Consider the following 144179-nt stretch of genomic DNA (forward strand, 5'->3'; position numbering starts at 1 on the left):
CGTCACCGGCCTCATATCCCCCTGGAAAGGGGGCGTGGTCTGACCCAAAGGAGCGTGGCCTCGTGGGAAATCCCGCATGCATCACAACGGGAGAGTGCCCAGCTTCCCCAGAGATGCTGGGCTGCCCCCAGACCCAGAGACTAGTTCCTGCATCTGCGCTGTTGGTTCTTCCTCTGTGAGAGGAGCCAAGTGCTGCAAGAAAACGTCACACTGCAGCACCTGGGGCCTGGGAGACTTGCCCACTCTTCCGGGGGGCCGGGAGCGACACCCGATTTTTGGGAGGCTCCCAACCATTTTGGGAGAGTAGGCAAGTATAAATTTTCCTGGTAATTTTAAGTATAAATAATGGATGCAGGGTTTGTGGTGTGGTCCTTCCCTTGCACTCACTCACTCATAGGAATAATAGGCACTGATTATAACAAGTAGTAAACCGATAAGGTGGGCAGCCCTCAAAGATGCATACAACTCTGCATACTGTAAAGGAGTATACACAGAGGAGTAGTATGGAATCATGGTGCCCGGAGAAAGTGCATATCATAGCGCCCCTCCCTGTACACAACTGTGCCAGTGGAGTATGGCCAGCCTGCAGGGGGAATACTGAACTGAAGAGAAAAACAGCAAACAGTGGCAGTATTACGCTGAACGTTGAGGTCCCATTGGGGGAACAGAATGCTTCGCTGATATTAAGGGGTAGCTCCTTTGGCACTGCTTTATTTATGTATAGCACCTAGGATCTGATTTTTATCTCAATTGAATAATTATTAGTCAATAGAGGAGATTTTATTATATATTCTGATCATTTAACATAAATTGACAGAATACATGTACTAGAGTGAGATTCCACAGGGTGCACAGCTTATTACTGCAATTACTGCCCCAAGCAGCTTTCACTGGAGCGGGGACACCTATGGGAAGCTCCCTTCTCAGCTATGCTCCTACTTTGCAAATATACTCTGCACCTATATTAATGTGAGTACTACTACCCATGATCTGTCTACCACCATTATTATTATTTCAGGTCTCCTAATATTTTTTAAAAGACCTTTCAAATAACACTTCGTGGTCATGCCTGGAACACCTCCATTACTTTAAATAGCAAAGCAGTGACTTTTTTTAAACTCATACCTAATTGAAGTTTAGGATTTTATCTCAGATGTGTCACTTTTAAGTCCATTGAAGCACAGAATGAGGAGGGAAGGAGGGAGGGGATCAAAGAGGTAACAAAACTGGATCAGAACCTCTATATACCCCTGCCTATACCTTCTAAAATCCTTCCTATAAACCTCTAAGAATAACGCTAATTTGCATACGCAGTATGGTCGCAAATAAAGAGAGGAGTGGAATCTGTGGTTCCAAAGTACAAGTATTATTCAGGTAAAAGTACAGTCAGTTACACGCAATTGATACATACACAATTTAGGCGTAAAAGGAAATAATACAGACCCAAGTACAGTATACATACGCTGCGCCTCCGGACACAGAGAAAGGCCTCAGAATAGAGACCCTCAGTTCATACAGCATTCAGCATGGACTAAAAAAACAGTATTCGGGCACACATATTTATCCCCTTCAGACTAAAACAGGACAATGGGGAAGTTTCTTGCTGATGTCTTTGGTTCCCATAGGAGAAGCATATGTTACAGTACATTTAACAGGCTGGTTCAAATAGACTCTCCCTGCCTCTAACAGCAGGGGAATCTTTCTAGTAACGCCTTCTGTACATTCCAACAGTTAAACATTTTGGTGCTTGTAAGTTCTGCGATCCATAACTTGAGTTTGCATGATACGATCTCTCCACCGATAACACCGGAATGCTGTAAAAAGCGTACGCATCAGAACAAGACCAAACACAACTTGCTTATCATGTATAATACCTTAGTTATCAAAAACCTTTATTTCTCAGCATTTAAACTAACTTAACCAACTTAAATCATACATTTTGATGCTTATTGAACCTTATGTGTGAATATAAAATGTGTGGGTATTCAGGGTTTGATATAAGGACGCTAGTTAACTTGGGGCAGATGCGTGCGCATAAAGCTAATAAAACAGCGGTTTCATACAAAGTCTTATGCATTCGCTAATATGCGACTAGTTAATAGCGCTCTTGTGAGTATTATTGTGTGTATGAAAGAAGCGATCGCATAGTGCTAATATAAATATCGCCACATGTACTAAAATGTGAGTTTACCTAAAATGGCGCTTAGGCGGCCATTCGCATAATGGCGTCTTGCGATCTTATTTCTAAAATGGAGTCTTGCGGCCATTCGCAAGATGGCGTCGCTGCGATTAAATTTTAAACTGAACTTGTCTCAGCCTATTATTCAGCTTCGACACTCCACCCTTTGATAGCAAACAACATGCTATCACAATCTGCTATTAAAATTTTTTTTTTTTTTTAGGCTTACATTTACATATTATTTAGTGTTATTATGGGATGGCACAAGGTGGTTCTTAATCCATCAATAATTAGTCTCTGGGTGGGGACATAAAACTACTATTATACGCACACCGCAGATCTTGGAAGATCATATGACAGGTGTGGGAATGCACCAGTCTTATAACAGCAGTCTTGAAGGGGAATTTGAGACTTTACATTGTCTGAGGTGTTCTATAAATAACATTTTAATAATATCTTCTATGCATGTCTAAATATTATACATTTAAATTATGGTACTTCCTAGCTAAGGGTTGTTATGCAGTTCTCTATCTACCTCGGTATACATATTATCATTTCTGACCACCATCATAGTTTCATTCTTTCGTTTCACTCTGTTTTTACATTTTCCACACTTCAACACAATAGGAACACACCGGACGCATATGCCAATTACTATGATGACAATCAGTATAAGGATCAAGAATTTGCCTATGCTGGCCATCACTTCCTGGACCCATTCCCCTAGACCTGAGAACCATTTCACTGGGTTCAGCCATGACACCCATCCTTCTATCTTTTCCCCTGCTTCAGCCACTGATGCGTTATGGTTCCTACGAAATTCCCACTTTAGCTGCAGAATCTCATCCATCTTCTGGTCTATCACCTCCTTAGGGTCGCTGGTATCATTGGTGACATAAGTGCAACATTTTACTCCAAATTGGGTGGCTAACATTACGCAGTACCCTCCAGTAACAGCAGTTAAATAATTCAACACTAGCCTGTGTTGCACTAGTTCTTTTTTTGTACGCTTGCAATTCTCTCCCCATGTACCTGAATGTGTTATCGTACATCTCGGTGATGTTATCTATTAATTTAGCAAGTTCCTGGATATATCTAAAATTTAATGAACCCCTAGCAATCCTAGTGGGATCCAGGGCGACTAAAACTTGGAAGCCAGTTGTCTCACTGATTAACTGAGTTTCTTTATGCATATCACCAGGTATCATATTTGTCTTGCCTCTGTGTTCATATTGTGTGTGAAGATATGGTGACGGTGTGTTTTTATGTATTCCCAGCATTTCAACATGTGTGAGGGTCATAACTTCTGGGACTACTCTTCCCAGGTAACACAAACCTTCGGAACTCGGGGAGAGCCATTTATACGCTTTTCTTCCACATATAAAATATACATTATCAGGGAGAACATAAGGAATGGTATGCCTCATTATCATTAAACACATTTCCTATCTCAGGCTCTTCCATCTGGTATATGCAAGTTTCTGGTTGTATTATTTTAGCACAATAACCATCTGGTACTTTACCAATAATTTCTTTGGTGGAACTCAATGTATACCGGTACCTAAAATGTTTCCCACGTGATTTAATTGAGCGTAACAGATCATAGTTTATGGACTCATTATCAGCTCTTTGTGAGAAGGTCATCATCTGATTATTCCCCGTCACTTCCCAACCTCCGGGTTTATTGGGGTTGGTTATGTTTAAACACAAAAGTGATCTATCTACTTGGAATTGATAGAGTTTGAAATGAGGTGGTTTGGATGAGAGGAATTTTCCATCCAATGTTTTCCCTTTTTGTAATTCTAAAATTTCCGTGATATTCAGCGGAAATGGCACCAACCCTACGTTATGCTTCCCCTGGGGCACATGTGAACACACCCAGCAATCAGTTTGATTTAACACTTTGCCTACCATGCTATGATAATCCTCTAGAGGATACCCACCCCAGTACGGATTATATTTAGGTTGGCACCGTTGGATACAGTTCTCATCAACTAGGGACCCACAAAGCTCAAAAATACAGGAATCTTCAGACGATAACCCTTCACACCTTCCCCGAGTATCCGGAATGACAGCTCTTTTAACAATAACAGTACTAAGATTGGAAAGACACTCCCCTGATTGGCATTGCACTCCTCCTGATTCCACTCCATCAGCACTGCCATCAGCTCCCGTTTCCTCAATTGGTCCCCCATCACAGACACTGGATATTCCCGAACGGACCAGGATGGTGAACACTCTACAAGAGAATATGAGAATGAACACAGCAGGCCAGTCCATTTTAACAACAAGTCCTGCAGAATTTCTCTCGGTTCAGGTATCTCACTACGACCTTTTCAATCCTCCCGGAACAAGCTCACGAGCGACAGGTCCACGCTATCAGCCTTGTCTCTGCCTTGTTTCTCCACCGGTTGATTGACCTTTTTGCAGTGAGTGGAATGGACCCAGGTATCTCTCTCGGCCACCTTCAAAGATGTAGTACTCATCAGCAGCACCTGGTGTGGACCTTGCCACCGATCAGTCAAACAACCTGCATACAAATTCCTGGACTATTTTCTTGGCAGTAAATGCAGCAGTATTAGTGGCCGCTGGGTAGGCCTCAACCCAGTTGGAAAATACGTCTGTGCACACTAGTACATACTTAAGGTTCCTGCAGGGTGGTAATCAATTTGTATCACCTGGAAAGGTCCATCAGTAGGTGGAATGTGGGACGGTTCGGTAGGGATCGCTTTCCCTATGTTCTTTCTCAAGCAGGTCAGACAGGACATTGCCATCTTCTCTGCTTGTGAAGAAAAACCTGGTGCGCACCAGTATGCCCTCACCAACTTGCACATACCCTGTTTACCTAGGTGAGTTAGACCGTGTGCTGCCTCAGCCAGGCTGGGGTAATATGCCTTGGGGGCTACTGGCTTACCATGTCCGTCCCTCCAGAGCCCAGAGGACTCTGGCCCACATCCCTTGGACTTCCAAATGGATTTTTCCTGAATTGAACACAAACTTTGCATCTCAATTAATTTCAGCATATCAATGGTTTGGAATGACATAATTGTTTCAATTGGGGAAGACATTTTTAACCCTGCTGCCCATTTTGCAGCCTCATCAGCTCTGTTGTTGCCCAGTGACACCTGGTCATCCTCACATGTGTGGGCTTTGCATTTAATTTCTGCCACTGCTTTGGGCAGTTGGATTGCTTCTAAGAGATGTTTTATGTGACGGGAATGTGCAACTGGTGTGCCTGCTGCTGTCATAAAATTTCTCAGACGCCATAGAGCCCCAAAATTGTGCACCACCCCGAACGCATTTCCCCCGAGTCAGTGTAAATGTGAGCAGATTTGCCTGCTGCCAGTTCACATGCTCTAGTCAGTGCTACTAACTCTGCCACCTGGGCTGAGTGTGGAGGACCGAGAGGTTTAGCTTCCATGATGTCTGTGTCATTTACAACAGCATAACCTGTACATAATTCACCTGTGTCTGTTTGTCTATGACAACTCCCATCCTTATAGAAAGTTACATCCACATTCTCTAAAGGTGTGTCATGTATGTCAGGTCTAGCAGTAAAGGTCTGATTCAGATATGTCATACAACCGTGAGTATCATCATGTCTGTCGAACTCACCTCCCTCCAGCAACTCCTCTCCTTCCACCCTTTGTACATCATGTTGTACATATGGTAGGTATGTTGCTGGATTCAGCGTACTGCAACGTTTGACAGTAATATTTGCAGGAGCGATTAGAGCTAGTTCCCATTTGGTGAACCTAGCCGAGGAGACGTGTCTGGTTTGAGCTGAGTTCAACAGAGCAGATACAGCATGGGGAGTGTAGACAATCATATCATGGCCCAATACTACGTCCTCACTTTTACTCACCAATAAAGCGGCAGCTGCTACACTTCTCAAACAGGTGGGGAGTGATCTTGCTACCGTGTCCAATTGGGCACTGTAGTATGCTACGGGCCTACTGGCATCACCATGTTTTTGTGTAAGGACACCTGCAGCACAACCATCGGCTTCCGTACAATATAAATCAAAAGGTTTTTCATAATCGGGTATTCCCAATGCAGGAGTTTTTGTCAGACTATCCTTAAGATTAAGAAAAGCCTGTTCTGATTCCTCAGTGTGTATGACGCGATCGGGCTTTGAGGAAGAGACTAGTTCCTGTAAAGGCAAGGCCAAAATAGAAAAACCTGGGATCCACATTCGGCAGTATCCACACATTCCCAAGAAAGTACGAATTTGCTGTTGATTCTGCGGCAGTGTCATGTTTTGTATGGCCTGGATTCTATCACTTGTAAGATGTCGTAACCCCTGGGTTAGGCAGTGTCCCAAATATTTTACTCTGGATTGGCACGGTTGTAACTTGTCCTTAGCCACTTTGTGTCCTGTATGCGAGAGATGAAGTAACAAAAGTTTAGTATCATTCAAACATGACATAAACGAGTCAGAACATAGCAATAAATCGTCCACATATTGAATTAGAACTGATCCATTGGCAGGTTGAAAAGCTTGTAAACAGTCATGCAATGCCTGGGAGAAAATACTGGGGCTGTCTATGAAACCTTGGGGCAATCGTGTCCATGTATATTGCACACCTCTGTATGTGAATGCGAATAGGTACTGATAGTCAGGGTGGAGAGGCACAGAGAAGAAAGCAGAACAGAGGTCAATGACAGTGAAATGGGTTGCATTTGGTGGGATCTGCATCAGGATGACAGCTGGATTTGGCACTACAGGGAATTGGCTCTCTACTACCTTATTAACACCACTAAGGTCTTGCACCAGCCTATAACCCCTCCCACCACTCTTCTTTACTGGAAAGATGGGACTGTTGGCTACACTAGCTGTACGAACTAAAATTCCCTGTTGCAATAATCGCTCAATTATTGGAAACACCCCTAGTTCTACTTCCTGTTTTAGTGGGTACTGGGGAATTTTTGGAGCTTGTCTACCGCTTTTTAAGTTTACCATTACTGGGCTTACGTTTGCCATTAATCCAGTGTCCTGTCCATCTTTTGTCCAAAGGGAATCTGGAATTTGGGACAACATTTCATCTACTTTTTTTTTTTTTTTTAAACTGTAGAGTGATACATTATCCTTTGAGGAGTGTCTAACATATCCCGCACCTCGTATACCATTCTCTCTGGGATATCTAAATATACACCATCAGGGGTGCAATATATAACACATTCCATTTTACATAACAAGTCTCTGCCCAGCAGGTTAGTAGGAGCCGCGGCAGCCAGTAGAAAAGAATGTCTGGTATGTAACGGCCCAATACTAACCTCTGCGGACTTTGTTAAAGGATAACGTTCCACTTTACCTGTCACACCCATTGTTGGTATTGTCTCGTTGGTCACCTGTAAATTAACGGGAGATTTCATCACTGACTTGGTCACCCCTGTGTCTACAAGAAAAGAATATTCAGTACCAGCTACATCAACCATCTAGACCGGTTCTTCCCTAGTACATCCCGTTAACCTGACTATCTGTAGGCCACAGTTATGACCTGACCCCTAGCATTGGCTACCATTCTCCAATAAAGCATTTACGGCTACAATTAGAGCTGGTGCTTGCTGAACATTTGCTGGTCTCTGTGCATATCCCTTATGGGGGTATCCAGGTTTCCCAATAGACTGTTAGGGGTATATTTACTAAATTGCAGGTTTTTTAGAAGTTGAGAAGCTGCCCATAGCAACCAATCAGATTCTACTTAACATTTATCTAGCACCTTCTAGAAGATAATAGCTATAATCTGATTGGTTGCTATGGGCAACATCTCCACTTCTAAAAACCCACACTTTAGTAAATATACCCCTTAATGTATTACTAAACAATCTCCATACTGCTATTGGGGTCTTATACCGTAGACACCTACTATGGGAGCACAGCACAGCACAGTATATAAATGGGAATCGGTATGAATTAGCACTGGACCCCTGGCCGGCGGTTCAAATCCCGACAGCGGCTGGCCGACAGGAGGAAATCCCGATCGTCCCCAGGTAAGTATAAACTAACCTATTTTTCCCCCTAACCCTCCTTTAGGGTGCCTAACCCTAACCTCCCCCCCTGTGCCTAACCCTAATCCCCCCTCTAAGTGCCTAAACCTCACCCCCCCTTCCCCACCGCCTAAACCTAAGTCCCCCGGGGGGTGCCTAACCTCCCTCCGAGGGTGCCTAATCCTAACCCTCCCTCCCCCTAGCCTAACCCTAACCTCCCGGGGGGGTGCCTAACCCTAAGTCCCTCCCGGGAGTCCTAAACCCAACCCTCCCCCCCCCGCGGCTGTCCGATGTGGCACCCGGCATCCGCTCGATCGGGGTGCCAGGCGACGGTCTCCCGGCATCGGTAAAATGACAGGCGTCTAGATTTAGGTGCCTGTCATTCATCCCTCGTCGGGATTAAATTGTCTGGAAGCCGGCGGTCGGCATTCCATCCGCCGGCTTCCTAAACGTATACCTATAAATGTTATAATGTGTATTATCAAGGTAAACAATCATCGCAATATGTTAACATTACATATGAATTTTATATAGCTGGGAAAAAAGCTAGTTTAATTTAAAATGGATTTCTAGATATCACGTAAAAATTAAATAGGGAAAGGGGGCCAGGACACAATGCTCTCATCTCATAATTCTAGTCAAATTGCTAAAACAAGTGTATTATTATTATTATTAGTAGTAGTAGTAGTGGCAGTAGTAGCAGTATTAGCAGTAGTAGTATTATCTATGCTTTCTAGTCATATGACAATACTCGGACTGAATCAGGGCGTTTTTTTTTTTTGTGCGGCCTCCTGGCCGCTCGCTTAGCTGTGGGTGACCACTCACAGCTATTGCGAGCGGCCAGGTGATCGGGGCTTGCGACGAGACCCTTGCGGTAGGGTCTCGTCTGCCGCAAGCCCCAGAGAGCTTCCGGCTCTAATAGAGCCGAAAGCTCTTCCATGAGGACGCTCCTAAAACAGGTAGGAGGGCCCTGATTCAGAGCGAGCGCTCTGGTCAGAGCGTTCAGCTCTGAATCAGGCCCTAAGAACAATGACACACTGACACTTTGGGCATCAGAACAATGACACACTGACACTTTGGGCGTCAGAACAATGACACTTTGGGCATCAGAACAGTGGCACACTGACTCTTTAGGACCCAGACCCAGAACAATGGTATGCTGACACATAGGATTTCAGAGCAATAGCACACTGACACTTGGGGTTATGTTTATTACATTTCGAAGTTGATCAATATTTTGTCAATGTTGTGAGTTTTGTTCAATATTGTGTTTCAGGGTCTTAATCACACATTTAATAACAGATGATTTTTTACATCTTTTTTTTAACAATGTAAAAAAATCAACTCTAAGTGAATGTGTGATTTAGACTCTGAAACACAAATTCGACCAAAAAAATCGACCCAACATCGATCAAATATCAAACAATAATGGACCCAAATCGACTTTCAGTAAATATACCCCCTGTTTTCCCAGAGCAACAGCAAACCGACAGATTGACCCCTGAATAATACCGCACTGACACTTAGCATTCCAGAACAATGTTAGTCTGACACCAGATGTCCCACAACAATGGCACACTGATACTTGGCATCCTAGAACAATGGCACACTGATATATGGTGTACCAGAACAATGGCACACTGACACTTGGGGTCTCAGAACAATGACAGACTGACACTTGATGATCTAGGAATAATGGAACAATGACAATTAGGGTCTCAGAACAATGGCAAGCTGACACTAGATGTTCCAGAATAATGGCATACCGACACTAGGTGCCCAGGAACAATGGCACATTTACACTTGTGGTCTCAGAACAATGGCATGTTGACACTAAGGGATCCAGAACAATGGCTCACAGACAATAGGTGTCCAGGGACAATGACACACTGACACTTGGGTCTCCAGATTAATGGTGCGCTGACACTTTGGGATCTAAGAACAATGGCACACCAACAATTAGGGTTTCAGAACAGTAGCATGCTGAAACTTGGGGATCCAGAACAATGGTGCGCTGACACTTGGGGATCTAAGAACAATAGTACATCTACATTTAAGGTCTCAGCACAATAGTATGCTGACACTTCGGGATTCAGAACAATGGCATGTTGACATTTGGGTCTCCAGATTAATGGCGCGTTGACACTTTGGGATCTAAGAACAATGGCACACCAACATTTAGGGTCTCAGAACAATAGCATGCTGACACTTGGGGATCCAGAACAGTGGCGCGCTGACACTTGGGGATCTGAGAACAATGGCACACCAACATTTAGGGTCTCAGAACAATAGCATGCTGACACATTTCGGGATTCAGAACAATGGCATGCTGACATTTGAGGATACAGAACAAAGACACACTGACAGATGGGGTCCCAGAACAACACAACAGAGAAACCAGGGATCACAGGACAATGGAACACTCACACTTGTGGTCCCACTTCAAAATACATTGAGTGCCACTGGATTACATAATGAGTTGGATAGTGTATTATCCCTTACCTGGTCTAACTGTAAGGTTTTTTTTTGTTGTTGTCTGAACCAACGTTTTAAAGAAATAAAAGAAAGGCTGCATAACTGGCTAAACAGCATTGCTGACTACTCCTCCCATTCAGCACGCAGTATAAATAGCAATTGGATAATGTTTAGAGCCCAGCTATTCTCAATGACATATATACTGCCAGCAGAACTCTCTGCATCAGCCATCCCAGTTTCCATAGTTACTCTGCATTTGTGGCAGAACATTCATTCTCCTATTGCTCATTGCTAGATGTATAGTCATAAACAAGTTGTACACGCACAGAATTTGTAAAGCACATGGTAATGTAATGATAATGTGGCAGTTGTACTATTTTTATTTCCATATATATTAACTATATTAGGCATAGCTAACCTATTGTTGGGAAAGTGCTGTGGAAATACACAACTCATCATGTCCTGGCAGTCTATATTACATAAAAATGCAAGTTGTGAGAAGTCAGTGGACCTCATTCACAGTGTGCACCACAAATCACTTACTCACGTAATCTCTGGAGATTCCTGCAGATTTGGGGCTGCTGTACAGTTAAGCATATACCAGGTCACACAGTACATCTTGCATGCCCAGTGTATCACACTTCACACTACGCATCTAAAATTATGTCTAAAGAGACTTAGTGGGGAATTCAGTTAGACGCGATTGTGCGAAAACTTCACGTCGGTCAAGTTTTTGCACACTTCGGGTGTTTTGGTGCGATTTTGTTGCGTCTTTTGTCTATGTGCGCTCCCGTTTTTTGCACTATCCTATTACAAGAGATGCAATGTGGCATTTGTACAAAAAACAATCGTGGACTAACCTGCAAAAAGTATAGCAGATATTGGGGAAATCTGTCTGTACCCCATAAAGAGGTTAACTGACATAGGAAATGTATTAGTGGCCCTAATAAAAGTATTTGGGTTCTTAATTTGAGTCAAATGGCTGTTATATGCATACTGGTGTAACAGTAGAAAAATAATAAAAAAAACATTTATTCTTTGCCAAAATAAATGCCGCAGTAAAATTAGGGGTGCGTTAAGATGTGTGCAAGTATAATTTTTAGTAAAAATTTTTTTTTTTAATAAATGGTAAAAATACACCTGGTGCAGCAACCTGCAATGTTTAAAACACATGTCCCATCCATACAGGCCCCCAAAATACCAGACCCACTACTTTAAACCCAGTTTCCAACACTTTTCATTTTTTCGCCCCAAAAATTACATGTCATTCTTAGCCAAATTAAGCTAATTAAAAAATGTTTTTCCTAATTTGTCATTAGGGGGTATAGGGTTTTGAACCAAGATATTTTTACCTAAAATAGGGATCTTGCACAAGTTTTCACCTGCTCTGAGATGGTGAAAACTTTACGCCAGTTTTTGAATAGGATTGCATGATACGCCTTTATGTGCAAAAAGTTTGCACCTGCGAAAAGTTTTCACAGAACCGCGGCTTGCCGTGGCTAATTGAATCTGCCAACCTTATTTAACTTGTAATGGGGCATACTCACATAGGCAGTTCAGTGAGGGTGTGTTGACGCAAGTGAAGGCACTGGACCTATGTAAAAATACGCCTGTTTGCAGACATATCTTTTGCACCTAGTATAGGGTAGGTGCAAGTGTGCACTAATGATGACTAGTAATACAATAGGCACAGGGGAATTTTAAGAGAGGAGGGGGCCCATGTGCAGACTCAGTGCGTGCCCCCTCCTCCCTCCGGCTCTGGTGCGGCATTCACGTATGCAAAAGATTCTGGCTAAGTGGCAGAATCTACCGCGCATGCGCGGGTCCAGAGGCGTCACTTACCTGGGTGACACCCGGTGCGGCCGGACTGAATTCTTTTGCATGCTGCAGGCGCGCTCTCTCAAAAGGGAGTGTGGTTTTGTGAAAGGGGCGTGGCTGTGATTGCTGAGCCACGCCCCCTTGTGTGTGCCGATCTTGGGGGTGTTACCGCCTCCCATTCTCGGCACACAGTGGGCTTCCCCAGCGCTCCTGCAGATGCTGAGGCAGCCCACAGTTTCTCCCCTGACTCTCTCCGTGTCCAGGCTTCATGGTGACGCCATCCGACGGCGTGACACAAAAATAGCAGAGCAGCTCTGCTGTTTTGGTGTCACCCCATGGGATGGTATCACCCAGTGCGGCCCGCACCCTCCTAGTGACGCCAGTGCGTGGGTCTCTAGGAAAATTACGCATGCGCCATTTTCCCAGGGACAGCAGTACTGGGCATGCGCAAATCACCGGGAAAATGGCCACCGTAATTTTCCCAGTGATTTTTGCTGCTCAGCAGTGCCTGCCTGGCGCTGCAGAGCAGCATTCTGGAGACAACAGACAGGTAAGTATAAAGACTATAATGGGTGCAGGATGTGTGGTGTTGGCCCCCCTGGACCCAGGAGCACGTCTACACCGCACACTGCAGTTATATCCAGGGGTTAAAGTGGGCCAGAACTGCGTTCTGTCAGTTCTATTTGGAGACGGAACCAGGTCCGCCTCCTCCAACCCACCTAACCCAGCCTGTCAGCACTGTGGCACAGGGAGTTGCCTGGTGCCCGCTAAGATTTTCTTACCAGCGGACACCCAGATCCTTTCCTACAGCTGCAGCTGGAGTTCACTCCGGCTCCCACAGCAAGCATTATGGGAGACGTCATGACGTCTCTCCCATAGTACCGAGGAGTGGGCGGCCAGAGGGAGGGCAGCGGATGGGCTTAAGTATTGTGTAAGGGGCACTACTAAAGGGGGCATTACTACTGTGGGCACTACTACTGAGGGCACTAGGGAGCATTACTATAGGGGGCCCTACTACAGGGGGCACTACTACTAGGGGCACTAGGGGGCATTACTACTGGGGGCATTACTACAAGGGGCACTACCACTGGGGACACTACTACTGGGGGCATTACTACTGGGGGCATTATTACTGTGGGCACTACTACTGGAGGCATTACTACTGGGGGCTTTACTCCTGGGGGAATTACTACTGGGCCACTACTCCTGGGGGCACTACTACTTGTGGCTCTACTACAGGGGGCATTTACTACTGGGGGCACTACTAATGGGGGCACTACCACTGGGGGCATTACCATTGGGGTCACTGCATAAGGGGTACCATTCCTGGGGACACTGCATAAGGGGCACCACTCCTGAGGACACTGCATAAGGGGCACATCTCCTGGGGACACTGCATAAGGGGCACCACTACTGTGGGCACTGCATAAAGGGCACCACTACTGTGGGCTCTGCATAAGAGGCAGAACCACTGTGGGCACTGCATAAGAGGCGCCACTACTAGGGGCATTGCATAATGGGCACCACTACAGTGGGCATTGCATAAGGGACACTGCTGCTGTGGGCATTGTATAAGGGATACTAATACTGTGGGCATTATGTGTATTAGGGGCACTACTACTGTGGGCATTGTGCATAAGGGGCACTAATGTGGGCATTGTGTAAAAGGGGCACTACTGTGTGTCATAACATGAATAAGGGACACTACTATGTGGTGTAATGTGAATCAGGGGCACTATGTGCGGTGTAATGTGAATAAGATTGTGCTACTGTGTGGCGTATTTTGAATTGGGGATACTATTGTGTGACCACGCCCATTTCTTTCGAGACCATGCCTCTTTTTTGCAGCACGCGCTGGCCCTTTATTAAGATACTGCTGTGGATGGCGGGATGAGTTCCACCACTTCTCTAGGACAACTTTAAGAACTGGTTATATCTTCAGAAGCATACAAGTCTGTATATAGGTGAATATACATTTTTGTCTCTGCATGCTTCTTTGGAGAAAAGTAAGATTGTCCACAGGCCTCACCAAAAGTTTTCTTAATGTGAGTAATTTTTTTTTTTTTTTATTAAACCCATTCATTAAATGTGAATACCAATTAATAAAATGTTGGATCTGGTTGAGGGAAGCAAGCTTTATTTCTAAATGTGGGTACTATTGATTTAATGTATGGGTCAGTCAGGGGAAGCGTGGTCTAGAGTGTTAAATTGGTGCTTTCAGGATGTTAAATGTACTATAGCCCCAAAATTCCAGGATCTATACAAGCAGCAACTGAGCTTAAGAAACCGACAGGCACAGGATACAGTAAACGGACAACAGGAAGAAAAGAACGGCAGAGTCTGCCTACTGTACAGATTTTGGTCAGGCAGTCCCAATTTCCAGAAGTTTGTCCTGACTACGGGGACAGCGGATTGTATTCCAGCTTCACCCTTTTCTGCTCATAAAGGGGCAGTGGCATGCACCTAACAATGGTGTGATTGAAGGGAAGAGAGGGGGTTTGAGGGAGGCCTACAGTAGTACTGACTAGAGAGACAGTGTAACCTCTTGCATGCAGGTTATGCCCATGCTGGCAGCATACACTCCTGAAGCATTCTCTGTGTAATGGCTGTGATTTCATGGGCTAATCCCATCTGCTGTGAACTTGACCACACCTACAACATTAGGGCACTTTCACAGTAAATTCCAGGGCTGCTTTATCCGCCGGATCGGACGACATATCGTCTAGTGTGTAACCAGCATAAGTCATCAATACAACATTGGATTACCATATCATCTTGTAAAATAAATGTAAGAATATACATGTACATTGTAACGGGTAGGGTGATTTTGAAAGCATCATCTTGCTGGTACAAAAGGGGAGGATTTATTAACATTAAATAAACATAAAATGATAGAATTTGATTGGTTGATCTGGACAACACCTCCACCTGGCTTCTTTAGAATGTTTGATAAATCTAGTCTTGTGTCTTTTGTATACCCAAATTCATTACAATTGTAAAAACTGTCTATTCTATTTTGATACGTCTTAGTGTTTTTAGGGTTTGTAGAAGTTTGTAACCTGCCAGCTGGTCAAAATTTGTGCAGCCATTTTGTGTGCTGAACCAATATTTACAAGAATGCAGATTATCCATTTGATAGCAACTAGTGACATCACTGAGACAGCTCAGCCCACAAAAACTCTACCATTATTGTGTCATTGCAACAGTTACAATATTGTTACCTGTTCCTAGTGAGTTGATGAGCTACTACATTCTCATGGGTATTGGTTTAAGTAAGAAGTCTCCCGTATCTTCCATGAGAGTAGATAAATATGATTATAAGTGTCACACCTTATGCATCAAAAATATTGGGAAATATAAAATGTAAAGTCATTGTAACAGATGTTTATACTTAATACAATATGTTTTAATTAGAAGATAATGTATTGACAACTGTGTAGACTGAAGATAATTTAAACTTTATGCCAGTTTTATAACAGTGATTTCCTTTTGGCGTTAATCTAAACCATGCTCATTTTACCTTCGCATACATGTCAATTTTTTAAAGTGTTTTCAATTTATTGTTTTGAATAGAAAACCAACCACTGAAGTGTACCTATCATAGTGCTGGGGGAATTAAAATATTTTAAGAAATAAGTATGTTTTACGAAATGTAAGAAGCATTTTTTATGTTTGAATGTCTGTCTGTTTGTAGTTTTAAAACTTGTATCACATGACTCATTTAGAAAGTGTTTTAAAGGTGCCAATACAAGCTAAGATTTTATGGACACTTAAGGAGCCATCAGTTGTCAATAGGGTGGACAAATATAATAGGGATAATTGCATCTAACTATGTATGCCATCATCCTACAACTGTGTAACATAGATATTACTCCATATAATCAATAACTTCACATCATAACTAACAGATTATTTATTTTTCTAATACATTGTTTAGGTATAGTGTTGTATGATATATTTCATTTCAAAATAAATTAGGTAAAACAAAAAGAATAAGAAAGACAGATATCCAGAAGTAGAACTTGAGTTTTATTTCTGAAGTGAAGTCAGGTTGGTTTTTGAAAGTTCCCTGAGGCCGGAATCACAGTATTTGAAAGATTATCACAGAACAACAGCTAGTCTGCATCAGCCTTCAATGCAACCTTTTATTATTATCATTATTTTTTTATTTTTTTACTTTAAATATTAACAGGAATTTCTTCACATAAACAATCACGAAACAGACTCACAAACATGACAAAATAAATATACAAGTTCACGTGTTATTTTTTTCTTAAATAATTAATAAATAAATACAGCATTTTATATACTGTCATCAGTGCCTGGAATATTGTGGCCTTTTGTGGTAGAGAAGACTAAAGTGATTTGCAGAAAATATCACCACAGTCTTCCCTAGCACATAAGGTATTACATAAATTAAAGAAAATCAATTACAACAAAACAAAACAAAAAAACTATTTTTCCCTTTGCCCAATAAAATTAAAATAAACAAAAATATCAAAACTCCTGCTTTATAAAATATCTTTAAAAAAGTCCCATTGTTTAAAAGAATAAATAACAAAATATATAAAAAATAACTAGGTTTCATCAAAACTATTAGCTGTAGATAGCGTTTTTATTTTTTATTATTTTTTCCCATGGAATATAATTTGTCAAGTTTTTATTTATTGTTTTCACTTTTTTCTTTTTTTTGGTCTTTCCCCTTATTACCATGTGGTGTCCAGTTAAAAAATAATAAATTAACATAAACTTTAAATAAATATCAAATGTTCACATATGAATTTGAATTAATAAATTACAGAACTTGCCAAAAAAATTAAATAATAATTTACACAATAATTAAATCTATAACTAAGTCTCCGTGGAAGTGCAGCTGTTCTATAGGTAATATACTAACTGGTTTGCATTCACAAACAGGGTGGATCCTATTTACAAAAGCAGGGATTGATTTCCAAGTGCAAAGTACACTGGATCTAAAAAAAACTAATAGTTCATTTTTTCAGAGATTTAAGAGTTCTTTACATCCCTTTTTGCCCTCTGGATTTAAAATCTCCCTGTTAAGATTCTGCACTGAAAAATGCATTTCAGGATGATTTCCACGGAAAGCCTCAGTGCACTAGTTGATATTTTTTTCTACAGGTCATTATTTGGAGCTCACACAGGTCTTAAAGTGCACAGTGAGAAGTTAAATAATATTTAGAACCCTTTAGTGCTGTATGTCATGCAAGAGATCACTCCAAACATCCTAGTAGTATTTTAGCCATTGGAAATGTGTGAATTGTTTCATAAAGGGAAATGGTATAAAGGCATAGTGTATAGTCAGTTGTAATGATGCACTTTGGAAATATTACAGTGTATTCACTTTATGCTTTTTGGGTCATAACAGTGCATCTCAGTAGTCATTTGCTGTGAAAATAAATATAAGGTTTCTGTTCTATTTAATCTAGTGAGAAAGATCCTTCTGTCAGGTGCATTATTCCTATGTGTCAACTTGACAGATCCTGACGTTCTCCAGAAGCATAGATTTACAAAGTAATGATAAAATATACATTAATACGTCTCAGGATGGACATGAAATGTTTTTAGATATAGGAAAATCCACTTCTTACTAGTTGTTGAAAGCTCTACTACAGGATTCTATGGTGTATTGAAAATAACCAATAACCGTCTTTCACATAAATAAAAAAGTACAAAAAAATTCCGTTATTACAATAAAAATGTCCCAAATAAATACATTTCAGAATGTGAGACCTCGACATGTCAGGGCAGATGACATTCATACACCGTGGGAGGCAGAGATGGTCTTGGATGTTTTTGCCTTTTTTAAATCCTGACAGAAAGTGCAGAGAGCTAAATAATTGCTGAGCTGGCAAACCAACCCAAAAGGCAAACCAACGTTCCTTTAGGGTGCATAAATGTTTCTGCTTTACATTTCCTGCACTGTAGCACAGGAGGGACAAATGATACACAATTCTGAAAATGTCAGACACTGCATCATGACACTATGAGCTGATCCTCCCACGCTCCATTGCCATTTTCATTGACTGCAAAATCGCCTTCACTGCCCGGTCAGTCAGCAATACTTTCCGCCACAGCTCATTACTGACCGCCAACTGCTTACGCTAGGGTTAAGACACAAAAAAAAGGACTATGCAGTTGGTAACTCCAAAAGCTTTCCCTGAGAACCTTTAATCCTTTGCGCTTCTGTTGGAATTAAAGAACTGCTCTTCAAATGTTTCTTGTGAAAAACAAAAAATAAAAAATATTGACAACTCTTCTCATGAATAATACTCGTCTTTATCTTCCCCTGCCAGATAATTTGCAAAAGACACAAGTAGTGAGATGGCCCAGACAGAGAATCAGCAGAGATAAAGCTTCCATTTTGGCTTCTGGTTGAGTTTGGTCCATGTACAAACCTCAGGGATTTGCTGCAGATAATTGATAACTCTGTGTTGTTATACACAGGGAGCAGATGACATGAGCCATTTCACATTTGTCACCACCAATTACAGGTGGGAACCTCCTTGTCGTGAATGAGCCCGTACTTTCTGTCTGGTTTCCACATATGAAAGACAAAATAAGTTCAGTATCTGTCCAGCTTTTTGGGCTTCTTCGTTTTCATTTTTGTTTAATTATTATTATTTTGGTCCATTAAGTTTTGTGATTTAATGCACATAGTACAAGGTCTGTGAACCTGAACACTAGACAAGAGAATCCTCATATTCCCTCTTTACACCTGGATACCTTTGACTGCTTGCTTGATGCTCTCAAGCAATGCTTTGTTCTCTGGGTTTTGGTAACACTCTTGGTTGCTGTACATGTCAGTCAGAGTATTCACATAGGCATCGAAATTCTGTTCACTGATGGGTTCCTGTAAAATAAAAGATATTTCCTTTACTATTCATACTTATACAGGATCCCTTATCTAGAAATCTATTTCCAGTCACTTCTGGAATATGGTATGGGGATAAGTATATTATTTATCTATTTTGCTAATTTGTTTATGCAAACAGTTATGCTCACCAGTTTTTAGGTGTTTTAGTAGATTTAAGGCATGTTTCAACAAACTACAAGAAAACCCCTTATCTGGAAAATTCCAGTCCCGGACATTCTAGATTATGTAATATAGATCCATAGCTGTTTTAGTGCTTCATCAAGATCACATTTTTCTAGTGTGTTGATTGGCTTTAGTCTCATGTACAGAGCAGTAAATGTCTGCCTCCGCTATGTGGAAGCAATGGATAGCAAATAAGATATATAGAAATGATTAATTGACAGATTCTATCAGTGAACTTTTAGCTGCTGCGGGTGCCTGGCTCTTGGGCTTTGTCCACTTGGAGTTAAATAAGATGTACACACAATTTTTCTACAGTACCTCCCACTGGTGGCCAATGTTACTGGTATTGGCATAGTTGAGTTTCATTGGAGACGAATTGCTCACAGACACAAGAACCTTTTTTTCTGCTAAATGAGGTACCAAAAGTGTTCTATGATGTAAAAAATTATTATAGACCGGATAGGGTTGACCAGTACTCTACCTGAACACTTACCATGTGTGGAAGGCGGATATTTGTAAGACTTCTTATGAGGGCCTGGCTTAGCCCGGAAAGTTCTACAAACAGGGCATCATTCTGCTCCTCTATAACCTTATTATCTTCTTCAATGTTCTTCAGATTCTTTTCCATTGATGTTATCTGTTGTAATTAGAAAAATAGTTTGAATTAGCCATCCATACTAATTTAGGTTTTCCCTCACATACACTCTAATCATAGATTACACTATCCATCAGGAGCCGGTTGTCAGTGTGACCCCCTTCAGTTTTGGCACTGCTGCAATGTCATTCAAGTCTATGGCATTGACTCTACACACTTCTCAAGCCATGGCCAGTCGCTCCATATTATTTGTGCTGGATTATGCCTTGAAGAAGTCAGTCATTGTTCTTAAATGTTCTCTATTACAATCTTCATTAGAACACAGAGCATGATGCTTGCTATGTATAATAAATGAGGGGCATACTATATATGTAATTTACAGTAAACAGCAATAACATCTCCCCAAGTTCCCTAAATATACAGCAAGCCCCTGATACCAAACTCTCTCTATGTTTTGTCAAGGACATAATTGCAGCACTGAGCTTAAATCAGAAAAGTATGGTCCCCTCACAAAAATGTCCCTATCATAACTTATCACTGATAAAGTGTCCAGCTGGAGTCCTCACTACAAATGAGTTCTTGGAAGCGAAATTTTCATTTTACAAATGGTTAGTATGCTCCTTCACACATTCATCTTGTATGATAATATCACGTTACACATCTTTGCTGCAGTCGCGCATAAAAGCCCATCTCAGCATGGCACTTCCTGTGAGACTCGTGCCAGGCGTCTCTTTTGCATCTTTTTTTTGGCGAAAATGTGTTTAATTTGCAATGCGACGCTAGGATGCACCAGCAGACCGTGCTGATTAATTTGATATGCAACACTTGTATATCTGTGTAGCGACTGAATCTCTGAATCTCTATACAAAGTGCTACAATGTAGCGGCCGCTGCTTTTTTCATTCCAAGTTCCGTTGTGCTTCATATACAGACTCAGGTGCACACAGACATACAAGTGTCACATATCAAATTAATCTACAGTCTGTTGGTAAGTCCTAGTCACATCGTACTTAGATACATATTTGGCAAAAAAAGGTGCCCAATGCTAGCAGAGTAGCACGAGACTTGGTGGCTTACTTACACCAGGCAAATTGCACCGCGTGGTGTGTTGTCTACAGTGCACATTTATTTTCACTTTCATTGCCATGTTATTTTTGTTTTAAATTAAAATTGAGACTATACTGTCTGTAATATTTCTAGTGCAAACAAACTGGATGTACAAACTTTTAAAAAAAAACATTTGTCACTACAATCGTCTTGCATCAATTTGACAGGAACCTCACATTATCACTATGTGCCATTAGCAACCCTGCTCCTTCCAATCCCAGAGAAGAAAAGTCCATCCAATAAGGTGATCAGACCACAGTTGTCCAACCTGCATTGACTGCTAATATAACCATATACTAGCTGGACTATTATCTCCATATAGCTATGGCAGTTGCCCGATAAAATAAGGACAAATTCTAAAATGGACATTTGCATTCAATACCAAAGTATCCACAACTTTTGGTCGGTCTGGATACAGCACGTATATCAAAGGATTCTTGAAACTTGACATTTATAATTTATATACATGTTTATGTCATTTTAAATATTACACGATTTATAGATTAAATTATTTTTAATATCATCATATGGCTATTTATTGGTATACTACACATTAAACCATAGCGCTGTTACTTTCCATTTGTATATATTGTTATTGTATATTGGATAGTGACTAACTCCAACCCTTTAACAGCTGCTTTTAGAAAAATAGCCCAAAGTATTGCCTGGTAGGCTATCTTGCATAACCATCCATTTGTTAAATATACAGCAAGCCCCTGATCCCAAACTCTCTCTGTGTTTTGTCAAGGATATAATTGCAGCACTGAGCTTAAATCAGAAAAGTATGGTCCCCTCACAAAAACGCCCCTATTATAACTTATCACTGATAAAGTGTCCAGCTGGAGTCCTCACTACAAATGAGTTCTTGGAAATTAAATTTTTCATTTACAAATGTTTAGTATGCTCCTTCACACATTCATCTTCTATGATAATATGACATTACCTTGTCTACAGTGCACATTTATTTCCCTTTCACTGCCATGTTACTATGTTTAAAATTAAAATTAAGACTATACTGTCTGTCATTTTTCTACTGAAGTTTACAAGACAAATTTTGAGTACAAACTTTGTGTTTCTTTAGTAAAGGTACATTTTGCCCCAACAATCTTCTTGCATCAATTTTACAGGAACCTCACATTACCACTCTGTGCTATTGGTTACCCTGCTCCTCCCAATTTCTTAGATGAAAAGTTTATCCAGTAAGGTGATCAGACCACAGTAGTCAACATTACTGGAATGAAATAACTAATTGGATGCTACTGGCAACACCACCTGTTCCTTTTGCTCCAGTTTTGATAAATGTTCCTGACAGTTTCTTAACGTAATGCTATGTGGTAAGTGTGTAATGTGGAGAGAGAATCAATATGGCGGTGACAGACACACAAAGCACTGACCTGAGTCTGTAAATTCACCATGTCAGCTTCCATCTCTGTGTTGGATTCAGTAAGTTCATTTATCTCCTTGTTGAGCTGTTTGATTTCTTCATCATTCTCTAAAACTGTGAAAATAATTCTGTTAGAATGGCAAAGCAGAGTGACTCCAAGTCATGTACAAAATGGTGCCACAATGATTAGCTTTGCTGTCTAACAGAACTGGGGTCAAGGCTTAGAATTTTACCAGGGCCCTATTTGTGCGGCATTTATATGTTTATGGGGTCTATTTACTAAGCAGTGTTAGGAGACAGAGTGAAAAGTGATAAGGTGCCAGTCAATCAGCTCCCAACTGCCATCTCACAGGCTGTTTGAAAAATGACAGTTGGGAGCTGATTGGCTGGCACCTTATCACAGACTTATCACTTTTTCACTCTGTCTCCTAACACTGCTTAGTAAACAGACCTCAGACTGTAAGCTCCATTGGGACATGAATTGATGTGAATGCTTAAATATGTAAGAGCTGTATAATATGTTGGTGCTATATAAATTATGGTTAATATATACATAATGATCAAACACATGGCGAAGTGGCTGCTTGGCTCAACTGTCATGATTAATCTCTGTTAGCTTTGGCCATACAGGTACATTCAAGTATGGCGATTTTGCTATCTGACCGATGCATCATCATCCCAGTTGGATATTGAGTTTAAAAATGGCACTGTATCCATTATCATCATTGAAAGCATGGTCAATTTTTAACTTACCATCGCTGGTCTTGAATTTTGTCCCAAGAAGCTCGTCTCCTGAGAGTTTTCCCTTTTTCCCAGCAAAAGATGCTCGTGGACAACCTGACAAACTGTAAAACACAAGAAAAAAGATTTTAGTAGCGTTCAGTATTAGACGCCAGATTATACAGAGTATCAATTGCTGACATAGTTTAGGACAGACGTATGCACAGGTCTCCAAAAGCAGGTGTGCGAGAGGGTTGGTGCACATACTCATTTCTGTGAGTGGGTCACATGGCCCTGTATCAGCTCAAGAGAGTTCATTCTCTAACCAGTTTTACATAAAACATAAATTGTTAGAAGTCTTTAAGTAATTTGTGTTTACCTCCTGTGAGTTAAGAAACTCCCGTTGGCGTGACCTGATCCATCGCAACCAGGTGTGGGGCATGTGGGGCCCTCATTCTTAAGAGATTTCCATGAGAATGCAGATCCATTCAAAGTGCCCTCTTTCTGTCTGCGAGCAGCCAATGGGCATCCGGATGCACTGCGGTGAGATGCGTATTTACCACTGATATGTCCGAGTCCATCACAACCTGGCACTGGGCATCTGAGTAGACAGTGGAAAATGTTTTGATAAAAATATATTCACGAATACAGTATGTCACAAATTACACACATGTATTTATAACCAATCTATTATCTATCTATCTATCTATCTATCTATCTATCTATCTATCTATCTATCTATCTATCTATCATTATTATCATTATTACATTTTATTTATAGGGCGCCACAAGTGGTCCGCAGCGCCGTACATACAGTAAAGGGTACACAGAACATTACATTACAATACAGTAACCAAAATATAAACAGAACACAAGTAACAATTAGCAACACAATTCTCCATACACAGTGCAGCTCTGAAGGTGAAGGCTGTCATAGAAGTGCTAGAGAGGAGTGCTGTGAGACAGTGGGGAGGAGGACCCTGCTCCTAGGAGCTTACAATCTAGGGGAGGGGGGGGGGGGGACAGATGACATGATGCATGAGTGTGTAGAGGGGGACCTGAGTGCAGGAAGTAAGCAAGGTAGAGATGGCCTCCTCACAGAATCACAAGTGAGATTATTAGATCCACCTGTGGATCTTTTAAAATGTGTCAGTGAGTAATGAATACACCTGTGCACCTGCTGGGTGACCTGGAAAATGTGAACTGTGTAGGGTCCTGAGGATAGAGTTTCAGAACCACTGATCTATCTAATCTATCTAACACTGGTCTCTCCATTCTTTTCCAGCAGTCTGCAGTAGTGTGTGGGTAGTCATATAATGAGGATTTTTAATTTTTTTTCGAAACTACGACATGTTTTATTTTCTTTTACAAAGGCCAAATTGGATTACGCCAGATTTGTTTTAAATGTATTTGGTGTAGATCACAGGGACCTTAGAGATGGTTAATTATATCTGAACTAGAATGGTAAAGTTGCAACTCCAGGAAATGAAATTGTGTTTATTACCATTGCCCCAACAGCACAGAAGGCTTTTGAAGAGCCCCAGTGCTTTGAAGTGATCTGGATGGGGATGGAGACTTTCTGTGGCCTACTCCCGTGTCTGGAAGTGTGTTTCTCCACCAAAGCACATCATAGATCATATTAAAAGTAAAAGATTAACTCAGATGGTCCTTTTGCAGAGTAGGAATGAACGGCAAGGAACTCTCCTGAAAATGCATCATTACACACTCATATATCATGATAATAATCTTGCTCTGCAAAATTACATTTTTCTTCTGCACTGCTCTGCAAAATGAAGAGCGTTGGTGCGCCTGCTCTGCGCCTTCACTCTGCCCAACTGCTCTGCAAATTATAGTATTCTCCGTCAAGCTATGCACCCTGGCGGAAAGCTCATCTCATTGGAGCAAAGTAAAATGCACAGCAAGTCCAAAGCTGCATTTGCACTGTGGCCAGGCCGTAATGCACCATGTGAATTTTCTCGGATCTGTGGGTCCACTTTAAGTCACTGGCTCAGCCAGCTGTATGAGCTCGTATTATTTATTTATTATCCTAGAAAACTAAGCGCTTTTGGAACAAGAAATAAAGAAACAGAATAATTTTTATCAAGTTACTGAGAAAAAAATGCTGATCTTGATTTTAATTGTCTGTAAATGCAGCACAATTTTCTCCTAATATCCTCGCCAGCAGGAATCTCGGAAAATGTCATAAGAAAGCTGTGTGTTTGTACGACGAGGAGAAAATTAGCAAACCCTCCGGAGACAGAGCCCGCTTTCACAGTCACACCTTAATGGCACTTATGCTACCAACCTTACGTGGTTAATATAACTTTCATTACATCTTTGTGCTAGTAATAAACAGTGTCAAACATCTGTCTGCTCTGCGGTAACCCCTTAGAGGGCTTTCTCAGATAAACGTAAGAGGAACATGGATGTGGATGCAAAAAGGCTCCTTGTCATGTTCTTGCCTGTTTGCTGTTGGATAATTATAAAAAGAGGGATTTGCTTTAACATCTGCCGTCGTTTATATGAAGAATGATTAACACTGCAATGGATCCTGAATTGCTCTTCTCACAATGGGTGGTGTCAGAGCTCAGCCTTGTTCCCGTCAGCTTTTAATACCCTGATGGAGCGACAGAATAGCTTACATTCCAGAATGCTTAGCCCAACTGCTGGGGGTAACTATTGATAGAAGGCTGGTTGCCTACCACCCAGTGACAATATGCACTTGGCAGCAACGGGAGATTGTAAATATGTCGCTGTTGCGTAACACTTTCACCATTGTGACTGCCACTCACCACTGATGGAAGCAAGGATTTAAATGCATTTCATTTTTCATTTCTGCCTGTAAACATCCTGGTATACCCAGTTCTTGGAAGATATAAATACTTTTCAAGGTGACACCCCCAGTAATAAGGAAACATCACAATATAAGTTATGATTAAACTGGATGCAGCGCAGGATCAATGCATCATGCTCTGTAAAGTTTACAAACACTTCCATGGATTTCCAAGCACACCTTTTGTTTATTATGAATTTAGGTTACGTTATATACCCCTGTAAATGACCTGAGCTAAGGGTCTCTACTTTAATGGGAATATATACTTTTGTTAGTATTTATTTTTGTAAAAATATTTAGTAAATCATATCAATGTAAGTAATAAGTTATCGACAAAGCGACCTGACTCTCATTTAGGGCCAAGGGATAAAGGAGACTGGAATAAGGTGACAATGACACTGGCTTCTGCTATGGTAAGCTGATGGCTCAGCAACGCAGGGAGAAGCAGTTGCACTGACTGCTAAGACTGGCACAAGTGATTATGTTGTTTCATAATCATGTTCTACAAAGAAGCCTCCTCTAATATCCTCTGAGCTGTAATCAGCCACTACTGGAAATCACTTCCATCTCTGTGGGACTGGTTGAGTTTCCAACAAATACTACAAGACCACCCCGCTAGTCTAATTAATATGCTAATCATTATTGGGCACTGCTGGTGCAATAATAATGGGGTAGACATTGCTGGTGTAATGATGATACCAAGACACTGCTGGTGTAATGATGATAGGAAGATACTGCTGGTGTAATCACGATAGGAAGATACTGCTGGTGTAATGATAATAGGAAGATACTGCTGGCATAATCATGATAGGAAGATACTGCTGGTGTAATCACGATAGGAAGATACTGCTGGTGTAATGATAATAGGAAGATACTGCTGGCGTAATCATGATAGGAAGATACTGCTGGTGTAATGATGATAGGAAGATACTGCTGGCGTAATCATGATAGCAAGATACTTCTGGTGTAATGATGATAGGAAGATACTGCTGCCGTAATCATGATAGGAAGATACTGCTGGTGTAATGATGATAGGAAGATACTGTTGGTGTAATGATGATAGGCAGATACTGCTGGTGTAATGATGATAGTAAGATACTGCTGGCATCTCATGATAGGAAGATACTGTTGGTGTAATCATGATAGGAAGATACTGCTGGTGTAATGATGATAGTAAGATACTGCTGGCGTCTCATGATAGGAAGATACTGTTGATGTAATCATGATAGGAAGATACTGCTGGTGTAATGATGATAGTAAGATACTGCTGGCGTCTCATGATAGGAAGATACTGTTGGTGTAATCATGATAGGAAGATACTGCTGGTGTAATCACGATAGGAAGATACTGCTGGTGTAATGATAATAGGAAGATACTGCTGGCGTAATCATGATAGAAAGATACTGCTGGTGTAATGATGATAGGAAGATACTGCTGGTGTAATGATGATAGGAAGATACTGCTGGCGTAATCATGATAGGAAGATACTTCTGGTGTAATGATGATAGGAAGATACTGCTGCCGTAATCATGATAGGAAGATACTGCTGGTGTAATGATGATAGGAAGATACTGTTGGTGTAATGATGATAGGCAGATACTGCTGGTGTAATGATGATAGTAAGATACTGCTGGCATCTCATGATAGGAAGATACTGTTGGTGTAATCATGATAGGAAGATACTGCTGGTGTATTGATGATAGTAAGATACTGCTGGCGTCTCATGATAGGAAGATACTGTTGATGTAATCATGATAGGAAGATACTGCTGGTGTAATGATGATAGTAAGATACTGCTGGCGTCTCATGATAGGAAGATACTGTTGGTGTAATCATGATAGGAAGATACTGCTGGTGAAATGATGACAGTAAAATACTGCTGGTGTAATCATGACAGGAAGATACTGTTGGCGTAATCATGATAGGAATACACTGCTGGTGTAATCATAAGGTGAATTTGGTGTACTGGTGTGAGGGTCGTGCAACTATTTGAGGGCTGACACTGCTGCTCCAATCATAGGTCTGACACCATGTAACCATATGGGTGTAGACGTTTCTGGTGTAGTCGTGTGGAGGCAGACACTGCTTGAGTGATCATTTGCGGGCAGACACTGTCCAGGTGCAATGTGTGACAACAAAGGAGCGACCAGCATTTTGGTTGCACTCCAAAGGGCACCATTTTGTCTAAATGAAGCTCTGTTTTGCCCAAACCATCTGAAATCTCTACAGATGTGTGCCACATGAGCTGCTTTATGAAAGTAAAAGCAGAACTTTTATGAATTTCAATAAAACAGCATCATCAGACACAATTAGCCACAAATGATTTGTTTGCAGCTAAACATCCCTGAATTGTAGCAGCACCTTTGTATTGCCCAAGAAGAGTCATACAAATCAAAATTTGCTTTCCAAAACACATACCTTCTCTATAATGTTCCTTAAAGTGAACGACCTGTGTTCCCCAAAACACCAGTCCTGAAGCTGCCAGTTACCCAAAATATTTCATGTACGTACAAATGTGTGAAGTGCTAAGTTGAGCCACGTGGCATTTAAACAGTTAAAGGTGAAGTCCAATCTGTATTCCCTTGACTATCATACCTGCCGCCGGCAGTCCTGATTTCCGCAGGACAATTTTGTTTTTTGACTTAAAGGAATGTGACTTACAGGAAAATGACCCTGGCTTTAGATGAAATGAGTATAACAATCTAAATTGTCTTTATATTCCAAATGGGAATATTAGCAAGTACAGACTAGCAATTCAGGTTACAATATGGCGGTCTCCACTGATGTCATTGGCTTCCTGCAAACAAATAGGCTGCATTTTAAAGACTGTAAGCAGTGAATTCACCTCAGCTGTGGCAAAATATATAAATGTATATTTCTACTACACACAGGAATCATGCATGCTGTGGTGTAAGTCGGTTAAGGTAAATTTCCAGTTCTAACCCTTCTGCGTGTTTTCATATACAAATCATATTTTGTCAGGTTTAATTTGTTTTGATCTGCAGTTTTCTTGCGTACTTATTATTTACTGTAAATAACACGACAAGCTTTTGTTCTCACCACACTCTCAAGTTCTACTCACTTCATTAGCTCTGGGTCGTCCTTGTCATCTTTAGTGGGTGTAACTTTCATTCCGCTTTTCTTGGCACGAGGACAGCCTGACAAGCTATAAATTCAGAGAGGAGGATGTAATTATTGCCATATGCTCTGCTCAGATGCAGTGCATCCTATTCCCAGACTGTTCACCTGAATGGCCTGGGTGAAGCTATATTGAGAACATACTACAGAATGAGCTCAGTGAATTAGGCACTGCTGAGTCCCTAAGGCAATTATACAGATCGCTCTGTACATCACAGTAGAGAATAATGCTGTTCATAGGAACATGATCAATTCAAACAACTCCTATTCTAAAGAATATTTCCACCAAAATCTAAAACTCTTAGGGGCCCATTTAGCAACGACTTTTATCATACGCAACGAGTTTTAAAACTCTTTGCGTATGATAAATGGTGCTCAAGCAAATCAGCAAATGACAATCTCAACTGTCATTTTTCAAAAAGATGACAGTTAGGAACTGATTGGCTGGAGCATCATTATCATGATAAAACTCCTTGATAAATGGGCCCCTTTGTTCTTGGTGGAATTATGTCACAGTAACAAAATGTCACCTATGCTTTGCCATTCCAGCAGCTCCACAATGCCTGTAACAGTACAAGAAGGAGACACTCTATCCTTCTCAGTTTAGGCTTGTTCCAAACTTCCCATTAGGAAGCAAGCTGCTAGGAGTTTGAAAAAAACCCACTTGGGTCTCTGGCTTGTGCTGTTAGAGGACTTGTGGGATATAACATGACATGGATACGCATTTCAGGTGATAGCACCCGAATCTGTATATGTTTATCCGAATGTAGCATATACTGGATCAAACAACTGACAGTAGCTGTTCACACTCTTTAGTTAAACTCCCCATGTATCAATCCGCAGCACCACCACCCACCAGGATCAATCAAAATGAACCCATTTAAAACATTACAGCCCAGATGGGTGTGTGCAATGTACCTGGCTTATCATTGTATTGGCCGTGGCCCTACGCCAACATAGGCAATATCTCATATGCTGTTAGATGCAATGGGCTAATAGTAGGATTCTCCTTCCAAATAAAATATGGGAGGAGATTAGATCAATAGGGAGGGCAGTCCAAAAAGTTCTTTTAATGATGGACACAAGCTACAGTGAGGATTTTTTTTATTATATCTAATATATAAGTTGTGGTTGTTCTTGCAATAGTGAAATGATGATGGTATTAGGTTTGCCAAAGTGGGCAGTACTTTACCTATGGGGTGCTAATAGGCAATAATGCAAAATAAATTATATTATTATCTTCCTCAATGGGTCATGGTCACTGGGGATTAGTATATGAAGCTAAAGGGGCAGAGGGCCTGATTCAGATCCCCTCGCCAAGATGCATACTCTCGCCAAGATGCATACTCTCGCTGCTGCCGATGGTGTGCAGTGTGTATGCATTGTGCGCATGTGCTTACCTTAGTGAGAGTTCACAATGCACTCGCTCGCTGCACATAGACAGCCCAGCAGAGTGAGTGACAGGGGAAGCCGTTTGTAGGTGGTAACAGGGGCTGGCCATTAAAAACGGGGGAGTGGAGGTGCAAACGCAGGCGTACCTGAGCATCTCAACGGCGTTTTAGAGGTGTGCATAATTATAGGACAGCATCATAGTACACATCACCTGGCTTGTTTTTACACTGAAGTGCTCGCAGTGCTTGCGGCAGAGTATGGTCAACCTCAAGCGATAACATCCGATGTACCGATGATTGCATACACTTCCTGGACATGACGTACACAAGTGGACGTCTGAAAACAGGATGGTGTGTGTCTGTATACACTATGTGATCGCACTTTAAGGAATAATGGGTGTGCTAATGCATTGCTGTGCGCTAGCAGTGCCTACGCAATTTGCATACACATCGTGCGAGCGATCACATCTAGCGAGCGGCTCTGAATCAAGCCCAGTGTCCCCAAAAAAAGTTTACACCCAAGTTTCTCATAAACAGCTACAACTGTTACTCCTTTATTTTATGTTCCCGTATCCTCCTAGATTGCAAGCTCATTTAAGTAGAGCCTTCTTTACTTTCCGTTTCATGTCAATGTGCGTCATTTGTTATTTCCCACAAATATTATTATTAATAATAATAATTTTATTTATCTCATAAAAGAACACAGTAGTGATTTAAAAACAAAATATCATAATCACTAATTAGTATTAAAATCATTGTTATAACTTGTGCATTATAAGGCATAGCAAATCTTACATAATAACAAAGATAAGTGAAGTTTTTGTCCCTGTGGACCCGTGCTAAGTGTCCTCTATGAAGTGGGAGAATGCCTGGTGACTTATGCTTTAGGGTATAAACTACCTGCAGCTCTCAATAGCTACCTACAGCTGTGGTTGCTCACTTTTAATCTGCATTGCTCCATTATACCTGGAGATGTCCTCATCAACCTCTGTCTTTCAAAAAACTGTGACTTAATTGTGCAGTTTGACCTTATGACTTCTGCATTTTGGTCACAATCATTTAAAGTTAATATACATATTTATGATAAAATTCCTACTTCTAAAAACTTTTCTTAGCACCAGCCACTCCTGCATATATATAATATCCAGCAAACGAGAAGGAACATGATGCAAGTCATGGAAAGACCTCGTCCCAAGGGATTTTGTTACTTAAACCAGGAAGAAGGCCTAAGAACATACAGTAGTGTGGCTTATAAAAAGATAATAACTTCCCAGAGGAGCTTACCTCCGATGAGATGCATAATTTCCTGTAATGTGTCCAGAGCCATCGCATCCAGGAGTGGGGCACCTGGAGAAAGTGAAACAAAAGATGATAGTCAGGCAAGAGGTGGGAAAACTATATGTACTACCTTCATTTACATTTATAGAAAATATTGCTATACATGTAATAAAATGGACATGTGTATTAGTCTTACTCCTTGTGCATAACAGTCTCTAAAGGACTAGATTTGAAGGTGGAAACTAATTTTACTAGCATCAGATTCATATTCTATTGATTGCACTGTTCAGGGCTGTTTTGCAGTGTTCAGTTGGCTACACACAGCGAAGGGCTGAATATTCAGGAGAATGCAGACTATCGATTCATTGGGAAATAATGACACCACTGTACTTCATACCTCAGTGGTATCACTGGTTGCTAGTAAATTGCTAGGCTGAATAATGATTTAGTCCACAATAATGATTCCTTCCAGCATCTGTAACTTGGGTGCCAACCATACTCAAAATCACCCTAGCACTACCTCCCTCAGGAGCAGAGACAGCTTAAGGCCTGATATACGTATCTGACATTTATTTGCAGCAAAGTAAGAAAGCAAAACGTGCAAGGTGCAGAGATTAGCTCTGAATAAGTTGAGACAAAATCTGCTCAGAGCTCAAATGACAGAAGTTTGGAGCCGACATGTAACGTCTCTCACATGGCTCTATTAGTTTTGGAAATGGAACGAATCAGTTCATTGGGTCAGTCTCAGCAGATTTTGACAAGCAGGAGGTGCAGAAGAGAGGGTTAAGTGGGAAGGCAGGAGTAAGAGCAGCAGTTCAGCTCAGCGCAAACATACTTGAGATCAGCAGAGTGGGCAGCCATGAGGTTTCTGAGACTCTTGTCAGCAAGAGGACAACCAGAAAGGCTGAAAGAGAACAGATAGAAATCTGGATAAGCCAAAATAAAAAAATAAAAAAAGAGGAGTGCGGGATAGTACTAAACAGCCTGCAAGCCAGAGCGGAAAGGAGCGGTCAAGAGATGTCTAACCTGCGGTGAGAGGCATAATTTCCAGTAATGTGTCCGCTTCCGTCACATCCTGGGGTAGGACAGCTGTATGGAGAGAAGACTATATTTTAGCATCAAGCGCAAGAATAAAACAAAAGAAAACTTCCAGGTACTGTTGGACATCACAACAAGACATCTGTAGGAGCTTCCAATAAACTGGGTGCTGGACGTCTTATGACACAGGAACTGCAGGGCTGTGCAAAATTAGGTGAAATAAGCAAACTGTAACCCATGGCACCTAGTAACTGTAATATTTCTGCTACAGTTTGGAACGTTTATGCTTGGGTGCCATTTTTCATACATGTCTCCCATAGTGTTGACTCACGGTCGCAATAAGCACAGTACACGTGCTGGGATACTGGCATATGATCATTAACATGCATGTTATTCCTATCAGGTTACATCACTGACTTTGTGACACACAAAATCATGGCGTTTGCAAAGATATGTAGATTTTCTCCAAAATTCAGCTGTGAATAGGTCAACACAAGTAGCCTGGAGCAATCCCCGACTCTTCGGTTTCAACTAAAACAGTCAAAAGCATTTGTCCAGGTAATATAGCCATCCAGGGATTACTTTACAGAAACTGTAAAGTGGTGAATTAATTGCTCCTATAAACATGGATGGCATAATGCTATGCTCTAACACTTGCTACGTTTGCTTTGTTGCTGTCCTGCCTACAACATTTTATAGGACGTATTGACAATAAATATTCAAACACCATGTGACGCTTTGAAGCCATGAAAACCATCAATGGCAGTAACTTAGAAAACATAACCACACATAATAAATGCACTAATCACCATTCACAGCAAATAGAACATACACATGACGGTACGAGTGCAATACAACAGACACTGAGTGCCCAGCCTGTGGGACCTAGAGCAATATAAGACAGAAACTACAGAAGCGATAGCTAGCAATCTACTCATGGGGGGAGGGCGAGGCAGGTGGCGTTCAAGAAATAAAAACTCAATTACCATTTCCACAAGTGAAAAGTTCTATGGTTTCTTGGATTCCTAACATAAAAGACTCTGTTGTCTACAATTCTTTGTTCCAGGCAAGTAACTTTCTGAAATGTCTTGTTTCAAACATATACTTCCACACTATTCTAAATCTAGAGACTCTCATCAAGATATAGAATATCTACAGGCTAATTGAGGCAGGTAGAAGATGAAGCATTGCATGCTCAGATAATCCATTAGCCTTTACTCTAAGGGGTAGATGTACTAAGCCTTGGAGAGAGATAAAGTGGAGAGAGATACCAACCAATCAGCTCCTGTCAATTTTCAAACACAGCCTGTAAAGTGACAGTTAGGAGCTGATCGATTGGTACTTTATCTCTGTCCACTTTATCTCTCTCCAATGCTTAGTACATCTCCCTCTAGGTCCTGTAACAATAACTAACACAAGATGCAATACTGCTGGGGAATAATTAGCATATTGTTTGTGTAATCTGACCAGAGTGAAATTTATTCATTCCAGCAACACAGATGTGAGTGGTCATGATTAAGAACTTAAATGATTTGTCCCCAAAAAGGATTATGGGCTATATTTGCAAAACGGCGGCTTTTGTAAACCCTCCGCTTCTCGTCAGGTTGGAACTGAAAACGTACAGGGGCACTCACATTCAGTGTAAAGCCCAGAGGGGCAGATGTATGAACCTCCGGGAAGTGATAAAGTGGCGAGTGATAAACAACCAACCAATCAGCTCCCAACTGTCATTTTTCAAACATAGTCTGTAACATGACAGTTGAGAGCTGAGTGGCTGGTTGTTTATCACTCTGCCGTTTATCACTTTCCAGAGCTTCATACATCTGCTCCTCTGGGCTTTACACTGAAAGTGAGTGGTGCTTTCAAATACTAGCTCCAACCCGACAAGAAGCGGTGGCTTACAAAAGCTACCACTTCGTAAATACAGGCCTATGTCATGGGCCTGACAAAGCAATGATCTCTTGGGGAATGCTGAGATTTCTGGAGGGGAAAATCTTCTGAAAATATTTTACATTTCTAGACATTTTTCTTATTTTGCTACTTCATCACTAATGTTACCAGATCTTTTAATGTACAGTTTGGATAGACATGAAACCACTACACAGGGAATTCACTGACGTCGGGTAAACTCAACTTTCAAAGGGTATTGCAATGCATACATTTTTCAGAGCGTGTATCAATACACCAAGAGTAGCCAATCACTGTAGGACTGGATCATAGTGGCCACTTGCTTGATTCCACAAATAAGCAAATTCGGCTTTGCGCCGTCTTCCAATATCACTTGACCTCTTGCTGTAAAGATACATCACTCACATTTCTACGTAGTTGTGTTCTAAATTAAGGTTTTTATGCAGAACTTACTCATTCAGGAGGGTTCCTGCTTTTTTTCCTCCATCGCCCCCTTTTGGACTTGCGCACCCCCCATCACGTACTGGCCGAATATCCCGTGCAGCAAAATATCTAGGAAAATATTTTTCAAGTAAGTCCAACGGGAAAGCCATGTTCTGCCAGACTTAAAGTATACCCATCACCTGTACAAATGGGAGGAAAATATTTTGTAGGCTAAATCAGGGTTTATGAGAATAGAGCCAATCAGTTCACTTGGAAATAGCGACATTGCCGAGGCTGCGCTAAGGCATTAGGCACGACATACCTGGTATCATTAGTTCCTAGTGAATTGGGCTGCGTTCTCATGGATATTGATTCAGCATACAAAATAGTTGCCTCCACAGTGTATAGGAGATGGATAAACTTTAATGTAGGGGTACGTCTAGGCAAAATGGGGACCCTTTACATGTCTTAAGGGAAAAAGAAACCGACATACCGAACTAAAGTGCCCTGTGCTGCAGAATAGAACCTAGCCTAGAGCAGATGTGTATTTCTAGAATCACAAACTATTATAATATAACCTCAGTGATTAGATGTAATTGTGCTGTAGATGAAATGCGGTTACACTTTATAAAATGTCTTCATGCCCCTAGGTGTTTCCTGAATTCCTCTTTTATTAACTGGTGTTAAACAAGAACACCTTAGACAATGAAAGGAACGCCAATGTTGCCAGTAGACCCACTTACCTGCCCTTCCAACAAGAGTATGTTATGTAATAGTCGGGCCCTTATAAACAGTTTTACAAGCTTCCCTACTGGCCAAATCAGTACTCATGTGTCTGCTTCTCCGACTAAGCTAGTGTGTCTTGCATGCATTAATAATACAAGAGAAGTTACATTTTACTTACGTCAGCAGCTCTTTCTTGCTGTCCTTGGAAAGAAATTTCAGTTTGAAATTGCTGAGTGTAACATCGCCGGGGTATTTACGCTCTTCAAAGGTCTCCTCCTGCATCTCCTGGTCATCAGCTTCTGATGAAGCAAAAGAGGCTCCTGCAGGTTCAGACTTCAAAGAAAGGTGGAGATTAGGATTTTTTTCCTCTTTTTGTTATATTCATATCTACAGCAAGGTGATTTATTATGAGCACGCACGCTAAAGCTTGAACAAATACAGAAGCGATTACAGTTTATGGCAGTAAGAGGCTCAAAAGGGCGCCAAATATCTTTTGCAAATAACACTTCAATATGCACTTAAACATGGGCTGAATTGTAGGTGCAGGAGAATGGAGGTTCTAACGTCATTTCATGGCTCCCAACCTAGTGCCTTTATGTCAGAAGCCATACATGGCATGAATGCCATTGCCAGTGAACTACCATTCGCTGCAATAAACTTTACTCCATCAGTAACTATTGTGCTTTAAGTATCAGTATCAGATTAGTAAAATTGTCCATTAGAGCCACACAAGGTGTCACCAACAACCTACTTCTTCATGCTCCTCTTCTCGTTGGCGATTTGGTTTGGTATAGTCAATAGGCCCATCCCAATCATCTTGCCGAGAGGTCTGGCTGGATTGGGGTGAGGTCATGGTGCTACTTGTGGCACTGGTGCAGTTTTGGCGTTGGGATTGGTCTGGAGATTTCATACTGGGACTACTACTACAACTGCTGCTGCTGGGGAATGTGCTCTCCCGTTTCCGATGCTTGTTCATACTCAAGTCCAAAGTGCCATTTTCATCTACTTCAATGTCCATAGACTGTAATCACAGACAAAGGGATTTTTTAAATCACATTTTCAGAAGTATATGATCTTTGGTAGAATAAGGAAAGAGGGATGTATCCAGCCTCTACAGTAATCAGCAACAACCAAAATGCTGCATTCCCTACTGTTCACCTCCTGTACATCACACCTGCCTACTCTCCCAAAATGTCCATGAGACCCGAATTCTGAGGTGTGGCTTCTGGACTCCATGGAGAGCAGAGTAATCTCCTGGATCCCTTTCACTTCCCCACTGTGCAAAAGGGTGTGGGGCTGTGGAGATGCAAATCACATAACCACACACCTTGCATTTGCATCTTAGATTTCCTCTCCAAAAAAGTAGACAAGTATACACAACTGCCCATTTAACATAAATCTGAATAGACAACACAGAACTAAAAAAGTTACACCTGTATACATATGTGTCCTCCTACACTATTGTCAAAGTAGTGCCAAACGGCCCTTCTCGGTGCACCAGGTCCCATGTGACTCAGTTTGCTCTTACCATCTTTTTCGCCCGAATGTGCATCGTAGTCACAACAAAACCGCTTCACGAGACTGTACTGATTAGTTTGATATACGACACTTGTATATCTGAGTGTGACAGAGTCTGAATCTGTATACGAAGTGTTACGATGTAGTGGCTGCAGCTTTTTTCCACACCAAGTTCCGTTGTGCTTCCTATGCAGATTCAGACTCAGTCACACATAGACACACAAGCAGCATACCAAATTGATCAGTGCAGTCTCATGAAGTGGTTTTGTCGCATCGCACTATGACTAAGATGCAAAAGGACGCTACACTGTTCGTCGCGGCTCACTAACACCAGGCGGCTAGGTGTATGAGAACACATGTGTGGTTTCATCATTTACTCAACAACCATATGTGTATTAATAACTGTACATTACTATTTGGCTTTTACTCAAGCTGTGCTATAAGTGTTAGAAATGTTCATGACAGGTAAGCTTCATTTGTCCATTAGAACAGAGGTTCCCAAACGCGGTCCTCAAGGTTCCCCAACACTTCAGGTTTAAGAGATATCCATGGTTGAGCACAGGTGACTTAATTAGTACCTCAGCCAATTTGATATAACCACCTATGCTCAACTATGGATATCTCTAAAATCTGAACTGTTGGGGAGCCTTGAGGATCGTGTTTGGAACCTCTGCATTAGAATATCTCAGACTTATAATAAGATACCCAGGACTCATAAATTACTCACATGGGTACAGTACAGTCATACTCACTTTGCTTGGCAGGTCCTGCTGCTTTGTACTAAGATTCTCTGGCATCTCCCAGCATCTAGTGGAAAGATTCAAGATGGCGGTAGCTGCCATGTGAGCAGCCTCTGCATCGTGGGTGTAATCAAAGCCAGACGAGGAGGAGGAAGTACTTTTAACATAACTGCTGGATGGACTGTGACTGGGGGATGAGGCCTTTGGAAAAGGTTTAGCTAAACAGGAAGGAGACACAATTAGATGTTAGCAAATTAAGTTCTTTCTACCAACATGCACAATGAAAGAAGGTCTCATTAAGTATTAATATGCAATGTGCGTACATATATTAGAACCCATACTAACCAATCAAATTAAAGCCATCATTTATCTAGCACAGTTGAAAAATTAAAACAAACATTGGTTGCTATGGGTTACAGCATGTCTGTGTCAACCGCACCAAGTTATTATTTGACCTTTAAATGCCCTATTTCCTACAGTAGGATAGCTGTTTCTTCATCTTGGCGGTGGCGACCATTCTCCTTAATGTGACCAGATTATTCTATGGCCAAATCGATCTGTGATGGCAGAAATCTCATGAGTGTGGTATTATCTAGTAAGGTTCTTACATTCTGTTGTCATAGATATTCATATCCCCAACACTGGGTCACACTGGGCTAAATTGGGAGATGACTGGGTGGCAGAGCCTGAGCAGACCAGGGACATTGTATTTCCCAGTCACTGGCTTGCACTTACAATCAATAGTAAAATGAATAATTCCCCAATTCTTCTATCGTTTGACAGTATAAAAAGTACCATCAATCGCAGACATAGGAGCTTCCCTTCCCCCATATAAAGGTTCTGCTGTCACTGATCAGTTTAGCTCCACATTTCACTAAAGATGCAATGACATATTTTGCAGATAACACACTTTAAAATATAATCAACTACCATTTAAATGTTATTAGCTATTTAATGGAAAACTGTACTGTAAAAAAAAGTTCTTAAATGCAATTTCATTTTACAATGCATTTTGCATTTAGATACAGTGTACTGAACGTAACAATATATAATCACCAGCAACTTACACAACTACCTAATAAATTGCGTTCGGAGCTATTTCAGCTATTGCATATCTAGTGTAAACTGCCCCCTTTGGGAAATTTAAACAGTGGGAAGTGTCATCTTCAATTTGCCTCTGCCTCCTTGATTAAGTTTTTCATTTAATAAATCTTTCCAGCTCGGATGGATTTTCAATCAGTGGATTAGTATGAGAAGAGGAGTGTTGGGATGGTCTGTCCTGACTATTTTGCAGGATTTTGTCAGTACAATTACCTGGAGAAATGCTCTCCTAATACTGCAAATGAGGTGGTCTTATTCAGCAAGAGAATTCTTTTTTTGCTGAGGAACAAATGACTTTTCCATCAGTCCTAACCTGGGCTGTCAGCGGCACTGCCACATTTGGCCCTTGGCCAACGTCATCATTCTGTGCTGCGTGTGTTTGAGCTCAGCAAAAAAAAGGAGCGTGTCCCATTGTGCTACAAATAACCAGACCTGTCTATGAAGCATGAATGCATTTTACTGAGCCAGCTGTGTCAGGATTACACAAGGATCTCGGAAAGATGGATTTGTTATGAGAAGCACTCTTGAGGCTACTAAGATCTGCAAACAGTTTTGCTAAACCTTCTTGTATGCTTTATAATGCTCTAAACACAGATTATACGTATCTGCAGATTGTAAAGGGAGTCTTCACCTGCAGATGACTTTAGTTTACTGGTTTCTACATGCTCATCTGCAACATTTGCTAATAGTATAACTTTATCTAACTGGCTTCACTGGATTATTTTCACAAAGCCTTAATATCATCCAAACAGTGCTGTTTATAGCAGTGTAGTTAGTACAATATAGATAATCTAGATACAACCCAAAACAATTTTACATTTCCTGAAGGTGCTGACCTGTTCAGTAGCGCAATTACCCAAAAATCGTTTGAAGTTTCTTTGTAGTTTGTTATATATACGGTTCATTTATTGGACATGCTGTACTGGACTATGAGGCATAGATAAGAAAGGCCAGAACTCCCTATGCCTCCCTTCGCCCTATACATCAATGCTTTGCTGCTGGCGATAGCAAGTGCTATAAGATTTGCCTCATGCAAAACATGTTTCACCACAATATTTGTTCTTTTATCACCAAGGCTAGTGATAACAGAAGAAAATAGATCCTACTTATCCCTGCATATTGATAAATACGCCCCTATGTGTTGGATCTATGATAACTTAATTCATTAGAACTTAATTCATTATTGCCACTAATTCAGAGGTTCCCAAACTTCCCAAATCACGGTGCCCTAGAGTATCAGCATTGTTTTCCCGGCACCCCTAAGCCAAATGTTTGTTATTGAAAAATTCCGAAAAAATTTAATAAAGTAGTACAGTGAAGTAAATTGTGCTTACTTGTCATCCTTAGGTTCAGTTATGTGGTGGTGGACAGGTGTGTGCCTCTGTTTGTCCACATATTTACATTACATGGACCATAAATAATTTGATTTGATGCTGAACCACCAACCTGAGGCACCCGTGCAAGTGTCCCGAGGCACCCCACAGCACACAGTTTGGGAACCACTGCACTAATTACAACCATGTTGCCATATTCTAAATACAGTCTCTAGGTCTCATCATGGAAAATCAAGCTCCCAAAATGTGCATTTCATTTATCAGATGGTGGCTCATACTTACATTTAAAGGCTTTGGGTGAGGTTTCGCTTGTCTGAATCTTTGGGGCAAGCAAGCGTTTGCCGAAAACCTGAGCATCAAAACTTGCATAATCGAAGGTAACCTTGGAGTACTTCTCCAGTTCCTTGGCTAAATTGGCTCTTGGCGTTGCAGGAACCATGTTGGGTCTATAGCTGCCATACTGGGGAATCTCCAGCTGCTTCACAAAGCACATGGGCCTGCCATATAAGAAGCACAAACAGGTTGTGTCAAGTGGTCTATAAAATGTTTTACATGCAAACATTCAACAAGGGGCTCTCAAAGACGATAATGGGGAAAACTGGGGAAGAACCAAACACAATCTAGCTGTCATATTTCTGTCTCTCTAAAAAAAAATAAACATCCTCAAAAATGTAAAATGCTTATTTGCCCTTACCTGAGTATCCTGTCTGAGTTTGAACTATTTTTGGTGAGATCTCCAGGCTGTGTTTTCTCATGGGATCTGGCCAGTTTTTCTGCTGCAGCAATGGGGCATCCGGATAAACTACAGAAATAAAAACCCACAAAACTTGAATTAAAATTAAGGCCCTAAATAATCTGCCATAAAAGGCACAGCTCTGTACTTTTTATAAGTCCCTAGCTAAAAGTATGAGAATTTCCTGTCATAAAATGTTTTAATGGGCTTAAGTTCCCATCGATGGTACCTTCTGTGTGTGTTCCGGTTGCTGTTCACGTGACCCTGTCCTGTGCAACCGGGGGTCGGACACTTTAGTACATTCTCGTGCATGGCCAAAACTGTGCAAGAAAAACACAGACAATATGTAACAAAAGCAGTTTTTATTCTACCATACATGAGCTTTGGCTCTCCAGTTGTTGTGGAAATAAAATTCCTATTATGCCCTGCCAGTCTGTTGCATTATCACGTGACTGCTGTGATGACTGACTTTGCATGGCAAGAAGGCATCTTTTCCAAAGAGGCGACTAGCAAACAGCATATAATATAGTCTTATTTGTGCTCTATTTTCAAGGCCAAGATTGTAAAAGCTATATTTTGTCATGCATGCATATGATCTGCAAAAGGTGGCGCAAGCTTAAGCGCGTTCCCTACTTTAAAGGATGGTGCAAGACTTTTTCACATAAGGCCTTGAGTCAAATGCCAGCTCTAAGGTAGCGTTAACCACTACTTTCATTGGAGTGTTGTTGGTGCACAAGATAGACTAGATTGTACAAAGTACCCCATGCTCTAGTGATGTCACTGGTGCCTAGTGAACTCATTGGTTGCATTCTCATGAAATGGTGCAGTCCACAAAATGGCTGCCTCATGTAACAATGAAATGCAACTGATATGTAAGCATAAAGATGGTGCAAAGCTAAGAGCTTACTCTCTGGCGGTATCCTGTCCTTGTGAGGACATCCTGAGAGGCTTCTGTGATGGGGATATAGGCCTGTAACATGTCCTGTACCATCACAGCCTGGTGTGGGGCATTTGATTTCTCGTTTTTCAGGTCTTGCTGCATCTGACAAAGAGAATAGAAATATCAATGAGAGAAGGTACAAGAGAAATACACCTACATTGCTGTAAAACTGTCTTATAAATATGGCCCAGGAAGACACTGACATTATTTGTAATGAAGCTGATCTATTTGATTGACATAATGCTTCAGCTGGCGAAGCAGCCATTTTCTGACCCAAACATTGTGTCAATAAACACATCTGCTTTGCTACAAATACTGTTGGTGTCTTCCTCCTATTAATGTTACGTCTCCAGTGATACACAGAGTATTTCTAAGTGTGAATGCACCATATTTAATTATTGTGCTTTTAATATGAAAAAAAAACACATTTTACAATCACCAGGTAACATTTGTTTTTCTAGTAGTGTTTTTCGGTTTGCATACGCTAAAAGTCATGGCTTGCGCAGCAAGAGTCAGGAGCAGCACCGAGAAGGTGAGAGGGGACATGTAACGTGCTCTAAATAATACACTCAATTGAAAACATGAATTAACATATATCAAGAAAGACCCCTTTGTATAGGTGCTAATGAATAATTTGGTCAATTAATAAAGTATCGGTCATGCAGCTGTGGGGAGTTGTGTCAGGACTCCCAATAGAATTCACAAGGAACTAGAACAAGTATGGATAGTAATCACAGTGCAGAAACTCAGGGCCTGATTCAGAGCCGGACGCTATTTGTGGATGGTCATTCTAAAAAAGGGGCCGGCTATTTAAATTGAGCGCTCGCTCTTTTCGGTTTGTTGACGCCTCTATGTCTGAGCAAGCAAACGAAAAATGCGCTCGCTATTTTGTAAAGACGCCCCTTTGCCGTTCGCAACACACGTCATCTCCGGTATTTATTAGATTAATCGGGTACATCGAAAGGCATCTGAACTGCTCGCAGTGCTTGTGGTAGGTTTTTCTTACCGCTATCACTGCGAGCAGTTCAGGCTAAAAGACAACCAAGTAACGTGGTCGATGACGCTCCTTTACTAATTATGCACTTCCATTAAACGCCCTTTTGACCGTTTGGCACGCCTGCGTTCGGATCTCCACTCCCTTGTTTTCAAGCACCTCCCCCTGTTACCACCCACAAGCGGTACATTCTGTCAATCAAATTAGCAGCCCCTCGCTGTTTTGCGATGACTGTTTTGCGCATGCGCATTATGATCCATACGCATGCGCAGTTGTGTGAACATCGCAGAGCGAACGAGCGGCCGCTTACGAGCGGCTCTGAATCAGGCCCTCAGTACTCTCAAATCAATTAATAAGGATAATTTTAATGATTAGCATAAAATATAATATAAATACACATTATAAATTCAATACATTGCAGATAAAAGCAGGAGCATACAAAATTAAACCAATGTCAGTGCTGAAGTAGCTAGTTGAACTAGCATGCATAAATGAATATATAGATTTCCAATGGGTATAATCCGGGTAAACTGGAGTGTTAAAACATTCTGCCCTCCTCAGGAGGTCTCCTATATTGCTTATCCTACAGACGGCAATTATCCCAATGAAGTGCAAATGAACCAGGCACACTGATATTATTAGGCTGGGATTCAGTAAAGGTGAGTGCTGGATGGATGTAAAGAGGCTCTCACCTAGATGCAGAATGATTCAGTGTCCAGCAGCGTAGCCTGTGTAGTCCAGGTGCGACAGTGTGTCCAGCCGCGTGTGTCTCCAGCTAACCGGCCAATGCACAGAAGCGAATCACAGCAGCGTAGCCTGTGTGGTCCAGGTGCGGCTACGCTGCTGTGACTCGCTTCCGTGCATTGACCGGTTAGTTGGAGACACACGCGGCTTGACACACTGTCGCACATGGACTACACAGGCTACGCTGCTGGACACTGAATCATTCTGCATCACCACTCTCTAGTGAGATGATTGGCTGAATATTGGTACAAGCCACAGTATAATAGCCTAAACTATCTGCAGGTGAGAAGACCACTTTAAAATTGCCTTTTTTAGAGGCAAGAATATACTGACAACATCTTTTCAGTTTTTTAATAAAACTTGTATTCATCCCTTTCAAGCAAATAAAAAAAAGTAACGAGGTGCTTTAATTGCTGACGCCGCTAAACTGAGATACAGAAAAATGTCATGTCAAAGCTAAAAATTACACAGGAAATCAATGGCCAAGATCGTTTTCCCTTTCACGTTGGCTAATCTGTTTCCGGTAAACTAGCAGACGGCCACACAAAGATTATCTTACATTTTCGCAGCACTGCTGGGAGAGTCATATTCTTAAAGCTCTCAAATGGATAAGCAAGAGGAAGTGAAGGAAAATAGCACAGGCTTGTAAATCGCTTATGAAGCAGAAAATGTTGCTTATCACCCCTGGCAACAGCATAATGAACTTCAATCTGCAGAAATACATTACGTACATTTTCTTCTAAAACATGTTAACATCTACAGATAAGTAACACGATTTTCTAGACAGCTTTTCTCAGTGTTGGATGTGATTGTGAATGTGTTTGATTTTAATTAAATCTCAAAATTAGCAGAATCAAATTTTACTTTCTCAAATTAAAAGTAGTGATAATGTACCCCCATTTCTTAATTTATGGAGGGTTAAGATTTAGAAATCTTTAAAGTGTAGCCTAAAATAATTACTATGGAGGCAGCCATTTGTAGGTTTATCCACAATTAAGAGTATGCAGTCACTCTATTCACTAGGAACCAGAGATATCACCAAAGCCTCAGTAATGACTCTGGTTCTAAATTAATTGTTAGGATGTATTCTCCAGGATATTTATAGTACAAGGTAATGAACTAACAGGTTTACCGTAAAAGCTTTTTCTCATGGTGTCTATTGATCTATTTTGCTTTTCATCGGTTTGGAAATTCTTGATATTTTCGGTGGTCGTTCTACTTGGCTCCCGAACAACTTTCACTTGTTCAGCTTTCAGAGCTATTGCTTGTTCTAAAAGCCCCAGGTTCCCTCGAGTCATCATGTCATACATCTCAGACTCATCTGTTACAGCAGATTTTTGCGAATGGCTGTCATCGTCCTTATCATCATCTGACCTGACCTCCACAATGACTGAGAATTCAGGTTTTGGGCTAAACTGCCCTTCACAGTGGATTTTAGGGGAGTCCTGAGAAACATGGGGCATATCTTGGCTCATCATTTCAGAAGTGTGTTCTTCTTCTTCATCATCTTCAAGGTCATCGTCGTCATCATCTTCATCTACCTCATCATCATCCTCTTCATCGTCGTCTTCATCATCTAAATCCTTTTTGCAAGCGCCCTCGCACATAACATCATCTCTGGGCTCAAGACATGACTCGCTGCTCGGCTCACTGGTCACTTCGATTACTTCTTCAGCATCTTCTGTCTGTATGATGATCTCTTTGTCACATACCTCTTCCACTGCTGTTTCCTCTACCTCCTGCTGGACTACCTGCACCACACCAGAGCTCGGCTTAGGGGTCTCCAGTTCACTTTCTGGCAAATGCCCTTCTGATACCAAAGTTTCTTTTGCTATTTGGCCCAAGTTTAAAAGAGAATTGGCAATGATTTCCTGATAACTGCTGTAAGTGGCTTTTGTGGACGTGTTAGTGTTAGGTGAAAGTCCTTCATATGCTGCTTTAACAGAGCTTTCAGCCACAGCTAAGAAAATGAAAAGAAAAATAGGTTAAATGTATCCTGCCTACAATTACGCTGTGAAATACACACATCTTGTTATGTTGCTTGAAAGCACATCTTGAGCAAAACCCTGATTAACAGTGTTACATGATAAGGACACTAGTTAGTCAATACCCAACAGGTTAGTGAGATCCTATTTCTAAGAAATCCAGATTACACTTTCAATTAATGTTTTTTTTAGTATTCTTTTTCATTCACATATAAGGGAGCACATGTTATTCAAAAATAACATATAACAATCTGGTTTTATAAGAAGTTCCTTATATCTAGGTTTATTTTTTGGGTTGGGTATGGGATCCCAGTTGTCGGCATCCCGACAATCAGAATCCCGACCCAATTAGGTAAGTGTCCTAACCATAACCCCTAACCCTCCCCCTAATTCACCTTTCCTGCAGCCTAACCCGGACCCTCCCCCCTGCAGCCTAACCCTCCCCCCCACAGCCTAACCCTAACAACCCCCCAACCTCCCCGCAGACTAACCCTAACCCCCTGATAGTGTCTAATCTTAACCCATAACCTTAAGCCTAACCCTAATTCTTACTATTGGGATGCCGGCGGTAGTGGTTCTGGCACTGGGATTGCGACTGCTGTCGGGAATCTAGCGCCAGTATTCTGAGCGCCGGCATCCCGACCATCAGGATGGCAACTACATGTCGTTTTTTGTTACCTATACCTGTAATTTGTAAAGGTGTTATCCAGTGATGGTGTGTTTCTTACATCCAGTAAAGAACACTCAACTTGCCTCATTGTATATAAGTTCAAATGATCACGACCTTGTATAAGTAATAAATGATTGACAATAGGTATAATATAGAAAAGCACCTTCTCTAGGGTCTGGGCTGGGAGCCTCTTTGGGTTCGTTGCTCTCAGATTCCTCTTCTGTCTCCACCAGCGTTCCTTCAGAATCTTCTGTCCCAGACTCCTCATCTTTTGCCTCTGTCTCCTCACTGCCATCACTGTCTATGTTGTACCCCTCATCCAGGGCAAGCTTCAGAGGGTGTGACTTCCTCTTTGATGAGAGAAGCTCGGTCTCTGCGTCGTGCAACTTACGTTTCCGGGCCAAGGGACAGCTCTGTAAACTGTAGGATGACAACAGTAAAAATCCTGATGAAATAACATTTTCTGACCTATTCTATTAATGTTTTAGGACAAAACTAATCTCTTAACAAAAGCTAACAATAACATTCCATGTTTTCATTCAATGAATTACCTTCTATGTCTTGCATACTTTCCACTGATGTGTCCTGAGCCAATACAGCCTGGGGTGGGACAGCTTCAGAGAATAAAGAATAAGATAGCAGAGATGTCAGTTAAGCAGTCCCTTCCCAGTTCTCTCTCCTGCTGCTTACGCTGTATCTCATTCTGATGAACCATATGACCTGGCCTTTGTGTGCTTCAAAATTAATGAAATACTTCACCTCCCTTAATTAATTGAGTGCTTCATTATAGTTGTGCAGCTACGCTTAATTAAAGATTTGTATGTGCACGGCTACAGTGTAAAGACACCTTCTGTGTCTACATTAACTCTGTGACTACAAAAGGAGACAATTAGTGAATGCTATCTGACATCAGATGTACAGGATAAGAGCGAGGTTAAAGGAACAAGGCACATGCAGGTTATTGTGTTTTTAACATCTGCCTCAGTTACAAATACTGTGTTTGTGTTTTACTGGAAAACCAGACTGTGCGTAAAAATAATTTACATTGAACTGCACAGTGACATTTATGCTGCCCTTATTCTTTTTGATTTGCACGGTTGTGGCATTTTTATATTTAATAACAAAACCCTTACAGAAGAGCTGCGGGGAACATCCTTTTTTTGGTTAACTATAGACATAAAGGTAAACAGTCACTATAATATCAAGTACTTTAGAAGAAGTGGGAAATTGCTTGTGATGGCATAATCCGCAATGTGTTTTATAAGCAGAGACACATTGCGGATTATGCCATCCATTAGTATATATTTTCATTTGAGTGTATATGTCACCTACACCAAGTGGAGGTAATTTATAAAGAGCAGCAGTTATAGGGCCTGATTCGGGTTGCATCGCAAGGCTGCGGACGCACGCAACTGGTTGATGTTTTTTGTTCTGCGCATGTGAACGCATCGCAGTGTGCGTGCGCAAGCTGGCCACTGCAATTGGGTATGCGAGCGCAGCGGACACGCAGCAGCACAAGAAATTATTGACTGGAAAAGCACCGTTTGGCAATGGAGAGGGGGGGGGGACGGTCGAAGGAACGCAGACGTGCCTGTGCATTTGAACGCCGTTTCAGAGGAGTGCAGAATTTAGCCCCTGCAATCTCATATGCAGCCAGAGGTCTAGATGGCGACAGGAAGTTTTGCAGTTTCAGTCAGGGTCAGCTCAACCACAACTGTGCGTATGGGTCCAATGTCACCGATGTTTTCGCTGAACTTGCGGATGTATGTAATGGGAAGTGGGCGGCTTTATACAGTGGTGGGCATCTTGGTGTAGTGCTGCGATTGCACTGAGATCGCATTAATTTGCATATTTTCACAGCGAGCGGGTGCGTGCGATTGCAAACTTGCGATCAGTGCTGAATCAGGCCCATACACCACAAAAGGGTTTGGATTTGCACCATTGGGCCTGGATCAAGAGCACTTATACAGTAGGTGTAAGCCTTCACTCTACTCTTGGATGACGCCTCTACAGCCTAAAATATTGCCAAATAGTTTGATGAGACAGAAACATCTCCAGAGGCACACTTCACTACCCTGTGAATGTCACCTCAAAGTCCACCCTCTTACCACTGTACTAACACCCATTTTATTAAATACAACTTTATCACTTTTTACCTAAATTACTTATCCTTATTTATGGATAAAATTGTAGTAATATAATATGATTGACTGGACATCAACATTACATTTATCACACGTGACAACTGTCTTAAACTTGAATATTACATTGCTGGAAGTGGACAAGGATTAGAAAAACATTCCTTTGCCAACACTGGGCCTGATTCAGAGGCGCTCGCAAAAAGCGAGCGCTCGTTCTGAATCAGGGCGGGCGCAGGTTTTTGTAGTTACGGCCTCTTGGCCACTCGCATAGCTGTGGGTTACCACCCACAGCTATTGCGAGCGGCCATGATGATGGTCGCGATGGTCAAGACCATCACGACCATCGTGCTTGCGACGAGACCCTTGTGGTAGGGTCTCGTGGCCGCAAGCCCCAGAGAGCTTCTGGCTCAAATAGAGCCGTAAGCTCTCTCACTGACATCACTGTTGATGTCAGTGGGGCCGCCCACAAACGGCAGGCGTTCGCATGGGAACGCCTCCGTTTGTGAAGCCACCCCCCGCCACACCTACAAAAAGGGGCGAGCTGTCGATCAACATCGACAGCCGCCCCTTTTGTAGTGAGTCCAGCAGCGAGCGCTTTTTGCGCTCGCTCCGGGGCTCGCTCACGTGCAGTGCACACGCCGTGCGTGCACACAGGGCCACCATTGACCGACTTGCGAGCGCAATGTGCTTGCGAGTGGGTCTGAATTAGGTCCTCTGTCTTTTACCAATGAATAACATGCAGACACAAAATGGGTCCCAGTGAAAGTACATGATGAGACTAAGATGCCAGCTGGTACAAAACCAATTTCCTTTAGTGAAATGGAAATGGCCAATGTGTCCCAATTTATAGTCAGGAACACCCTGACTATACCCTGAACACCCTGAGCATACAAATGCCTCCTTTTTAACACTTTAACTTATTACAATAATCTTGCTCCACACATAAAAATCTGCCTTTGTGCTGCTCCATGTAGTGAGGCGATGCACCTGCTCTGTACTCTACACTGAACACCTTAAGATCGTACAAATCCCTCCTCTTGTTGTAAAAATATCTACTGCTTTGCAAACTGAGCCATCTTCCTTTTTTATGACTATGCGCTACAAAGGAATATAGGTGCACTTACACAAATGAAGACGCATGGCTGGTCCACTGCTAATGTAACACTACACATGAGACATTTTGTGCATGGTAAGTGGCCTTCAGTAGAAGAAGCCAATTACCAGCTGAACCAGTATTCATGAAAACGAAACCCTTGTGTATCTGTGATGTCATGGGTCATAATATGTCAACAGGCCTTATTAAAAACAAAACAAAAAAACCCACCATATTATAGCAAGTAGGAGCTAGGAACCAAATATTATTAAAAATATATGATTTTTCAAAGAAAGAAATTGCATATATTTTTATACAACATATATTTTTTAAATCTACTATGAAGGTGCAAATACAAGGCTAAGATGGTGAAGTGAAATAATGCATCACATTTAGAAGCTAGTCACATTGATTGGCTCCTGTCTTACCTCACTTCCTGTCCAATGAGCTCAACTGGGAGGCCTGGGGAGAGACCAATGGGCATCAGCATGGTAGTCACTTTAGAGTGCAACTTTTACCAACATTTTGGGCCAAATGTAATAGGGTGAGAGTTTAACAGTAAACTCTCACATTGATCAAGTTTTATCTTCAAAATGGGAAAACATCTGGATGAGATTTTAAATGGTGAGAGTATTTTGAGTCTGAAAAACATGACAGTTTGCATTTTCTCGGACTCTATTACATTGGCCGAGTTTAAAAAGTATGAGAGTTTACTGCTAAACTCCCACATTTTCTTAACTCCCAAACTATTACATTTGGCCCATTGCTTCTATAAGAAATGTCAAGCTTACACATTGTACTGTATTGTTCAAGTCAGCTTCAGAAGGGGAGGAGTGTGTTTAAAGTTTGAAAGGATGGAACAATGGCTGCCAGAAGCAGGAGAATGTGTGAATTTTTACAGGACAACAGGAGGCAGTTATTACCACTATTTTTATTGTACCACTACTATGTACTATACGGGTAGAAAGTATTTGCCATTGATTTTTTGGTTGTTCCATAACCATCACTACAGTAGTGCTTGAAAGTTTTCTATATTTCTACTGAAATTTGGACTAAAACTACCTCAGATTTTCACACAAGTCCTAAAAGTAGATAGAGAGAACCAAATCAAACAAATGAGACAAAAAAATTAGACATGCTCATTTTTTTTTTTTGGAGGAAAATTATCCAATATCACATATCTGGGAGTGTCAAAAGTATGTGAACCTTTAGGCTTAGCAGATATTTTGAAGGTGAAATTAGAGTCAGGTATTTTCAATCTATGGGATGACAATCAGGTGTGAGTGGACAATCTGTCTTTTTAAAAGAGCAGGGATCTATCAAAGTAGTAATGTTCACAACACATGTTTGTGGACCTGTATCATGCCACGAACAAAGGAGATTTCTGAGGACTTCAGAAGAAGAGTTGTTGATGCTCATCAGGATGGAAAAGATTACAAAACCATCTCTAAAGAGTTTGGACTCCACCAATCAACAGTCAGACAGATTGTGTACAAATGAAAATCTGAGGTAGATATAGGGCAAATTTCAGCAGAAAATATAACATTTCTGAAGGGTTCACAAACTTTGAAGCACCACTGTATATGGGGGAGAAATTAACCAAATCTTGGATAAAGACAAAGTGGAGAGAGATGAAGCAGCAACCAATGAGCTGTCATTTTTCAAACAGAGTTGGTACATAATCTCTCTCCACTTTTGATAAATGTCCCCCTATATCTGTAATTTTAACACAAAGTAATGTTATACTGGTAATGAGCTGTTCGGTAGACAGAGAGGATTATGCTATTGCTCATCTAAAGAGAACAAAAATGCAATTAATATGTACCTATATTGCCTACTCACAGTGGAAGCAGCCATTTTGAGTCAATATTCTGAGAATCTGTCAATTCATTAAGGACTAGCACGCATCACTGTGGCAGGAAACATTTGTTCCTGGGGAATTAATAAGCTGAGTATGTGTTTAGTCCACAAAATGGCTGCCTCACTGTGCATAGGAACTCTTTAATAACATACATGTTAACTGCTGCCGAGTGGTGAGGTACTAATATGGATACCATACAAAAAGCCATAGCTAGAAATGGGTTTGCAGGTTTAATAGCAGGAAGTAAAATAGCCCATAAGTTTCCTTGTCTCTTGTGAAGTGATGCCTAGTATTCAGAGAACAAAGTGTTTGTCATCCCACCTCCCTGGGAGTTTTGTTAAGATTCAGGCAGATCTGAGTTCTATGTTCTTTTCACAGAACCAGCGTGTGTGTCCCTGCATCTCATACTAGTGAGGCTTTCAGAGGCCGCCCCCCCGAGACCTCCTTGCATCCTTTCTCTCTGCCACCGGCACTCAGTGAGCGAATCTTTGTATATAATTAGGAGCTTTCCAAAGTTCACATTGCATTAATTATAAATCAGTGTATTCTGCTGGTGCATTTTGTGAATGAATCTAACATTGTGTGATGTGATTGAGATATCTGAAAGGAGAATGAGCCCTCACCTCTGATTTTGGATCGTGTGCGAGTCCTTTTGTCGTCATTCTCTACATTCATCTGAAATGAAAAAGATTTCCAGGAATTATTACAGAAGAATTGTAATAATGATGCCTAAATTAAGATACAGTAACATATGTTCTAAGTTGGAGCTGCAGCAGGGCAATTGTACTGTAATGTAAAATATTTTCTTTGCAGAACCTCACAAGAACTAAAGTCTACCTGTCACCTCCAAGTAGACAGCACAATGCATCTTAGTACAAAGAACACACAAGAAGCCTGGCGCTAATTGAATAATAATATCACTTAATGATTAATATATTTAATACTAGTTAAGCAGGAAAAGAAAAAAAAGTGCGTGTGGTTGCACATAAAAAGACCTATACAATAGGTACAGTACAGAAGTGCAATATATATCTTTGCGCTAATAATACAAAAGATAGGTATGGTAAGAATTACATACTCATTATAAATTACCTATAAAAAGGTTTATTAATAATAAACTGACCAGTCAAGTAAAATAATTTAAACATCACATATAACATCCATACATAGAAAGATATACATTCAATATTAAAATAATTGTTATGAATTATCCTGCAAGAGATATCCAAATAGAAACTCAGTTTGATTATTGCAGGAGGTGAATCAAATTTTTTCCAATAAATCCAATGTTGAAAAGACAATTGCTGTGTCCACGCCTATATCCGAGTATTCTCAAGTGAAACAAAAATCTCATGTACTTACAGTCTCACAGTCTTGGGATATATATTTTCAGCATAAAGAAAGTTCTACCTGTTTTATTATTCCGTACAGATGTGAGCATAGGGCGCATAAAGATACTAATATATCTCCATGGGGAATCTGAATGTTCCTCCTGTATGTTGACAGGGGGAGAGAGAGGGAGGGAGGCTAATCTCCAGCCGGATACTGGGGGCAGCAAATACCTGACAGGCTCAGTTTATATCTTGTGGTGAGCTGCAGCTCGATCCCCACCTCAACCTCAGCGCCTGTTGTGTGCCCAGTTAAGATACGCATGTCCGTTATTCCGAAACTCCGTGATGAAAACAGGTAAGTGTCGCTGTACTGTCCAGAACAGGTCCACTCCACTGACGCGTTTCGCAGCACAGAGTTTTTCTTTGATAAAGCACTCATACTGCGGTGTGAAACGTGCCCTGAAGACAGCCCGCAGGCTGCAGTTAATGGGGATTTTTTTTTGGGTCTGACCCGAAAAGAAATCCTCGATAAATAGCCTGTTTACGAGTGCCGCAGCTATGTCAACACGTAAGTCAGGGAACTTATCCCGGATGCTATGTGTTAACGCCCGTTAGGCGCTAAAGTCCGAGGCTACCATCAGTTTTCACACCCGATAAATTAACGGGGCTAATTGAATCCCCTCCATGGACTATAAGCTCCTTTGGGTTTTTTCTATCATGATTTTCCTTAATGTACAACACTGAGTAAAATATCTGTGCTTTATAAATAAAAGATAATAAAAATGTGAGATGATGAAATAATGGGTAGTCTTTCACCACTTAATTTTTACCAATACAGTCTGCATGGCACAAATCCAGCCCTGTCTGAGCTCAACCCCTATTTTGTATTGATCAGTGATGGCACAGGCACATTAGTGGCACACAGGAATCTGGGCAGGTCCCAGTTCCGTACCTTTTGAATTCATTTATATTGTCTATTTGAAGAATTCTGAGGCTGAAAAGCTACAGATCTCAAGAATCTTCTTTCCAGATAGCTTTGGCACCATTTACTACAGGTAGAAAAATGTGATCCACTTTCCAGGCCATTTCAAGCAGCTTAATATGTTTTACAGCTGTAGAAAAACAGCAACTCTTTATACAAGTCCCAATACAAAGAGAGAAGGAGCTAAGAAACGAGATGAGAACATTGGTCCAAAACAGGGGACAAATATTTGGGAGTTTCTAGAGTACCAAGGGAGCAAAAAAGAGGCAGACAAAGCAAAATGAACAGGACTGAAGATGGGCTACTGTAAAAGATGGTTTATAAGTAAGTGCAAGGGATGACCAGCCTCCCCCGAATGCCCCCCAACCCACCCCTATTTGCAGGGGGATTCTTTAAATTGTCCCATCAAAATCAGTATTGTCCCGCTGAAACACGTTATAGAAAATAAATTGATTTATATTACATTTTACAAACCCTAGGGCTCATTTTGTAAATAAATGAGCTGTTTAAGAGACAAGCAGGATTATACAGTAGCACAGCTAACCAAGAGAATATAGGAAGCTTTCTAACACTGATTAGAAATGTCTCCATATTACTCTCTCTAGGGCACAGCCAGTGAAGTGCTGCTTTGTATGTATTTGCAGAGTAGAAATCATTTGTTTTAATATATTCTATTTGGATATTCTCTGGGCTGTTTTATTTCCTGGGAAAAAAAAATCCTGAGGAGAGAAGTGCTTTGTAATTAATGTGTATGCGAGTGCAGGAGAACACTCCCTGCTCTGCATCATTTGCTCCTGCTATCACTAACCCATAGAGCTACTGAGGAATGGGTGCACTAAGCTCACACATATTACATCAGACTTTACTCAGGGATCCTTATTAGTACATACAGAATGTTACATTGATATAGTGAATTTTATTCTACACAAGAGATACAGTAGTTAAACAACCAAAAAATATGTTTTACAGTATTGGTGGGCAAAGATCACCCACCACTTGTAATCTAAACCAGGGGTCTTCAACCTTGGCCCTCCAGCTGCTGTGGAACTACACATACCAGCATGCACTGCCATAGTTTTAGCATGCTGTTATATCAAAAAGGTGGCAGTGCATTCTGGGATGTGTAGTTCCACAGCAGCTGGAGGGCCAAGGTTGAAGACCCCTGATCTAAACCCTTACACACATACACAAATTTGGTTATCCTTAAGCTGCAGAGTTCATTAATCATTGATTCTTGCCCAGCTTGTTTACCTCAATAATAGATGCATTGTGCTACTTTGATGGGGCACCTTGGGCAATTGGCCACATTGGTCTGAGATCCATTCACCCTGTTTGCAGCCTCTGAATGGCCACTGCTCTTATACCACACATCTTACTATGTGGTCACATGTCAACTGTTAAAAGAATGCCTATCCACTTTAATTAAAAAGTTGCAAAAAAGTTGTAATGTCCGTGACAATGCAAATATATTTTTCATGGATACATATAATTAATATAAATGTATTTCTTACCAGTTATTTATATAGCACACACATATTTTGCAGCGCCATACAGAGAATATTTGACCATTCAAATCAGTCCCTTCCCAGTGGAGCTTACAATCTTCCCTATCACATGTACACACACATACACACAGAGTTAATTCTTTTTTTTTTCTTGTCAGTAGCCAATTAACCTACCAATATATTTTTTGATTGTGGGAGGAAACCGGAGCTCTCGGAGGAAACCCATGTAAGCACGGGGAAAATATACAAACTCCACACAGTTAGGGTAGTAGTGGAATCAAACACAGGACCTCAGTAACCATAAATGCTAACAAGACAAAAGCAATATTGCTATATATAAGCACCACAAAAAAACAAAACAAAAAGGTACAACTTCAGATTTGTGTTTTAGACTACAGCAAATACAAGATGCATTGAGGAGATCTTTTCTACCTTCAATCTTTAAATTATTTTATAACACAATTAATTATATATTTTGAATAAATATAGATTAATTAATTTTAATGAACTGTGACAATAACTATATGTGGATCCATGGCAGGAAAGTACATAGACATATTTCCTTATGACGACATTATTCAATGTCCCAATTAATAACAGATTTTTTTAAAACACTCATGTGATTGTAAACATGGGTTCACTTTTTCACTCATTCCTTTTATTGTACCAAAAGCTGTTTGATTAAAATCTACTTGTACAATGGATTTGAAAGGTAAAAATGTGGTTTATTTTGATAGTATTCCTATTGGGGGTGTCCTCCCTGCTGCTTCATTGAAATGTCCCTGACAGCGAACCATTGTTAGCTTCATTCAGAAGACAAATAAACAGCAGTCACATCCTAATCAGTTGACACAAAGGATTCCTCTGCTGCCTCGCGCCATGTGACATTTGTGTGTACGTGTGTGCATTCATTCATATGTGTTTCACAAGGTACGGTACATAGCAGATTTATATACACATAATTATATGCTGTCTTCATGTCCACTTTAGCCACATGGAATGGGATATAACACTGACAAAATATGGTTTAGTGTTCATGTAAACAAGGGACCCCCCCATTTTTTTTTAAATAACAGACTAGCATTAGTGCCCTGCCTGGTGAGAAACGTATCACTGTGAGCAAGCCTTCATTTATTTACGTTAAGCTTAAAGTTCCTCATTTTAATCTGTGTTGTGACTGGACAAGCTATGCAGATACAGCGATTAGTGTTTTAGTCATACATGCCTACTCTCCAGATTTGGCTGGGAGCCACCCGAAAATCGGGTACTGCTCCCGGCCCCCCGGAAAAGTAGGCAAGCCTCCCGGCCCCTCCAGTCCCCCCCACAATGCAGCCCCAAACACCCGCAGCGGGGGGCCTGATGACGCGATTCTCGCTGAATCGCATCATCATAACCCCGCCCCCTGCTCCACAATGCCAGAAATCTCGGCATTGTGTAGCAGGGGCGAGGCCAAAATGGTGCGAGTGCGTGACTCCGCCCCTAGCCCCACCCCTAAACATTACGTAATGTCCCCGGCCACGTCCCTCTATGTCGGCCCTCCCTCCTGTTAAGCCGTCCTGGCTGCTCCCTCCTGGAAGGGGCATCCAGGATATCGGCAAGTATGGTTTTAGTGTGTTTGCAATAGATATGATTAGGGCCAGATTAACAATGGGGCTGATGGAGCTCCAGCTCCAGGCCTCCAGATAAAAATACACCCATCCTAATGACAGCATGATGATGTTCAGCTGCCTAGCCGGCCACACAAAAACATAAGAATTAAAATGGTATTTCTAGTTTTCTCACAAAATTCTCCAATTTTTCCAGTTTTATTTATTTAGGCAGACAGTGGGGCTGATAGTGTACACACCCAAGTGGCTCTGGCTACACCCACAAAGCATTGGTCACACCCATGTCTCTCTGGCCACACCCACACAGAACTGGTCAAAGCTCCTCCTCTCAGTATAGGTCCTTGAATATTTTTAGCCCCAGCCCTGGATAAGATAGACTCACAGAGCTGAATGTCTGTATAATTAAACATTTAAAAGCAAGTTGTTTTTAGCTGTGCATCGCAATGTAGCCTGACTCTTTGCAAAGCGCATAAATTGTGGACCTGCAATACTTCTTTAGTTGCACAAGAAGAAATATTTGTCTGCCAAGGCTCACAGGCACTTCCTGGTCATTAGAGCTCCGAATGGAAAATCAATCTGCGCCCAGTTCTCTTCATGGAAATGTGCATTATAAAAAGATTTAAATAGTCACTTCAAGGTCCAACATATTAATAATTTATTGCCCCTCTCCCTTCCCATTTATTCATTTTATGTTTTATATGTTTTCTCCTAAAATGGTGCCCCTTTTAGCCTCATTCTGGTTAGAAGGTGTAAAATTTGTCCCAGGCTCAATCTGCGCTATTTCAGTTACAGTGGAAAAACCAAGTACTTTAACAGAAAAGGATGTGCACACTCCGACACAGCAGGGGAGGTTCCTGTAAGTGTCCTCTCCAGTGGCAAACGCAGGATTCTTTGGGGGGGTTTCCAAATGCCTGATTTTAGAGCGAGTGTGACCAGTCCATGAAGAGAGCATAATTAGCACTTATCCAGCTTTAATATGCATCATACAAAGTGTATTGTGTGTCATAATACCAGCATATATAGAGGACCAATGATCACAGTAAGCCATTAAATGCAACAGCAGGACCAAACTGCCTGAGATTAATGTTTTTATTTCAGATGTGGGCACCATTCCAGAGCATTGGTGCTAGTCCGGGCAGAAGAACCTAGCACTGCCCTGGACATATATGTACATATTGGTCTCATCATGCACTAGATAGTGTATTATTATATGGTATTTATAATTAACTCTATTGATGGTCTATAGCAGTGCTCACCTAACTGTGCATGTTTTCCAGATCTCCTAGTTGGTGTATTTATTACTGTATTTATTAGTGGCGGACACAGAAAATGCACAGATGGTGCTAATTATTTCATTTGTGATACTAAGAAGAACATGCAGCACTAATACAATTCTATATTACTATTTCTATAGTGGACATGGGGCCTGATTCAGATCCGGTCGCAAGCGCTGAGCGCTCGCAACCGGGTCGATGGTAGCCCACAGCGCATGCGCGCGACGGAGCCGGCTCCGTCGTGCGCATGCGCGAGACCCGGCTAGCGATGGGCAATCCGTCGCTCCGGGTCTCGCACCAAAGGGGGTGAGCTGTCGATGTTGAGTGACAGCTCACCCCTTTGGTGAGCGGGCCGGGGGGGTGGCTGCCCAAACGGAGGCGTTCCCATGAGAACGCCTGCCTTTTGGGGGCGGCCCACTGAAATCACGAGTGATGTCAGTGGAGAGCTTTCGGCTCTGTAAGAGCCGAAAGCTCTCTGGGGCTTGCGAAGAACAAGACCCTACCACAAGGGTCTCGTTGCAAGCCCGATGGTCGTTGCAAGCCAGGAGGCCGCTCCAAAAAAAAAAAAAGCCAGGCCCTGATTCAGAGGGAGCGCTCTGTCAGAGCGAGCGGCTCTAAATCAGGCCCATGGAGTGGCCTGGGGAGGGGGGTTTCCAGGCAACCGGAAACCCCCCCTGCATTTGCCTATGCTCTCTCCACCCCTTTATCCATTTCAAACTATTTCATCTGGCAAAACAATAAACGTGTCTGATTCACGCTCAGCAGGAAACGCCCCTAATCTGCCAAGTTACTCCATCAGACAGTGATTCTTGTGCAAACCCACAGACACCGCAATCCTGGCCTTCAAATTGGAGTGCAAAAGCTGTTGTATTTGTTCAAAAGTAGGTATGTAGAGCCACAAAACTGTATATGCATTTTCTGAGTATTTAAAAAATGCCCTTCATCTGACATATCCCTCCCCCGCTTGCCTTTTTGACATGTAACAATATTTTCATATTCTCAGCACGGAATTGATCTACACGCTTAATAAATTTCTGCAATATTAATAGAGCCAACTAATGGGGCCCATACAACAATCAATTGGGGGCAATTCCCCATTTTGCAGATGATTGTTTAAAAATATTTGCAATGTATGGGGTTCACCGATTACCGATTCCGACCAAAAAGTGATCGGAATCGGGAAATTAGGTTGTCTAACATGTTGGACTTGTCAGAGAAATTTCCTGCAACCAGTACAAAACACATTACAGCAGTTATTACCATAGTTCTTTGTGTAATTAACAAATTATGACGGGATGTAGTCAGGAAGCCGATGGTCTAAATGACGACCGCCGGCTTCCCGATTGTGAAATCCCGGCAAGGTACTAATGACAGGCGGCGAAAACCCGATGCCTGTCTTTAGACCTACGCCAGGAGCCCGACGTCCGGCATACCGAACGAAGGTAAGCCGGGTGCCGGGTGCAGACAGCCGTGGGGAGGAGAGGGTTAGGTTTTAGGGCTCCCGGTGGGGATTAGGGTTAGGTACCCCCCACGGGAGGGTTAGGTTTAGGCTAGGGGAAGGGGGGGTTATGGTTAGGCACCCCCGGGGAGGTTAGGCTTAGGCTGCGGGGACGGGGGGGGGGTTAGGTTTAGGCAATTAGAGGGGGGTTAGGCACTTGGGGGGGAGATTAGGGTTAGGCACCCCTAAGGGAGGGTTAGTGGGGAGAATAGGGTTAGTTATACTTACCTTATTAGCGATCGGGATCTTCACCCCTACCAGGCTTCCATTGTCGGGATTTGAATCATGCGGCCGGCGGTAATACATACTACACCCATTATGACAAGTTTAGATTTATGGAGCTTTTGCTTAAGCTATCTTTAGATGGTGTTAGCCAGTTTCCCCTATGTAGAAAGCCAAGCCGGGTAGGGATCTTCTGATTCCTCCCAGATGGGCTGGAGCTTCTGGCTTCCATATTTGCAGGGTCACAGCTAGGCGCATGCACAGCCCAATAGCATGCATGTGCAGTGGCACGACTGAGTAACAACCCTGCAGTATAGTCATAGCAGACACTATCACTATACTGATTTGCTTTTGATATGACAGTGTCTTTTCAATAAGCTTAGTAGCAATCAGAGATGATAGTTAACAAAGCATATTTGCAATTCTTGATAAATATGCCCCTCAATCTGCAGCAGGAACATAGCAATAAAATAACAACATTTTATTTAATTAGTAGACTTGATACAACAATAAGATGCTTGCAGGAGGTGATCATCATATCTACTGTAGGTGTATTTTCCCTCTCAGAAGTCATAACTGATATGCAGTCAGTCCTTAAAGTTTCAAAATGAGTCATATGACGTAAGTAGGTCGGGACGACAGGGGGTGATCAGTAAACATTGCTGTTGTCTTTGGAACAATACACCTAAAAATCACCAGTGAGTCCATATGTCCACCAATGGAGTGACTGCGGAAATAGTGTTACACGGTTATGCCGCAATCGGTGTTTAGGCCACCCAAAAGGTGTGGAGTAACTGTGATTTTTGTCCTCACCTTGGACCTGGTGCTGGTTAATCTTTGTTTTTTGGGACAGCTGTTAATTTTATCGCCACGGGTCCACCTTTGGTTCAGCAGCTCACCTCGGAATTCATTTTCTGGGGGAACCAAGAAGAACAGAAAATTAATAAGTAGGGGAGACATGAATTAAAGTTCATATATTGCCACTGATTTGCTTTACTGTTACAATTTACATTTGAATAAAAATCAAATAACTCATATTGTCCTCATTTCCCAGACAACATTTTGTAGGATCACATAGAGTGTTACAGATCTCAATATAAGATAGTACATAAAAACAAAGAATGAGCATCGTTTTATTTTTACAATGATAAAAATATTGACGTGTCTTCTACAATATGGTCATATGTGGTTAAAGCTCTGCCTAGGCATAATATCCGCTCCTGCAGTACAAAGGGAAATGTTGTATTTTATTCTATTTTACTTCTTGTATGATTCATTTAACAAGGGCACTCCGAACCCCGTACAAAAAGAGGAATAAGCCAGGTGCGAGAAGGAGCTGCATACATCCGCACATGTTGGGATTTATATATAAAGGGTAAAAGGACAGATTCATGATGTAGAGTGACACTTGAGTGGTGTTGTTGGGGGTTGCTGGATGCTGGGGGGGTTGGATGTAATGAATACTGAATTCTGCACAGTGATTTGCTTGCCCACAAATCTTCCACAGCTGCATTTATAAAACCTGATGGATCATAGTGCAGCTGGGGGGTGGGGGCACAGCTATTATACTCGCTCTCTCCTCCTCCACTCCCTCTTTTGCATTCACTGTAATGAATCTCGCCTGCAGTAAAAATGGCATTTTCCTCCAACTAGCCCCAGAGTGCCAGAAGCCTTCTCTCCTCTTACTGTTCTTATGACATCAAGAGTTTCGTCGTGTGGCAAGGTATCACAACATGCCAGTCAGCGAGGCTTTAAATGCTATTTGTAATTTTCTGCTGTTCACAAACATAAGTGCTTGTGATTGACAGGTGCCAGCATATCTCCACTCATACCGGGCGGAAATGTATCTTCTGTTCAACAGTAACTGGCTGCAACGTTCAAATCTTTGCTTCAGTATCAAATATTAACTTGTTTCATGCTTTTGTTATTATTGATTTTTGCATAGCAAACAAATTACACACAGAGTCGTGCGCACGGAATTTGTCAAACACAGTTTCCCTGGCCAACTGGGCTGACAATGTAGTTTTGGGCCGCCTTGGACTCAAGGTGACTTGTCCAAGGTCAGAAGGAGCCAACAATGGTGTTTGAACAAGGTTTTCCAATACGTCTCTTATCCTGTAAAAAATTGCCCAAGAAAGTAGCTGCAATAGTATGTGTACCCTGACCATTAATGAAGTTTAATTCATACTATTTGTGATTTACAGCTTTGCTGGCTGAGAGGTTATGCAGCAGCCACCGATACTTCTCTGAAATATACTGTTAAGCCAAACCAACACAGGGGGTGACGAGATAAAGTTTCAAGCACATATCACAAAATAAAATGTTTGTTTAATTTTATGGGGCAAATGTCACTGACAATTGGATCAAAAAGAAATTACTTAACAAAAAAGAATTAGTGATGAACAAGACCATTCAAACTGATTCTTCAATCACAACAAGTCCACCAACATGAAGGCTGTCACTTTATACCAGTAATACCTATTATATAACCATGAGAAGCTCTGGCCGGCATTTGGTAAACTACCTTTCCACAAATCTGGATCTGTGAATGACAACATTACAACCCTACTTGCAATACCCTGAAATAATATGTACACCTACACAAATACGCACACACACACAGTTATTTTCTTACCTCGAAAACAAGCACATTGATACACTTTCCTAGAGTAGTGTTATGACTAATGGTAATAAAATGATAATAAAGGCAGAATCCTGCAGATAAAAGGATTGTTCTTCAGCCTGCGGGTGGGTTGGTAAATCTATGAATGAAATATTTATAATGACTTGCTACTCATAGAAATTAGTACTAATGTTTATTCTTCATATGCTGCAAAACATTATCCATCCATGTGGAATGATCTCCCGAGGAATACATCTGCAGGCACTGATATATATGCAACAGTAGATATATATAAAAATGTCTGCACTGCCTTGTTTCTTTGTTAAGATTTATTTGACGTTCATCTTTAAATGAAACAAACCTTTGTCTCTCTAGCTGCTGTAGAACTACAAGTATCACCATGTGGACCCAAATTGATCCGCCTGTGTGGAAATTCTGTTTCACTGGCTCACAATAGTTGACATGAGCGTCTTCAAGACCTGCTTACCTCCCCTACTTGACAAAAATACCAGATCTGGTCAGTTTGGCTGTAACATGTGTGGCCAAATTTGGTACAGATCTGTTTTTTCAGCAATTAGGCTGAACAATGGGCTCTTCCCAATTCTGCAGGCATGTGACTAGTTCAAAGAGTAAGTAAAGCCTCTGATTAATGGCTGTGTTTTACTAAGCTGTATAATATACACATGCAATAACTAGACAGAAGAGTGTTTATCTGTTTTCTCTCTGCCACTCCTCTGCATCAGGTTGCTATGCTGAGAGGGAGGTGCTTCTGTAACTCAGTTGTGCAGACTAGCTTTGCAGAAGTGCAGTGTTGATTGGTTGATTAATACACTGGGATGGGGCCAGTGATGTCCCAGCAGTTCAAATGACTGCTGTCTCAGGCACTGTACTAAATGTGAGGGAGGAGCTACAGCTGCCTAAAATGGAGTAGGTAGGAAATATATTTATTTATTTAACAGAGCTAAAGTAGAATGTCAGGTTAACATTGAACAATGTATTGTGTCTTTATGGTTGATATCGGAAATTTAATTCTATTTAATTACAGTATGTTCCTAGTGAACTAATAGGTTGAATATTCACTCACCCTACAAAAAAATGTTTGCCTCCATTAGGTTCTAGAATGTCATATTGAGATATGTGACCATATGGAGTGACCACTGCTACTGAAATCAATGGACAATAACTCCAATAAAATCAGTTTGTGTTCTTCTAAGTGACCACCCCTAATGGTACATACTTGTCAACTCTCCCTGATTGTCAGGGAGACTCCCTGAAATAGTAGAAATCTCCCCTGACTCCCTGATAGTCTAGCAAGCTCCCTGATTGCATCTTACCCCCATTATGAAGCTGTTTTATATATATATATATATATATATATATATATATAGTGGTCGAAGTGGAGCGGTATACGGCGGTATACCGCCACTTCCCGGCCCCACTTCATTTTAGATGCAGAGGAGAATGTACCAGTGCTGGGATCCAGTATGGCATCCCAGCGCTGGATCAGTGGCGGCAATGTGTAGAGAGATGTGTCCCGCAGAGAACACATCTCGATCGGGGCAGCAGAGGCGCTGGCATGTAGCCAGAACTAGCCAGAACAAAGTACCGGGTCCCAGCTGCACTAGAAGCACCACGCACTGGGCGGCTGACAGCCAATCACGAGGCTCGCAGCCGCCAGCCAATCACGAGGTATGCGGCCACCAGCTAATCGCCGAGCTCGCGGCCGCCAGCCAATCACGGAGCTCGCGGCCGCCAGCCAATGAAAAGCTGCTAAATGGCAGCTTCTCATTGGCACGCATCGGCGCCAGCTGCAACGAAGAACCGAGGCTCCCGGTGGCTCCATTCCAGCAGCGCAGGTCAGAGTAAATTAGAGAGAGGGGAGGGTGTGAGAGAGGGGCAGACAGAGGGAGGCAGGCAGTTAGTATTGTAGGGGGTGAAAGAGAGGGAATCAGTAAGTGAGAAGGGCAGGGTGTGAGAGAGAGGAGCAGGCAGGGAGAAGTGTGTGTGGGGGAGGGGGGGGTGAGAAGTACAATAAGGTGATATGGAAGCAGGGGCCCAAAGGGGGGGATGATTCAATCTCCATACCCCCATACCCCATACCCCCCCATATATATAAACAAACACAGAGATAAATACATTCAAATTAGATCATTAGTATTATTTCCTTGTATTGGTTATAAGGCACAATGATCCCTATGGCTACCTGCATTTTCTGAAAAGTATCAAGTCTATTTACTAAGCTTTGGAAGGAGATAAAGTGAACAGAGATAAGGTACCAGCCATTCAGCTCCTAACTATCATGTCACAGGCTGTGTTTGAAAAATAGCAGTTATGAGCTGGTTGGCTGGTACCTTATCTCCATTCACTTCTTTCTCCTTCCAGGGCTTAGTGCATAGACCCCTCAGTGTGTTTTCATCAACAAGTAGATCTTACTAACTGCTTTGGGGATCATTTACATTTGGATGTAATATGACACGCCTCTCAGATGTAGCAGTACACTCCACTTTACCACCGAGCTCATAGGTGTGGCTTTCACAATCTCCCTCAAATGCTTTTTCAAAAGTAGGCAAGTATGTAATGGTAACATGCACATGTATACAGTAAATATTTCCATACCTTGAGAGAACCTATCCAAATCACACCTGAAGTAGGACAGTTCTGTCAGGACTATTGTCCCAACGTTTGGGGGGAAACATCCCATTTACTACGGAACTGTGTTACAAACTTTATCTGCCATTTTAAGAAAAAAGGTTAGTGGGGGTAGCCTAGTGCTTCTGATGCTAGACATGATACTTGGAGATGTGACATGCACCAAAATGGTGTGGTCATGTCCTTGAGTGGATAAAGTCAAACGTTGGTATGTCCACAAAATAATTTCTTGAGTTATTTTCCAAACAGAAATGGAGACTACAAGGAAACAATGGTATCTGTCCATTTCTACAGCACAGGTAGATAACTGATAGGGGACGGGATGTACTAAGGCTAAAATGCAGCCAAAACTCACAAAACTGCAGTTTTCAGAGTTCTGGCTGCAATCGCCATAAGTACAAAACTCCAGAATGCGATGCTTTCCGGAGCTTGGACCCATTAGGCAACGCCATGTATAGATGATGTTGCCTAATAGAAGGCTACAGGCTTCTCTACTCAGTGTTCACTGAGAGGGATCCAATCTGATCCCTCCCAGTGTCTCCCATGATGTGCGCGTCGATCACATATACGCAGATAGGACGCCTGGGTCCTGTCATCGCAAAGGACAGCTCTTTTCGTAAGAGGTGTCCTTTGCTATTTTAATCGCAATACTAGCTACATACCAGTATTATTAACACCAGTATGTACCCAATAAGTGTCGAAATGTACCGCATCCATAATGCAATGTGTAGTGCATCCCTCCCAGGAAGTCTGTTGTATGCAGGAAAAGAACTCCCATAATGACTTCTAGGGATATATTTACTAAAGGTCGATTTTACTCGATTACAAATCAATCTAAATAGATCAACATCGATATTGTGTTTATGGGGCCAAATCACACATTTCGGGGTATATTTACTAATATGCAGATGTTGCCCTTACCAACCAATTAGATTCTACTTTACAGTTTTCTAAAGTATATGGGCAACATCTCCACTTCTAAAAACCCGCACTTTAGTAAATATACCCATCACTAACAGACATTTACATTTTTTTTTTTAAGTATTAGTAAGTGTGTGATTTAGCTCCAGAAACACAACAGTGATGTTGATCATTTTAGATCGATTTGTAATTGAGTAAGATTGATTAAAATCAACCGTTAGTAAATAGGGATCAGTATGATTTCTTAAGTTCTCAAAATCATTGAAACATTTACATATATTTTGGAATGTTATTAATTTATTAGCTCTTTTATATACTCTAAAGGTACCTTCACACTTACCGATATTTTACCCGATCTGCCCGATTCCGACGCATTGGAACGACAGACTGTGTAAAATATGCCCAAATCGTGAGTCCCCACTCACGATCACGATGCGCATCCCCGCTGGTCGCACATCGCATCGTCAGATCTGCCATGCTGTAGGGCAGATCTGGCAATCTGGGACACAATGCACTGGAAAAAGTCCCAGATGCACGATGGATTGTTTGAAGATGGATCAAATCGTGTGCAGAGCTGCTGGGGAGGAGTTTCAAGGGAAATCAAACACATTGGGCCTGATTCAGAGCCACTCGTAAGTGGCAGCTCGTTCGCTCCGAGCGATGTTTGCCCAACTGCGCATGCGTACGAATCGTTATACGCATGCGCGAACCAGTCAGTGCGGCCGAAATTCATGTGCTCGCAAAATAGCGAATGCCTGCTAATTTGAGTGACAGGATGAGGCGTATGTGGGTGGTAACAGGGGAAGGTGCTTGAAAACGGGGAGTGGAGATCCGATCGCAGGCATGCTTAAAGGTCAAAACGGGCGTTTTATGGGTGTGCATATTTAAAACAGCAGCGTCATTGACCACGTCACTGGGTTATTTTATAGCCAGAACTGCTCGCAAAATTGTGGTAGCAAAAACCAACCACAAGAATAGCGAGCAGCTCATACCCTGTTCGATGTACTCGATTAATCTAATAAATAGCGGACATGACGTAGGATGCGAGCAGACAGGGGGCGTAGTTTCCCAAAAAACGACCGCAAGTTTTGTTCGCTCGTTCAGACCTAGAGGCGTGAACAGACTGCAAACAGCGAACGGTTCATTTGAATAGCCACCCCTATTTTCTGGACGAGCGAGCGCAAATAGCGACCGGCTCTGAATCAGGCCCATTGTCGGATTGTGTGTAGATCGGTAAGTGTGTAAGCACCATCAGCAAACTTTTGTTTTGACTTTTAGCAGTCCTTTAATACATAGCTCAAGTAAAATGTAAAGTGGCTGTAACTTATTATTCTGTTTTGCACTGAACCTAAAGTTAATTTACATACATAATGTAATGCATTTATTTAGAAGCAAATGCTGTTCTTTGTTTGTTTATTTCTAAATAAAAGGGACCTTTTAAATATTTCCTGGCCCCTTTCTCTCCCTGCCAGGTTTTATAAGAACACTTCCTCCCGAATAAGTCAGCTCAGTGACATATATGACAGCTTACTAAGGAGAACCATGTCTACAAAGTGTCAAACTGGAATATTTAGTTGCTACTGAGTAAATATTAGCTTTAGAGCTGGCAGACAGTTACACCATAAAATAGACTGTTGACAAAATGATACAATAATTCTCATTTATTATTGTTAATGCACATAATTCATCAGCTCTCATGAGTGAAGACAAAAAAAACTCTCCGGAAGTATACAAGAATTCTCTGCAGAAATACATGTATATTACAGGAGAAATGCTGGCGCAAATCAGCTGTCAACGTAAAGCAAGATGTAGATATTGGGTTGCATAAAAGCTGATCTAAGATATCTCATTTCAGGTGACCTTCAGGGATCAGGTGCAGATGGAGTTGCATAGTGCTGGATGGGTGATGAGGAAACATTCGGAACTCAACAAGAAACAGTTTACCTATGAATACACACATCTCTGCCTCAAATGTAACATAAATGACAGCAGTTGGTCTATAGAGTGAACATGATACATTTTGTGTATCAATCCACTGGAAAGTAGTGAAGAAAAAGGTAATTTTTGTAGGCAAATCACCATGAACTAGTTAGATCACTGAGGTGTGAGGCATACAGTATGATGCCTCAGTGATTGGTTCCTAGTAAACTTAAATACAATGTTCTGTTGAGTTCTGTTCAGCCCTAAATAGCTGCCTCCATTACATGCAATTGTTTTGCTTTAAATAAACCTGGAAAATAGTAGGTTGTTTATGTGACTGTACAACCACAGCATATACTATTATTAATATAAAGGTGAATGTCTCTATGCGCAATGATGATAACAAGACCCAGAGAGCTAGAAGTGACCTCTCATGTATTGTGGCTGCTATTACAGCATACTCTTTTCCTTGCTTAGTATATACGGTATTAGACGTCTTTGTAGAAGCTTCATCACACAGTATAGTAAACATGATACATGTGGCTCAGTATAATTATTCTGCCTGGTTTGCAGCAGAAAAACATTGCTTTGGATGATGCTATCTTATCCCATATGTCATGGGGTGGGGCACGGGTTCATTGAAAGACCATCTGAAATCAGAAGTATTGTTTTATGCCTCTTAGCACCCAAACATTCACAGGATACAATAGCCCAGTATAGTACAAAGTGTAGTGTATCAATTTAGCCTTCCAGCTAAATGCAGAAGCTATGCATCACTGTGTACTTTATACAGGAGCTGAATGAAACCCTGAGAGACCTTAATATTAATCATCAAAGTGCAGGAATAGATTTTCGCAGTCACTCTGTGTGCACACATCCATCCTTCTACAGGAATACATTTTCCACACTTGCTTGTTCTATTATTCTGCACGCAGTAAAGAAGAAAAAAAAAATTATGCAGGAAGGCGTGAAAGCACCAATAGGAGGGGGGTGCCTAACAATCTAGCGCATTGTAACAATAAATTATTACTCTATATTTCTCTACCCACTTCCTCGCTGATATTTGTGCCTTGCGGACAAATTAGGAAGAAAATGCATTGTTAGTGTACAGGGAGAAAAAAGGTCTATCAATATTCCTATCACAGTTATGGAAAAACTGTCCTTTTACAGGAATGATCTCTAACCACTTCCTCCCTCCTTCACCCAGCTCTCTGCATTTAATAGGGAAAAAAAATAAGATTACATTCCTTTAAATGCTGGTAACATGCTGCTCAAGCTCCCAGGATTTATGTTTTGCATACAACTTTCTCACAATCTGTTTCTAATACGTTGATAGGCACCAGTTAAGGAGACATGCATATATATATTTTTCCTCTAAAAAGATGTGTACATTGCAGTTAAATTTAATTAGTTATAGGATATTCTTCCTGGATCTGTTTAAAGGGCTTCTGCCTCGTCTCAAATCACATTAACATACAAACAGATCTATGAAGAAGACTTGTCAACTACACACAGCAGGGCGGCCATTTTGTGGGCCAAACCAATATTCAGCCTATTAATTCACTAGGAACTAGTGGCACCACTGAGACATGAGGCAGTTCCTAGGGAATTAACTGACTTCACTCCTCTGAATATTGCTTGACCCCAGAAATGGCTGTCTTTGCTGTGTGTGCAGTGATAGGTCCATGTAAACCCCAAAAACATAATCTGATTTTCATATATATTTGGACACTAGGTGGCATTCTGTTACTATCTATCGGCAATAAAATGATTTAGTAAATATTATTTTTGTGCATTAAATTGCTTACAAATACAGTTTGAAATATATTTAGTACAGTATTTTTTAAATGTTTTTTTTTGTTTATGCCTAAAACAACTTTTCTTTAAAACTTTCTTGCTTTGAAAAATAACTATTTGAACAAAAGTAATGAAATGACAGTAAGTAAAAATATAGAGTTTGTTGCTCTCAGGAGATTTGCTTCCTGCTCTCTGGGTAGAATAACTGGACATTTAAAGATTAATAAAGTGACAATCCTGCTGTGAAACCGTTATAATTTTCTTATACAGTAACTTATTTAAAAGGAGAGGAATGCAGTGAGGTCTACTCTGTGATGGAAAGTTTATGTACTAGTGAAATAAATAACAGGTCACCTTCAGGTGTGCACTTGGCCTATAAATGTCTCTCTTTTATTGTCTCTGAGAATACATGGCAAAAGAAATATGTTATCCGCACTGGGGAGGAGGTAGGGAAGAGTAAGCAGGAGAGCCTCCGACAGCAGGTTGGGAAATGAGAAATTGGCAGGTGGGTCAAGTGGTCCTTATCTCCTGTCACTCTATGCTATTGTAACTGGGGAATAGAAAACAGACATTAACCATCCATCTGTCTGCTGCTGACATAGTAAAGGTGACAAGGGGAGGTCTCTTACTACAGGGATGACAGGAATACTCCCTTTCGGGCCTTGATCTGCACCGTTTTGCCTGCTGTCAGAGCCACGCCTCGCCTACCTGTCTGCTCCCTGGGAGTTTCTCTGTCCATCTGTCATCCCACACAGGGAGGAAGGAGAAACAAATTTGTAAAGAATAGGACAGATGTAAGTCTGATCAAACATTAGGCACGTTCAGGCTGATCACCTTTCACAGCATTGCTAAAAAGCAAACACAGGGAGGAAGACAGTTTTCACCAGGTAAATACATTACCATACTGGACTGGTCCCACTGAGGCTGGTAGTATAATTTAAAGTACACCTGTCGCCATCAGCGAACATATGATGTATTTTTTGTTTAAAAACACCAGTGTATATTTATATTGGTTTAAAGCGATGAGTTTAGTTCAGTTATAGAAACAGTGACAGTCACTTGCTACACAGTGGGTGGTGCTGACACAAGGCAGGGGCAGGTGGTCACATATAATGGGACATTGCTTTTCTCAGGAACATTTCATACAATGACTACTAGAATGATGAGAAATGATACAGGTCACTCTGCTGATGCTGCTGAGTGATGCTGGGAATTACACACACTAATAAGACAATTTAAACAACAATCAACGGTACAATGCTTGTGTCAGGGCTACGTTAAACCAACATTTCTTCATGAAATCCAAGTTATCTTAAATGATCTGATAAAGGGCAGCTTTTAGAATAAAATACAGGCACTGCAGCAGTTTCTGCCAACTGGTCACATCTCTGCCATGAAAGCAAAGTAATGGGAAATTTAGGAATGCCAGGTATTAAAACATACTGCAGAATGTATAGCTCATGGAAATGACAGTAGCACCGCTGAGTCTTATTATCTTTGTATATTAAGAATTATGTGTAGGCCAGCGTGATAGTGGCAAATACATGGATCGAAATTAATTTAGATACCTGAGCTGCCCACAAATTATATTTCCATACCTGCCTATTCTTTACACATCCAACATAAATCCCCACAACTGCCACTGGTTTTCTTCTATCCCCCTAGTACTCGCCTTCATTACTTTGTCTGTGATTTAGCATCTGAACCCTTTCACATTTAGTAATAACCAAATGCAAGCTGTGTACTTTAATCTTCCAAACACAGGCGCACTGCTGTGAAAATCATACACATGCAGCTCCCCGTCATTGCATGCCCCATCCTTTTCCATTTATATGCAAATGCTGACCTTTCACCCCAGCTGGCTACATGAAGAATTTTCCTAAAAATGCAAATAAAAGCATGCAATTTACCCTCCTCCAATGTTTTATTCCTTTTTTTTATGTGAGTGTACAAGACTCTGAGCGTGGATGGCAGAAGTAATTATTTTTATAAATCTATACTGTCGGTGGCGTAAAGCAGTCAGCTGCTCCTCATTCTGTGCTTGTTGTGGGGATGGTGCAGTTCTTGTCCAGCTCTAATTCATAATAAAAGGCACGTATTTAATGTTTGTGCGTTGTTGTTTTTTAAATAATAACTAGAATGAATATAGCATCAATTAATACCACCGACACTGTTCAAGCAGGTGCAAATAATAGCAAACTATAGTATAACTCAGAGGCTCCCAAACTCCGCCATTACTGTCCAGGTTTTAAGGATAGCCATATTTGAGCACAGGTAACTTGCTTAATCAATTTGATTCAACCATCTGGACTTAAGCATGGATATCCTTAAAACCTGGACTGTAAGTTTGGGAAGCTCTGGTATAAATGGTTCATCGTACTGCTGTAGGTTTTATTTCCATGTATTTTACGCTATTTTTATGTATGTTTGACACTTGCAGAACTTCACGTTTCCTTCCAGCCTACTGCCCTGTTGTTTGAGCATCCATCTTGCTCTGAAAAGTGCATCACTCTTGAATGTTTTTTTTACATTAACTTAATATATTTTGAATTCATGTGTGAACATAACACTATTGTTATAAACATATCCGTTTGTTTGGGGGGATTTTTTTGTCAGTGGGGAAAAAGTTTCCAATCTGAAGAGATCATTAGAAAACAGATTTAACGTTTCTGCAGCAGTAATAATTTGGGTATGCAGTCGGGAAGCCGGCGGACCTAATCCTGACAGCCGGCTTCCCGACTGCTTTATCCTGGCGAGGGTTAAATGACGCCTGTCATTTTACCAACGCCGGGAGACCGGTGCCCGGCATCCCGATCGAAGTGATGCCGGGCGCCGAGCGCGGACAGCCGCGGGTTTAGGTTTAGGGCTCCCGGAGGTGACTTAGGGTTAGGCACCCCCCCGGGAGGTTAGGGTTAGGCTAGGGGAAGGGAGGGTTAGGGTTAGGCACCCCCGGGGGGGGGACTTAGGGTTAGACACCCCCCCAGGGGGACTTAGGTTTAGGCGGCGGGGAAGGGGGGGTTAGGTTTAGACACTTTGGGGAAGGCTAGGGTTAGGCAACCCTAAGGATGGTTAGAGTTAGGGAAGGGAATTAGGTTAGTGAATACTTACCTTAGGGACGATCGGGATTTTCACCCATGTCGGGCAGCCGCTGTCGGGATTCCAACCGCCGGACAGGTGTCCAGCGGTAAATCATACCGATTCCATAATTTGTATATCTCTAACCACCATTCATTCAAGGGTTAATAACCCCCTCATGTTTTGGAGTAGTGAAGTAAAGATGTAGCTGGTGAATGTAAATACTTGAAGTTTTTAAAAAAGGTTTTGTTGTATTCTATGAACAGTAGTTGGATTTTTGTATCCCTTCAGCCCATATCACTTGCAACTTAAAGTGACTTCCTGTTGACTACTCGCTGCCATTATATGTACTGAACCAATCCATGAGGATGCAGATTATCAATTCACCTGGTATACGTGACTTTACTTTGCGGCTCCTGTTTCAGTTAAATCACAAAAGACTAATGAATGGATAGACTAAATATTGGTTCAGCCTACAAAATAATATATTATTGTATATATTTATTAAACCATGTTCTAGCTAACTAAATAAACGACAGAGTAGAGATTTGAGAAACATTGAATATCCTCCCTTGCATTATTGTACTATATAACTCTGGTCAGTGACTGACTGCATTCAAGGGTGTACAGCTAAGGGCTTGTGCGCCAGGAAGATGCCTCTGGTTCCATTGCAGGTCATTTGAAATTTCCTCTTTAGATTATCTTCAGATAAACTTTTCGAAAGTATGGAAGCGGTCCATTACTGAGAAAGTTTTCAACCCAGTCAGAATATGCAGTCTATATACTGTGTCTTTCCAGAGTGACATCTACAAGCTAAATAAATGCAAAATGGTTTCAGTGCAGCACCCGGAGTCCAGAAACCAGGACAGTGACCTGTCACATAACAGTGTGACATGTTAAGGAGTTTAGCTAATCCCACATATGACAGATGTATGAGGCAGGTCTACTAAGAGCAGATTATAATTCAACTGTCCTTTCAACTCCGAGTGCCTGTGTCCCTTCTACAATGTTTTTCCTTACAATGTGATAAGAGATTTGTGATACTCTAGGATAAAAAAAAGAATGCTCATTTACAATGCTTGTATATAAGGCAGAAGTAAAAACTACACAAGAAAGAACATGTAAATCCATAATTTGTTTTGAAACATTTCATATAGACATCTCCCCCTTAAAGGTCCTGTCGCCTAGACACAGTGGGAGCAGCCATTTTGTTTGTTGAGCTTATATCTTAATTGCCTACTTTTGAAAAGGCCTTTCAGGAAGATTGTGAAAGCAACCCCTATGAGCACGGCGGTAAAGTGGGCATGTATTGCTGCTACATCTGGGAGGCGTGTCATAAAATTGATTTACATCCAAATGTAAATGAGCCCCAAAGAAGTTAGTAAGATCTACTTGCTGATGAAAATACATTGATACTCTTCAGAAAATGCATGTATCCATAGAGATCATTGTGCTTCATAGCCAATGTAGGGAAATGATACTAATGATCCCATGTGAATGTATATATCCATACTCGGAGAAGCCTGGGGAGGAGAAGCAGGTGGGTTGCGATGGGGCAGGGCCTGACTGTTTGCATCATTAAGGGAGGGTAGGCATGTATGTATATATCTCTGATTTTTTTCTATATATAACAACTTCAAAATGGGGGTAAGGTGCAATGAGGGAGAATGAGGGAGGATGTTCGTCAGGTCCCTCAGAAATTGTAACATCACAGAGGCATAAGGCAGTTTGTACCTCATACCTCAGTTTCTAAGTGATTTTATGGGTTGTTTTTATCACAAGCTGATTCAATCCACAAAATGGCTAGCATGCACCGCTGTTTGTTTGAGATAGATTTCACAAATGTGTCATAACTCATAGCAGACAATGTGATAATCAATATTATTTGTCTAACCTGCTGGAAGCCTAACAAAGCTAATTGCTTTTATAGTTTACAGCAGTAGTTCTCAACTCCAATCCTCAATTACACTAACAGGTCATGGTTTCTGGATGTATTTAATCCAGTGCTGACTACCCTCCCAAATCCTGTGGGAGACTCCTGATTCCCTGTAGAGTTTCCCGCTGGCCCGGAGAGTTCAAGTAATACCCCGTGTTCCCCACTGCCTGTCAAGTAGCTGGACTGCGCATGTGACGGGGGCGGGGCCTGGATAAAAGAACAATACCCGGAGGCAGCTGCTGAGGATCAGAGCGGGATTACGAGTAACAGTACAGGAAGGTGTCCGTGAGCGCAGCCCTATGGCATGGGCAAAGGCACTGACATAGTTGGCTGGAGAGGGAGGGGAGAGGATGAACATCACCTCCAAGGAACACTGTTAGAGGGTCGAGTGAGTGGCTGGGATAATGCTGTTTCCTGCTATGGGAGGATGCTGTAATAGTGCTGAGTGAGTGACACGGAGGGGGAGCTGTGCTGGGGAACTTAAGGGGTGCTATGCTGGGTGACAGATGGGGAGCTGTGCTGGGGACACAGATGGGGAGCTGTGCTGGGGGACAGAGGGGGAGCTGTGCTGGGTGACACAGAGGAGGTGCTGTACTGGGTGACAGAGGGGGAGCTGTGCTGGGGAACTTAAGGGGTGCTATGCTGGGTGACAGATGGGGAGCTGTGCTGGGGACACAGATGGGGAGCTGTGCTGGGGGACAGGGGAGCTGTACTGCATGACAGAGGAGGAGCTGTGCTGGGTGACAGAGAGGGAGCTGTGCTGGGGCACATAAGGGGTGCTGTGCTGGGTGACAGATGGGGAGCTGTGCTGGGGAAACAGATGGGGAGCTGTGCTGGGGGACAGAGGGGGAGCTGTGCTGGGTTACACAGAGGAGGTGCTGTACTGGGTGACAGAGAGGGAGCTGTGCTGGGTGACATGGGGGGCTGTCCTGGGTGAAAGAGAGGGAGAGGTGGGTGACACAGGGGATGCTGTACTGGGTTACAGAAGGGGAGCTGTGCTGAGTGACAGAGGGGAAGCTGTGCTGGGTGACAGAGAAGGTGCTGTGCTGGGTGACGCAGATGAGGTGCTGTACTGGATGCTGTGCCAGGTGGTACTGTGCTGGTGACACAGATCTCACAGATGCTGGGTGGCATAGAATGGATGCTGACTAACTATAAATAGAATATTGGTACTAATGATATCCTTTGTGCCATAGGGGTGTACATGTTGATGATTGTCAAATGTTTTAAAAATGATGATTGTAAAAAGTTTTAAAACAGGACCCATAGGTACTGCACACAATTTAGAGGCAGGAGGTTGTGGTGCTGATGCTGACATGTAAATATTGCTGCAAAAGATGACTGCTGAGGCTGAGCTGCTAGAGCACATGAAGCAGCAGCAGGACCTGCCCCAATCACACACTGACAGGATGGGACTTGGAAAACAGGTAAGAGCTGGAGAAGGGGGGAGGCAGAGACGTATGGAGAGTGGGGGCTCAGGGGTGGATGACACTGCTATGTGGGGGGCAGAGACCTGGAGAGTAGGTAAGAGGGAAACTACACTGGAGGAAACACCCATGAATGGCAATATATACACCCATAGGTGGAGCTAGGCACACCGTTTGGGTGGAGCATGACACCCCTCCCCTTCCTCAATGGCGAGCGTGGCACATTCTATTACTGAATATAATCTCCCTGAAATTAGTTTTCAAAAGTAGGGAAGTATGATTTAATCACGCATAGGTGAGTTTATCTATTTTGCTGGGTCAGTAATTATCCCACCTGCTTCAAAAGACAGAAATTCTGAAAATGTGTTCTGTTTGTTGTACTTGAGGATTGGAGTTGAGAATCACTGAGTTATAACAACTTACATTACATTCAATGACCCAACTGTGGGCCTGATTCATTACGAATTGTAATATTGTGTACGTATGCAGTTCAACTGCGATAGCATGCTAATCCACTCAACACTACATAAGGACGCCCACTTTACATTGCACCATACATGCCTACCCTCCCGATTTTTTGGGTAACCCCCCGCACCACCGCAAGGGAAGGCATTTCTACCGCATTCTGCCCACTTCCTAGTGAAGTGGGCAGAATAAGGAGAATTTCCGCGGCGATCGTGGGTGTCCGTGCAGGAGGCGGGGCTTAATGACGTGATTCCCGTCATTTGGCTCTGCCCCCTATTTAAACTTAAGCCAATCACAAGCATTTTACTGTGAGGGGGCGGGGCTTAATGACGCAAACTGTCAGGCCCCACACCCGTCGCCACCCCCTGCCTCTCCTCCCAGGGCTTCTCCCGGGGAAGAGACAGCAAAGGTAGGCAACAATGCATTGCACACATCCGTAATACTTAGCAAGACTGCAAAACCATCGGTACAATCGAGTACCATCGCAGCCTCTAGCACACTTGCACAAGCCCTGACCTTACTCAGGAATTGCTAACAACCATGCATGCTATTAGACCTCGGATTGCGTATTGCATCGCAGTGGATAATTTATGCATGCCCCTGCAACGCTGTTGAAATGCACTGGCATGCCTGAGTTCGCCCGACCCCCCCCCCAGTCACCACCCACAAACAGCACTTCTTGTCAATCACTCTGCGATCGGTCTGCATAGTCACTGCGATCCAATCACAGTGGCTGGTTTGTGCACGCACACTGCGATGCATACGCATGTGTAGAACGCAACAATCTGCAGATTGCGTGCATAATCGTAGTTGCGTACGGTAGTGAATCAGGCCGTGTGTTCTCTCATCTTACATGACGCTAATACCAAAAAAATATTTAAGCATCTTATAATATTCGAAGTCTGCAAAAATTAATGAAGAAATATTGACAAAAGGGAACACTGCCTGAGATGGGTTTTCATTTATGTGAAAAGTTACAAAGAGGTGAGATATATATATATATATCAGGGGCGCCGAGAGGGGGGGGTGGCGTGTACAGATTACCGGGGCCCGCGCTTCCTGAGGGGCCCGGCGGGGGCCCGGGTCCGGCGCCGCTCTCCCCCCCTCACAGCAGCCCAGCACACAGTGTGTGCTGAGCTGCAGTGGAGACTGCTCGTGGCTGCTGAGCAGCAGCCACAGCAGTCTCCTAAGCCTGTGGGGGGGAGCGATCACACTGATCGTGCCCCCCTGGCTTTGAGCAGGGCTGAGGGGGCCCAGAGCGCCCCCCTCCCCAGCGCGAAGCGGCACTGCAAATCTTTTTTTTTTTTTAGGGAAGGGGGCGTGGCCACGCCTCCCGCAATTAGGCCAGGCCCCCTATTACCCGGGCCCGCCGCGGCTCTCAGCGGGCCTGAGATATATATATATATATATATATATATACAGTACATATCCCAACCTCATGAGCTTGGAAATAGACATTTAAAATAAAAAAGCCACAGACAGTGGTTCTCAAACTGGGTGCCACGGGGAACTTGCAGGGGTGCCACAGTTTGGTGGTCCAGTACTAAATCAAATTATTTAAGGTCCATGTGATAGGCAAAACCAGTGCTGATGGCTGCCAATCATAAAATATGTGTAAAACAGAAGGGTAAACCTTGTCACAGTGCAGGAACTAGCGGCGGTGCGGCCGGTGCCTTGCATCGGGGCCCGCTGTGTTGCAGGGGCTCATAGCCGCCTGCATCCGACAGCGCTGCGCCGCTGCCCGACGACCTGGTCCCTCCTGCCACTCCGGCTCCACCAACATGACAGATACCCGCCGCGGCCCGACCCTTGTTTTGACACGCCCCACTGGGCGGGTGGCGGGCTGAGGGCGGTGTAAAGTGTAAAATGAAGGCTGGGCAGGAGGGGGGGGGTTGGGTTGCGGTGTACAGTGGTGAAAAAAATGTCTTGGCATGGGCGAGGGGGCGGGGATGTTGCGGTGTGAGGTGGGGAAAAAAAAAGACTGGGCAGCAGGACAGACACTGGATTTAATGACTATGGGGGGGAGTGAGGTGGTGAAAATTAAGGCTGGGCAGCAGGACAGAGACTGGATTTAATGACAGGGGGTGGGGGGGTGAGGTAGTGAAAAAAAAGGCTGGTGGGCAGCAGGGCAGAGACTGGATTGAATAAACCAGGGGGGAGTGAAGTGGGAGGGGGGGGAAGGCTGGGCAGAGACTGGATTTAATAACCAGGGGGGAGAGGGAGAAGTGGGAAAAAGCTGGGGTGCGGGGTGCCAAAGCAAATTCTTGCACCTAGGCCCACCACTCTCTAGTTCCGCCACTGCCTTGCCAATCACCACTTTTCTGAGCCTAAAGGGGCCTATCCATTAGCAGATGTATTTCTGAGCGATGAAAGAAATTTTCCCTTGAAAATACCGGTGGTTGTGCTGAATGATATCTGTCATGTACAGATGAACGATATCACATGACATCATTCAGGGAGTGGATTTTTTTTCTCTGCAGCGCTCCGTAGCTGCTGCTAATATCTTTCGTCATTCGTCGTGTACCGCATATAAACTGCACGATATTGCTAATATCGTACAGCTATATGCGATAATTGACCAACATGTTGGAGAGATGATAGATGCGATTTATTGGCCGCGCGAGTGTGCATATGTCATCGTTCAGGGCCTATCCATTAGCAGATATAATAAACGATTGAACGATATATCGTTCGATCGTTCATATTATCTGCTAATGGATAGGCCCCTTTAGGATGACAACTAAATACAATTTACTTATTTTAATAATTTTTTCTGAATTTCCTTTTGGCCTAGGGGTGCCAAAAGAAAAAAGGTTAATGCTCTAGGGTGCTGTGATTTAAAAAAGTTTGGAAGCCAATGGCTTAGCATATTAAATATTATTTGGGTATTATATTAGCATTAGTGTGCAGACAGGGGGGTTAGGGTTAGGCACCACCGGGGGGGGATTAGGGTTAGGCAATAAGGGGGGAGGGTTAGGTTTAGGTCAGGGTTAGGGGTAGGGAGAGTTAGGATGCCGGAAGGGAGGGTTAGGGAGTGAAGGGGGGAGGGTTAGGATACTTACCTAGCCCCTGTCGGGATTCTGAGCATAGGAATGCCGCTGTCTTTTGACAGCCAGTATCCCGACTGCCGGTCTCCGATACCCAAACCTTGTGTACGCCCGATCGCAAGTGCCCACGGATTGTTCATCGCATCTTCCCATCTGCTGTGCTGCACAGTAGATGGGAAGATATGTTGAACAATGCCATGCTGCTAAATACAGCATGGAACAACACATAGTACCATCGTACACCGCATTGTGCATTATTCCTTCATGTTGTCTCGTCGTCAACCGCTTCGTCTATACCCAGCTAAACACAATCCTGCACAGGGTGACCAAGTGTGGTTGCCTGATATTGTTTATTACAAACTGGCTGACCTTTGTACTGTGTGTGGCCCCGCCATGCCATCAACACCAATCTGGCAGGGTGAGAGTCAGCCAATACTCTCCGTTAACTTATCACCCACCTGGGACTAATGGTGAGATCAATGTGGCCAGATGAACATTAAGATCTGGTTGCTAGACCCAGCAGGTAAAGAGATAAATCTGTGAATTTTGGAATGCGTGGCTAGTGGCTACACTGATTACAGATTGAGCCAGTCAGTGATAAAGCTAGAACGCTGTTTTGCAGCACATGTGACCAGTAATATCTGCTGAGGTACATATCAATTCCATTACTCTGCTGGACTGAAAGATCTAATAGTATTTAGATTATGTTTTAATCCGGTGGGTCAAAGGCCGTAAAACCATCTGACCATTTCTAGAGAACGATAACTTATAGCGGGTAATTCATTTATTTTATCGGGCACCTTAACTAATGGGCGTCTGACGGAGCAATTCAATAGTTGCATAGAACATTTCTGCTTGCAGCCTCCTGAAGAGGTGAGCAAAAATGTACGGGAAGTCGGCACTATGGGTGCCCAAACATGAGTTTGGCAGCCCAAAGCAGTACTATAGACTGGTTTAACTGCATTGCGTGGCTAAACCCGGTACTGTCGGGCGCGCACAAGCTGAATGGGTACAACAATTGAATTGCTCTGTCGGGCGCACATTAGTTAAGGCGCACGATGAAAGAAATTAATTAACCCCTTAGAGTGAGACATATCAGGCCTTGGAGAGAGATACAGTGGAAAAGTTACGCAAAGCAACCAATCAGCTTTTGTAATTTATCTAGAACAGTCAGTTAGAAGCTGGTTGGTTTCTTTGGTCAACTTCTCCGCTATCTCTCTGCAAGGTTTGATACATGTCTCTCATATTGAGATATATATGTTTTGTAGAGGGAACATATCATACATCAAACACATGGATGAAAGACTTTTGCTAGGTTCAACAAGTTAAGATTTACCCCATTTTCCATGACAACATGACAATGTGACAACTAGGGGGATTGTGACCTTAGAGACTATTGATGATATTTCGGTTTACCTTCGTGAAGTAAGAAGCATAGCAGCTTTAACTCATTTTAACACAACCGTGGTTTATATACCAACAGCTGTGGGAACACCCTCGTGTTTTCACTACAGAGTAGGGATGGCCATCAACCAATGTTTTTACCATCGATGGGGGAGAACCAGATGGTTTCCTTCCATCGATGGTAAAGCATAACCAAATGTTTGTTTGTTTTTTGCAAGGTGCCTGGACATGGAGCATAGCTCCGCCCCTGGCACCCACAAAGCCCCGCCCCAGGTTCTGATTGGTCCACAGGCCAGTCAGTTAAAGAACAGGTGAAACCATCGATGATCATCCACTGCATAGTTGGTCACCATCATTGGCCACTTGCTAAATAGCCATCGATGGTAAGACCACCGATGGCCATCCCTACTACAAAGCTCATATAATGTCAGTTATTTGTAAAGTTTGGAATGTTCAGTAACAGTATAGCAGTGTGCTTTAACCATTTGGATCTATGAAATTTGTGTGAAACTACATTATTCCCATATAAGTGTGTGACAGGACTTATTCACTCTATGATACTGGGAGATCCTTCATTGCCACTAAGTTTCAGTCTGTGACCTTCTGCTGCCTCCATTTCCCAGCTCACAATATGTCACTGCCCCAGTCAGTGTCGCATGTAGCCCTGTCTTCACTAGTGTGATTGCACAATTGGACAGATCACTGCCTCTCACAATTATCACCACACTCCTTTACTGCTGACCATTCTCACGATTTGGTTGACTAATAAATAACCCTTTTATACCAGAGCTAAAACCCAGGTTATTGCAGGGTTAACCTGGGTAGCTTCTTGGTGTAAAAAGGGACAGGGTTGGAGTACCGGGTGGAGCGACCCGGCAATTCAACCCAGGTAATTTGCATTAACACGGGAATAACCCGTGAAACCCTGCAGTGTAAATGGCGCGATCCGGGTCACGATGACCCGGATCATGCCGCATGCCTGCCTGTTGGCCGGCTTCAGTGACACTTGGAGATGATGTCATCTCCAAGTGTCCGCTTCAACGTCAGAAAAGCCAGGTCACTGTAGACCTGGCTCCGGTGGGAACGGCGCCAACTCGGCGCCGGGTAAATTCCAGGTCTGATCCGGATTGGAACCCTGGGCCTGATTCATACCCGCTCGAGAGCCCATGGGAACGCCTACCGTCTGGGGCCGGCCACACTGACATCAGAAGTGATGTTAGTGGGAGTGCTTTTGGCTCTGATAGAGCCGAAAGCACTCCAGGGCTTGCGGCAACGAGACCCTACCACAAGGGTCTCATCGCAAGCCCGATCAAGACCATCGCGACCATCTTCCTGGCCGCTCGCTATAGCTGTGGGTGGTTACCCACTGCTATATGAGCGGCCAGGAGGCTGCTCTAAAAATTAAGAAGGACGGCCCTGATTCAGAGCGAGCGCTCTGTCAGAGCGTCTGGCTCTGAATCAGGGCCCCTGTTCCAACCTCCGGGTCAGACCCGGAATTTAGGTATAAAAGCAGTATAATAAACTTGGAAGCTAACAAAAAAGCCAGAGATGAATATTGAATCGAATAATTATCTAAAATCCTAGTTAAGTACACCATTAACAGCAATATATTCTTTATATAAGGAACACTATATCAAACATATTGTCGAATTAATATGAAAGCTGATAGAGCTGTGTCAAAAGTAATCATTACAATTGGAAACTTTGTAAGGATGGGCACTCAGAAGCCAGAGAAAGAGGCCATGTTTTCCCCCACTGGACAAGGGACAGAAGAGCAATTCCAAGTAGGAAATGAAAGACAGCTGTGTTCGTTGAGCAATCTGGACAAGCTGATTATAAAATGTAATGGAAATGGGCATAAGAGGGGCTGTTTATCCAGTAAATACTGGCTTTTAAATAAATGACAGTGGAGGGATAAGAAAAAAGGGTTAAGTATTGAAAATGTGTAAATACGGCGAGCGTGTGCAGCGTGCGGGAATCTGCACACTCAGCTACCTCTGCTCATCATGTGACTTCCAGCAATAATTCACAAGCTTCTTGGGCTATCTAATTACACTCAGTCGCACAGCAGCCTCTCTGCCTCTCATGTTGTTGTTGTCGTTGTTATTTATTTATTTATTTTTAGTTTCAAACTGGCATCAGTCAGTGTTAATAAAAAGGCTCAGCCTTGAAATGACAGAGAAGGGAAATTATCCCACACTCTCCCCCTTTAAAATATCCTGCAAACTGCTGCTTGCATGAAGCTGGCAGTTATTATTGCCAGGAAGGAAACTTCTTCAATGCTGAAATCAGGAAATATGCATTGTAGCTGACTCAGTGGAGTTTTATTAGCTCAATCTGTCACTAATTATCCTTATTTGATAAAAAGATAAAGAGAACAGTTGCCGGCTGCTATTGAATTATATCTCCCAGCTGGCAGACCATACTGGGAGTTGTAGTTCAACCACAGCTTGTGAACCAATTTTTTTACGCATAGCTTTACAGTAGATCAAACCAAGTCAGAATGGAAAACATTCATCTATAATTATTACATGCTTCACACCTTGTATTTTGTAATTGTTGTCACAACATGTGGTTTGTTGCAGAGTAATGACATGCTGTATCCCATAGCAACAGAATCAGCTTTTAGTAGTGTAATATAGTCTGTCTAATGAAACCTGATTGCTTGCTAAGGGTTGCTTATGGCACATCTGCACTGACTGCACTTTTTTAGTAGATAGGTTGGAATGTTATAATAATCAATACCAGCTTCACTGACAGGTTTACACACATATTAGTATATATTTCTTTAGTAATGCATCACTATGACAAGTTTTGGAAGTATTAACATTTTATTAGTAGGAGAATTTTGGCACGTTGAATTTGGTTACACATTGTGGCTATTGTTACAATGCCCTAGTCCAAACAGGAAATGGCATCTTTAATTTAATTTAACAATATTTTCAATAACAAGAAAAGGGGTTAGGACTGTATTCATAGCCAACTAATGCCAATTCCAGATTGCCCACAAAATCATGTCGTTGCTATGGTAACAGAGGATAAATTATGTATATTTACAACCCTTAAATGAATGAAACATTATGCACTTGGGGTCATTGATGAGTCAGTCCCTGCAATGTGCAGAGCAATTGTCTTAAAAGATTATAGAATAAAAAAACTTCTAAGCAGACACTTTGATGACGGCTATTACTGTCCACTGCCTGAATATACTATGGCCGATAATTGTCTCTTTCAATACTTACTTATCATGATAGCTGAATCATAAACAAGAATAAGAGTGACATATCATAGTACTGTCATGAAGCTACTGACCACAAATGCTCAATAACATTTTGTGGTGATGTAGTGTAATTCTGATTATATGGGCCACTATAGGAAGTACATTTTCAATAGATACTGTACATTATTTAGCTTCCAGGTGAAAAACATAGGCAGTTTTCCCCATACTGACCTGAAATGGTTAACGTAAAACGTTTTTATAATCCTCAAATCAGGCCTCTAATTCCAACAAAATAAATGGTCTGTCCATTCTGTAGAGGCTCTGGCCTCATTCCCTAGTTGAGGTCAGGCCTCTCTCTGAAATTCCACGCCACTACTCTTGCTGCTTTCAGTTTATTGGTCTCTGATGAAGTCTCAGCTGTTTAATTCCCAGTAATTATGGATAGCTTGAAAGGTCTGGTGTCACCTGGTCCTACAGCCACCTCTCAGCCCCCCTGTAACCTCGCTCCGAGTGATGAGCCGTGGAAATCAGCTCCTGGAGAGTTCATTTGTAAAACAATGGAGAGCAGAGCCTGGAACAGCTATAAAAAGCTTATGAATGTATCAGGCAACAAAGGGAGATGGAGATTGTCAGGCGCTCGTCCTTTACGCTGACATAATAAAGACACAAGTGGGGTTCAAAGAAAGACACTTAACCCACAGCGGTGCTTCTGGGCCTCCATGTACTCTGTTGTATACTAGTGATATGAACAAGCTGAACAAATTATTTCTTCACGCTGAGCTCAAATTCTTTCAGGTCCCATATATTACATATGTTTCCAAACTAGAACAAGTTATCAGCATGAAGACAGACTGGCAAGTAGTCATTACTAATATTCTGCTGCTACTTCCAAGAAACATGCCTCTGTCACATATGAAACATGGATGCATGTTCCCCACAATACAGTAATAATAGTTACATATGAACAATGAACTTATAGAACCACGTGCATCCACTGGCTTTTCTACTGGACACAAGGTCAAAGTGAGAAAACGTAGCAACCTCGTTCCTACTGTACTTCCTGCATGATTAACACGGTAATTGTGCATTTTTGCAGTTAAAGCTAAAGTATATATTTTGCTAAAGTCTATTAATCCAGAGATATTATGAATTTTTGATCAAGACCATCTGTACTAACTGGGGAACACAGACATATAATTCGATATACATACTGTTTGAAATAAAGAATGGGTGGACACAGCAACACAATGGTGTAACTAAGAATACAGTGAAAGTTTGTATCGTAGATGAGGCTCCCATTAGCAGGAGACCATAGGTAATAGCTGGTGTGCTGTCTTATAAATCCACTCATGGATACACTTGTTCACTTCAGTGATGAAACATCAAAATAAAATATGAATGCCTATACACAACGGAGGCAGACATTTTTGGGGCTGAAGCAATGTTAAGCCTATCAATACACTTGTGACATCACTAAAACATGATAGGGCTGTCTAATATGGATAAGTTCTACCTATGCATTTTGACAGATAGTTCCCAGTGACTGATTGAATAATTCATAGACAGCATTAACTTGAAGTGCAGTGTTTCTACAGCATCCAGGCTCTTGTGTATGGGGATTGAGTATTTCACATTCAGTATTACGTGCAGGTAACCAAGATCCTGAAGAAAGTAATACTGAACAAAGTTTGTGACAGTGGGCTGTACTAGCATATATGTAGCTTCTTCCTTCACTCAATAATAATTAAACGTCTAAACCAGGGGTCTTCAACCTTGGCCCTCCAGCTGCTGTGGAACTACACATCCCAGCATGTACTGCCATAGTTTTAGCATGGTGTTATATCAAAAAGGTGGCAGTGCATGCTGGGATGTGTAGTTCCACAGCAGCTGGAGGGCCAAGGTTGAAGACCCCTGCGCTAAACAATGCTTTGAATTCAGCAGAACATGTCTACTGACTGGAAACAGGATGGCACTGTTAAAAAGAACTATACTGCCACAAAAATGGGAGATCCCTTGAGGTGAAATACACAGTCCTGAATGATATAAGAGACTCAGTAATTAAAACACTACTGGATGTTTAAAAGTCTTAGCACAAGTAAATCCCACTTTGATCCCCAAAGCCACACATTTGTTGTAATAAAAAACATGGTTGGTCCAGGCTGACATAAGCCCTTAACTCCTCGTGTGCCTCTGAAATCAGAAGAAAGAAGAAGTATCTCCGAAATATAATGAGCGAAAAGTTCTGACACATGGTTCTCTTAGGAATGGATACAGTGGAAATCGAGTGCAAACAATTGCCAGTGTTATAAAGGAAGACCAAGTTTCTAGTCGTATAAGTGCTATTGCTGCCCTCAGGGCTGTTCAGCAGTTATAACAAGGCCCTCTAGAGTCACTACATGAATCTCATCTAATGATTCACACTATTATTGAGCTGGCAAATAGGTGAAATTGCTGAGCAGGATGTTGGGCCCTAATACTGAAAGGCTACTTATAAATAATATCTAAATAATTTTACTATTTTTTTTTTATTCAAACCAAGCACAGTTATGACTTCTATAAAGATATATTGCTACATAAACTGTCAGAATGATGCCCCTTATTGGCTCTCACATATAACAAACAATCCTGTCAAACAAAAACATTTAACAAAAAAATAACTGCAGTGTAACCCAGTCGATGCATTATCTGCACGAGTTGTTGTTTGTGACGTGTGATTCCACAATATCACTAAACTGTTAAGTAGTTTTAAAATTAGACTTTAAATCACTAGAAACTTGTGTTCCAGTGCCCCCGAGGAAGGAGCCCTTATTGGCCAGGAAAAGTTAAAGGCTTAGCCTGGAGCACAGTACATGTAGTTGGGAGAGTTGTGGGGACCTTACTCTTGCACCAGGGTCTGTGGCATGGATTTCTCATATTAAAAACTATTCTAAAACCCCACTCGAAAGAGAATGATGGTGAACACTTTATAGCAGAAAACTTTAAAATCTTAAAACTAAATCAAAACATTAAAGCATCTACACCTATACTAAATCTGTTGACAAATCTCCTACAAGACAAACTTACCCACATCTCAGATCTTCTCAACATAATACAAACTGTCCCATGATTATTGATACATTCTTCTTTTAGAGCATTTTAACTCTACAGTTCTCCAAAGCACTAATATTTTCCATCTTACATTGCTACGTCACTCTGAGAGTTTCAAATACATTTATGTAAGCATGTAACTGTGAGGCACACATATCTTTAATCAAACTGCATATGTAAAAGAAAATCTAAAACAAAACATGCGTGTCACCTAAAATGTTGAAAACTTAAATAAGATATCGTTCGCTAAAGAGATAGTTAACTAAAATATGAAATACATGAAAAAGTAAATAGGGCACAGACCAAATTATAAAACAAGTTTTTTTTAATAGCGCCTTAAAAGATGTGTACATAAAATGTTTAAAGAGATGCATGATTATAAGGTGTATACATGGCTATCACAATATATGTATTGTGTTAAACAGGACATATACAAATATATGAAATCAGCACAATTACAATGTATGTAGCCAATTTACTTCTGTAGTATGTTTCTCAAACTTAATAAAATATAGTTTTGCTGGGGACAAACCATTGTATCCTTTACACACACACTCATACACAGATGAGTGATGGCCCTGTTGGTTGCAGTGCTCGCCTCTCGACACACAATAATCACAGGACACAAAGCATTATGGGCAGGGAGGCGGCTCACAGCTTTGGTTTCTATGACAGCATAAAAGGCTCAGAGTGCAAACCTCTGATTCCTGGATTCCTGGTTCTTTGTTTGCCATTAATTAAAGTGACCATATGGAGCAAGCTGATAATGGCAGCAGATGATCCAGAGGAGAGAAAACAACAATGAATTTTGAAGCAGAAAAACTGGCCTGCAAAAGATTTCTGGCCCTATGTAGATTCTAAATATAATCTAAGGGGCCTGACAATCAATGTCAGATAATGTAGTAACGCAAATCACCCCAGTGACAACACGCAGGCGCACTAATGGCAACATAGACATATAATAGCTTCTACTAGAGACAAAAAAGCTTAACAATGAAACAAACTACTTTTGTATCTTTAGACAGAAAATACACTTAATGCATAAAGGACACAAAAAGATTGTTAAACTACCAAACATCAAAAATCCTAAAGACTCCATAAACCACTTTATAGAACACTAGAAAACTTTATTTTACTTTCTCAGATGCTACATTTTATGGAACTCTGCTTAATTTTAACACATTTGAACATAACAATGTACCTCTTCCACTCTCCCCTCAATATTACTGACTACAATTATATATTTTAAGCTGCAACAATGTAAAATGTTATGCCTAAAAACTAAAATATATCTTTTTTTTGTAAACTATCCTGAACTACAGATTTCCAGAACTAGTACAAATTATACTGCAAAGTATATTAATTTAGCTATGAAACAGAGAGCAGAAATGCATGGGAGGTGGTTTCCTTTCTATAAATGTTTTCCATTTTCTGTGTTGTTGCTCTAAACACCTCCACTAGTTTTATCTGGATTTGCCTGACCCAGAAGTCACTAAGCCCCAAATACAATATTTACCATTCTCCTGCAACTCATCCACAGTTTACTCAGCTAAAACTCCATACTGGGGTGTGAGGAGAGAAACCCCACAAAATAGATAGGCCCCCATAAAGAATATATTATCTTCCTTACTCCTAGGTCAAATAGTAGGTCATCACTGGTTGAAAGCTGTCCTAGGTCCTGAATCTTCTGTTCTCGATATGTAAAGCACACAAGACAACGTGACTTACCGTCTTCACAATGACATCAGAGGGAGCAGTCATGGGATGTGCATGGTTAGAGGGCTGTGATGGAGAGCAGTCCTTACTCTAATAGTAAGCTGTTTGGTGGTCCCACTTAAAGCTTTCCTCTCCTTCCAGTGAACAGTCCTGATGGCTGGGGGCTCATTCCCTTGATGACCAGGGTCATTAACAGACTACAATCACAAATGGTGGGGGGCTCCGGAACTCCAGCTTTGCAATGTATCTGTTTACTCTCCGAGGTGAAGGAAATTTACAGTACAGCATCAAAAAAGATGGAGCAGCTCACTTCCTTCAGGGAGTCAGTGGGCAGGCCCAGCTTCTCACATCAACCTATTATTGCCTCTGCTACAGTCAACAGAAGGTGCCTGGCTCAACCAAGCTGATTAATAATTAATATGCAACATTGTTGGAGCTTCTTCAATGGGGAGGGCATACGGGGGGGCTGTGCACATTACAACTGTCATTTTGGCTACCCCTATGCATTGACAGCTTTTGGACTAGCCCAATAATTTCTAACAGAAACACCCAGCGGATGATAGATGTCTTGTGTGTGCAGGGATGAGGGAAAGTTCCACTCTAGGTCTATTTCTGATGGGCAGGGGTGACCTTTCCCCTGACACAGAGGGTGCAACTTTGCAGTGGTCCTCCACGATACTGACAGGCTCGCTACCAGCTCTTTAAAGTCCTAGCAGAACAGTAAACAACTACACATGTCACCAGAAACAAGAAAATGGAGCATTTAACTCTTTATTGACTACCCCTGTACAAATAGACCTGCACTACCGATATCTGACTGCGGTGTTCACTTTATGCATCAGTTCCAAATCATTATATTTCTCTCAACACACAAATGACATATAAGGCAGATTAAACTGAGTATGCAATGCTATAAATTATTTTTTTGTTATTATATAATTTTTTAGCTTTAGTTCTGAACTAATGTAAACATATAAATCTAAATTAATTCATGCACAAATAATTGGAAAACCACATGTTAAATATCCTACATTCATATGCAAAATAAAATATAAGACAAACATTGATTGCTGATTGAATCAATAATAAAAACTATACCAAGCATAAACATCAAATTAAAATTAATATTACATAAAAATGCATTTAGTACAAGAACAGGAGAAAACAATCCACTATTTTTTTTTTACTTGATTTTAGCCATAATACCTATGTAAGAGGTAATTTTGTTCACCTTCAATTTGGTACTATAACAAAATAAGGTCACACATTTACAACAGTTCACCATTAAATATTGCAGATGAAGAATAAACTATGTAGTATCATAATAAAAATAATATAAAACTGTGACAAGAGAACTGCAAGTTCTTAAGTAGAGACTGCAAAGTTTTAGGGAACATCAGTGTCTGACTGAAAGTCACCCCTCTGCCAATAAATAGTTATTTATTTAGCGTTCTAATGAAATTAACTTTTTGCAATCAATTTTTTTTACCACCAATAATACCAGAGAGGATGCCAGGGCAACTACACTCAACAAAACAAGCCATATAACTCTATCCTAAACTAGATCAACCACACAAAGTAATTAAGCTATTGCCTTATTTACACATTTTTAATATACTTAAGTAGCAACATAACTGTGTTATATTATGCAGCACAGTGCTATAACTATAGTATAACACTGACCAAAGCATATATATATATAGTTGATCATTAGTTATAAAACAATCTAATCAGCTTGTGAATTTGTATATTCTGTGTACAGTTTTTCATATGAACTAAATATTTGCCAAATACATTTTTTAACACAAAAATCTATATTTTCTCTGATGCAGAGATGTACTTCACGTAATATTATATAAGAAAGCCTTTACCAACTTAACCCTCATACTGTCAAATACAGCTTCATCCCTGACACAAATGAAATAATTACACTTAGTACCTGTTTAGTATAATAACCATATAAAAAATTATCAGGCCTATAAATCTATGGGAAGTTACGTACAATATATAATAAAGACAGTTTGGTTCAGTTTTTCGTATAATCTGCACACCATATATTGCTTTTAAATAATTTAGCAATTATACGGTAGATTTCCTTTGAGTTTTGTGCAAAGGGTTGCTGAGAATAGTAGAGAACGATTCAGCACCAACCTGCTGTGGACAGCTCCCTCCCTGACACTAGCTGCCCACAGACTAATCCCAGTCCAGCGCTCGCTGTGTCATACTCGCACTATACAGTATACTACAGTTATGCATTGCAGCAAATAAGAACTAATCGACATGTAGGCGACACTATTTACTTACTTACAAAACACACATGTGTAAATTATAGAGTGTGAATTTACTGTAAATATAAGTCCACATATTCACACTGTGTATAGCTATGTATCTGGGAGTAATCCGCAATATTCTGTGTGTGTGTGTGTGTGTGTGTGTGTGTGTGTATGTATATATATATATATATATATATATATATATATATATATACACATACACACACACACACGCATACAATTGCATTAACTCTCATGTTATTGAGTTCAAATATGTCAATAATATAAACAACGGTTGTTAAAACGTAAGATCCACGGTTGATAAAGCTGATAGCACTTAATGAGGCAGCAGTTTTCTGAGCAGACTCACTAACTTCAGACTGTAGCAGAATTAAAGACAACTTGAGTCTGCAGTTTGTCTAATTGGCACAAGTCTCACCGGTTAGCAGCTGGGTGAAGATTTGCCTACGCCTTTCTATACTCCTATGCAGATGGGCGTCCTTAATACCGCAGACTACAATTAATGCTGTTGTATTTGATGAATTTAAATGGGTTTGCATTAATATTGTATATGGAACAGCTGAAGGGCTGAGTATACCGGCAAGGGGAGACCCTGGCAGATGGAAGAAACAAAAAAAAAGTTGTAATAAGCCCTGAGGCTAACACTGTCATAATGCCACCCCTCCCCCCTACCAATATCCCACCCCTCAGGACATGCAATTGCTTTGTCTGCAAAGAAAGTACAAGTCTAAAGTTTTCTCTCTCAATGGGATGACAGACTTGCATTCAACTTTTTTTTACATTAAGCAAATGCTGGGTCAGTGTTTGTGCGTATAGTGAAACTTGGCAGTCATTCATGCAGTCTGCTCTGTCCTTTGTAGAACTTTATGGGACCGTTTGACAAAACCACCCAGTGTCCTGGGCACATATAACATCACAATGTATAGTACTGTAACAGCACAAAATAAAAAAAAAGTTTTTGCCAATGAAGAGTAGAAGAGTATGAAACCGCTCTTGTTACTGTGTGGAAACGTGTTGTTCAAAAACGTATAAGCACACAGAACACAAGGAAGAAGGAGCCGAATTAACATTTTGCGTTATGAAATTTTGCATTATGATAAATGAAATTAAACAAAACTACAAAAAAAACATATTTTTCAGGACAAAAACTTTCAAAGTTTGATAAATAACTGGATAATCTAGAAAACATCAACAACTTTCTCAGTATATACAACGACACGCTTCATTCAGTTTACTATATTTATGTTGAATTTCACACAGTTCGAATACATAAAATCAGGCTACACTGTGTGAACTTGCAGCCAGGACTGTGTCACAGGGAGCATTTAATAAAGTGTTATATACACCCCCAGATATGCAGAAGCAGTAGCGGCAGAAAAAAGTTTGCAAACAATTTACGAACCTAGAAAAGTTTCACACAGCGTCATCTTTGCTTCTTGTCTGTCTCCCAGGATCCACTTTAAAACAGCTCAGTCAGAATTAACTTCATTCCTGAAAAGTTGCAGCAAGTACCAAAAGCTTATGTGTCCAGGAGGCCAGCACTTGCACTGTCCAGTCCAATCACAGCCGGCCAATAATAAATGCACAACAATAGCTTCTGCAGGCAGCCAATCCAGCCCCTGTATACACAAACAATGACTATAGACAAGGGAGACAATGACAAGCTCCTGCCCATAGACTATTCAGAAACTGCCTGCTGTAACTAAGAAGCCCTTTACACCTCCATCTGCTTATAGGGACACTACCAGGCCACCCTACCATATAGTAAATACAAAATTTATATGCATGTGTGTGTAGCTGTGTGTGTAGCTGTGTGTGTGTGGCACACAAAGGGTTTTAAATGTGAAATATGTGTTATTAAAGCAGCGCACATACTCAATTTTATATATGTCATCTGAAAAGTCAATGTTTAGGGCACATCCCTTGCTCAGGACTGTAGAAACACACAAATTTTTTGTTTGGCAAAGTTGCTTTCATATATATATATATATATATATATATATATATATATATATATATATACATCAGGATTTTGGTGCAAATATATATATATATATATATATATATATGCAACTGACACACACATATTATAAATGTATTTGTATTATAAAAATATTTCCCACTGTGGGGCTGATTCTGAGTTGGTTGGGAGAAAAAAATAAAAGATTATATGTCCAGGTGCAAAGTTACTTTGCTCCCAACTCAGAATCAGCCCCTGTATGTTATATGTCTATGCACATAAACTTCTATGAACTGGCTATATTTTACAAAAATGAAAGCAGTAGCAGTTTCTATCTTGCCATACATAAGTGAAAATTTAAAGGGATTATATTAATAACCCAGGGAAAAGGGAAAATGTGGGAGTAGCTAAGTACTGGCACTCCTTGGTATAACTGTGGAAATGTAACTATCCACAGAATCACAAAGTAATGATGCAGAGTAGTGATGGTGTACCCAGAGAGAAAGGTTGTAGCAAGTTCAAGTAAAGTAAAGGGAAAAAAGGTAACTCTAAAATCAAACTCACAAAACATAGTATATGTATATATATATATTATTTTGTTGATTTTCGCTATTGCTAATTAGCATGTTTATCTATTAAAAGCTATATTTTATTATAGGCAGAGAGCCCCTGACCTGAGAGTTTCCGTTTTCCCCTTTTTTTCCTTAGACATATAGGGATTGCAAAATCCACTGGGTCAGTAACCAACCTGAATTAATACATTTGCTGTACAGTGCAATGAAATATGATAGCTCTATATAAATAAATGTATAATATTATTACTACTACTACTATTATGAGTGCCTGATTAAGGTCTGCATGGGCCTGGAATGGCCTATTATGCACCATTGCATGGGGTGTGACTAGTACCACAGGAGTGTGACCAGTGCTATGGGGGTGTGGCTAGTGACATGGAGTATATATATATATATATACATACATATATATATATATATACATATATACATACCAACAAATAAAAAAAACAGGGGGCGCACCATAGCACATAAAAGTTTTATTGCAAAAGCACTGCTCATACCAATTAGTGCTTTTGCAATAAAACTTTTATGCACTATGGTGCGACCCCCTTTTTTTTTTCTTGGCAGAAGATAACCTGTGAGATACCAGGATTTATTGAAGAGGGGAGCAGTGGTCCTATCAAGGGGATCATAAGTAAACTGTAGGAGAAGATTGTAACCCTACTTGTGTGGACTTTAATTGGACCTTGCAGTTTATAAGATAAGCCTTGCACACTGTCTGTATAATTTCAAATATATACACTGCTCAAAAAAATAAAGGGAAGACTAAAATAACACATCCTAGATCTGAATGAATGAAATATTCTTATTAAATACTTTGTTCTTTACATAGTTGAATGTGCTGACACCAAAATCACACAAAAATTATGATTGGAAATCAAATTTATTAACCCATGGAGGTCTGGTTTTGGAGCCACACTCAAAATTAAAGTGGAAAAGCACACTACAGGCTGCTCCAACTTTGATGTAATGTCCTTAAAACAAGTCAAACTGAGGCTCAGTAGTGTGTGTGGCCTCCACGTGCCTGTATGACCTCCCTACAATGCCTGGGCATGCTTCTGATGAGGTGGCGGATGGACTCCTGAGGGATCTCCTCCCAGACCTAGACTAAAGCATCTGCCAACTCCTGGACAGTCTGTGGAGCAACGTGGCGTTGGTGGATGGAGCGAGACATGACGTCCCAGATGTGCTCAATTGGATTCAGGTCTGGGGAATGGGCGGGCCAGTCCATAGCATCAATGCCTTCATCTTGCAGGAACTGCTCACACACTCGAGCCACATGAGGTCTAGCATTGTCTTGCATTAGGAGGAACCCAGGGCCAACCGCGCCAGCATATGGTCTCATAAGGGGTCTGAGGATCTCATCTCGGTACCTAATGGCAGTCAGGCTACCTCTAGCGAGCACATGGAGGGCTGTGCGGCCCCCCAAAGAAATGCCCCCCACACCATTACTGACCCACTGCCAAACCGGTCATGCTGGAGGATGTTGCAGGCAGCAGAATGTTCTCCTTGACGTCTCCAGACTCTGTCACATCTGTGCTCAGTGTGAACCTGTTTTTATCTGTGAAGAGCACAGGGCACCAGTGGCTTATTTTTCAATCTTGGTGTTCTCTGGCAAATGCCAAACGTCCTGCACGGTGTTGGGTTGTAAGCTCAACCCCCACCTGTGGACGTCGGGCCCTCATACCACCCTCATGGAGTCTGTTTCTGACTGTTTGAGCAGACACATGCAAATTTGTGCTGGAGTTCATTTTGCAGGGCTCTGGCAGTGCTCCTCCTGTTCCTCCTTGCACAAAGGCGGAGGTAGCGGTCCTGCTGCTGGGTTGTTGCCCTCCTACGGCCTCCTCCACGTCTCCTGATGTACTGGCCTGTCTCATGGTAGCGCCTCTATGCTCTGACCACAGCTCCCATTGATGTGCCATCCTGGATGAGTTGCACTACCTGAGCCACTTGTGTGGGTTGTAGACTCCGTCTCATGCTACCACTAGAGTGAAAGCACCGCCAGCATTCAAAAGTGACCAAAACATCAGCCAAAAAGCATAGGAACTTAGAAGTGGTCTATGGTCACCACCTGCAGAACCACTCCTTTATTGGGGGTGTCTTGCTAATTGCCTATAATTTTCACCTGTTTTCTATTCCATTTGCACAACAGCATGTGAAATTGATTATCAATCAATGTTGCTTCCTAAGTGGACAGTTTGATTTCACAGAAGTGTGAATGACTTGGAATTACATTGTGTTGTTTAAGTGTTCCCTTTATTTTTTGGAGCAGTGTATATATATATATATATATGTATATATGGGTGTGGATTGATAGATCTACAGTAGTTAGATAGACAGTCAATAAGTTGACACCAAATGATTGACAGTTACAAGGTCGACATGGACTAAGGTAGACAAGATCAAATGATCAACTGTGTCAAAGGTTCGACACACAAATGGTCATTACATTTTTTTTTGTTATTTTAACCCTAATCCTTACCCCAACCCTCCAACTGGTGCCTAACCCTAACCCTCGACCAAGTGCCTAACCCTCATTCTAACCCTAACGATCCTGAAAATTATGAAAATCAATGTGTTGACCATTGCTGTGTCAACCATTTGTGTTGACCATTTCAACCTATCAACCTTTTAAATATCGTCATTTTGACCCTGTCGACCTTCTGTTTCTGCTCCTGCGCATGCTCAGTCATACACTCGAGAACAGACACCGTCCCTGCTTTGAGGTGACCGCGGAGAGGTAAGTGCATCTCCAGCCTGTCCAAAGTGATTGACATGTGTATACAGGCTGTATATTACCCTGTATACATGTTTTTTAATGTGCTTTTATATTTAAAATTTTTATATGTTAAATATAATAGCACATAAATATACATGCATACAAGCCTGTATACACATGTCAATCAATTTTGGCAGGTTTAACAGGTTCAAGAGTGACTTTCCTGTCTGTTACAGGATGCTGCAGGGACTTATGGGTGATTTTCCTTCTGTCCCTGCAGTTTTCGGGGAATTTAATGCATTTTCTTCATATAACGCCATTCTGAGATGGCGTTATATAATGTAAGGATTTTTCGAGAAATGTAACTTTTTTTTGCTTTGCTGAATAGCAAAAAGCGTTAAAGCACTGTAGAGATCAATGGCTGATACCTACAGTGCGGTACTCTATGAGATGGGAATTAATGGAGAAGATAATTGCGTTATCTTCTCCATTATCCCATTGCTGAATAGGGGATTTACATAAAAAATGCAGAAATTATGATTTCCGCATTTTTTATGTGAAAAAATGATTGCAGAATAGACCACTTAAGCACCAACCAAAAAGAGACTGCCCTAGGGAGGAAGCATACTGCTGTCTATCCTCTGCTGCTCACTCTCTTCTTTTCCTCTATCCAACTGGTTCCTCCCTGCTCGTCTCTATGGCTCTTACCATGTTTGTCTCTACTTTCCTTAAGTCCATACCTCTGTTTTTTGATCTCCTTCTCAGGATTTGCACCCTCTCCCTATAAACACTATCTTCCTCTCCTGACAAAGCTTCCCTCTTTTATCGATTATCTTTCAACTTCATACCTCTTTCTTTCTCCATCTCCACATTGCTCCTCTGGTAACTTATCCAGAAGCAGCAGATGGTGAAAGACAGACAGAAGCTCCATGATGGTGGTGGTGAGAATATACACTGTCAGTCTCCAGCAGATCCTGTGAGCGGCAAGTATATTTTAATGCGAGGCCTGGAGCTGCAGCTCCACACGCCCCATTGTTAATCCGGATCTGACTACTACTACTACTACTACTAATAATAATAATACTACAGTGCTGAGTTAAATTAGTTACTAGAGTCTTGTTAACTGAGTTGCAAGGCTACATATGGAAATTATTTACTAACATAGTACAAATGTATAGTAACCCACAGCAACCAATCAGACATTTGCATTATTGTGTCACTTGCGGTGGTTCTGTGTTGTTTAGTATAACCTGGCAGTCATTCAGTCTGCTTTGTCCTAGTGTTTGGAAATATCACCCAGTGCCTTGGGCATTTACAGTTACATCACCAAATAACAAAACATAAAAAGTTGTTTACAGTTTAACTGATATGAAAAGTATGGTTGGTACAGGTTACTCCATCTTTGCACTTTGTTTATTACATCACTGATGACATTAACCAGGAAATCAATATGATCTCAAACCTTCTAGCATCCTTGTTATATTTTATAATATTATATAAATGTTTAGGTTACTAATTCTTCTAGAATTGTGCAGGACATTGTTGTGATAGTTATAAATTGACGGATACATACTGATATACCAAGTCTCATACTTCTAAATACTAAGTATCCTGCAGTATCCTTTTTCCGATTCTTAGGGTCTGATTCAGACCCGTTCACTATCTGCATACGCTCGCTGGATGTGTATGCAAATTTGTCAAAGTGACGTCACAGGAAGCAATTGCTCGCCAAGGCATAAGCACACCCACCATGTCTTAGCGAGCGGCCACTTTGTGCATGCGTATGCCCAAACGCACAGGCAGAGCCGCCCATCAGCAGCACGTCATCTCCAGGAAGTGTATTAAAACATTGGAACGCAGTTCTTGAGGTAGCTTTATCCTACCGCAAGCATTGCGAGGAAATCAGTGTAAAAAAATGGCAAGTGATGTGTACTATGACGCTGCCTGTTAATTATGCATGCCTCTAAAATGGCGTTGAAACACTCAGGCACGCCTGCGTTCGCATCTCCAACCCCCGTTATTAGTGCCCTGCCCCCGTTACCATCCATAAACGTCCTCTCCTGTCACTCATTACCCTGGGCTGCCTTTGCTGGGCGAGCAAGAGGGTTGCGACCGCAGTGTGTAGTTCGCGCACAAGCACAACGATGCGTGTGCATGCACATACAAAGCACATCGGGCCGCTTAGGAACGCACAGAGCGAGCGCCTCTGAATCAGGCCCTTAAAGCAACTCTCTTCTTGCATACAATTTTGTATTGCAACAGTATTCCGATCAGGAACCATTTACTGGCACAGCTAGAAAAGTCATATTAGTATTTCTTGAAGTTTAAAGAGGTCAGTTATGTCCTGTATCTGGTTTGTAAGACTGCAGTCTCTAGCAGAAATCTTGCAGAGGATACTAGCAGATGTGGGAGCTATACTCCAGGGCCCATTATTAGATAGAGTCATTATTCTGTAAACAGCGTTATGCTAGCTACAGTGTACTTTGGTCTGTTATGCTGGTAGTATCAGCCAATATGTTTTATGAGCAGGAACTTCTGATAGATGAATGAGGAAAGTGGAATGGCAGCTGTTGGGGTACAGGCCAGAGATTTCATTACTGGAGACACTCGACAGATGCACCACATTACTCTCTGTGGGCTCTGTCCTGTGTCATCTGAATCTCACTAACATTACATTGATTGTTTCAATGTTAATTATCGTATAGAATATAGATGGCAATTTTAGGATGCATGCATGGGTTCAGTATGGCAGACTCAATAAAGCCAGAAATGCAATTAAGCATGCAACATTTAAAATTATTAGACATATCCAGCCAACTTTCTCTTAGAGCCTACATAATCTAAAATTAGAACTTTGTATGATAGATTTGCAGATAATTGGCTTGATGCAGAGTTGGACATACATTTCTTTTATTTGCGTAAAATATGCATTTTCGTACAGTGCATGTGCTTCCATGGGCATGCAGATTCGGTTGTATCTTGTGATTATGACCCCTTTTGCTTAAGCTGGATACACACTATACAATGTGTGACCCAGTGTCGGAAAGATGCAATCTAATGGCACCCAGATACCCAGACACATAAACTATTAGGACTCCTAGAGCAGCACACAGATGCCATCTTAAGCACATGTGTAGTACAAACTGCATAAGAACACCAAGTGAAGATAGCACAGAGTGTTTCCAGTGCAGTACAGCAGCAGTGAAGCTGATTATAGTACAGAAGCCGCACAGTTGCCCTAAAGGACATAACGCCTATTTAAGCATGGTCAAAGAGAAAACCAAGTGTGAAACATATCATAATGTATAAGAATGGCCTATGTGCATATACCAAAGGAGAAATTCAAAAAGATGGATTCAAAATCAGTAAAGTGCATCAAGCTTGGCTAATGCCATGAAAGCAAAGGTTACAGAATGTGGAATCCAAATACCAAACTGTTGGCATGTGTTACTGAACATGCCAGCAGCTGAAGATGTGTCTGAGTCAGTGAGTATTAGCATGGAAGGTTAGTCACAGAAAAGGTCTTCTACAATATCAAATTTGAGTAAGCCACCTAAGAGGTATAATGTAGAATTTGCAAACAATCCATTCAGTGAGCTTCTAGAGAGCTCAAAGCCAAAGTCTAGATCCAATTGGTGTGAGTGGAAGTCCAAGATAGGAAAAAATCTAGTGTGAAAAGCATCAAGAATCGTAATAGTGACAGCAGTCCAAAGTTTGTGAGTTGAGAGACTATTATTATGGCCCCTCAGTGAAGGAACTTTAGAAAAAAATATCTTCCAAGGCCAAACTAAAATCATATGATATGTTGATTCCTGTTCATGTGTTTAGCCCAATTTCCATTACAAGTTGCTACAGGACCTGAAATTAAATGTTTTTTAGAACATGGAGAAGCATGTAGCAAGGGGTTGTTGAAAGTGGAGTGCACTACTGCACAGACTCCATCTTACTGTCCCTGTAGGGAGGCTTCATTCCCTGTACCAAGATGGCCACTGAGGTTAGTACTGTGTATACATGGCGCCATCTCTGTTGAGTGTCACAGTGGGAGACGGATGTCTCCTACTTAGCTCCACATAGAGGGCCTTTTTCAGACACGGTCGCAAGCGCTGAACGCTCACAACCGGGTCGATGATTGCCCACTGGGCATGCGCATGTTGGAGCCAGCTCCGACGTGCGCATGCGCGAGACCTGGCTAGCGACGGGCGCTCCTTCGCTATGGGTCTCGCAACAAAGGGGGCGAGCTGTCAATGGTGATTGACAGCACGCCCCGTTTGGGAGACGGGCAGGGGGGGTGGCCGGCCAAACGGAGGCGTTCCCGACGGAACACTTGCCATTTGAGGGCGGCCCCACTGACATCAGCAGTGATGTCAGTGGGAAGCTTACTGCTCGATCAGAGCAGGAAGCTCCCCGGGTCTTGCGCTTGCCGAGACCCAACCTTAGGGTCTCGTTGCAAGCCCCGATGGTCGCGATGGTCTTGACCATCGCGACCATCACTCTGTCGGTCGCTAAGTCATTACTGACTGGGGCTGCATTGGACTGGGTTTCCCCTCTTTGGGAACGGGCTGATCCGTTAGTTTCTAGATACGAAGACTTTGTGACAGCCTTCAAAAGGATTTTTGATGAGCCCGGCAGATCGGTTTCTGCTTCCTCCGACTTACTCCGTGTCCGCCAAGGTACTCGCTCGGTGGGACAGTACGTGGTGCAGTTTCAGACCCTTGCATCGGAACTTAGATGGAATGAAGAAGCACTCAAAGCAGCCTTCCTCCATGGGTTGTCCGAAAGGATGAAAGATGAATTAGCATCCAGGGATTTACCTACGTCTTTTTCTGAGACTATTTCCCTCTGCATAAGGATTGACTTAAGCCATAGGGAGCGGTGGGGTAATAGAGGTCATGGGGATCGCCCTAGAGATCGTCCTGCCTCAGGAAGTAAATCCTATTCCCCCACCTCCAGGGATGAGGAACCTATGCAGATCAACAGAACCAGGCTAACCACGGCCGAACGCAATTGGCGCTTTCAAAATAAATGGTGTCTTTATTGCGCTGCCCCTGAGCACATCTTAAAGAATTGTTCCCTGCTGGCGGGAAATGCGAGACCCTAGTTGATGTCGGGAGCATTCAATTAGGGGTCATTTTTAAGCACTCCCAATTAACTGACAGTTTATTGCCTGTATCTCTTTCCCACCAGTTCAGGACAAGGGATGTTAAAGCCCTTATAGATTCCGGTGCTGCGGGAAATTTTATTTCCAAATCTTTAATCCAGTCCCTTGGTATTTCGGTGGTACCTTTACCTGACAAATTACTGCTCTCCAGTGCAGATGGTAAAACCGTGCTAGGTGAATCCATATCCTTGAAATCCCAGCCCGTGACCCTCAGGGTTGGTTGCCTGCACCAAGAGACCATTGAATTCCTCATACTTCCTAACTCTGCTTACGAGCTGGTTCTGGATTTACCGTGGTTAAGGAAGCATAGTCCTACTTTTGATTGGTCCAATATGCAAATTGTATCATGGGGACCAAACTGTTTCCATCGGTGCCTAACCCAAGTACTTCCTGTATGTACCCACTCTGTGCACCCCAGTACAGGTGCAAAGTTCCCCCCGACCGACAAGCCAAAAGATCCCTCTGTCTCCAGTCTACCACAAGCATATCAAGATTTTGCCGATGTCTTCTGCGAGCAGGCTGCTGATCAACTCCCTCCTCATCGGTCGTGGGATTGTGGAATAGAACTTCTCCCGGGGAAGAGTCCCCCTCGGGGCCAGACCTATCCTTTGTCAGTTCCAGAAACAGCTGCCATGGCAACTTACATTAAGGAAAATCTAGCCAAAGGGTTCATACAGCCTTCCTCCTCCCCTGCAGGGGGCAGGGTTCTTTTTTGTGAGCAAGTAGGATGGAGGCCTCCGGCCCTGTATAGACTACCGTGGCCTCAACCAAATTACTGTAAAAAATCGATATCCATTACCTTTAATTCCTGAGCTTTTCGACAAGGTTCGTGGAGCTAAATTGTTCTCTAAACTAGATCTTCGTGGGGCATACAATTTGATACGAATCAAAGCTGGGGATGAGTGGAAGACCGCCTTCAATACCAGAGATGGTCATTTCGAATATCTGGTAATGCTTTTTGGACTCTGCAATGCGCCGGCTATATTCCAAGGCTATGTAAATGAAATCTTTCGGGACATTCTCTACAGCTTTGTCATCGTCTATTTAGATGATATTCTAATCTTTTCTAAGGATCTCCAAACTCATCGCCAACATGTTCGAGAAGTTCTAGTTCGCCTTCGAAAACACCACCTTTATGGAAAGTTATCCAAGTGTCTCTTTGAACAAACCACAGTTCCTTTCCTAGGACATATAATTTCTGGGGAAACCATTCAGATGGATCCAGAGAAACTGAAAGCGATCTCTGAATGGCCATTACCAAAATCTTTAAAAGCTACCCAACGTTTTTTTGGATTTTCAAAGTATTATAGGCGGTTCATACCGAATTTTTCCACTCTGGTGTCTCCCATTACTAGCCTCACACGGAAGGGCGCTAACCCAGCCCAGTGGCCGGACTCAGCCATACAGACCTTCCAGAGATTGAAAGAGGCATTCTCTACTGCCCCTATCGTTTGCCAACCCCAACTGGATAAACCATTTTTTGTGGAAGTGGATGCCTCTTCGGTGGGTGTAGGGGCGGTATTATCCCAAATTTCCAGTGACGGGAAGACTCATCCATGTGGATACTTCTCTCGTAAATTTTCCTCTGCAGAGAAAAACTATGCGATTGGAGATCAAGAACTCCTAGCTATGCGTCTGGCATAATGGAGTGGCGTCATCTTTTGGAGGAGGCCAAGATTCCAGTTACCATTATTACGGACCATAAAAACTTAATTTACCTTCAGATGGCTCATAGCTTAAACGCCAGGCAGGCCCGCTGGTCCTTGTGCTTCAATTTTGAACAAAAAAGCGGATGCTCTCTCCCGGTCTTTTCTACTCAACACAGAGGAAGAAGATCATCTGAGATCTTGCCCAATCCTGGATCCTATGGTCTTCGCTTCAATTCAAATATTGACTTCCGCCTCCGGGGAAAATTTTTGTGACTCCCGAATTACGGAAAAAGTTGTTAACCTGGGCTCATAGTTCTCTATTTGCTGGGCATTCTGGTATTTTCAAAACATACAAGTTTCTTCAGCGTTTTTATTGGTGGCCCTCGATGAGAAAAGATGTTCAAGATTTTATTTTGTCATGTGTAAAATGCTCACAGCATAAAGTTTCTCGCAAAAAAAGTGCAGGTCTTCTACGCCCGTTACCCGTTTCTACTATTCCTTGGACCCATATATCCATGGATTTTATCTCTGAGCTACCACGCTCCAAAGGACATAACACCATATGGGTAGTGGTGGATCGTTTTTCAAAAATGGCGCATTTTATACCATTAGTAGGTCTGCCATCTGCAGAAATTTTTGTTAAAGAGATTTTTAGATTACATGGTCTTCCAAGAGAGATTGTTTCCGACCGTGGAGTCCAATTCATAGCCAAGTTTTGGAGAGCCTTATGCAGCGCTTGTGGAACCAAATTAAAATTTTCATCAGCTTACCACCCACAAACTAACGGGCAAACCGAGATGGTTAATCAGGAACTGGAGACCTTTATAAGACTTTTTGTGTCCTCTTCACAGGATGATTGGGTGGACTTACTACCTTGGACCGAGTTTTCACATAACTTCAAGTACCACACTTCCTCCAATTCCACACCTTTTTATACTGTTTTTGGTAAACATCCCCGGATTCCAGATTTCCAACATTTACCTTCGGTGGAGGTCCCTGCAGTTACTGACATTGTAGAATCTTTTTCAACCATTTGGAAGAAGATCCATGCCTTGTTGAAACAATCATCCAAGAATTATAAAAGATTCGCTGACAGACGACAGGTTGCGGTTCCTCTGCTGAGAGTTGGAGATAAAGTCTGGGTATCTACTAGGAACATCCGACTGAAAGTTCCCAGTATGAAGCTGGCCCCACGCTTCATTGGTCCGTACCGCATTCACAAAGTGATCAATAAATTGTATACTAATATATATTATATATAATAAGCGTATAAATTGGTACTCCCACCTCAATTGAAGATATCTAATACCTTTCATATTTCTCTATTGCGAACTTTGGTGTTAAATCGGTTCCAAACCACCTCTCCTAAATTACCTCAAGTACAAACTTCTCAAGGTACAGAAGTTGGGAAGATTCTGGATTCTCAGTTTAGATCCAACATTCTCCAATACCTCATTGATTGGAAGGGTTATGGTCCTGAGGAGAGGGCCTGGATCAGAGCCACAGATGTTCATGCACCTCAATTAATTCGAGCCTTCCACATCAAATTTCCTGGCAAGCCTGGTGGGTGTCCGGTGTCCACCCTGAAAGGGGGGGGTACTGTCAGAGTTCAGCCTGGGATCAGCCATCCCTTACCATCCCGCCGGCTTCCTCTGACTTCCCGGGCAGACGGGCGGCTGGCGCGGTGACGTGGGAGGAGCTGAGCATTCACCCTGTAGCTGTGGTGTCAGGCGACCCGGTGAGTGGGGATCGCAGTTTCCGTTATGGGCGCCGCCATGACACTTTCCCTATGTCAGTACTTCCTTCCCTGAGTGGCCCGGCTGGTCAGCTGATGCTGTGGGCCTATCAGCAGGCTTCCAGGGGTATATATCCGGCTCCTGTGCTCCAGGTAGTTGCCTGAACAATCATTGTCGCCGCTAGTGTAGCTAGAGGAGTCTCGTTCCAGGTTCCCGTGCTTCCAGTGTGTTTCTTCCAGAGCTTCCTCCATCTCTCCACAGTGCCTTTACTAATCAACAGCCTGTGTGCAAGTTTAACCTCCATCTCTCCACAGTGCCTTTACTAATCAACAGCCTGTGTGCAAGTTAACCCTCCATCTCACCACAGTGCTTTACCATCACAGCCTGTGTGCAAGTTAACCCTTCATCTCATCACAGTGCTTTTACCATCACAGCCTGTGTGCAAGTTAACCCTTCATCTCACCGCAGTGCTTTTACCATCACAGCCTGTTTGCAAGTTAACCCTTCATCTCACCTCAGTGCTTTTACCATCACAGCCTGTTTGCAAGTTAACCCTTCATCTCACCTCAGTGCTTTTACCATCACAGCCTGTGTGCAAGTTAACCCTTCAACTCATCGCAGAGCTTTACCATCACAGCCTGTTTGCAAGTTAACACTTCATCTCATCGCAGTGCTTTCACCATCACAGCCTGTGTGCAGGTTAACCCTTCGTCTCATTGCACCCTAGTGCATGATCTCCGGCCGGCAATCGGTATATACTTCGTGGGATATCCAGCTGTTACCTCAGCCTACCAATAAATCTCCACACCTCTCTAGCCAGCACCTCAAGTGCCTTTCTCCAGCCATGAGTTCTATCCCACTCCCCACGTGCCTATTCCAGGCATTACCCTTGGGCCACGGGTGTTTTGATTCTCTTTTCCCTGCAGGCATTGGTCACCAAGTCAAAGGACCGCGACCTGCTTACAGGGAGCCGCACAAGCCCATATCCCGCTTGGAGGGGTCACTGGCGAACACCTCCTTGTGAGTTAGACTCCGCACCATTGACTAGGTCTAGCCAACGACCAAGACTTGTGGATGCGGAGATCATACGTCCAGGCCCCTCGCCTTCGCCTCCTCCCACAGCCTCAGACCTCGGCTTTCAAAAACTCGCCTTCCAGCGTGACACTTTTGTCTCTGTCAACCTTAGTCCTTATCGACAATTTAACAGTCAACCATTTGACTCTGTCGACATATTGCCCGTCAACCATCTGGTGTCGATTTATTGACTCTCTATCTATATACTGTCGACCTTTTGTACCACACCTTCTGCAACATCAACACCTGTACACACATCATTTTCAGCAGAACCCTCTTTCTGATAGTGTATAATTTATTAGTGTGGCTGCTAAAGTCTATTCGTATTATTTCATATTTACATTCAGTCCACAGCAGCAAAGAAGGTTTCCACTCGACAATGGATTACTAATACTGACGCTGCCAAACCACATCTATTGGCATAACTTAAGCGCTTATACTACTGTTTTATCCTTACATAATCCTGGCACACTTACTACCATTTTATCTTAACGTAAATTGGCACATATGCTATCCTTGCAGAGCTGACACATCATACTACACAAATAAAGTATTTTCTTCTGGGGCATTTAACACCTTCATTTTTAATGTAAAATGCAACATGCTCTCTTTAATACCAATATTCACACAAAAGATTATGCAATGCACATTCACAATTTCATTAGTAAATGTAATAATAATTGATTAACTGCAGATATCCTTTAGAAATTCGGCTGACCTGCTCTCCTCTGATTGGCCAGAGGAGAGAACATTTGACATCATTAGAGCCATTATTTACTTATAGTTGCTGTTCAGTAATAAGTCAGCGTAGAAGGGCATCAGAACTTGACTTGGCACATTATGTAGAAGTCTCTGTGAGACTGTACAAAGCTGTTATTACACTAACTAATATCTGGTAAAAATGTAAGGATTAAGGCCCTCACTCAGAGCCGTACGCTCTGAGCAGAGCGCACGCTCTGAATGAGGGCCGCCCTCCATGAAAATGGAGCGTCCTCCTGGACGCTCGTATAGCTGTGGGTCACCACCCACAGGCTATACGAGCGTGCATTTTGATGGCCGCGATGGTCGTGACCATCGCGACCATCGAATCTGCGTGCCAGAGCCTGCGGTTGAGGTTTTCAACCGCAAGCTCCGGAGTGATTTTGGCTCTATCAGAGCCAAAATCACTCCCACTGACATCACTAGTGATGTCAGTGGGCCGGCTTCTGACGGGAGGCGTTCCCGTGGGAACGCCCCCGTCAGGGAGGCACGCCCCCGGCACGCCCACCAAAGGGGGCGTGCTGTCAATCAACATCGACAGCACGCCCCCTTTGATCAGACACAACGAGCGAAGGACTTTCCTTCGCTCGTCGCGTCTGGCGCATGCGCACGACGGAGCTCCCTCCGTCGTGCGCATGCTCAGTCCAGAACATCGACCCACTTGCGAGCGGACAGCCGCTCGCGAGTGGGTCTGAATCAGGCCCTAAGTATTTTATGTACTATGGAACACTACATTTTTTCCCCTTTTACAAAATCTTTTGTATGTTTAATCAGTGTTACCAGTTAGCAGGGCTGCCATCATAAATTGTGGGGCCCGTTACTGACAAAATAGGCAGACCCCCACCTCCCTGGGTATGGGGAGTGGTGGGCAGCCAGAGAAGAGAAGAATGTTGGTGGCATTTAAGACATGGAGAAGGTTGTGAGCCAATCACAGCTAGCGGAATGGCAGCCAATCAGCAGTGGCCGCTCCTGACTGGCTGGCTGCCGTTCCATGAGTTGTGATTGGCTCGCGGCTGGCTCCATATTTTGAATGCCACTGAGACTCTTCTCTGGCTGCCCGTGCATTCCACCAGTGACGTGCGGTACCGCACATTACTGCATTCAACACCTCTTGCTACACGGGCCCCCTCTCTCTCCAGGCCCGGAGTCCCCGCAGTCCCCCGATGGCGGCCCTTCCAGTAAGTGTAGGGAAATTTGTTTTTAAACACCAGGAGATTATAAAATTAGACTACTTAGCACCTGATTCACTACGGACCCCAAGTCTACTTATATGCATGCAACACAGTTGCTAATATCAGTTTTGATACATTGCGATCACAGTCTAACATAAGTACGCCCACTTGCCCTCACTCACATCCGTATACTTTGGCAACATAGCAAAACTATTGGTAAGATCGAGTAACATTGGACCCATATGCACAGTTAAGGAAGGTCAGCCCTCACTCAGGAATTGCTAACTTCAGCGCACTTTATGAGGCCTCAGGCTGCGTATAGTATCGCAGTGGCTAATTTATGCAAACCCCTGCAACGCCGTCCCAACACACTGGCTCGCTGCGTTCGCCCAACCACCCCCCATCACCACCCACACATGGCACTTCCTGTCAATCACTCTGCCACGGGTCTGCGCAGCCTCGGCAATCGCAGTCACGATTGCAGAACGCAACAATCGACCGATTGCATGTGTATAAGCAACTGCGCTCCTTGCTGAATCAGGCCCTTATTCCACTATTATAATTACTGATAAAATATGTGTTATGATGTCATTATTGAATAACTATAATTCTATTAATTTTAAACAGAAAAATCATTACTAATTAGTCAATATTAAGAAAGCTGCTACAACAATTTATAATGCTTTAGAAGCCTTTGTTACCCCATACTTCCACATGTTCACTTACACTAACTGTTTTGTGACTATTATCATTATAGTCAGTAGTAAGGCGTACATTATTCCATATATATTTATCATGGATAATTTGACAAATATCATAACAAAATTTCTGGAAGCTAAAAGTCATCCTAAGGGCCTATTTATCAAATCTTTAAAATATTTGTAAACTTCTATTTCCGCATGTTTAAGGACAAAATTATGTTTTGCTTAAATGTAACAATACTGAAAGCAGGACACATGATATCGGAGATATCTTTCCTCGAAGCCCTCGCATAGTTTTCTATGGGGACGGTATTTAACAAGATCTGACAAGAGTAGCTTTTTGGATCTTGCGTGCATGCGTCAGTGAGTAATGAGTACACCTGTGCAGCTGCTGGGTGACCTGGAAAATGTGACCTGTGTGGGGTTCGGAGGACTGAGTTTGAGAGCCACTGGTCTAGGTTTTAAGGATGGCCATATTTGAGCACAGGTGTGTTAGTTAGTACCATACTGTAGTTATTTTGATTTAACCATCTGTGCTCAAGAATGGATATCACTAAAACCTGGACTGTTAGGGTGTCTTGAGGACCGGGTTTGGGAAACACTGATCTAAAAGGATTGTAAAAAATCATACAATTTGTTTGCAGATTACTTTATTCAACATTATACAGTCAGGGGCATATGGAGGGCGGTTCCAGTGGAGCGCAAGCTCCAGGCGCCGAAGGTGTCCAGAGGCCCGCCCGCTGTGAACCCAGAAGCTGTCTAAGCTGACAGCCTGCCGGACAGAGGCGGGCTGAGTCGGGTTTGCAGAGTACCATATGCCCCCCGGGCCGCAGCGCCATGCGAGCGGCGGGCAGTCTTTGTCTCTGTGACACAGCTGCACCGCGCGTGTAGTGCTGACTGGACGGAGTTCGGTCAGCACTACACAGTGACAAACACACAGCCGCAGGCGCCGGAAGCTGTGTGTTTGTTATAATTAGCAGCCAATGAGCTGACTCTCATTGATTGCTGCGCCCACTGCCGGAGCCGGGCTGGAGCTCACTCATGAGCTCCATCTTCCGGCTCCCGCAGTGGGTAATGGGAGACGTCATTGCATCTCTCCCATAATGCAGAGCGGGCCGGGCCGGGAGGACGGATGGAGGAGCGGATTGCGGCGGCGGGAGCAGGGATTCAGGTAAGTGTTTTTTTTTGCAGTAGATAGAAATAATTTTGAGCGCTGTGAAAAAGGGTTAAGGGATAGGTGGTGGTCTAAGTTTGGAAAAGTTAAGTAAAAATGATGGTAGAAATTAATAAGAAATATAAAAAATAATAATAGATAATAAATAAATAAAAATATTAACAGTGTATGAGAATCATAATATATGTGGATGTGGGAAGGTGCAGTGGTTAAAATAAAGCAAATGAAGCATAGAAAATCACACTTAAATAGTGCTTTTTGATGATTATAGCCTTTTTGGCAATGTAAGGAGCGGACCTCGGGAGAGGTATGGGCAGTCCGCCTGGTAAAGGTCCGTTTGCGTACCTGCTCAAAATAATTCTGAATAGCAGCCATAAATATTTATCATTGATAAAAAATCGTGACAATTTTGCCCGATAATATTCCAGGTAACATTGTCACTGTTGCTGAATAAACCCAATGGATAGAAAATATGTTTTCACAAAAGTTTTTCAACATCCTCTTTTGACTTCACCAACAGGGGAACATGTTAGAAAAAATAAAATAAAAAGATTGTGTGGTATGTTTAATCATTTTAGCCACCCTGTGAAGCACTTCACACTCAGATGTCACACAATAAGGTAGCTGCAATAAGGGATTGGGTATGAGATCCCAGCAGTCGGGATGCCGCTGGTCAGAATACTGACAGCGGCATCCCGACAGTCAGAATCCCGACACCCATAAGGAAATAAGGTAAGACAAACCCTTACCCTAAACCCTCCCTCCCCGGTGCCTAACCCTAACCTCCCTCCCTAGTGCCTGAACTTAACCTCCCCCTCCACGCACCCTAAACCTAACCCTTCCCCCTTAGTACCTAACCTTCTACCTAATGCCTAACCCTAACCCCGCACCCTAACCCTCCCCCTAACGCCCAATACTTACTTTCGGGATGCCGGCAGTCGGGATTCTGGTGCCGGGATCCCGACGCTGTCAGAATTTGGCGCCGGTATTTTGCCCGTAGGCATCACGCGGCGGGATGCTGACTACACCCCGCAATAAGAAGATTTTTTCGTGAAAACTGGCTAATTGTGCAATTTATACTTATCGTGCAATCCTATTGGCCATGGTTTTCACATTACGAATTTTGACGTGCAGTTTCGCAAATTAGTTTTCACCACCTCCTAAGCAGGTGAAAAGTGTAGGAAAATCCCTATTTCAGGGTAAAAATGTCAGGACTTGGTTCAGAACCACAGGGACATCCTCTTTAATGACTAATGAGAAAAAAAATATTTTTTAATCAGTTCAATTTTGCCAATAATGACATGTCATTTTTGGGGTGAAAAAGTGCAACGTGCAGGAAACTGGGTTAATTGATGTGGGACAGGTATATGGGAGTGCTATATGAACGGGACAGGTGTTTTTAAGATTGCAGGTGAGTGTTAGGAGGCGTATTTTGAAGGTTTTGAAGTGTCTTCAAATGACACAAATATATTACTTATAGGCATTTTTATGCACCCCCAATTTTTAAAACACATTTATTTTGCCATAAAATTTGCTTTCTATCATTATTTGACTGTTTGAGAAATATGCATATAACCGCAATTTGACACAATTTAAGAACCCCAAATACTTTTATTAGGGCCACTAATACACTTCTATACTGTTATCATATATCACTTTGCCTTTGTTTGGGATACAGGCAGATTTCCCCTTTCTCACCTATACTTATCGTGCTTAAAACCAGGAAGAATTTTTGTGCGAATGTCGCATCGTGACTTTTTGAATTGAATTGCTCATAAAAATGGGTGCACACATAGATGCGATAAGCGACATTCGTACGCGTACAGTGCTAAAACTTAGCATGCGAAAAGTTGTAACATTATCGCGGCTAATTGAATTCCCCCCAAAGTGTTAAAGTCCAGTTACCAGACTTGAAAAAAAGGGATAGTACTTCACAACCAAAATTATAAGGAGGATCAACCCATTCTCTCCCTTTGGTGGTTTGCTTACAATATACTTGCTTGTGAGTATATCACATATACATTTGTGCAGTGATAAGATTGCAGGAACACTCCTCCGTTAACAGGTCTCCACTGGTATTTATGTGTAGAGGATATATATATAAACAAGGCATATAGGGCCTGATTCAGAGATGGATGCTAACGCGATCACAGCTGCGATTGTGTATGCAACGCAGATGCGAAAATATGTTAATGGTTGCAAAGAACACTCAAGCATAGGGACACCCACTGCTGCCTTCTCATCTGCATACGATGTTGCATTCCTGCGTAAATATTGTTAACATCAACGTACATCGAGCAGCCATCTTGCCCTTGCTGAAGGTCTGACCAGCAGTAGATACTGCAGCTCTCCTCGCACGGAGAGCTCTCATGCTGCGAATGCAATAACAATGGCTAATTTCTACACGCCCATGAAACGGTGTTCAAACGGTCAGACACACCTTTGTTTTTCTGACCATCCCTCGTTACCCCCCTCAAGCACTGACTACCTGTCACTCACTTTGTAAGTGGATCCTCTGTGTGTATGTAATCGCAAAGCAATCGTGGCGCTGCGTATTGTGACTTATACGCATGCGCACTGGCGAACTATAGCTCAATCTATGTAAATATTGCCATTGCGTCTGTCTCTGAATCAGACATAGTGCAATACCCTTTTTAAAAGAACAATGTTAATAATGCACTCATATTTATAAAAGCATAACACCAGGGCCGGCTCTAGGGGTGTTCTAGGGGTGTTCGACCAGTGCGGTCGCACAGGGGCGCCACCCGTAGAGGGGCGGCACCCTTCCCCAGCATCCCGATTTCAGCGGGACAGTACTGTCCCGCTGTTCCACCCACGGGTCAAATCGGGAGGTTGGGGATCCCCACCGCTGCAGCTGTGCAGCGGTGCCGGACCCCCGGAGTGTGAATGGATGCCGCGCGCATGCGTGCGGCAACCATTCACTGACGGGAGAGGGCTGGGGGAAGCCCAGCCAGTGACGGAGTGCTGGGCTTTACCCCCAGCCTGACATTATTTGGAGGCGTGCCATGCGGGCACGCCGACAAATAACGTCACATAGAGGGTGTGGCCTATGGTAATTAGGCCACGCCCCCAAATGCGACGTTAGGGCGCTTTCACAAGGGCCGGCAAAGGGTGCTCCGAACCCTGGAGCTGGCCCTGCATAACAGGTATAGTAACATTTCATATGGAGGGTTATAGATGTTCCTACCAGATCCCAGTTCTTTTAGGACATGTATAGGGAAAATCGCTGCAAGGTCTCTGGAAACTGTCAGGTACTTTTCCTCAGCAATCTTGGTAGCTTGATAACTCCTCTGATCTACTAACGCATTTCGAAGCAATAATGCTTCTTTTTCAAGGTGTTTACCATTCTTCTGGGTCCTCCAGTATTAATATACCATTGTTCTAGATCCCCAAGTGTCTGTGTGCCATTGTCCTTGGTCCTTAAGTGTCAGTGTGCCACTGCTCTTGGTCATCAAGTGTCAGCATGCCTTTGTTCTGAGACCACAAGTGTCAGTGTGCCATTGTCCTAGTGTCAATTGTCATTATTCTAGACCACAGAACCCCAACTGTCAGCATGCCTTAGTTGTGAGATTCCAAGTGTCAATATGCTATTATGATACCTCACTAATGCCTTATATTTCAATTTGAAACAATATCTTTATAAAATGTGGTAAGATTGTGTGAAGCTTTATTCTACATTAATAGTGGCTGGATATGTGCTTCTTCCCTAAGGTGCAACAAAATCTGTTTCTACTTTTCAGACTATTATCTTTGGGCCAGATAGGGACAGATTTAGGGCAGAGCTTCAAGCTACATACTTTATGATACATAGAAAAAAAGCAGACCCTACTGTAGTTCTAGTGTCAGTTTCACTCATAACCATCACTACAAGATGATTTTTAATCTAAAGAGGAGCTCTCCAGAGGCCTACAGTGGTTCTTTTCCTTTTTGTGACATTTTATTTATTAACCTATCAATTCACTAGAATTCAGTGACAGTGACTGAGACACTTCTAGGTTTAGGATGTACTAAGCTCTGGAAAGTGATACACTGGAGAGTGATAAACTACCAACCAATCAGCTCCTAACTGTAATTTTTCAAACACAGCCTGTAACATAACAGTTAGTTGCTGATTGGTTGGTAGTTTATCACTCTCCAACTTATCACTATCCAGAGATTAGTACATCTCCCCCACAGTGTGTCTGTATTTATGGATGTTCGGTTAATATGCAAAATGGTTAATTCCACAGTGTGTTGGTGACAGACATTCTTAAAAATATTTGTACAGGGTATATACTGTAGTATTTGAAAAATAGAAGTTATTCCACCTACTTTCTGAGTCCAATTCCGCTCCTGCTAATAATTTCATATAGAAACTTTGCTACCATCCAATACTTCTGAAGTGCACATTTTTATAGGAATTATACAATGTTATGCCAAATAGGCATTTTAACTAAACTAAAGGTTGGGCATCTCTATATATTTATTTTTCCTGTCTATCATTCCACCAACATGAATTGTCCCACAGACATGACAAACGTTTTATAGAATGTACTATTTATTTGTCATGCATGCCCAAGTGCAGAATCACTGCAATATTTGGGAGACTTTTCTCCTGTACTCAACCAATGACACAAACATGACAGAGATCAATATGGTAAGTGAAGTCCCATACTGCTCTAATGGAAGGCAATATGGGGTGAACAGAAAATGAAAATATATCTATAGGATGTGAATCAAAAGCAGCAGTCGGGCTTGGCCTTTGAATTGCAAGGGCAGATGGATGTATTGCCAAACCTCGATCACAGCTGGGGTGAACTGGCTAAAATTCTGTGAGAACCACTTTTACCAGCCTCCCATATGGAGTGAGAAGGGGGCTGGGTTGCCGAGGAATGCCTAGAACAAAGACTTCAACTTGGTACAATTCAAAGGAGAAAACTTGCCCATTTATCGGGCTTATCACTAATTTAAGAGGCCAATATCTTGCTTGAACAGATGTTGCTTAATAAACTCTTAACCATTTGATTTTTTTTTTAAATGCTGGACTAACACAAGTTCAATAAATGAGTATTATTTTTTAGAAACTTAAAATGAAATGACTCTAACAATTATAGATGAATGTGTGTGCAAAATCAATGTCTGATTTCTATCCAGTTATATCTAAATGTTTGTCCTACACTTTAACCACATGTTATATGAGCTGGATTATAAATAGAAATATTTTTTTTCTATAGCACCACTTGCTGCTGCTTTCTTACAATAGATTACAAAATACAATTGAAAATGCAAGCCTATAAATTCTATTGAGGATATAAGCACCTTGCATGATTTAAACTCAATGTTTAAGCAGTGGAAATGTTTATTAATGCTCAGATGTGAATCACAGATGATTAGTTATGTTACAGGCGTTTTGAAATTAAAAACGGAACATACAGAGTTTTCAAAATAGTTAAAAATTAAAAAATTGGTAAAAAAACAAAAGCCACAACAAAATGTTTTGTTATAAATGTATACTATTACAGTCCATGGTAAAGTGAGAATCAATCCATTTGTGCAGATTGCAAGCCTGCTCTCATGATGAAAAAGAAAGAGAGAAAAGAAAGTTTTTGTAGGGTAGGACAGGTGGCAGAAGTAATGGGTGGTTAGAACAAAGCTGGGTTATTAATGCAAGAATAGGGTATGGAGTCATTTGGCTCAGCGGGGCTGGGGATGCTGGGTCTGAAAAGGCATTTGAGAGATAATGGGGCAGTGGGCAAGTCTGGGGTGGGGATTCTAAGTTTGTGGAGGGCCGATAAGTCCACTTTTAGTTCCTGTTGTTCTCAGTCTCAATGGTTTAGCCCCACTCAGCAATACATATTCTTGTTTGCAGAAATGTAGTTGCTACACAGAGATCAGTGCCCTCCTTTATATTAAGATCCTGAAACTGACAAGAGAAAGACAGTATATGCCATCTATCTCTGTGACCCTGCTTCAAACCCAATAGCAACTAAATAAACTAGAAAAGAACAGATTTAAATGTCTTTTACATGAGCCACACAATCATGAAGTGTGAAATCGCTAATTAAATATGTCTAGTATGATTAAACTGATTAAACATGTATGCATAAAAATATATGAAAACTTTAATAATTAATCAATGAAATATATATTTATAAGGAGTTTAATTAACACACATATATATATATATATATATATATATATATACAGTATATATATTTATATATTTATTTAGAGAAGGCAGTACAATGTTAAACATTCCTCTAGATTTACACCAATATACCTTGTCAGGATATGATGTCTTCTAGAGAATGATGTAATTGTCTGCATTTTAAATGTCCTTTGATAAATATATATTATAAAGCTCAGAGAATAATAATAGATAATAAAAAAAAATAAGAAGAGTACAGGTAATAATTCTATATTTTAAAACAGGGACTATTCCAGGGACAAACATTTTCAGGGATAAATACTTTAAAATTAGAGATCGCTGGATATTAAGTTGCTGTTTTTCATCACTAACGAAATTTAGGAAACTTATTTTTCAACTTTTATTTAGTTTTTTTTATCATATTTTCTTCTTGCATGTGGATACTGAAATATGTAACGCAAGGCTGTGAAGCATAGTTAAATATCTTTAGCAATATAAAAAAAAGTTATTCTGGTCCTCACCCCACTATAATCTTTTTCACAGTCTATAGGTCGCCACGGCTTGTAGATTGAAGCTTACATGAAGAAATCCAGTCTGAGCCTGTTGCTAATATAATTTAGAGGGACAATCTATGACTGATCTGGGCTCCGGGGAAAATTAGACTATGAGCAGTGGGGACAGGCAAGTGATAACCAGAGCAGATGGTGTGTAGAGAAGAGGCCTGTGAATCCAGTCACTCATTGGCCTATCACAGGGATCTCTAGCACTTTAAACCTTTTAAAGCAATCTGCTACAATCAAGTTTTTAAAGCCCACACCATGAAAAATGGGCTTGACATGGTGGAGCATATTAAAAAATACAGCCATAGGATCACATATCTAACTTCTAATGGTTAGGCTTTGCTTGTTATTAGGTCCAACAAAAATGTTGTAAATATTATTAAACCTTTGCTTATGCAGAAACTAAGGTATACTTAACTACATAATAATGTGAAGAATTTTCTTTTTATAAACCAATTCATCTGGTACCCTGAAGCAGCTATATGATCCTCAAGTTTACTAATAAATTTAATAAAATTTGTTTATCCAGGTAGTAGTCTGTTTATATTTTTATATGGCTCCAAATGAAAAAAAAAAGGACAGGAAAGTCTATAAAAAAAGACTTAAAGCAGAGGTGGCCAAACCGCGAACACACAAAAGGTCTACATGGATGTATGACGACATGTACAAAAGGTCAACTGGGTCAAAAGGTCAACATGGGTATGGTTGACACAAAAATAGACAACTTTTTTGTTTTCCAACCCTAATCATCACCCTAACACTCCCCTTGGTGTCTACACCTAACCGTCCCTCCTAGTGCCTTGCCCTAATCGTCGGGATGTGCCTAACCCTAACTGTCCAACCCATTGCCTATCCCTTACCATTGGGGGAAGTGCCTAACCCTAACTGTTCCTCCTAGTGCCTAACCTTAACCCTCCGGTAAGTGCCTAAACCTAACATGTCAACCTTTTGTACCTGTCGACCTACACACTTGTCAACCTGTTGTACCTGCCGACCTACTATCCCTGTTGACCTATTAACTGTCGACCATCTGATGTTTACCTATTGCTTGTTGACCTTTTTACTGTCGACCTTTCATTCAGAACCCAATAAGAGCCCATTTTGGCAAAGAGTTGTAAGCAAAGAGATAGCTAGCACTATCAGTTTGCTTCCAGGTACGGACCAAATGAGCCGAATGCAGGCTGCGCATGCTTCAGTACAGGGTGACAGAGAGGGATTTGTAGTATCCCGCTTTGGTAAAAAATGCAGTAGAGTGACCCATGCTACTATGGACTAATGCCAACTGTAGATGGTGTTAGCTCCGGGGGCCAAGGCTTTCCGGAGCTTGGTAAATTTGACAATGGCGGCTGCTTTTGAAATAGAGGAACTGCCTTCATACATCCCGGGGACGCTTATGTTTTGCAGATTTTTCCGCAAAATGACTTTCATTATTATGACTCTATAGGAGAAATCTATATCAAGGCTTGTTGTCCACAATGCTCTCTATTACTTTAATAATAAATATTAAAATATAGAGGAAGGGTATCAAGTGTACCATCACATACACACAGGGATAGAAGACATTTTGTTGGCTGATCTAATATTCATAAGAAAGCAGACTACCAATTCCATACCTCTCAACACTCCAATTTATGGAATCAAGATGGGGAGTGGCTTCCTTATCTTGTCTTCAGGGGACGTTACCACATTGCAGCCACCAAGCCACTTCCCTCCCCGCAAAAACTTTACACTGCTGCATGCAACAGTGCAGGAGGCAAACAGAACCCAGTCACTACAACATACACCCCCTCCTTCCAAGCTGTTTGGACAGAATGGCTACTGTCCTGTCTAAATTGTACAGTTCAATTCACGAAGTAGTGACATCACTGAGACATGAGGCATTCATTGGTTTGTAGTACAACGATAGGCTATTGGTTCAGATCACAAAATGCACTATGAGCTTAAAATCTGCTTTGTTCCACATTTTGAGCACATTGATTCTTCTTCAAAAGAAATGTAATTTACTAATTATGTTTGACTACGTAAAAGGAGAAAAAAACAAGCATTTGTGGGAGACTTTGATTCGGCCTCCTCCAATTTAATGAAAGCCTAAGAAAGTGTTCACAGTTCTGTGATTTAAACAGAATCAATATTCAGTATTCCACAGCTAAGTAATCAGTACACATAACAGTTGCTGTAATGCTGACTCAGAGAGCATTTCTGAGAGACTCAAATCTCTTCATGCTGTAAATAGTGACAGTATGGCAGTCATGTGATCAGCAAGTATACTGTAGGCCTTACCCATTATACCCCTACTACAACCATAATTTCATTGGTCTGACGTCAATCCAAAAAAATGTATTTATTAGCATAGCTAAACAAGTGTGCACTAAGCCATAATGATTAATCAAATATTATGAGTCAAAATTGCAATGTTATTAAATAAGCTTTTAAAGCTTGTTATTAAAGGCCTGTAAAAGCACGTAATGCTGATAGCCTCAAAAATAATGCAACGTCCTGTAAGCACACACTTTCTAAAAAGTGTTTGCATCATTTGGTTCATGTCAAATTCAGGCCTATGTGTACGAGCTGTAAAGGAGTAAGGAATTATTGTGGGGTAAACTTATACGTGCCTACTTTTGAAAAAGCATTTCAGTGAGATTGTGAAAGCAACACCTATGAGCGCGTCGGTAAAGTGGACGTGTAGTCGTGTACTGCTACATATGAGAGGTGTGTCATAAAATTGGTTTACCGTATATACTCGAGTATAAGTCGACCTGAAGATAAGCCGAGGTACCTAATTTTACCACAAAAATCTTATTGACACGAGTATAAGCCTAGGGTGGAAAATGCACCAGCTACTGGTAGTAATCCCCCCCCCCGGTACTGCCCCCAGTAGTAATATCGCCCCCTGGTAGTGCCCCCAGTAGTAATCCCTCCCTGGTAGTGCCCCCAGTAGTAACCTCCCCCTGGTAGTGCTCCCAGTAGTAATATCCCGCCCTGGTAGTGCCCCCAGTAGTAATCCCCCCCTGGTAGTGCCCCCAGTAGTAATCCCCCCCTGGTAGTGCCCCCAGTAGTAATATCCCCCCTGGTAATATCCCCCTCTGGTAGTGCCCCCAGTAGTAATCCCCCCTGGTAGTGCCCCCAGTAGTAACCCCCCCCCTGGTAGTACCCCCAGTAGTAATATCCCCCCCTGGTGCTGCCCCCAGTAGTAGCCCCGCCCAATAGAGAGAGACGTAATTTACCGACTACCGGCTCCTCCAGCCGCTTTGCATTATGGGAGAGGATGACGTCTCTCCCATTACCCACTGCGGGAGCCGGAAGATGGCTCCCGCAAACACAACAAACACACAGCTGCCGTTGCCGGCGGCTGTGTGTTTGGCAGTGTGTAGTGCTGACCGAACTCCGTCCGGTTAGCGCTACACACGTGGTGCAGCTGTGTCACAGAGACAAAGTCTGCACCACGGCCCACATGGTACGCAGCTGAGTGAGGCGCCCTCCAATATGTGGCGCCCTACTCAGCTGCGTAACGGGAGAACCGGCCCTGGTCCTGGAGCATCACTCGAGTATAAGCCAAGGGGGGGCTTTTTCAGCACGAAAAATGTGTTGAAAAACTCGGCTTATACTCGAGTATATACGGTACATCCAAATGTAAATGATCCCCAAAGCAGTTTGATCTACATGTTGATTAAATACACCACAGGTTCTCAAACTCGGTCCTCAGGACCCCAAACGGTGCATGTTTTGTAGGTCTCCTCACAGAATCACAAGTGACATAATTGGCTCCACCTGTGGATCTTTTAACATGTGTCAGTGAGTAATGAATACACCTGTGCACCTGCTGGGTGACCTGGAAAACGTGAACTGTGTGGGGTCCTGTGGACCGAGTTTGGGAAGTTACGGCTGGGTCATGGCATGTTTTATCCGATTGTCGTATATTACATGAGAAGTAACAAGAGGATATGGTGAGCATAGAACTGTCTTATAAATCTAGTCTCACTTATAATCCTATTGTACTTTATTGTATTAACAGTTTGCTCTATACTCACTAATACCTTGGCTGGTCAATGCTTAGTTCTCCATATGGAACCTTATTGAATAAATCACATCATGATACTGAGAATGCTAAGTGGGTGGGCTGCCATGCCGTCCTTTCAGCATTCTCAAAGTACTTCACCAAGGTGTGCAATAAGTTTCCGGATGCACAAAAAGTATTATATTTACAAACAAAGTGAACATTAAATTTTTTCAAAGTATTTGCCAGTGGAGTCTATGCAAAGTTGCAGGCACTCAAACGACTTGGTGAAGCAGCTAGACCAGTCCGAAGCAGGTACATGCTGGATTAATATCTCCACTACAGCTTCCTGTGACTCAAAACGAATACCACGCATCTTGCACTTCATTTGTGGGAACACAGGGGGCCAGCTCTGTACTGTATGGCGGAAAACCAAGCTCCTGGATGCCTTCATGGTCCAGAAGATCCACCACTGTCCTGGACTTATGGGCAGGTACATTGTCATGATGGAGAAGGGCACCAAGAGCCCAAGTTCTTGGATGGCGCCTTGAAATGGATTCCAGCACTTGCAGCAGGCATTGGTTGGCGTACCAGTCCCCAGTGATGATGCACTGCTGCACGAGTGGTACGGTAGCTACATGACCAGTCTTGGCCACAAAAACAGCCACCATATGATTGGCCACAATGCGCTCATGTTGGAACTTCTGTGGTGGCGCACCTCCAACTGGGGTCCAATGGGTCGACTGTTGTTTTGTCTCGGGGTCAAAACTGTAGATCCAGTATTTATCGCCATTGATGATCTCCAAGACAGAGTTTGAGTGACCACCATCAAACCTAGCCAGCATGTTGTGGCACCAAGTCACCCGAGTCACTTTCTGCTTGCAAAACATCTGATGGGGCACCCAGCACGCAGAAACCTTGGTCAGGCTAAGCTTATCGTGGAGTACTGAGTGGAGGGATCCTGATGAGATGCCTATCTCTTTCTCTTACAGGGCAACAGTCTCCCTGGCGTCCACCTCAACTATGGTTCGCAAGGCAGCAACATTATCCTCGGTGATGGCAGTCACAGGTCGGCCGCAGCACTCCTCGTCTTCCAGGGATTGTATCCCATGCTAAATTTCTGCAAACCACTCAAACACAGTGGTTCAGGATGGTGCTTTCTCTTCAAAAGCAGCTCGCAGTCGGTCAAAACTCTTCTGCTTTCACAGACCACTCTTGTAGTCGTAGAAGATAATGACTCTCCAGTGGCCTCTGTTGAGCACCATACCAAGTTTGTGAAGGAAGTGAACAAGCTGACTTCGTCGGTTTGCAGTGCTGCTTAAATACGGTTCTGTGCCCTGAAATTTCACAAGAACTTTAGTTAGAGATTACACTTCACAACCAGACCTACTCTACCTATGCACTGCACATCCAGAAACTTATTGCACACCGTATTCATTGAAAACTCTCCAGGGTGTATATCCCAGGAAAAAATATTATTAATGGACTGAGGCAGGGGTGATTACAGAGGGAAAGTTGAGGGTCCTGGGACCCTGCAGTTCATGCTAGTCAGGGAAAGAAGGAGTTATTAGTAAGCACATGTTGCCCTGGAATATTATTGTTTTGTTTTTTTTAAATGTCAATCATATTACTTTGCTATATACAGAGAATATGCAATCATTCACATTAGTACCTGCTCCGTTAGAGCTTAAATTCTAAATTCACTACTTCCCTTTTCCATTTTGTGAGAAGCTAATTAACCTACCAGTATGTTTTTTGAAACTCACATAAACACATGGAGAATATAAAGGGGCATATGTATCAATTATCGGTGCTATATGCGGCAATAAGAAATTATTTACAAAAATCAAATGCAGGGACAGTGGGCCTGATTCAGACCCGCTCGCGAGCGCTAGAGCGCTTGCGGGCGGGTCGATGGTGGGCTCTGCGCACGCGCAGCGGCTGCACTGCGCATGCGCAAGCCCTGGAGCAAGACATTCTCTTGCTCCGTGGCTCACTACAAAAGGGGCGGCTGGCGATGTGACAGCTCGCCCCGTTTTGAAGGTGTTGGGGGGGTGGCTTCACAAACGTAGGCGATCCCAAGCGAACGCCTGCCGTTTGTGAGCAGCCCCACTGACATCACCAGTGATGTCAGTGGGAGAGCTTCCCCACTGCCTAAACCTAAGTAAGTCCCCCGCGGGGGTGCCTAACCCTAAGTCCCCCCCAGGGGTGCCTAACCCTAACCCTCCCTCCCCCTAGCCTAACCCTCCCGGGAGGGTGCCTGACCCCAAGTTCCCCCAGGGTGCCCTATACCTAACCCACCCCCCCCGCGGCTGTCCGCACACGGCGATCGGGATTCCGGGCGCCAGTCTCCCGGCGTCGGGGAAATGACAGGCGTCTAGATATAGATGCCGGTCATTTATTCCGCGTTGGGATAAATCAGTCGGGGAGCCGGCTGTCGGGATTCTGGCAGCCAGCTTCCCGATTGTATACCAATGAGGTGGGGTCAAGACTATCGAATCGAGATTGCACATGATGATGAAGGTTTTGGGAGCAGGTGAAGAAGCAGAGAGAGAAGAGGGTAAAGAAGGGTAAAGAAGAGACAGTGGTGGTTAGAAAGCAGTAAAGCAGAGTTGGAGTACTCAGAAATGCTACAGGAGTGGGAGAAGATAAGGTCGGGGGAGTGACCAAGGCTGTGGGTGGGGAAGGATGACCATTGGGACAGGCCAAAGGAGGATGTGAGAGAGAGAAGTTTGGAGGCAGCTGAGTCAGTGGGTTGCCACTGATGTTGACATTGCCAAGGATGAGGGCGGGAAGATGAGAGGAAAGGAAGAGGAGGAACCAGGTTATAAAATTATCAAGGACATTGGTAGGGAAGCTGAGATGGCAGTATATGACCACAACATGAAGGTGGAGTGGGAAGAAACATTTGGTTGCTGCCGCCCTGCTGCTTATTTGAGTGTTATGATCATGGATGCAGCAATGTTTATAAACCATGTACACGTCCTGCATTGTTTTGTATTGTAAGTCACTGTTTTCTTGTTTTGCTCATATGTAAGGCACTGCAGAACCCTTGTAGTGCCATTAAAATAAAGGATAATAATAGTAAAATAAAAGCCGGACAGAATGTACCCCAAAAGAGAAGAATGAGGGGGAAGGTTCAAGTGGCTTATATAGAAAAAGCAGTTGGAGGAAAGAAGGAAACCCATACCACCAACTGGACGGTCACTAGAACTGATAGAATGAGTGATAAAGAGTCCCACATAGAAGAGAGCAGCAGGTGATGTAGTGACAGGTTTCTGTGAGGGCATGGAGGCTAAAGGAGTTAGAGATAAATTGGTCGTGTATATGCTCTAGTTTATTGCAAATGGCTCTAACATTCCAGTGGACACAGAAGAAGGGGAGGAGAACAGAGGGATGTAAATGACTTTGGGAGGGGTTGGCAGTTTGTGGAGAAGGGCACGAACTGGGCCGGAGGAGAGAGTGAGGAAGAAGTATGGAAATTGGTTACTGAGGCATACTGAGTCTGATAAGAACTGAAGGTAAACCGTAGCCTTATAAGGATAGGGATGTGCATTATTAAATGTAATACAAGTTGTCAACAATTTAATATGACAGTGCAATCCCTACATTCTACACTTTTACTGTTAATTCAAGTAGTGAAAGTTTACACTGCCGGGCAGTGTAAGTGTGATTGTTTTAACTAAATTCACACATGTGCACAAAGAGGGCCACTGAAGGATCTAACTGGATCCCTCTTTGCCTTTGAGAACTCCTACCAATAGGAAAGAGTGGGCAAATGTAATCTAAGGATGTGTCAGTTCCCACAAACAAACTCTGAAAATTCAAGTTTTTAGAGTTTGTTGAATACAGGGTGGCCACCTGAGGCCACTTGAGATGAATGGGCCCGAGGCATGTCCATTTAGCAATTCCAGTGGTTTGCTGCACAAGTTATCCAGCAGATTAAAAAGTAGCGAGATGCAGCACTCTCTCAGGAACTAGAGACTAATCACCCAGCAATGAACACCAGTTGCAGATCCCTCTTCGAACTTTAGAGGGCGTAGCTCTGAGTTAGGAACACCACCAGCCACTGCACCTGTGCTCACACCTTTCCGTCCATTTCAATCCTGTATACTACACCTGGGGACAATAGCTGCAAATGCTTGGTAGAATAGGACTAGGGCAACTTGTCAAATCGTGGTCCAAGTCCTGAATTGGTGAGTCGCCAACACTGAACATACCACCACATCATTTTTTATTACACATATAATTTAAGGCCACAATAAAAAATATATTTCTATATTAAGCAGGAAAAAATAACATTATTATTATCTTGGTACTCACATCCTATGGGGTAGCTGTAATTGCTCAATACTATACAGCATTGGGCCAGTTAAGTCTATGTAAGTGAGCCTATAGTACAAATGACAAGGACCCTGTGTGGGGGGTGAGGGCATACTAAGATACAAATCAAAACAACTTGCTGACTTTTGAAGGATAATGACGGGGACGTTGCCCAAGTAAAGCTAGGCACACACTTGTACAATCACACTTTCATTGTGATTTTACCTTTATTTACACTTCCGCTCAGAAGTCCCAATCAATGTGCTGATTCGTGCGTACACACACCATTACAATCTAACTTCTGATCTCTGATCCTCATCTGTCTAAAATATCTGATAAAAGGATCACGACTACGTACACTATGCTGCTTTCACATGTTAACACAATTAGCATAATGGGCTGGAAAAGGGGTGGACTTAACAGTCCATAAACAAACATACAGGAGGAGAACTGGAAACATCACCAACCTTTTATGTACAGTAGTCTGGAGTGTGGAATATGTTCTATTAACTCCTCCATCATGAGTTTGAACAAAAAAAAGCTTGTGCTTGTTGAATTGTTGCTATTGTGACAGCACTGCAAGTAATAAAAAAAAAAAAAGAAGTGATTGTTGGACTAAGGATTGGCTGTAGACGCGGACACCTTTTACCATATGCCATTGCTGCAGGAGATTCGTGAGAATAATCCTGTTGTTTTTTCTGCATATGGATGACTCTACCTACCAGTAGCTTTTCCAACTGTTCACCCCACTAAAAGAAAAAGAGGACACCTATTTTAGGAGACCCATTTCTGCAGAGACTGGTGGCAATATTACGCCTTTTGGCCACTGGCCGATCTGAGGTATAGCACAGCTATATCTTTTCAAGCCCTAGGAGAGATAATACCTGAGACCTATGAGGCCATTACTCAAGTTCTTCAGGAGCAATGCTTGAAAGTAAATATAAAGTAAATACACAGATGTGAATCTATTTTTTTTTAATTAAATTAACAAATAAATGACCAAACACATTTAAATATTAAAATATATGACAACCTAACTATAAATAACAAAAAGAAAACTATTTTAATATGACAATGAAAAATGACAATGAAAAATAACTACTGTATTAATGAACCTGTTTTCAAACCTAATAATAACTATAAATAATTAAAGATATTCCAAACTGTCCATGAAAGTTGGGCATTCCCCAAAGTGTGGCAAGCTTGTATGTGCTGTCGTATATACGGTACGTGGTGGTGGAGGGCATGTAAATACAAAGAGGGTAGCAGGTCATCTTTCAAATTGGGGCAATCAGATAAAGTACCAATGTGGGTATGAGGATACCTGAGGTGCTTGAGCAGGGCAGATGGGCCTAAATCCTTCCCGTTTGGCCTTTTGGTGTGTTCTGTAATACCAGTGTATTTGGACAGTTCACCCTGATGTCCCTATATAAGACATCATTGATAACACTGGGGAACAAAAAAATAATGTTTCTCTTGCCAAGGAGTTAAGATCAGTTAGAGAGTACTCGCAGGTCCTATTTTCGCATTAGATCTTCGCTAAAGCTGAATTGGCTCCAGTTTTCTAATTAATGAAAAATTATACAATTAAATTATTTTTTCCATTTCAAGTACCTTACAGAATCGACTTAGTTTTGCTTTTTTAACAACTACCCTCTTTCAACAATAACAAGAATTTGTTTTATTTGTGATAACGTAGCTGGTAGTCACATTTGAGACACATGATACATTCAAATCTCCTCACTAACGCTGGGAGGAGGTGTTGCAGTGCACTGCTGAGCCTGCTGGGACATCCTCAGACCACAGCCACGCCTCCTCCCAGCATACAGAGAGGAGCAACGGAGAGAACCGACTGACGCAGTTAGCTCACCTCCTGTTCCTTTGTTCGGCCCTCTCCCTGTCCCACCACAACCAATTAACCGCCGTTTGGGCTTGTTATGTTCAGTATGTCCTCTGCTTTTTTGGGACTTAGCACTGAATGTGAGAGACAAAATGTTTTCGCCGTAAAAATGAGTTCTTCTCGTAGACGGTGTATTAACAACCCTGATGTTGTGTTGCAAAAAAAAGAAAAATATAACTGTATTCGTAAAACAAGCGTATCAGGCTTATTTTGGATGTCACACATGCCAGCAAGACAAGAATTGGGTGCCTCATTGTGGCGTTTATTCCCGAGAATAATCGCCAGGAATGATGTCATGTAAATATATATATATATGTGTGTATCAACATGGATTCCAGGCAGTGTCCTGTATTTAACCTGTAGGAATACAAAGCTTGGAGGAGATTTGTCTTCCTGGAACCAGGCATCTAGATAACCATCTCTTATCTCTACAGGCCATAAAGTTTGGGGAGAGATATATCCTTAATGCAGATGGTCAGACCTGGTCAAGCCAGGTCATGGGATATAAAATCCTTTATGAGGGAGATGACAGGAATGTAGGGTATGATACCTGCTTATTGGTTTCTAAAGACCCCTTCACACTGTTTCAAGACCCCCTACTTCCTATAGACAATATGGAAGGGTGTGGCCGATTTCTTAATGCCCAGTGTACAGCAATGAAAGAGTGAAAAACCCAAAGGTGGGGGCTAGTGCAGCTGTGAGGGTATAACTATGCATCTCCCTCAGTGATAAGTGTTCTTGTGCCCAAGGAGAGTCCTGACGACTGGCCGGAATCCAATACCCCTGTGTCTCCTTCACAACAGGGTCTAGATGTAAAGACTCTGGGTTCTTTTTCATTTTAATTCCTTTTATTTTCTGAAACCTATTTGTGATATATTTGTATTGTCCATATTTGTACTACCTTTTTCTGTAATCAATAACCTTGGAAATATTTTTCGGATTAAACATTCTTAATCCAGTGTATTCTCTGTGTTCTTGTCGAATTCACGAGCCTGTGAGGTCAAAGCTACGTACCTATATGTAAGTGAGTGTGCATATTGAGATTTAAGGGGAGAACCTAACGACTCCCGTTAACTTCGTTGGTGGTGGCAGAACCGTGTTAGAGTAACCGCACGTGCTGAGGTAACCATAAGTCACTGGTGGCGATTCTCAGATTGAGGTATCTGGAGAATCGGCCGGCTGGTCGTGACAATTGGTGGCAGCGGTGGGATGATGATAAGTTTTGTTTTTATCACAAGAACTTAAGTGAATTACTGGTGTGTGATTCTTGAGAGAAACTACATCATAAATTCACCGGAGAATTACGCTCAAGGTTTAGATTTTAAACGGACATACATAGCAAATAGTTTCTGTCCCCCCCCCCTCTTGTTTTTCTTTTCTATTTTATTTGGTGATTAGTTTGAGGTCCAGAATGACCACAGAGTACCTGCAACAGAAAAGGGATGACCTTGTGGCCATGTGTATGGAGAGAAACATTGCCTGGAAGGGCCAGAACAAGGATCAACTGGCCCAATTACTCCAAGTGGCGGATCGGAATCTTGCTGCTGAAGGTGGCCAGACAATGGACAACCCTGCGCAATCTGTACTGGACCTTACAACAGATGCACAGGGGGGGTCGGACACCTCTGCTGGGTCAAGTGAGTCTGCACTAGAGAGTTTCCTTCAAACTGCTGCCAGGCATATGAAGGACAGGGACACTGCCACAACTCTGCAGCTGATGCAGCAGTACCAAACGTCTGCGAACAGGGAAGCTGCTGGACGCCGAGCTGACCAGGAAGCTGCTGAGCGGAAGGCAGTCCGAGAGGCTGAGGCTGCGGAGCGCCAGGCTGCGGCTGAGGAGTGCCAGGCTGAGCGCGTGTTCCAGCTGGAGATGTCCAGACTCCACGGACAGAATGCCACCTGTGAACCGGGTAGGAAAAAGCACGGCACGATCAATTTCCTGTATTGGAGAAGGATGCCGACCTCGATACATTCCTGAGGGGGTTTGAAAAGACTTGCCGACAGTTTGCACTGGACCCCAGTGAATGGGCGAGTTATTTAACCCCTGGGCTAAGAGGAAAACCTTTGGAAGCGTTTGCAGATCTTCCCCAGGAACTGGATGGTGATTATGCTGCGATTAAAAAAGCCTTCTTACAGCGTTTCAACATCACCCCTGAGGCTTATCGACAAAAGTTCAGAGACTCAAAGCGCAGTCCCTCTGATACCTATGCGGGACTGTTAGCGCAATTGTCAACCCTGTTGCATCAGTGGGTTGATGGATTGCAGGTGACGGACTTTGACAAACTAAAGGACCTTATTCTCCAGGAACAGTTCCTCGCACTGTGTCCAGCGGAGGTGAAAGAGTGGGTCCTGGATCGGGATCCCAAAACGTCTCAGGAGGCTGCCAGCCTGGCAGACAAGTACACCAGCATTCGGGCTTCTGTGGTGAAGAAGAGCTGGGGGATGCCAGGACAAGCGGCATGGAGAGAGAGACGACCTGGAGGATCACCCCCGTGGTACCCTGCAAAACCAGCTGTTGCTGCACCTTTTGGGGGGGCGGGGGGAAAACCTGTTTTGGCAACTGGCCGCAGGTGTTTTACATGCAATGAGCTGGGGCACATCAGTGTTGATTGCCCCAAGAAGAAAAGATCAACACCCTCTCCTGTGAGTGGCCCGGCAGGGAAACCTGTGCCAGCCATCCTGTGTGTGGAAGGGCCCCAAGGACACCCCCGGGACAATCTACAAGCAGTCCAGGTAGGACACCAAGTTGCACGGGCTATTAGACTCTGGCTCAGATCTGACTCTCATCCACCCAGCCTTAGTGGGTCCTGAGGATATTATTCCAGGGAAGACTATTACAGTGCGGGGAGTGGGTGGGGTGCACCCAGAAGTGCCTATGGCTCGTGTGTATCTTGACTGGGGAGTTGGGAGAGGTATCCGGGATGTTGGGGTGCTGGACAATTTACCTGCTACAGTGCTGTTGGGGTGTGATTTGGGGAAAATGCATACTAAATATGTATCGGACAGTGATGTTGTAAATGATGCGAAGTAACAATCTAACCCAGTTTTCCCCCAGGTGACCCAAGCTGACCGACCCAGCATGAGTACAAATGAATGTGATTGTATCAGTGATGTACAAAGTGCTGTTCTAGCAGATAACCCTTTGCAGTTCCACAGGCCAGAGTCCGGTCAGTCAGAACTGGGTCTGACGGTGTACCCTAATGATAAACTGTGTAATGTACTGTTAACAGATGATATTGCAAATGTACCATCATCAGGGGTTGGAGTGAATACTGTATGCAACAATGAGTCCAATGTAACCCTTTCATTTACAGTAAAGACCCGGCCCACAGCAGCGCAGATGGGCTGTGAGTTAACCTTTGCAGGTGTGGAAACCAGCACGATAGAGGTTAATCCCCCTCATCCCCCCTCCCTCCCTGTACACAGGTCAGTCTCAGACACTGAATTGGGAAAGGGTGGGGCAGCTGCTGCCCTAACTCCTCACAATGACCAGGTATTCCAGAGAGATGCTATCAAAGCTGCACAGGACACTGACCCTAGCCTGGAATCTGTAAGAGCATGAATTAGCCGAGCAGACCAGGAAAGGAAACCAGATATAATTTTTGTGGAAAATGAAATATCTTGGGAGAGAAATGTCAGGGTTGTACAACAAGGTGCAGTTACTGGCATAGCCGAGTGTCCCACTGTATATGGTACTGGTGAAATTACTCCAGTCCCTGGTGCAAATGATCTGGAAGAATTACAAGTACCAGTGATTGATGGTAATGAAATTTGTAAACGTGTGTCTGATGGGACTCCTGCCATAATTGTAAGTACCAGGGAGGAAGCAGCACAGAGGAGCTGGGCAGTAATCCCTGAAGGAATGAGCAGTGGTCTGCTAGCAGTCACAGAGGACAGTAACATTGCGTGTCCAAAGTCTCCCCACCCTCACACAGAGACCCTCATTCCAGCAGATCTAGGAAGACAGGAACTTTTCAAGATGGAATCTGGTAGGGTCAGTAATGTGATAGAGTCCACCCATGTTTGTATGGCAACTGATGGTCCAGGTATCAGGGCCAAAGTATATAGTTCCCAGTATGTGATGTATCTCTGTGCTAAGACAGGTCATGAGGGGGAGGAAAGGATTCTAGCCCCAACTAACTATGACAGAGAGAACCTTCGCCTCAAACTTCCTGCTGCTGAACCTGTGATCCTGTCACACACCACTGACCTAGTCATAAGCCATACACCCCCCACTGGGCTGTTGGATAAGGACCTGACTGGAATGCTGGATAGCAATGCATTAGATGATCCTGTGAGGGAGGAGGGGGTGTCAGAGTCACAGCTGATCCTACCCCTTGAATTAGAAGTGCAGGCTGGTGACCAACTGTTTACAAATGTGGTGTCTGATTGTACTTTCTCTCCAATGACTGACATGGAGTTTGCAAAAGTTCCTTCTCCTGTTGTAGGTCTCAGGGAGCTAGAGATTGACAATGATCACTCCCAGATACTGTGTAAGGACATGGAGCCAGGGCAGAGTGATAAAGGGAAGTACTCCCTACCTGAACCAGCAATGATTCAGAACAGGTCAGATGAGCTGGAGGCCCAGGACTGCCCAGAAGGCATGAGTGAGGTGCCGTACTCAAGGCACAGGGTAGAAGGAGGTATCCTTCACCCACAACCAGACATGGTGGAGGCTATGACTGCATGGTCTACCCCTAAGGTTGATGAGGTTGTGTCTATGTTAGGTACTGCCGAGTACTCCCACCAGTCTGAATCCCACTCCAGCACCCTAAACCAAATACTTAGGACATTTGTGAAATCCCAGGGAAGAGACCAGGAGAGGTTCCTGCTGCATCTCTTCTTGCCATACTGCGATGTACCGCAGGAACCCTCTGGACTCCTATGCGGGTGCAGGGTGTGCAACCACTTAGATTTGGTTAGGAAAGAGTGGGAAGGTAAATTGATTCCCCCTGAAATGTCAGTGGTGTCATACATGGTGACATTCAGGGAGGAGTTACAGTCCCTAAGGGGAATGGCGCAGAATGACCTGAACCCTGCGCAGATGAAACAGAAGCTCTGGTATGACTGCAGCATGAGGGAGGGTACAATTGAGTTAGGCCAAAAGGGCCTGGTGCTGAGCCCTATGCAGCTGACCAAGCTACAGGCTGCCTGGGAAAGTCCCCAGCTACTAGTACCACATCTCCAAGATATCAATAATATGTTGGCACAAGGGGATGCACTGCACCACAGTAATTTGCTCATAGCTTGGCATAACATGGAAGCTTGTGTAATAGCCATGTGTCACCTAAATGAAAATGATCAGAAATCTGACCCCTTGGTGGATTTAGAAGCTGCTGCGCTGCCATGAGAAGACATGGTAGTGGGGGTCACAGGAGAGAATGTGATAGGTGGATCACTGTCTCTCCTGTGCCCATCTTCAGGGGGAGGTGTGGCGTTTATTCCCGAGAATAATCGCCAGGAATGATGTCATGTAAATATATATATATAAATGTGTGTATCAACATGGATTCCAGGCAGTGTCCTGTATTTAACCTGTAGGAATACAAAGCTTGGAGGAGATTTGTCTTCCTGGAACCAGGCATCTAGATAACCATCTCTTATCTCTACAGGCCATAAAGTTTGGGGAGAGATACATCCTTAATGCAGATGGTCAGACCTGGTCAAGCCAGGTCATGGGATATAAAATCCTTTATGAGGGAGATGACAGGAATGTAGGGTATGATACCTGCTTATTGGTTTCTAAAGACCCCTTCACACTGTTTCAAGACCCCCTACTTCCTATAGACAATATGGAAGGGTGTGGCCGATTTCTTAATGCCCAGTGTACAGCAATGAAAGAGTGAAAAACCCAAAGGTGGGGGCTAGTGTAGCTGTGAGGGTATAACTATGCATCTCCCTCAGTGATAAGTGTTCTTGTGCCCAAGGAGAGTCCTGACGACTGGCCGGAATCCAATGCTCCTGTGTCTCCTTCACAACAGGGTCTAGATGTAAAGACTCTGGGTTCTTTTTCATTTTAATTCCTTTTATTTTCTGAAACCTATTTGTGATATATTTGTATTGTCCATATTTGTACTACCTTTTTCTGTAATCAATAACCTTGTAAATATTTTTCGGATTAAACATTCTTAATCCAGTGTATTCTCCGTGTTCTTGTCGAATTCACGAGCCTGTGAGGTCAAAGCTACGTACCTATATGTAAGTGAGTGTGCATATTGAGATTTAAGGGGAGAACCTAACGACTCCCCTTAACTTCGTTGGTGGTGGCAGAACCGTGTTAGAGTAACCGCACGTGCTGAGGTAACCATAAGTCACTGGTGGCGATTCTCAGATTGAGGTATCTGGAGAATCGGCCGGCTGGTCGTGACACTCATAAAGTTTGTAAAACCTGCATGGAATCACTCTGCAATTGGACTAAAGGTGATCGAAAATAACTTAATTTCGGCATACCTATGATGTGGTGTGAGCCAAAATTTCACTTGATTGACTTCTATGTTTGTGCTGTAAATGGGTAGGGTATGAATCAATTTAAGAAACTCAATTGGGAATACCCAAGTATGAATTCTGCAAAACAACCAATACCACATTGCGAAGATTTACCTGTACCATCATTCAGTTCATTGTGCGAAGTTGAATGTGATGATGTGGAAATGTTAATTTAATTCAGTGCAAGTGACAACACAGATGAAAGTGAGTTTGCAGAAAGTTCCTCTACTCCAAACAAATTTTCTTAAAAGGAACTAAACGATTTAAGTCGTGACTTGAATTTATCGAAAAAAGGAGCTGAGCTTTTAGAATCCAGACTTCAAGAAAAGCACTGTCTTGAGCCAGATGTTACTATAACATCATATCGAAATAGAGAGCAAGCCATACTGCCGTTCTTTAGCCAGGATAACAACTTGTGTATTGCAACAATATTCCAGAACTTCTCCAGATCATGGGCTTACCAGAATATCGAGCAGAAGACTGGCGTATCTATTTGGATAATTCTAAAAGGAGCTTAAAATGCATATTACTGCACAATGGGAATAAATTTGCGTCGATTCCTATCGGTCATTCAACAAAACTTAAAGAACAGTATAAAAATATCAAGTTAGTTTAGAGAAAATTGCTTATTCTCAGCATCAGTAATCTGTTTGTGTTTCTTGGGCAGCAAAGTGGATATACTAAGTATCCTTGTCATATACAGTATGTTTATGGGATAGTCGTGCAAAACAAAAGCACTGGCAGAAAACCGTATGGCCTCCAAGAGAAGTTATAACTGTCGGAAAGGCCAACATCATAAATGAACCCTTAATTGACACGAAAAAAATCATACTGCCGCCTCTCCATATCAAACTGGGTTTAATAAACAATTTGTAAAAGCACTGGACAAGTCATGCAATTGTTTCACGTATATTTGTCGAACATTTCCATCTCTTAGTATTGAAAAATTGAAGGCAGGAATTTTTGACGGCCCACAGATACGGAAACTGGCGAAGGATCCAAATTTTACCACATTTATGACTGAAACCGAATCTGTAGTATGGCTGAGTTATGCGTCTGCCATTCAAAATTTGTTAGGCAATCACAAGGCAGACAAATATCATGAATTTGTCCACAACATGCTAAAATGTTTTGAGAAAGTAGGTGCCAACATGAGTATTAAAATTCATTTTTTGTACAGCCATTTAGATCACTTCCCATACAGTCTAGGAGATTTAAGTGAAGACCATGGGTGAACAGTTCCACCAGAATATTCAGGTAATGGAAGAAAGATATCAAGGAAGGTGGGATCATCACATGATAGCCGATAAATGTTGGTGTCTGCAGAGGGACTGCCTGCAACAAGAATACAAAAGAAAATCCTACAAAAAACAGTTCTCATAGCTTCCTAACACTTATGTATATAATTATTCTGTGTCTTTTTATAACATCTTATGATTCAAATTTAATCAGAATAAAAAAAATATATCTTTTTAACTATTTTTAACATTGTTTAATACAATTTTTCATAAATATTAAAGACATATGCATATCTCAAAAACTAGAGCCAATTGAAAAATAAGCATGGCATATTCATGGTCAGGAGCAAAAAGTTAATCGAAATCGACTCTTAAATCCCCGGCAACAGATTGACTGTTCCCCAGTGTAATCTGCTCTGCCACAGCCCTATTCTCAGGATCCATCCTCTTCATTATTTTTGTAATGGTGGTAACCACTAGGTCCAGCTTGTCCTCGTCTTTCTCCATGAGCCTCTTGGCAGACTCCAGGATGAGTTGAGTCACGATTTCAGCTTGATGCCCTCCATCAGATGGCCTTTTCCCCCCCTCTTGTAGGACGTCAGCTTGCTGTATGGTTGGGATAGTAAAATGGCTGAGAGATGGTGTGTCAGCCGATCCTCTGTAGTAGCCGATGTCCCCTCCTCAATAAGCAGTGAAGGCTGTGTAATAAAAAAATATATTTAAATATTAGATAATTGGTGTGACTAGTGATTTTACATTTCCACAATTTTTAATTCCAGTTCCCATGAATGGTTGAAGAATGGCAAGCTATTGCTCAAGATTTTGAAGAAGAACGGAATTTCCCAAATTGTGAGGGAACCATAGGGGGGAAACATGCCCGTAATATGCCACCCGCTAATAGTGGATCTTTTTTCTATAATTATAAGGACTTCTTTAATATATTATTATTATTATTATTATCATTTATGTATATGGCACCACAAGTGTTCCGCAGCGCCTTACAAAGTACATAAACAAATAAGTTAAACAGTGACTTACAGTACAATACAATACAATACAATACAGGACAAGGAACATAGATAATATAAGCAACAGAGCAAAGCATCCTAGTGTTTGGTGCCCTAGTGGGGAGTAAGAAGTAGATGAAAGTAGAGAAGGAGAAGCACAAGAGGGTAGAGCGCCCTGCTCGTAAAAAAGCTTACATTCTAAAGGGGAGGGACAGACAAACAGGTGTGACACAGATGGGGTAGGCAGGGAGGAAGGAGTATGTAGCAGCAAGTTAAGATGAGAGCTGGAAAGCTTTGATGAAGTAGTGGGTCTTGAGATCCCGTTTGAAGGATTGTAGAGAGGTGGAGAGTCTGATGGAAAGAGGGAGAGAGTTCCAAAGGTGGGGAGCAGTGCGGGCAAAATCCTGGAGGCGGGAGTGAGAGGAAGTAATCAATTGGCATGAGAGGCGGCATGCATTTGTTGAACGACGAGTATAGCTCTAATGGACATTGTAAATGCAAATATGAATTTATATTTGTGGGCAATAGAAAAAACTGTAAAGTGTCAGGTGGTGGTGCATTGGAACAATTGCAGTTCCATGAGAACCTGAAAAAGAATGCACAGAACATACCATCAGGTGAGCAAAATAAAGTAGGTTTTAATTTTGTGTTTGTGGCTGATGAAGCCTTTACACTCCATGTTAATGTTTAAAACCCTACCTACAAATAACATTCACTCGAGAAAGGAGAATTTTCAATTATAGGTTGTCTAGAGCTAGGCGAGTGGCTGAGAATGCATTTGTCATACTCAACAACAGGATTATTCATACTGCCACTTATCTTCACCTGGATAAAATAGATGGGTTGGGTATGGGATACCGGCGCTCGGGATAATCCAGATGCCTCGACAGGGTTAGGGTACCGACACCTGTCAGTAAATATCCTAACCCTCCCTGCACCCAAAACCTAACCTCCCCCTAGTGCCTAAACCTAACCCTCCCTCCTAGTGCCTAACCCTAACCCTCCTCCCTAGTGCCAATCCCTAACCCTTCCCCTCTAGTGCCTAATCCTAACCCTCCCTCTAGTGCCTAACACTAACCCTCCCCCTAAACCCACTACTTACTGTAGGGATGCCGGCACCGGGATTCTGACTAGAGTCAGGATTCCGGCACCGGCATTCTGAGCACCGGCATCCCGACAGCCAGCATTTCAAATACCTCCCAAATAGACATTGTGGTTATGGCATGTTGTATACTGCACAACTATTTACGGCGTAAAAAACATAGTGCGCAGCACAATTTCTACTATGGAGGATACTGATAGTGTTGTGGAAGCAGTAAGCCATTGGCGCCAAATCAATGCAGAAATCCTGGCTCACCCTTCCCAGATCCTCAAGTACCTAAACCCTCTTCTGCCTTTTGGAGTAGTCCTTGCACTTTGTTTGCCATAAACAGGTATGGGACCTGAGGCCTCAATTAAATCCTTCATGAATTCTAAATTTTTTTCTGAAAAAAGAAAATTAAATTAACAATTATTGCACAATTCCTGTAACAAAATCAGCATCATATACATTAAATATAAATCAAGTGTACACTACACATTATTCATGTGTATTGGTAGTGTGTTTCATACACATGGTGGTATGTAAAACAGAGGATATGACACCCACACAATTTATAAAACTTGTGCACACTAGATGTGCAATTTCATCAATATTCAAATACACAATTCACTGATTTTGCTTTTCCATGTAATCCCACTGCCAATAGTACGGTCATAAACAGCCATAGTATGTACTTACAAATGTCTTTGTATTTCAATAACATTTATTGATATCTTTATATTTTTGCACCTATACAAATAGATATATATATATATATATATACACACTACCGTTCAAAGTTTGGGGTCACTTAGAAATGTCCTTATTTTTTAAAGAAAAGCACTGTTTTTTTCAATGAAGATAACATTAAATTAATCAGAAATACACTCTATACATTGTTAATGTGGTAAATGACTATACTAGCTGCAAATATCTGGTCTTTAAAGGAATATTTACATACTGTAGGTGTATAGAGCCCCATTTCTAGAAACCATCACTCCAGTGTTCTAATGGTACATTGTGTTTGCTAAGCGTGTTAGAAGACTAATGGATGATTAGAAAACCCTTGAAAACCCTCGTGCAATTATGTTAGCACAGCTGAAAATGGGTTTGCTCGTTAGAGAAGCTATAAAACTGGCATTCCTTTGAACTAGTTGAGTATCTGGAGCATTACATTTGTGGGTTCGATTATACTCTCCAAATGGCCAGAAAAAGAGAACTTTCATGTGAAACTCGACAGTCTATTTTTGTTCTTAGAAATGAAGGCTATTCCAAGCGAGAATTTGCCAAGAAACTGAACATTTTCTACAACGGTGTGTACTACTCCCTTCAAAGAACAGCACAAACAGGCTCTAACCAGAGTAGAAAAAGAAGTGGGAGGCCCCGGTGCACAACTGTGCAAGAAGAAAAGTACATTAGAGTCTCTAGTTTGAGAAATAGATGCCTCACAAGTCCTCAACTGGCAGCTTCATTAAATGGTACCCGCAAAATGCCAGTGTCAACGTCTAAAGTGAAGAGGCGACTCCGGGATGCTGGCCTTCTAGGCAGAGTGGCAAAGAAAAAGCCATATCTGAGACTGGCCAATAAAAGGAAAAGATTAATATGGTGGCGGTAATGTGATGGTCTGGAGCTGCTTTGGTGCTGGTAAAGCAGGAGATATGTACAAGGTAAAAGGGATTTTCAATAAGGAAGGCTATCACTCCATTTTGCAACGCCATGCCATACCCTGTGGACAGCGCTTGATTAGAGCCAATTTCCTCCTCCAACGGGACAATGACCCAAAGCACACCTCCAAATTATGCAAGAACTATTTAGGGAAGAAGCAGGTAGCTGAGATTCTGTCTGTAATGGAGTGGCCAACGCAGTCACCAGATCTCAACCCCTTTGAGCTGTTGTGGGAGCAGCTTGACCGTATGGTACGCAAGAAGTGCCCATCAAGCCAATTCAACTTGTGGGAGGTGCTTCAGGAAGCGTGGGGTGAAATTTCTTCAGATTACCTCAACAAATTAACTGCTAGAATGCCAAAGGTCTGCAATGCTGTAATTGCTGCAAAAGGAGCATTCTTTGACAAAAGCAAAGTTTGAAGGACAAAATCATTATTTCTAACCTTGCCAATGTCTTGACTATATTATTATTACCAGATATTTATATAGCGCATACATATTCTGCAGCGCTTTATAGAGAATATTTGGCCATTCACATCAGTCCCTGCCCCAGTGGAGCTTACATCAATATTCAAATACACAATTCACTGATTTTGCTTTTCCATGTAATCCCACTACATGTTCCCTACCACATGCTCACATACACACTAGGGTTAATTTTTTTTTATGTTTGGAGCCAATTAACCTACTCGTGGGAGGAAACCCACGCAAGCACAGGGAGAATATACAAACTCCGCACAGTTAGGGCCGTGGTGAGAATCGAACCCACGACCTCAGTGCTGTGAGGCAGTAACACTAACCATTACACTGTATGTGGTGCCCACAATGTGTATATGTTCTATCCATTTTGCAACTCATTTGATAAATAAAAGTCAGCCTTCATGTAAAACACAAAATTGTCTGGGTGGCCCCAAACTTTTGAACGGTCTATATATATATATATATATATATATATATATTTATATATATATATATATATATATACAGTCAGGTCCATAAATATTGGGACATTGACAGAATTTTCATATTTTGTCCTCTATTCACCACCACAATGGCTTTGAAATGAAACAAACAAGATGTGATTTAACTGCAGACTTTCAGATTTAATTTGAGGGTAATTACATCCAAATCAGGCGAACGGTGTAGGAATTACAACGGTTTCTATATGTGCCTCCCACTTTTTAAGGGGCCAAAAGTAATGGGACAAACTAAACAATCCTAAATCTAACTTTCACTTTTTAATACTTTGTTGCAAATCCTTTGCAGGCAATTACAGCCTGAAGTCTGGAACGCATAGACATCACCAGACGCTGGGTTTCATCCCTGGTGATGCTCTGCCAGGCCTATACTGCAAATGTCTTCAGTTCCTGCTTGTTCTTGGGGCATTTTCCCTTCAGTTTTGTCTTCATCAAGTGAAATGCATGCTCAATCAGATTCAGGTCAGGGGATTGACTTGGCCATTGCATAACATTCCACTTTTTAGCCTTAAAAAACTCTTTGGTTGCTTTTGCAGTATGTTTCGGGTCATTGTCCATCTGCACTGTGAAGCGCTGTCCAATGAGTTCTGAAGCATTTGACTGAATATGAGCATATAATATTGCCCGAAACACTTCAGAATTAATTCTGCTGCTTTTGTCAGCAGTCACATCATCAATAAATACAAGGGAACCAGTTCCATTGGCAGCCACACATGCCCACACCATGACACTACCACCACCATGCTTCACTGTTGAGGTGGTATGTTTTGGATCATGAGCAGTTCCTTTCCTTCTCTTCTCTTCCCATCACTCTGGTACAAGTTGATCTTTGTCTCATCTGTCAATAGGATGTTGTTCCAGAACTGTAATGGCTTTTTTAGATGTTGTTTGGCAAACTTTAATCTGGTCTTCCTGTTTTTGTGGCTCACCAATGGTTTGCATCTTGTGGTGAACCCTCTATATTCACTCTTGTGAAGTCTTCTCTTGATTGTTGACTTTGACACATATACATCTACCTCCTGGAGAGTGTTCTTGATTTGGCCAACTGTTGTGAAGGGGTTTTTCTTCACCAGGGAAATAATTCTTTTGTCATCCACCACAGTTGTTTTCCGTGGTCTTCCGGGTCGTTTGGTGTTGCTGAGCTCTCCGGTGCGTTCTTTCTTTTTAAGAATGTTCCAAACAGTTGATTTGGCCACACCTAATGTTTTTGCTATCTCTCTGATGGGTTTGTTTTGATTTTTCAGCCTAATGATGGCTTGCTTCACTGATAGTGACAGCTCTTTGGATCTCATATTGAGAGTTGACAGCAACTGATTCCAAATGTCACACCTAGAATCAACTCCAGACCTTTTACATGCTTAATTGATAATGAAATAACGAGGGAATAGCCCACACCTGTCCATGAAATAGCTTTTGAGTTGATAGTCCCATTACTTTTGGCCCCTTAAAAAGTGGGAGGCACATATTGAAACTGTTGTAATTCCTACACCGTTCACCCGATTTGGATGTAATTACCCTCAAATTAAATCTGAAAGTCTGCAGTTAAAGCACATATTGTTTGTTTCATTTCAAAACCATTGTGGTGGTGAATAGAGGTCAAAATCTGAAAATTCTGTCAATGTCCCAATATTTATGGACCTGACTGTATATATATATATATATATATATATATATATCAATTAAAAACAATCATACACTTATGCTTGATGCCCTCCCTCATATGGTCTTTTTTTCCACCCTCCTGAAGGACAAGTCAGATGGTGTGTCAGCCGGTCCTCTGTAGTAGCCGATGTCCCCTCCTTGATAAGCAGTGAAGGCTGTGTAATATGGCATATATATCTCAATTAAAAACAATCATACACTTATGCACGACAACAGCTGTAGTATAAAAATTACTCACCAAAGTCGAAAACAAGTGAAGAAAGCATGAAAGTCCTGAAAATTTGCTTACGGTGGAAATTAATGTTTTCCTGCAGATGAGCGTTAATGGCAAATGATCGTTCTGTGTTGACGTACTAAAACAGGATGTGATTAGTCCATACCAACTGAAAGGCCACCCCACGCCCATGTTTGTCATAAGAAAAAAACACAGAGGAGCTGTACATGGAAAGATGATAGGAGGAGGGGAGGATAAAGAAGAAAATAGTGAAGAAAGAGTCGCAGATAGCAATTTGGGGGAAGGGCGAGAAGAGAAGACAACAGATGGAAGAAGAGCTATAGCAATGACTGAAAAAGAGATGGAGAAGATGGTTAAATCCTACACCAACATGACTATAAATGTAGACATTGTTAATGTTAATGTCGACCTAACGACTATCCCCTGTGGGGAGGGATGTGTGAGCGGTGCTGTCGCCCATGGTGCAGACACCATCGCTGCCCCACATCCTCTGCACCTGACTAACAGGGTGCCTGGAACAACACCCTGCTGCAGCTTCAGTGAGTGTAGAGCTGTCCGGAGCGTCTGTGCAGCTCTCCACACTTCCCCTGCTGACATGCCCCGCCCCCTCCTAAAATGCCACAGGCTGCGGGGCTGGTACTGCTCTGGTGCTGCGTGTCCCACCTGTTATGGTGCCACCAGACCTGGCTGGTAAATCTTAGTGCTGGTTAGTGGAAATTTCAGAAAAACCCCACACTTTTTGTAGCCCCCTAGTGCTGGTTAGAGGGTTTCACCAAAATCAGATAGAGAAGGCAAGTATCCGTGCACCACATCTAAGCCATGGTGCATTTGCAGTGGTATTATGGTGTTTTTGCTGTGGGATCGGGGTTTAGAAATCAATGTCATAGATGACCATTTGAGTTGACTTTAGTAATCCTGTGGTTTTGATCATTGACTCGCTGGCAATTCATACTGATGACTACTGGTTCAAAACGCATCCAATCCCAACACTTGTTAATATTGCCCAAAAATCTTTGGATAATTATTGTGTTCCTTGACAGAAGCCTATCCTTTGCCATGTAAAGCATACTGTATTAGAAGCTTTCATTCTATTTGCAACAATATATCTTTGCAAATCAGGATTGCTATGTCAAAGACCACCCTACAGTTTAATGTTATTATTCAAGCTAAACAACAACAGCCTTCAAACTGTCTTTAAAAAATAAAATTTAACTTTCCCTTGCCTAAATTTGAAATGTATTGTACTGTTATTTATTGCACTAATAATTAGAGCATATATTACTATATCAGAAATTGGTTTTGCTAATGTTTTATATTTTATTAATTTTCTTTGAAATCATATATATTTTATGCATTAAAAAAAAATATTCTGTGTAGAGGTCAATAGACATAAAAATGAAGAATCCCTGCTCTAGGTGAATCTGGTGAGCAGACAATTTGTCGGCTCCTCTCTCAGGAAAAATATACCCGTGCTGAAATCACTTGTGCTCCTTTCAATACACTTGTGAAGTTGATATTGGGGTATTTATGTTAAATAGTGAAAAAATAATTTTTGCATATGTCACTACTGGTCCTAACCTGTCAGTCCTAAATGCTTGGGCATGCTAGTGTTTGCAGAACTACAGTGCTAGCATATCCATGACTGCCAAAGTGTGCTGGCATCCATGATCACTAGGACCTGTAGTTCCACATCCACACTGTAAAAGAACAAAAAACATAGACGTTGTGAAAAATAATCAGTGACATCACTAGGGCACTGCACGGGAGTGGGGGTGGGGGGTAAGCAGACTGCACTGTGTAACACCACCTGAGGGGGTAACATCGAAACAGCAGAGCAGCTATGCTATTTTGGTCATGCCCCCAAAATTGCACACATCAGGGGGCATGGCCTCGCAGGAACATGCATGGCCTCGCAGGAACAAGGTCATGTCCCCTTTTGCGAACAAAGTCATGCCCCCTGAGGTACGCTTGAGGATTAACTCAGCGCCACACTGTGTGTCGCCACTGATAGTGACACCACTGTTTGAATAGACATTTCCTAAATCTCTTGTTCACCAAATTATTATTCACTTATATCTAGGGGGATTATCAACTTTCCTCCAGTTTTTATTCTAAATAGAACAAAACACCTAAAAACACACTGACGATACTAACTACAAGAATACCCAACATGTCTGACATGCTGGAGCAAACAACCAATACAGAGCTGCTTCAATTTGATTAGATAGAATGTCAGAAGACCAACCTGACCTATTATAGCCTGGTGTTGGATGTCGCAACCAGCCCAGGTTATGAGCACTAGTGGTTGTA

The 144179-nt window shown here is 42.2% G+C and overlaps 1 protein-coding gene and 1 pseudogene across 3 annotated transcripts; one reads left to right on the forward strand and one right to left on the reverse strand.

Annotated features, from left to right (window-relative positions):
- Positions 1-16444: 16444 nt before the first annotated feature.
- MYT1 (myelin transcription factor 1) lies at positions 16445-89864 on the reverse strand. 3 transcript variants are annotated; one of them, XM_088466991.1, is made up of 24 exons: positions 89633-89864; positions 61147-61247; positions 52538-52589; positions 50482-50515; positions 47371-47433; positions 46983-47239; positions 45297-46124; positions 42394-42528; positions 41716-41806; positions 41448-41555; positions 41036-41250; positions 38331-38536; positions 36812-37081; positions 36239-36393; positions 35365-35463; positions 32992-33054; positions 32801-32869; positions 31972-32034; positions 29241-29324; positions 23705-23926; positions 23359-23450; positions 22616-22719; positions 20014-20157; positions 16445-19334 (listed from the first exon to the last, which is right to left on the reverse strand). In XM_088466991.1, exons 3-24 carry the CDS (start codon positions 52587-52589, stop codon positions 19194-19196), a joined length of 3495 nt encoding a protein of 1164 aa, XP_088323117.1. In that variant the 5' UTR covers positions 61147-61247; positions 89633-89864; the 3' UTR covers positions 16445-19193. The 3 variants fall into 3 exon arrangements, with proteins under 3 accessions (XP_088323117.1, XP_088323118.1, XP_088323119.1); XM_088466992.1 differs by lacking the exon at positions 32801-32869; XM_088466993.1 differs by lacking the exons at positions 32801-32869; positions 32992-33054.
- A 39066-nt stretch (positions 89865-128930) lies between these two features.
- Positions 128931-131081, forward strand: LOC148534218 (uncharacterized; annotated as a pseudogene).
- The last annotated feature ends 13098 nt before the right edge of the window (positions 131082-144179 follow it).

Source organism: Taudactylus pleione, unplaced genomic scaffold, assembly GCF_031769625.1.
Source record: "Taudactylus pleione unplaced genomic scaffold, aTauple2 ptg000069l, whole genome shotgun sequence".
Classification (NCBI taxonomy): domain Eukaryota; kingdom Metazoa; phylum Chordata; class Amphibia; order Anura; family Myobatrachidae; genus Taudactylus; species Taudactylus pleione.

Bases quoted from the DNA above. Each gene is read 5' to 3' on its own strand.
- MYT1 (XM_088466991.1), bottom strand. From the start codon at position 52,589: ATGAATGTAGAGAATGACGACAAAAGGACTCGCACACGATCCAAAATC. The intron at 47,240-47,370 runs GTAATTCATTGA...GTCATCCTACAG, and splicing joins AAGTATGCAAGACATAGAAG to TTTACAGAGCTGTCCCTTGG. The intron at 41,807-42,393 runs GTAAGCTCTTAG...TTTCTTGCACAG, and splicing joins GGACAGGATACCGCCAGAGA to TTTTGGCCATGCACGAGAAT.